Source organism: Polypterus senegalus, chromosome 14, assembly GCF_016835505.1.
Source record: "Polypterus senegalus isolate Bchr_013 chromosome 14, ASM1683550v1, whole genome shotgun sequence".
NCBI classification, from domain to species: Eukaryota; Metazoa; Chordata; class Cladistia; order Polypteriformes; family Polypteridae; genus Polypterus; species Polypterus senegalus.
In genome coordinates, this window is record NC_053167.1 from 4,222,312 (window position 1) to 4,366,490 (window position 144,179).

Below are 144,179 nucleotides of genomic sequence, written 5' to 3' on the forward strand. Positions count from 1 at the left end.
AAAGCAAAACTCATTGTAGGCAAAGATAATGCAGTGTATATTGTATATCCTGAGTTTGTGTGGAAAGGAACTGTGATTCACCCTATCTTCACTTAAAAAAAAACAGGGCTCCAAGAGGAGAGTGGGTCTGTTATAATGCCAAAGCAGTGTTCCTCTTTATATTGTGTGACCTCACATACTGTATCTTCTCCTTCAGAGCACTCTATTTTTGTGGCTTTCTGCAAAACAGAATCCGGTTATGTACTGGGTTGGGGTGTAGCCTAAGTAGCAATGGACTAGCTTCTTTCAAATGTTCTCATTCTGGAAAAGCAGAAGGAATGAATTTGAAAGTGCCAAGAGATCTGCATGCTGCAAGTCTGGGCAGGTGACATATTTGGAGTGGTTTGTGTAGCTGCAGGTTAGCACAGCACTCAGTGCAGGTTTTTTGGCAATCACTTAGTCCAAACTCTTGATCTCAGGAGAGATATCAATAGCCGCCCTCTAGCTATACCCACTGCAGGATAATGAGTAGAAAGCCATTCTCTCTTAGGAGGACATGTATCTATTGAACACAACAGATTAAAGGTTTGATGGCAGGAGCACTGTTTAGAATAAGGGAAAGGATGAGCCAAAATTAAATTAGTGGTTATACTCAGAAAAACTAACACTTTGTTGGTTAGGCGTGGACTGAGGTAATGTATGTTTGCTTTTTTCTGCTTTCTTCTATTTTCAACCACTGTTTTGGTCCATGTGCTCCACGGTGTAGGGAGCTGTTGCCTTTTTTGGTAGTTATGAGCAGAAGGTAGGAATAAAACCTGGACCGGGCACACTCACACATACAGCCAACTAACACCAAGCCAATTTAGAGTCACCAGTCCAATAACCAATACGTCTTTGGAATATTGGAAGAAAAACATGGTAGGAAATAAGGAAAACCAACATAGATCCATGGACAAAGTGCCATGTTCACATAGACAGTACTCAAGAGTTGAACCCAGCATTCTTACCACAGCACTGACCATTGTGCCACTGTGCCACTGAACATCTGTTTTTGTAATTTGTCCCCATATCATTGGGTGCAAATACAAAGCCAGTGATATAATGGAGTTTGCTTCATCACTATGAAATGTTTTTCATAACTAGGCCAACAGTCGTGCTCAGGTATCAGCTTTGATGTTGCCGAGCGGCAGGACTCCATTTATATACCTCGTTTCTATGATAAGGTAGCATGCACTTCCTGTGTTTGTGTGGGTTTCCTTTGTGTTATGTTGTAGATTAATTGGTAACAGCATTCAATGACCTAGTGAGAGAGGTGTATAATATACAGTATGTATGCTCTGTGATAGACTAATCTCATATCCATTTGTGTGCTCACATGTTGTTGAAAAGAAATATACACAAAGTTGATGAGTTGTGGCTTCTTTTAATCAGTATGGCAACATAGAGGTTAATGCTGCTACTTCTCCTTTCCATTGCATTTGATCTTCTGCCTGTGCCTGTTTTCACAAAGAATTGTTTTCCCTGTCAAGAATAAAAAACTGCAAAGTTAGGATCATTAATTTTTCCCAATTGTTTCAGTGTGGGTTGGCATGAGCAGTGACATAGCTAAGAGAGGATCAATTGGTGCATCAACCCCAGGAACCATAGTCGAAGACTGAAAGAGGAACATGCGTAAATAATATAGTTGTTAACATCTGAAATCAAAATATTTTCAATTACGTGCCTATGAAAAAAGTGAGAGCATGAATCTCAATGGCAGCATCCTGCAGTTGTGCATGGCTAGTTTGCAGCTTAAGCAAATTTGGAAGTATTCAAAACTTGCCTTGTTGTGGAAAGGTATAACAGATACTGTACTGACTTGTAGCTTAGGCAATACATGTGTCTGGCAAGTATGCCATTCATTTTAGGATGGGTAGAAGAGAACCTTAAAACCATACCTTTTTGTCAGTGGGATGTTGAGAAGGGTCAACCATCTAACCATACCCTTTCCTGTATTAAGAGAACTGCAATTAAATTTGGCAGAAGAGAAGTGAATTCATCAAAACAAAGATATTATGTATCAGCTAGATACCTGCTATATGTTCAAATATGTCAGTGTCAGAGTAAAAGAATGATAAGAAAATGATAAAGAATTAGGGTACCAGCCTGGTCACCCTGTATAACTGGATTTGAGAAAGCAAAGAAAAACATGCAAAAATTGTGAAGATATCTTAACAGATGCGAGTTCTCAGGAGAACTGATTAAGATGGTGCATCTGCTGGCTTTGAGTCATTCCGCAGGAAGAGGCGGGTCCAGGTGGGAGGATACCAGAAGTGATGTCAGTGGTGTTATAGCTGTCAATCATATGATCTTCTGAGGGAGGAAGAAAAAATGTATTAAGAAACAGTGCCAACCCCTGGAGTGGTGGTAGAATTGCAGCCACTAGAGGCCTTAAGCTGTCCCCTATGTGCTTGTGTGTAACACCAGCAATGGACCCGTGTCCTTTCCTTGCACGACCCCTGCTTTTTTATGGATGCTGTTAGCATAAGATTTTACTTCCCATTACCACATGCTGGGGAGAGTGGATTCAGAAATGGATGACTGGAATTAATTCATTTATTCAATTTTTAAGCCAGCTCTTTCTGATATACAGTATTGTCATGATGAGCCAGAGTCTATCCCAGCAGAATGAGGGTGGAATGAAGGTGCCCATCCTTGTTAAGAAGTGAGTCCATTATAGAATATTAGAACATTATAACAGTCTAGACAAGAACAGGCCATTCATCTCAACAAAGCTCACCAGTCTTATCTGCTGTTTTTCCAAAGTAACAAGTGTACGTTTGAAATTCCAAAACTTCCTACAGTCTACCACACTACTTGGTAACTTATTCTTGGTGTCTATGGTTCTATGTGTAAAGAAAAACTTCCTAATGTTTGTGTAAAATTTACCATTCACAAGTTTCCAACTGTGTCCCCGTGTTCTTGATGAACTCATTTTAAAATAGCAGTCTCGATCCACTGGACTAATTCCCTTCATAATTTTAAATATTTCAATCATGTCACCTCTTAATCTTCTTTTGCTTAAACTGAAAAGGCTCTGCTCTTTTCATCTTTCTTCGTAATTTATCCCCTGTAGCCCTGGTATCAGCCTAGTCTCTCTTTTCTGGACTTTTTCTCGTGTTGCTATTGCCTTTTTGTAGCATGGAGTCCAAAACTCTGTGTAGTACTCCAGATGAGGCCTCACCAGTACATAACATTACCTCCTTGGACTTGTATTCTACACATTGTGCTATATACGGTAACATTCCACTAGCCTTCTTAATGGCTTCTGAACACTGTCTGGCAGTTGATAGTGACAAGTCCACTACGACTCCTAAATCCTTCTCACAAAGGTGCATTTTCAATTTTCACATCTCCCTTTGGGTGTTATAGAGGACACTAATGTACACACCCATTCTTATGCTAAGTCAATTTAGAATCTATCTTACCTTTCATGTCTTTGTGATTGGGATGGAGTATGGGGGCACCCTGAGAAAAAAAGCATGATGGGGTCATTCACACTGCACATAGACCGGACCAGAATGGGATTCATAAACAGGAATCTGGTGCTCTAAGGAAACAATATTGACCACTGTGTCACTTGTCACCACTCCGAATGGATAATTTTACCATTCAATAAGAAGCGCATTCATTTGATCTAGTTCAGGATCACTGCTACAGAGGCTGCCATGGCAGCACTGGATACAAGGCAGGAATCAGAACAGGACGTGGTACCAATTAAATAAGAAATAAAAATTTAATATAAATTAAATTATATTATTTATTTTTTGTGTAAGACTGATATGCTCCCAGGAGGAGTTTGCCTCTCCTTAATTACAAAAAAAAAGATATATACACATTGTGGGAGGATGTCGATATTGAACCTACTAATATGCTTCCTTTGCAATCAACCATCTGTCATCTTCTGCCCACTCCATGTCTATGATTTGCTAAAATGGACACTAAAAGCTAAATGACAGCCTTCTGATGAACCCCATTGATTTGACTGTCAGTGCTCCTCAGTGGGACGCCTGCAATCTGTCCCCAAGAGCTGATCATCTTGAAACCGATATCTTGCTGTCTATTATCCATTTAAATAATTTCTTAGAAATGATCTGAACTTTGAGTTACATTAATCAACCCAACCCTTCCCCATCTAGACAAATATTATTAGTATTTTGTAGTATTATATTAGATGATGTGATGATATCAAACTTGCACTGACTGCTTATAGATCTTTGATCCATATTCCAAGGTAGAAGGTATACCTATAATATGAAGGGGTCAGCTCAAGAGAGTGGGTCTTGCACCACACTCCCTGACATGAATGCCACTATATTGCTTATTGTGGCTAGAGGCATATTATTTGGCTGCAGCTGAGCTAAAATAAAGCCTTTCTTGACAGCAAAACAGAAGAAATCACTTGGTGCCTTTTTCCAAATGAATGCCTCCTTGTGTACTTACCTCCACAGGTAAAATCGTAACAAATTAGTGGAACAAGTGTCTTTGCATTGTGAAAATACAAATTGTTAGGAGTACATAATTGCAAAGCAAATTGGAACAGATATAGAAGAGTACATTTTTGGGGGAAATGTCAAACTTTTATTAAGCCACACATGTTATACGGTGACTTATAAGAACACAGACAGCAGAGCTTGCTTGTGGAAGAAACCATTTCAGTGATTTCACTTTAAACACATGCTCTACTTTGCTTTAGCATGGCTGTGTGGAGCTGAAAGAAATCCAGTAGATGGCGACAAAAGACAGGCAATCACAATAAAAGTGGCACATGCATGTCATGGAGGGTCTGATATTGAGAAGGGCAACAAATTAGGACAGGATTCATTTCTGGATTACTAGTGGTATTTTCAGTACGCTTACTGAGCAGGGATTTCATATGCAGCACTAGGGCCATTTAGTGATCTAGGATTCCTTAAACCTCTATCATGCACACACAGAAGAAGCACCCAAATTAAATATGACACCATCTCCATTTCTTACAGTTCTTTTTACTAAGAAACTTCTATCTCCAAAAAAAAAAAAATATATATATATATATTCATTTCAGTGTAACACGAATGCCATTTTGTTAGTAACATGCCATTTTGGACAGAGCTCAGCCACTTCACAGCATTCTGGCCTCAATTTGACTCCTGATAGGGGTGTCTTCCTCTTGTTGCTAACATGCTTATATGTAATTTCACTCATAATCTGAAGACATGTTGTTAAGATGACTGGAGAATGTTAAGTGACCATGTGTAAAGCGAGTATAGGTCAATGTGTCCTTGACGTAATCATTATATTGAGTGTCTTGGCTTCCTATGTTCCTAAACAATAAAAGAAATTTAGAAAATAGGCTAGAGCACTAAAAAAATGGGTCACAAAGTGAGCAAGTAGTGGGACATGTATCTACATCTGGTGTGTTTATTCTTTCTTTCCATCAGTTTAGCACAGTTCAGGGTCACAGAGACAAGAGCATATGTTGGCAGCATCGGGCACAAAGAATAACTAACCCTGAAAAGGGCACAGCTCCATCTCATGGCACACACACACACATATTCGATAATATGATGCCATTTTAGAGTCTACAACTAACATAACACAAAAATCCCTGAGTTAAGTGGTGTAAATACATGCAGATACAGAAAGAACATGCAAACCCCACACAGAGAATGTCAGAATCTGAACTCTGAACCATGGAGCAATGCACCACCAGTTAAAAAAATATAAAAAGCAAGATGATTACCAAGCTACTAATTATTCTAGAGGGGCTATCATAGTAGAGTCATTTACCTTAACACATTCAATCTCCTTAAGACAATAGTAATAATAATATGAGTAAAAGCAGTAATCCTCAAAACCTATAATAAAAACAACGTCATTAACTATCATAGAAATGCTAAAGAGATTGTCACTGCAATAAACACAGAAGTAACAGAACATGCTTAAATGCTTAATAGTAGGGCCATTTTTCCTAACACCATCACACATGAACACACAATAGGACATTACACTTGAGTAAATGAACCAATGGCACAGTTCACTTCATGTTTTGAAGAAGTAACTGAGTACATCACATAAAACCAAAGAGCTCTCATGAATTTTAGAGAGTGACATCATCCTTATTCTCTCATAATCAGCCACTAAGATAAGTATGAGAAAGAGAACATGACCAAATTGTTCAATCTCCTGAAGACCATAATAGCAAAGTGAGTTAAAACAATTATCTACATCAACTATAACAATCAACAGTACTCAATACAGTATAGTAGAAATACTCAAGATATTATTACTGTAATTAATACAGAAGTAACATAACTTTCTTAAAATTATGAATCTGGCTCATGCTTGCAGGGACTGGGGCATCAGGTGCAAAGCAGGCACCAACTGTAGACAAAGTTACAGTCCATCACAAGACCTACTCACTCACACACACACACACACACATGCACACGCACACACACATTATCCACATGGGGACAATTTAGAATCAAAATTAACCTCAAATGTCCACCTTTGAGAATGTGGAGAACAACTACAGTACTTGCAGAAAAAAAACATGGGAGAACAAGCAAAGTCCAAATAGATAGCTATCCAGCACGACATTTGAGAATAACATGCTGGGTATTTGAATAATTAAATCTAAACACGGAGCCAACAATATGTCCAGAGGTGGTAATGATAAAGAAGAGTGAATGATATTTTTTTTTCCAAAAAGATGCAATGGCGTCATGAGCCCTTTAGATAGATCAAGGAATGGGTGCAGAGGTTCAAAGGAGGGAAGAGCTTCTTCACATTCCTTCCTTGAGTGGAAGCACCATTTCTGGTCGTGTTCTCAAATTCAACATCAAGTACATCTGTTGAGCTGCACTTTATATGCCAGCTTTGTTTCTTCAAAGCCACAGCGCATCTCATTATCCACAGTATTTACATCTTTCTTGCTTTCATTCATCACTGATACAGGTATGCTGAAAACCCAGCTTTGGTTTGTGCTATGAAGTACATCTGTCTGGAGCAGTTTGAATGTGTTTAGAACAAGCAGACCTGCTCAGTCTGTGTATCATTTGCTGGACTTTAACGCTGGTTAATGCTGCATATAGTGAGGGTCTGCTGGGAATGTCTGGCTGAGGAACCGGTCAGAAAGATCTTTAACTGTCACCTCCGGCAGAACTTCAGTCTCATTCTGAGGGAGGCAAAGGACATTGAATCTGAATGGGCCATGTTCTGAGCCTCCATTGTCGAAGCAGCAGAACGGAGCATTGGCCACAAGGTTGAAAGAGTCCTATCGGGTCTGGTTGACCAGTAGGACTCCAGAGGCAGCTGAGGGGTACCGGCGGGCCAAGCGTGTGGCAGCATCGGCTGTTGCAGAAGCAAAAACTTGGTCATGGGTGGTGTTTGGGGAAGCCATGGAAAACACATTTCAGTCGGCACCGAGAAGGTTCTGGCAAACCATGAAGGGCCTCATTAGGGGAAAGTGGTGCTCCACCAACACTGTGTACAGTGGAGATGGGGTCCTACTGACTTCAACTGTAGACTTTATTGACCGGTGGAAGGAATACTTCAAGGATCTTTTCAGTCCCACCAGCATGTCTTTTTTAAAGGAAGCAGAGCTGGAGGACTCCGGGGGAGCCTGTCCATATCAGGGGCCGAGGTCACCGAGGTAGTTAAAAAGCTCTGAGGTGGCGGAGCCCCTGAGGTGGACAAGGTCCACCCTGGGTTCCTCAAGGCTCTAGATGTTATGAGGCTATCCTGGTTGACACGTCTCTGCAGCATCGCATGGACATCGGGGGCATTGCCTCTGGATTGGCAAACCGGGGTGGTGGTCCCCCTTTTTAAGAAGGGTGACTGGAGGATGTGCTCCAACTATAGGGGGATCACACTCCTCACTCTCCCCAGTAAGGTCTATTCAGGGGTGCTGGAGAAGAGAGTTCAGTTGATAGTCAAATCTCAAATTCAAGAGGAACACTGCGGATTCTGTCCCGGCCATGGAACACTGGACCAGCTCTAAACCCTGGCCAGGATCCTGGAGGGGGCATGGGAGTTTGCCCAACCAGTCCACATGTGTTTTGTGGATTTGGAGAAGGCATTCGACCATGTACCTAGAAGTATCCTGTGGGGTGTGCTCCAAGAGTACAGGGTACAAGGCTCGTTGTTATGAGCCATTCAGTCCCTGTACAGGAGGAGCAGGAGCTTGGTCCGCATTATAACAATAATTAACAAGTAATAACAAGTAAAAAGTTGAACTTGTTTCCTGTTAAGGTTGGACTCCACCAGGGCTGCCCTTTGTCACCGATTCTGTTCATAAGTTTTATGGACAGAATTTCTAGGTGCAGCCAAGGAGCGGAGGGGGTCTGGTTCGGTGACCTCAGAATCTTGTCTCTGCTATTTGCGGATGATGTGGCTCTGTTGGCTTCAACGGACAGTGACCTCCAGCTCTCACTGGAGTGGTTCGCAGCCGAGTGTGAAGTGGCGGATAAGAGAGTCAGCACCTCTAAATCCAAGGCCATGGTTCTCTGCCGGAAAAGGGTGGAATGCTCTCTCCGGGTTGGGAACACATTACTGCCTCCAGTAGAGGAGTTCAAGTATCTCGGGTCTTGTTCACGAGTGAGGGAAGAATGTAGCGGGAGGTTGATAGACGGATCAGTGCGGCATCTGCAGTAATGCGGGCTCTGCAACGGTCCATCGTGGTGAAGAGAGAGCTGAGCCAAAAGGCGAGGCTGTCGTTTTACCATTCGATCTACGTTCCTACCCTCACCTATGGCCACGAGCTTTGGGTAGTGACCAAAAGAGCAAGATCGCGGACACATGTGGCCGAAATGAGTTTTCTCCGCCAGGTAGCTGGACTTTCCCTTAGAGATAGGGTGAGGAGTTCAATTATCTGGAAGAGACTCGAAGTAGAGTCTCTGCTCCTCTGCATTGAGAGGAGTCAGTTGAAGTGGTTCGGGCATCTGGTTAGGATGCCCCCTGGACGCCTCCCTAGGGGGGGTGTTCCGGGCATGTCCCACTGGGTGAAGGCCACAGGGCAGACCCAGGACATGCTGGAAGGATTATATCTCCCGGCTGGCATGGGAACGCCTCAGGGTCCCCACAGAGGAGCTGGAGGAGGTGGCCGGGGAGAGGTAGGTCTGGGCTTCCCTGCTTAGGTTGCTGCCCCTGCGACCCGACTTCGGATAAGCAGTGGACAATGGATGGATGGATGGATGGATGCTGGTTAATTGATTTTAGGTATTTTTGATGTTTTTTCCTGCAGTTTTTTTTTTATTGTGTGCATGTGCACATCATTTAAAAACTTCTTAAGTAATTAATTACTAAAACCTATTGTGTAAGTGGAGAATGCTTGCCCATGGCTCTTAGTTCATCTTAATTTACTCTGTAGAATACTGTTATGTCTAATATGGCTTCTTGATGTTCACTAAATGCTTTCTTTGCCTTCATTGATTCATTCATTTCTAAATGTAATAATGCTCAACTGGCATAACTACAACTTGCATTCTTTATGCCATTAGTTCCTCCAATTCCAGACAAGGTATGTGTAACATTTATTATGCAGCATACACACAACGGTATGCAAGGGGAACTAAAAAGAGCAAGTGAATGGGCTTGAAGCAGAACATCAGCCAGTTCCTGATAGCAGCACTGAGTAGTGAATACCATCCCAAGGACCTTTGCAAGTACAGCATAATTGAACAGGTGTTTTTAGTCTTCTTCGTAGGATGACATGATGAGTTGTATGCATTGATTGTCATATTCATTTTGTGGTTTAAAATCCAACAGTTTAAAAAATGGATCAGACTGCCTTACAAATGTAATGCATTTCCAGGTTGGCAAGGAGTTGTCTGACACAGAAAAGTAATAAAACTTTATTAGTCATTAAAATTTATTCAGGGACAGGTGAGTATGTTTAATACTTAATAGCATGAGTCTGCTGGATATGTTACCTTGTAAAAAAAGTGAATATCTCTGTCTGAGCCAACAAAATGGTGAATGCCAAACTGCTGCTTCATTGTAAGGGTCTCAATGTGTTTCCTCAGCTGGAGGATCTCCTCTCAGAGAGACATGTTTTCATCAAGCACTAGATCGACATCTGCTAGATCCAGAGCCAAAGCGTAGTCATGGTCTTCAAGGATTTTATTATCCTATTCCTCGCCAAGTGTGTCATCCTCTGTTGGTCGCTTTCTCTTCTCCCAAACCCATGGTCTTGAAAATCGAAATTAGAAATTGTTCCACTCAAACAACGCAGGAACCACTCCCTTCTTCAACAGTTGTCTCCCTGTCTCAAACCCTGGCTTTGAAAACCTTCTTTTTTAAACTGCAAATGTGGGTATGGGGACTAACTGTTAAGCTCTCTATCTGGATAGCAATGTTCCATTCAGATCGGGTTTCTGCATAAGAGGGAAATGTATGAAAATTACCTTGTGGTAGATACTGAAAGCTTGACCTAAAGGTGCATAACAATGTTCAGCTGTAGGGCTATCTGTACCCTGAAACTGGACATTCTCGCTACTAAGCAAAAATCACAACTGCAGTATGGACAATGGAAGTGACTGACCTTGGCTGAGATTTCACCGGAAGTACGTCAGCACTACCATATGCATATAGCCAAAACACCAGACAAATGAAAACTGCCATTTCTAACTGAAAAGATAATAAGCTAATTTGAGATAAGGAGCTGATTTGGGGTTCATTCTTGAAAAGATTCTACATAATTTAAAGAGTGGTTGGTGGTTTGTTTCACCAAAGCTTTGTGACCCTTGTGCCCAGGTAATATTTCCTCTGACAATAAAATTGAAAAAAACAGAGCACTGAACACTTCTGAGTGTCTATATTTTTTGTCATTAAAAAAAGAATTGATTTTCCTCAGGTCCCCTTTGCTCCACCAACACTGTAGCTACATCTCATTTATGTCATTCTGAGCACACAACGGGAGGTCTGAACATCGAGAGAACACCATACACTATTAACTTCCCGACAGTGTTCAGAAGCCATTAAGAAGGCAAACAGAATGCTAGGTTATATAGCTCCTTGATGTTTGGAGTACAAGTCCAAGGAAGTTCTGCTCAAGCTTTATAATGCACTGGCGAGACCTCATCTGGAGTACTGGGTGTAGTTTTGGTCATCAGGCTGAAAAAAGGACATAGAAGCATTAGAAAAAGTCCAGAGAAGAGCGACTAGGCTGATTCTAGGGCTACAGGGTATGAGTTATGAGGAAAAACTAAAAGAGCTGAGCCTTTTTAGTTTAAGCAAAGGAATATTAAGAGTTGACATGATTGAAGTGCTTAAAATTATGAAGGGAATTAGTACATCGGATCAAGACTGTTATTTTAAAATGAGCTCATCAAGTATACAGGGACACAATCTGAAGCTTGTTAAGGGTAAATTTTGCACAAACATTATGAAGTTTTTCTTTACACAGAGAACCATAGACACTTGGAATAAGCTACCAAGTAGAGTTTTAGACAGTAAGACTTTGTGGGCTTTCAAAACTTGACTTGATGTTGTTTTAGAAGAATTAAGTAAATAGGACTGGCGAGTATTGTTGGACTGAATGGCCTGTTCTGGTCCAGACTGATTTAATGTTCTAATGTTTTATATATTAACTGCTGCTTATCTGTTGATATCACAATAAATGAAAATGTCCGGACCGGAAGTCTTCTGGAGCCATATTACAGTTAAGTCATGTCAGGATAGTGTGACTCAAGGCTACAAAAGGATGCAGGGGTCTGCTATAAGTCTAACTGGCTTCTGAAGTCTTCTTTGTCAGAGAGATAATAGTTAATGTTACTACTTCACAGCTTCAGAGTCCTGGGTTGCTGTTTATTTGGTGCTTGCATGTTTTCTTTGTGTCGGTGTAGCTTTTCATCTGAGTGCTCTGGCTGCTTTTCCTCATATCACAAAATGGCCATGTAGGCTAATTGGAGACCCTCTGTACTGGACCAGTATAGGTGAATATGCCCACTGATGACCTGCATATTAGTTCAGGGTTAGTTCCTGCCTTGCATTAATGTTGCCAAAAAGGCATCATTTCCCTGTGATGCTAATGTGAATAAATGGATTAGAATATAGGTGGATGGATGGCCTTGACCTTGCTCATATCACATGGCATATACTTCTGATCTTTAAAACCTGTCATCTCCCTGAGTCTTTACTCCTTTTTCTTTTTGATTCACATCTCACAGATCTTTGATGTTCTGATTTGGTCTTTTTTCTTGTCTGTTAAAGTAGATCTATTTTCAAACCCATGAACAAAACTTCAAGAAATTTTATTGGCTTTTATTTAAGAAACAAGGTCATATTTTGTATGGTACAGCCAGACTAACTCAGCTATTTCAGTTGTTCTGAAACTTGCTGATGGATTACTTACTTCTGCTATGTAAAGTCGAGGCGTGCCCTTTTAGTAGCAGGATGTAAGTATTTCAGGCATGGAAATGTAATAATTTGCATATGAGTTCAGGCTGATCTCTCATGTCAGTTTTTATGGAACCATTGCTTATGAATGCAAATTTGCATTTTCGAAGAGTATGAAAATCTGAAGACAAAGTTTTATTGTCACACCTCACATGTTGACCTATATCACAGGCTCCATGGTGGCATGTTGGTTAGTACTGCTGTCTCACAGCTTTAGCAGAATGGGTTTGAATCCTGGCCAGGGTGCTGTGTATATTAAGTTTGCATGTTTTTCCTACTTCAGTGTGGTTGTGCTTTCAAGATTCTTGGTTTTCATCCTACAACACAAGACATACAGGTTGGTGGCTAGTTGGTTAGTTGGTGTTCTGAAGGTAAGAGCAAGTTGTTCTGTTCAGAACTGGTTTCTTGCACTCAGGCTATGGGCACACCAAAAATAGAATTGGTTTAAGTTGGCTTTTAGGCCTTTGTTTTCTTTCCATGTTTTTTCTACACTGTTGTGTTCAGTTCTTTCAATTTTCTTTCCTGTATCATGTTCTGCACTGACTACAGGCTTAGAGTGGTTATGTATATTTACAACTTTAATATGATAGCAGCACAGTACAAAATATTACAACATGTACAACACACATTTCAAAGTAAACAAACTGTAAAACAAAAATCAATGCCAATGGTTAATGTAAATATAGAGTTATGTTGACAATTAGCCTAACAATTTAGATATGGTTAACAATAATGGAGAGGAAAATAGAACGAATAAACCTTTGAGAGGCCTTTAGTCATTTGAAACCTACAAAGTCGCATGCTTTGCTACCCTTGATCACTCTCTTATTTCCTAGCATTCGACAATATCGTAAGGCTGCATGCCAGAGTCCATACCTGTTATATAATATGATAGTCTTTGTATGTGTCAGTCACAGTTGATGCTTGGCAATGTGGCTGTAGTTTCAAGTAAATCAGGGCGAGGATCAGTTACAGTTCATAGTTTTATTTTTTAAGCAAATGACTAACAGGCAGAGTTGCGTTACAAGCAACTAATCAGCAGCTCTGATCAAAGTATGGCAGACAACAATGGTGGGTCTTCAGCAAGCATTTAAAATGCCATTCCTTAAATGAGCAGGCTCCTCATATCATAGCATAGTTTCGGGGCACTGAAACTAAAAGTGGGACCTTCCATGGTACTTTTATTTACAGTGGACTCAGAAATGAGCATTCGGACCCATTCACTTTCTGTTTACTTCGTTGTGTTGATTAGTTCATTTTAAATAGACATATTGGCCATTCCTGCCCATCAATCTACACTCACTAACCCATAAAGAGAAAGTTAAAACATGTTTAAACAAAGCTAAGCAAATGTATTAAAAATCAAAAACTGATATTTCTCATTTACATAAACATTTAGACCCTTAATTTAGTATTTTGTAGAAGTCCCTTTAGCAGCAAATATGGCCCTTGTTCAATGGGGTTTAAGTCTGGGCTACAAAAGAACAGTTAGAAACCTGTTGGCTGCATACGTTGGGTTGTTGTCATGCTGAAAGGTGAACCGTCATCCCAGTCTCTAAGGCCGTGTGCATTCTGGAGTAGGTTTTCTTCAAGGACCTCATTGTCCTGCCTGCATTCATCTGTCCCTCAGTTCTGACTGGTGTGGTGCAGTAGTTAAGGCTTTGGACTTCAAACCCTGAGGTTGTGGGTACAAATCCCACCACTGACACTGTGTGACCATAAGTGAGTCACTTGACCTGCCTGTGCTCCAATTGGAAAACCAAAAAGAAATGTAACCAATTGTATCATAAATGTTGAATATTGCCTTGAATAAAGGTGTTCAGCCAAGTAAGCAAATGTAATGATCTCTTTAGAAGTATTTTGAATTAACTCAGTGCCATCAGCAGAAAACAACTATCCTAGATCAATTTTTGCTGAACTCTACAGGCCTAATATTACTTTCTGCAGTTATGGATCTCACATTTTCATCCTCTGCAGGTCTGCTCCTGTCACATTGATCTTCGTGGCTTAGAACCATATTATTCTCTGTAATAATTCCATCTCTGTGGAAGCCTCATCTTTACTCTTAAAGTTTATTTCTATTTCAGTTTTTCCTCACAGCCGCTAAAATCAATACTTACAAGCTATTTGGTGAAAAGAAATCTTAGTAGGCAGGTGACTTTGACGTAAGTTCCCACTTTCATCTCTGGATCTCCTGTGCAATCACTTTCAGTCCATCAAACAGACTAATACAGTGGATCACTTTAAAAAAAACTGCTAAAAACTCATTACTTTAACATGGCCTTCTCATAACTTCATTTTAATTTAATCCTGATACTCTGTATATTCAATTTATTATCATGACTATTCATGGTGGCTCTAAAATCCGTACTAACTCCTACTCTCTCTTCTGTTTCTTTTCCTGGTTTTTCTGTGGTGGCGATCTGCACCACCACCACCTAATCAAAGCACCGTGATGTTTCTACATTGATGGATTAAAAGCCAGAAGTCTACATGACCGTCATCATCAAGTCCTTCCATGAGAACCCTAAATACAAAGAGGACTGTTTTCATTTATGTTAGGTAGAATGCCCAGAGGGAACTGGGTGGTCTCATGGTCTGGAACCCCTGCAGATTTTATTTTTTCTCTCCAGCCGTCTGGAGTTTTCTTTGTTTTTTTTTTCCTGTCCTCCCTGGCCATCAGACCTTACTCTTATTCTACATTAATTAGTGTCTTATTTTAATTCTTACTTTGTCGTTTTTTTCTCTTTTCTTCATCATGTAAAACAGTTTGAGCTACATTATTTGTATGAAAATGTGCTATATAAATAAATGTTGTTGTTGTTGTTGTTATTTGTCAGACAAACAGCTGATAGCCCACTGTTTGGAAGACTAGAAGTGATTTTGTTTTCATTATTCATGTGTTCACTTGTAATCTGCAACATTAGTTTAATCTTAAAAATATTCATTTTATTCATTTCCTTTATAAAATTAATCAATTCATTAAGCATTTGAAAAAGTGACCATTTGCAGAATGTTTTACAGCATTTTGAGACAATCAAATAATAATTTAAGGGGCTTCTTTTCCAAAACCATTTAAAGTCTGACTTGAATATGATCAGCTAATATCCTACACAGGGAAAACCAGTTGGAAACTGGGTCAGGAGTTACACTTGAAAGAAATCAGTGTCCTGCTCATAAATGACATTGTGAGTTGGAGAAAGTGGGTCAAATTCCCAGAGGCAAAGTCATCCTGCTCGCCGGCAAAGTAATGTGAGTATTATCACAGCTAGAGTACAGAAGGTAACAAACCTGACATTCCACAAAATGAAGAAAGACGTGAATGTGAGCCTTTGAGTAGGTGCATGCATATTGGGCGAAGGTGGAAATAAAAGCTGCAATTTCCAGCCAATTAATGGCTCAATAAACTCATCTTATTTTTATGATGGCATTTCACAAAGAAATTAGCATTACAGTATCAATGTCAATAAACTGACCACAATTGCCAGAAAGCAAAGAATACATACAGTCCAGGGAAGTAAACTGAGCAAGACTTGTGTGGGTGAAAATATCTAAACAGCACCTCCGTTATTCTTTCTTTTTCTTTCATCTGATGTATTATGAAGTATATGAGGTGCTACAAACTATAAAAATTATTTGCAAGATGCAGAAAGTGAATGTATCATAGAAAGAAAAATCAAACAAAAAACAAAGTCCTAACACTTACATTTACATTTACAATCATCTTTTAGCTTCCACTAAACTATAAAGAAAAACTGTGTGTTGCAACCTTACATGAGTGGAATATGTTGACACACTGTAATACATCATGTGACCTCCATGTCTGTGTGTCTGTGTTTCCTGCAGAGGCATTAGCTCTCTTGGAAATGTGTTCTTTTAATATTGTGGCTTATTAAATAATTAAACAATATCATAATATACCAGAAAAGACGATATCCCTCCCATAGTGATTACGGCGGTACAAGAATCACATGAGACAAAATATCTTTAGCTTACATTTACTGACGTTTTACGCGGTTACAGACGGGGAGGCATATGGACAGACTTTTATCCAGGTGGGAATCTGGATGAACACAGTCAGCCATTTTCTCCGTCCCTACCGTCCCTACGCTGGGAGGTTTTTCAACAACTCTTTGTGTCGACACAGCCTCGAAGGGTCTGGCCACTGTCCAGACCTTTTATAATGTCTTGCTTCATTTGCTGGTCTTCTCTGTCTCCAAACAAGGGCTGAATTCCGCCCCCACAAAATACAGAAATATCATAGTGCTTATATGCTGATTCTCATTCTCCCAATAAGGAAAGGAGATTTGTGCTGATAGAGGACAGAAATACCCTAACCTGTGTTTAAGCTGACTATACAAGCCTCCAGTTGTCTCTGGCTATCTACTCTAATCTAACTGCTGAGCCCCTGTGTGCCACAATTAACATGCACATGTGAATAAAACTCATAACAGTATTGTCCAGATATAGTGACATAAAGAAAAATGTAGTATAACAGTCTGGTAATGAGCATAGCAGCTATTAACAACATGTCCACAGCCATGTAGAGATTAACACCAAATAACAGAGACCATTACAAGACCATCATATGCATATGACACGACAAAAGACAATTAATTTAGTTTAATAGACTGAGCTCAATTCATCATCAAAAAGGCAGACAAAGCTTAGGACTGAAAAGATAAGAAGTTGATCATCAAATCTAACGGGGCTGAGAAGACTTGTAGTTGAGAATAACAGAACTGGTCAAAACACTAAGTAAAATCATTTTAGTTGTTAAGAAAGTTTCTTTGGCATTTCTTCAAGAAGGATAATGAATTCTATACACTACTTTTATAGAAATGGCAGAATGACACAAACATATGGTGCCGATAAACGTCACTGGATGTAAAATGCAAGGAGATTGCTGCACCCTTGGAAAACCAAACACAATGGCATTGTGGCTGAAAAACTAATCCATGAAATTTAGTGAAAGCCTAATGTTAAAAAATAATCTTCACAAAAAAGACAGGAAAGAAAATAGTGTTAATTAGAATAGTGATACGATAAAATAATAAACAATCGAATAAACATTAAAGTCCCAAAATAAGAAGAACAGGGTCTAAGATGTCACAAGCTTTGATTCATTTCATGTTCAGCTCGATGTGTGAAATTTCTTTCGAAAAAGTGTTGCAAAAAGAAATAAGCACTATCAGTTAAGTCAGTGCGGCTCAATTTGAATTTGTTCACTGATATATGTTACTCCCTGTAAATGATAGGCCTGGTAATTGTCATCTGACCCAAATTACCGCTTTTGTTCTCTAAACACGCCAAGTATATTATATGTATATGTGTTGGGATTGTGCTTCTGTGTTCACTTTTTGGTTTGGGGGTGTCTGATTTTTATACTTCCATTCTCTCTATTAGCATCCCCAAATTTTCCACTTCTAGACTTTTCCTCACTCCCCTTATGTGTTATCCAGTAGCTATTTGCTTTAGGGACAGTCACTGCTAAAGCTGCCTTTGCCTCTCGCTGGAAATCTCTTGATGACTTTTCTCTTTCTGTCTGGGAGTCTTCCATTTTTAATCTCATACTGTTGGTGTTGTCACTGATGAGGACGAATGGTGCATATGACTCTTATATTGATAAATGGACAGATATGGTTTAGCTGGTCTAAGCATGAATGCTTCCTAGTTCTTGAAACAGTATAATATACAGTACAACAACACAACATGACAATGTCTTTGAAAATCAGAATACCTGGGAGAAAACCTACAGAGACAAGAAGAGAAAGTGTGGACTCCACACAGATAGCACCTGGGCTGGGACTGCTGCTTCTGGGAAACAGCTACGTATCTTAATTACAGCACCACTCAGACCATATTTCTCTATTATAAAAGGAAATATAATAATAATTTCAAGTCCTGTGAGACAAGACTTTGGCCATAAGATGTTTTCAAGTCAGGGCGGCGCAGTGGTAGTGCTGCTGCCTCGCGGTTAGGAGACCCGTGTTCGCTTCCTGGGTCCTCCCTGCGTGGAGTTTGTATGTTCTCCCCATGTCTGTGTGGGTTTCCTCCGGGCGCTCTGGTTTCTTCCCACATTCCAAAGACATGCAGGTTAGGTAGATTGGCGATTCTAAATTGGCCCTAGTGTGTGCTTGGTGTGTTTATGTGCGTCCTGTGGTGAGTTGGCACCCTGCCTGGGATTGGTTCCTGCCTTGTGCCCTGTATTGGCTGGGATTGGCTCCAGCTGACCCCCGTGACCCTGTGTTTGGATTCAGCGGGTTGGTAAATGGATGGATGTTTTCAAGTCACGCCCTCCTCTCAACCAGATTCAACCGTGCACACTCACCTCTCATTTGTGTGAATGCTATTGACAGACACAGTTCCTGCTCTCTTAGTTCTTAAAAATTTTTATGTTTTCCTCACTTTAAGTTCCCAATAAAAGAAGACTTATTATGTCCAAATCTTATTGAAGAATTTCATCCTGAAGGGTTATCAACAGAAGAAATGAGTACACAGGCAATCCTAGCACAAAGAAATGATGAAGTCTAACGAATTAACGAGAAAATTATCAATCAGTTTTTACACAGCAAATTGGTTAAATGTGTATCAATAGACTATGCTGAAACAGTTGGTGGTGATCGTGTGGAAGATGAAAACATCAACTTACAATATCTCAAAGAATATATACAACCGTTACCTCCATCCGGTCTTCCACCGCCCGAATTACTGTTGAAAGAAGGATGTACCCAAGAAAGGTAATGCAGTACTCTCCTGTCGATAACATTAGACACCAAAGGAGATCTTGATATGCCATTTGTGTTTAAATGTTAACAGTTTCCCATTAGAATAGCTTTTGTAAATACAATTAACAAATCACAGAAACAAACCATTGAAAAAGTCGGTTAATTTATTAGAGAGAAAGAAACGAAATTCACTCAGAGGCAGTTATACGTTCTGTTGTCACGATGAAAGAGAAAAATTTAATTCAAAAAATTGTTTTTACAGTTTAAAAAATATTTGCGTGTTAATTTCAAATCCAAATAGAACGAAATCGAAATCGTATAACGTAATGAATAACTCTAATGCAACATGAAACATAATTTACTTTCAAATTATTACGTTTTACTATTTTTTAATATGGTTAATTACTCTCTGTAATGTAAAATAGTTTTATTATGCATATGTAACAAGTCCCATGAAAATAACAATCTGTTTAAATTGTACATCTACTTCCCCATACGTAAGCGGCAGATCCATGAAGTGGCTAGTGCGTAGTACCGGCCCAGTGGTTGGTGATCAGGGGGCAAACCCCCCTAGTTTAACAAAGTAATAAATACAAAAAGCATGGTGACACTTTTGAATAAGGGAATTAAGAGTTTTACTACAGTGCATCATTTTCTGATATGCAATACAAATAAAGCCTTGCAGTGACAGAGCAGTGACTAAGATGATGTCTTTGTTGCTTTGTAAGTATTAAGAAAAACAAAGTGTTTATTAAGGTCTTATAACAAAGCAGTAAATGACTAATAGATACAACTTTGTGACCCTTATTCTTGTTACGAGAAGGGTTTTAGTGGACACTTTTAAGGAGGAGTTGTCTTCTTCATTGTTTGAAGTGCTGACTTCTTCACCTTTCAGCAATAGAAAGGAGATACATTAATTTCATCCTCTGGCAAACAAAGATGGGACTGAAACAAAAGAAATCTTCTGAAAGATGCAATTCTTACTTCTTTTCTTCTTATCAGCATCACAGGTTTGTGAAACCAGTGTCACACTGATGAGAAGCAGGAGAGAATCAATGCACACATATGTCAGCCCAGGGTGTTTAATGGCTCATTCTTGACAATCATTCAGAGTGAAAGAGACAAACCATTTAGACTGCATTCGACGAGGATCTCTTCTAATTGTATCTTTGAACTGGGATGGATGGGTTCGGTAGCTTCTTGAAAGCTGCTTTCTACAACAGAACATATTTCATTAGGTAAAGTAATTCATCACTTTGTAGCAGAGGGCAGACAAGGCTCATTTTTAATCAAGTGTACTGTGAAGCCAGATGAGTATATCTGCTTGAGAAATCAGTACTGTCATTCTGAGCCAAGTCCTCCACATGCACTTTACATCTGGGGGCAATTTAGATTTGAAACAGACAATGGGAGCTCTTAAGGATTTAACTGGACAGAATTGAGTCCTCCAATGTGCAGCATGTATAGTACTGTATATGAATGCGATGCTGTAAGGAGTTTAAGACTGACATTATAACAAGGAAGTGTTACCTCAGGCTCTTTTTTTTACGGGGTATAGTGGATCTTTTATCTGTTTAATTAGATCCTGTTGCTCAGATCCCAGCCATGCCCCTGTCTGCATGAGTTTACATTGTGACTGGTGTCACCGGCGATTAGCTGCCCATAACAGTGGCCGCCATCACTCGTGTGCAGTTCAGTAGTTCCCCTAGTCATTTAAACTCCATCTTAACAGTATTTCACTGACAAACAAACACATTCTTACATGTCCCCTTTACAGGATCAGCTTCCGGCTTGCAGGCTTACCGCGCAACGTAACGGCTCATTCTCTTGTCCTCTCTCCCTTAGACTGCATCTGCCCCGGTCTTTGCTTCTAAACCCACATGATGAAGACTTTGGGGAGCTGGACCGTGACGTTTGACAATTGCAGCCTGCCTGCTTATCTGCAAGAGATAATCCCCTTTTGACTAAAGTCTTGTGCCTGTACCTGCCAGTTCAGCAATAAAGCTTTTGTACCTTTGAAACCTGATCCCTTTCTCCAGTCCCCTGTGCAACTCTGTGACTCAACCTTTACGAGATGTGGGTGGCTTTCTTTCCATGGCTAATAGATTAATATGATACATTAATAGGTCTAGCATCAGCGAGTGTGCACTGCATCCTGCCTTGGACCCAAAGCTACTAGGCATTCACTGCCCCTCACAATCAAGATCTGCACAAAACAGGTAAGATAAGACATAACTTTATTCATTTACTTAGCTTTACATTTAAAACTTCTAACTCTTGCGAGCTTTGCCTTTCATGTTTGCCAGTTGTGTTTTTTTCCTCATTTCACAATGGTATTTCCATCCAGCTGCAACTATGGTAAACTGGTACTGCAGTTTATTGCATGATGACAGGGTTGTATTAACTTAATGTCTGTCATGGTAGTTATATTGTACAGTGTAGAATGCATTTTATACAATCATTCTATTCTTCAGATAGTCCAACAAACAAATGCAATGTTTGCTTCCAGCAAAGGTCCTGTACTTTGTTCTTCAAGCTGCCTTTGCACATGGGATGCTGCAAACTGCAAAATTCTACATAATTTCCAGGAAGGCTCCATAATCCTATGTGATGGTGTCATAGAGCAGGGGTTTTACATTAGTGCCAGTCATAACATTAATGCACTGGGAGCGGGACATTGCAAGTACTGCTCACTGGTCAGTTTGGGGCACAGAGAGTGTACTTTAAAATTTTTCCTTTAAATGGCCTATGAAATCATACAAAACCAATTAAGAGGAGTGTTTTTGTGAAGTGCATTGGACTAAGGCTGAAAGTGCTATTTCTAAATTTGAAACCCACTAAACTAATATACGAAACATGGGCAGCTAAACTAGAGCTGAGTGTTACACACTTAGTCCTACTGAGATTTTACAAAAATGATACCAAACCACTGTATACACTGAAACGACAATTTAGTGAGAAATGGTGCCTGCAGCAAATTTACAAATTCTTTATTACAGTTCCTGTGGCTGATGAGAAGATCTGCTGTGCCTTATCAAGAGAAAGGAGCAACGGCAGCCTAAGGACAGAGGTGTGTCCATGAGGGATCAGTTTGTAAAGTTTCAAAACAGGCAGCGTGCTAGGCCGTCTCTGAATAATACTAAATGTAATGAGGATATTGCCAAACCTACATTTACTTATTTGGCTGACACCTTTATCCAAGCCAACTTACAACTCTTTATAATACAATTGGTTCCATCTCTTCTGGTTTTCCAATCGGAGCGACTTGCTCAGGGTCACACATTGTCAGTGGAACCCATAGCCTCAAGTGTTTAAAGTCTGAAGCCTTAACCACTACACCACACTGCCTGCAAAAACTAGCTGGGCAAGATCCTTAATTTGTGCCATACGGCGTATTTGTCTGGGTACGATCTGTGTGGGGTCTGTCTGTTCCACTGTGCCTCTATAGACTTTCTCCAAGTATCTTAGTTTCCTGAAGGTATGGTTGGTAGATTAATTAGAAACTCAAAGGTATGAGTGTGTACGGTCGGTGTACTGTACATTTGGGTAAGTGAATTCTTTTTTTGTATTCCCTCTTGCTGTCAGATTAAGCTCTCCTCATGGTCTTTTAATAATATAAGTGGGTTCAAAAACATATGGATGGTTGCATGGTCTTTATTTTTTATGTTATCTGTTTTATTCCATTAAGACAGTTAATTGGGACCACAAATTGTTTGAATTAGTAAAAACTTTTTTTCTCAACATAAATGTTTATGGTGCCCTGCCCAGGATTTGTTCCTGCCTTGCACCCTGTGTTGGTTGGGATTGGCTCCAGCAGATCCCGTGACCCTGTGTTAGGATATAGCGGGTTGGAAAATGACTGACTGACTAAATGTTTACTCATAGTATCCACCAGATTTCTGGCTTAACACATGGTATCTTTGCCTTTTCTTCTTGATTTGTGTTGCCGACATGCACAGTGTTGGACACCTTTGTGGATGACTTCCATTTCAAACATGTTGTTGCTGCTGCCGTATGGAACCACAACTGAGTCTACATTTATAAATGTTTGTAGTTGAATGGAGCAAAGTCACAGCGGACTCTGATGTTGTGCCCATTCAGCATGAGGTGGCTGTTAGCAGAGGTGTTGTCTGTCTGCTGGGAAATTATGTGTTTAGAAATACAATTTTGTTATTCTCTGTAGAGACATTTTCATAGTGAAGCAGATCTTCGATAATTGGCCAAATGGGGAGGCAGCTTGATGGATGAGGTCTCCAGAACTCTAAAAATATCCAAATCTTATTATGTGATATCATCTACTGTTAAATTCTGCTCCGTACTTCTAAATTTTTTATTATTATACTGTATTAAGGATTTGTTCTGTTCTGTGTATTGTGTTGTATTGACCCCCTTCTTTTGACACCCACTGCACGCCCAACCTACCTGGAAAGGGGTCTCTCTTTGAACTGCCTTTCCCAAGGTTTCTTCCATTTTTCCCTACAAGTTTTTTTTTGGGAGTTTTTCCTTGTCTTCTCAGAGAGTCAAGGCTGGGGGACTGTCAAGAGGCAGGGCCTGTTAAAGCCCATTGCGGCACTTCCTGTGTGATTTTGGGCTATACAAAAATAAACTGTATTGTATTGTATTGTAATGAGAGGGATAGAGAGAGGTACATGTTCACTGTTTGACGTGTTCACTTTGAGAAGGTTAAGTTTTGTATAAATTCACATCAGAGTCAATCTGCAGCTCTTTTTCTGCTCCATTTGATTGTGAGTCAAAGCCACTGGCTTGTTCAACTCTAACACCTGCTCTCTTTGCTGCCTCCGAGTGCAAATGCCACCTAAGTCATGGACTTGTGTGTATCCACATTCTCACACACGTCTTGTAGTGCTGCTAGTGCCTTCAGTTCGCATTAACTCCCATTTTTATTTTAAGCCACATCTCTCAGTGTCTGTGCTCTTTGAGTTTGTAGGTATTTTTCACAAAAAACAATATGATCTTACTTCTAGAAGTACGTTGTGAAGGGTAGATGCAGATTCCAGGAAGTGTCCATTAAGCAGAGCAGATTGGTGTGAGACATACAAGGTGCACCAGTCTCAGGAGTCATTCCTGCCATTGTGAGAGAGCAAACAAAACAACAACTGAGACAGCTGGGGTCCATTTTTCTGTGTGAATGTCATAGTAAATATTAACTTCAGACAAACAGAAATGCAGAACAATTCTGATACCTTGCTTATTAAACTTCTCATACTTACTGTACATTTTTTATACTAGGGCATTAAATGGAGTTTTACAGATGGAATAAATTTCAAACATTTCAGACAAAAATGGAATGCAAATAATATGAAATAAGATACCTCTGTGTTCAATCTAATTCAGGTTTTCAGGATAGTAGGATCTGGCACCAAGCAGGAAGCAACTCCAGATGCATTGGCCATCCAATAAACAGTCACCCATTCCCTGTCATAGTGGGGCAGCTTAGAGTTACCAGTTCCCCAAACTGGTCTTTGGGGTATGGTAGGAAATGAAATCTCTTGAACAAAGACAAGGAGAGAACATGTAAACTGCACATACGCTGAGCCAGAACTCATGGAGTTGTGAAGTAGCAGTGCTAACTACTATGCCATCATAAAATGTAAGATTACTATAAGATCTTATTATGAATAATAGTGGTTATTATTATTTTTACTTTTGATTGCCCTTGTGTACGATATTTAAGGAAATATTTAGGTTCTTTTCTCTTAGTCATCTGATTCAATATTACCGTATATAATTGCATATATGTCGTGTCTTGAAACCTGAAAAATCGATCATAAAATCAGACCTCAGCTTATACACATATTCAAAAATACACCACTTAATTTTTTTGCTTCCTCCAATCTCACAGAAGTTTCTCAGACATATCGAATTTTGTTGCAGCAGCGCAGTTACCAATTTCTTTCACCACTTCAACAACATTTATTTTAAAACCAACTTCATATTTTCTTCTGAACGAGCACTCCATCGTAGATAAGACACGCTCTTACGGTAAAGGTGTATGAGGGTGTGAGATACAAAAACACAAAACAGTGCAAACGGTGCTTTGGAATAGTTCGGGTATTACCGGGTGGTCACATAGGCACAATACATAGAAAAAAAAAGGCAGTGTGCTCCGTAGTTACTCTTTCAGGTAGGCATTAGCATATCATAATCTCTTGGATTTATAAAATTGACATTTTAAAATACCGGAAATTATAAGATAAAATCAAGTCCTGACTTATCTGCAGGAGAACTTAAACGAGAGTATACCTGTATATGGTATGTTGACTAATGAAGAGCTCAGTGAACGTTCTTTTCTGTAAGTGTCGCTTTCATTCAATGAACACAATAAAAAAGGTCTGAATTAGCCTAAGCTACCCTAATTTGGGGTGCTCATCAGAAATGTAATGATTTACTGCATGAAGTAGAAATACATAATAAACAAGAATAGTTGCATCAAATATCTGAAATATTAACATGTGTGCTTAAATTTAAACTCTAATTATTCTCAATTGTAATAGAAGAAAATGAAAAGTAATTACTGACCTTGAAACAGTCTAAAATGACAGCCCACTTGCTTTTGTTTAAAACTTATCACCTTCTGGGAGTTGCTCTTAGAGGGCTAGGACCACAAGTTAAAAATCTAATATCATATTTGTGAGTAGAAACCTCAAAATAGAATAAAACGACACTACACATGCCCATATTACTGATCTCAGTTTTGTGGTCGCATGCACAACTTCAAGTCCTTCTGGCCATTTTTGCTGAAGACACCTATTGGTTTACTCTTTATTTTAAGGGTGTAATTCTCTACACAAAATATGGTCCGAAATTGCATAACAATAAGGCTGTTTTGGCTCTAGAGGGCCAAAACTAGGGGGGGGAACCCGAAAAAGCTCAATATATTACATAACTAGACATCAAGTTGAGTTAAATGGTATATCGTACTTGGGGGTTTTCTCATACCAGTGAGTCAGTAGGCACCAGATACAAAAAACTGAAGTGACTATGAATCGTTCATTTGTACTTCTTATGAGCGCGATAAACTCCTGTTTTAACTTAGTTAATACAGAGACAAAACTATATCACAATGACCAAAAGGTAATTTAAAAAAGACAATACAAATGATGTTCAAACGCTAAATACTAACATAAGCATACATAACATTCTCAAACCCAGTGCCATACAGGAAAGGGCCATGGATAGGATGCTAGTCAGCGCAGGGCCGAAATGTACACTTACTCACACTCACATAGGGACAATTTAGAGTCACCAATGAACCTAGAAAGTGCCAACTCCACACAGACAATGACTGGATGCAAGAGTCAAGCTCAGCGCTGCAGGATCTGTGCGGCACTAACCTGGACTGTTATATTAGTTTTGACTTGATATTAACTACCTCGTAGCCAGTTCTTTTATCTTAAAATTTGTATTTAAGATGTAAACATTTTAACATTGTATATTTTTATGGAGGTGTCTAAATAATTTACACGTAGTTACTTTTATTAATTATTGAATAAAGACATATGCATGGCTTCAAGTAACATATTTTGTACGTGGAACAATCTTATAAACATCACAAATAAATAACCAATGGTGAGTAGCACTTTGAGTATCAATACATGTAACTGTTCTGTATCTAAATGTTGTTACCTTGGTACCTGACAATTAATTGCTAGACAGATACTGTAACTAAGTCATATGAATGCCTAAAATAAAATAAATTTTATTTCAGAAAAAGAATAATAAATCCAATGGGAATTCTTCTTGAATCCTAATAAATCCCACTGTGTATTTAAAGCAATGATGCAGAGATTTGTTCTATTGTATCGGAACCACACGGACCCGATTTTAATATTTTATTTTACTGTATTTAAAGCAGAAAAGATTTTGCCAGGGTTCCCACTAGCATTTGTGCTATCTTGTTACAGTAATAATAATATATGAGCAATGGAATAGATTGTTATATAGAGAGAGCTGAAGCCAGAAATCTGCAAATTATCAAGAAGTATGACATAAGGAGTACATTATACATAAGGGTCCAGATTATATTTAGCATAATGGATGAGCCTATCACCCTGCCTAAATCAATGTACATCTGTCATCATTAAAAACGCTATTTTAGATTCCATTTTTATGAAATAAGTAAGAAATGTATAATTGTACTGCAGCCATCTGATGCAGGGCTAGACAGGTCAATTAACTAGCAGTTTAGAAAGATCTTCATATTATAAATGAGAGAGCAAGAAAACTCTTCTGAATCTCAGTTTCCAATTTATTTTTTATATAGTACTCACAGCATTACCTCCATCTACAATCCTACATAGCAGATACTGAGCAGCATATGCGGACACAAATAAACAAACATTTATTCATAATTATCCATACAGGCAAGCCATTTTGTAAGGCTCTTGAAGCTTTTAACATACTGTAAGTAAATGATAATGTAAAGTATACAAAGCTAAAGCCAGTCTGAAATGGAGCGAAATAAACCCATTATACACATATCTTAAAAATTAAGCTCTGTAGACCACAAGGCATGTCTAGGTTTATCTAATGTATGCCAACATGCCACCCATTCCATTCTAGGGCATTCTACAATGCATTATGGTGGGTACCATGTCTCTGAAAAGTGGTGGGATACAAAAAAGTGTGAATCTTGGTCTGTTGTTGGTGATGCTAAACTCTCTCGTATATTGTGAGGTCTAATTCAGTGGTGGGCTGAGAGATTCACTCAAGGTGCCAACGATGCCAAGCCATGTTCTGCCATAGGGTGGAATTTGGCAGAGATTTGGAGAGCAGAGAGCAGGAAATGAAATGTAAGCCAGAAAATAAAGGGTGGATACCAAATGTTAAAACGATCATGTGACAGGGCCGAATCGTGAACCAAAATTAAAAAATGTATAAGCTTCGAGTTAATAACCAGAAGTTCTACACTGAGCACTAGTGAAAATACCAACAAATATTGCAAAAAATGATCAGGTCTCCTAATAATATCTACAAAAACAAAATGTGAAATGAAATGAGAAACAGCAGTGCAGGACTCTATACAGTCTTGGAGAATGTGGTAAAAACTTGGTAAAAGTAAGCTTGCTGTTTTAGTAATGCAAACAGCATGATTAAGAACTCATCAGTCCTGCCAGTTTTCTCATTCCTCCCTTTTGGCAAACACTACAGGACCTTTGGCACTCGCAGATTCAGTTTCTACTCACTAATCATTTGATTGCTGAACAGTCAATCATAAGAATTTAAGTACTGGATCATAACAAATGGTGTGTACAATATCTAGCACTTGCAAAAGCATGCTGTATACATTATGTACACATTCATATATACATATATATTGTGGCTGACAGCTGGAGCCCTTGCCCCTATATAGTGGAAGGACCATGGGAGAGAGTGGACTCAGGGCATTACCTCCCCCCATGTTGCTAGGTGGCAGCCCCCTCTGGGTTACAGCAATGCCTCAGACTCCCGCAGGGCACATCAGGAACTGGAGTTGGGTGGGTCAGCCCTGTTGGGTTCCGTGGGTGCCATCAGGGGGCGTTGCAGGAATGACTGAGCCCTTTCTTGCAACACTTCCGCCACACTCAAAAATGCTGACAGAAGAAGATCACCGGATACCTGGAGCACTTCTGGGTACTGTATGAAAGGAGACAGCCGCCATTATTTTGGGAGCTGGAGTTGGGAGGGAGAAGATAAAGCATTCTGGAGGAGGAGTGGAGGTAAAGAAGAGAGAGAGAAAGAAAAAGAAGAAAAAGAAGACAAAGTACTGTGCTTGATTGTACTGGATTAGTGGTTTGTACTGTGCTGCTGTGGGGAGTGAGGGAAAAGCTCATCCCTATGTATAACATTCGTGTGCTGTACTGGAACTTGGGTTCTGGTGTCTGCTTGTGTGGCCTGCAGGGGATGCACCAGCCACCTAAACCTGACAAAGACAGATACAAATTACAGGTTGCAGAACAACATACTTTTTATTTTCCAGTGGGAAAAGGCTTCCTAACACCCATTTCCCACAAGCAGCACAGTACAATACAGAACAGTACTTTCTTTTTCCTTCTTCTTCTCTCTCTTCCTCTCTCTTTCATCTGCCTCCACTCCTTCTCTGGCAATCATCATCCTCTCCCTCCTTACTCTGGCTCCTGGAGTGGTGGCAGCTGGCTCCTTTTATTCCTGGCAGTACTACTGGTGTCCCAACAGCGTGATTCGGGAGCACTTCCAGGTAAGGCAGAAGTCTGACAAAGCAGAAGCTCTGCAGCTGCTGCAACACCCCCTGGTGGCACCTCTGGAACCCAACAGGGCTGAACCTCCAAACTCCAATTCTCAGTGAACCTTGTCAGATTCCGTGACTCCATAACAACCTGGAGGGGCTGCCATTTAGTGATCTGGTGCAGATAATGCCCTGTGCCTTCCACTATAAAAGTGTCCCAGCCAGAGGTCCTGGCTGTCCAAGACAATATGTATGTATGTATATTTCCATCCATCCATTATCCAACCCGCTATATTCTAACTACTGGGTCACGGGGGTCTGCTGGAGCCAATCCCAGCCAACACAGGGTGCAAAGCAAGAAACAAACCCTGGGCAGGGCGCCAAGCACACACACCCACACACCAAGCAGACACTAGAGACAATTTAGGATCGCCAATGCACCTAACTTGCATGTCTTTGGACTTTGGGAGGAAACCAGAGCACCCGGAGGAAACCCACACAGACACGGGGAGAACATACAAACTCCACGCAGGAAGGACCTGGGAAGCGAACCTGGGTCTCCTAACTGTGAGGCAGCAGCGCATATATACTGTATTTACGCGTGTACCACGTGCACATGTTTTTCCCAAAAATTTGCATTAGAAAATCAGGTGCGCGTCATAAATGAGGAAACAACGCATTATACACGAGGAAACTGCTTGGGCTCACTCTCTCGCTCCCGCTCTCTCTCGCTTGCTCACGCACTCGCGCTCTCTCTCTCTCGCTCGCTCGCTCGCACTCACTCTCTCTCTCTCTTGCTTGCGCACTCGCGCTCTCTGTCTTGCTCGCTTACTCGCACTCTCTCTCGCTCACTCGCGTGCTCTCTCTCTCTCTAAACGCTTCCTATACAACCACAATGTGCCTCATGGACAGGGAAAAATGATTTTCATGATGTTCTTTGTAAAAATTAGGGTGCGCGTCTTACACGACGATGCGTGGTACACGAGTAAATATATATATATATATATATATATATATATATATATATGTCCATCCATTTTCTAACCCGCTGAATCCGAATACAGGGTCACGGGGGTCTGCTGGAGCCAATCCCAGCCAACACAGGGCACAAGGCAGGAACCAATCCTGAGCAGGGTGCCAACCCACCGCAGGACACACACAAACACACCCACACAACAAGCACACACTAGGGCCAATTTAGAATCGCCAATCCACCTAACCTGCATGTCTTTGGATTGTGGGAGGAAACCGGAGCGCCCGGAGGAAACCCACGCAGACATGGGGAGAACATGCAAACTCCACGCAGGGAGGACCTGGGAAGCGAACCCGGGTCTCCTAACTGCGAGGCAGCAGTGCTACCACTGCGCCACCGTGCCGCCATATATATATATATATATATATATATATGCACATAGGAATGCTCACAATCTGATATTTGGGTGGTTACCTACCAGTTAACACGTGTGGTTAATCAGCCAGTTGACAGACATCCTCCACGTTCTCTCAGTTGCGAGAAGCAGATCATAGACATGTCATATAGTACCTGCCAAATAAAACATAGAACACAGGACATGTGTTTCGTCCTAGTTGAGGCTCATCAGGTGCACGCCCTTTTACTTCTTCTTGCAGTAATCAAACCTTGTTTTCATAAACAAATAATGTACTATAACTTTCCATGTTATTTATTTTGCCGTCAGTTTGCTCATTTTTGTACTGATTTATTAAAATACCCTTATTTTATCTTCTTTTTATTCTGTCCAATCTAAAAAGGCAAATCTCTTATTCTACAGTATTTACAATATGTTGTATTCAAGGAGGTGATACAGTTGTGCAGTAGTTACTTACTTCTTTTGTCTTACAGTTTTAGGAAGAGGTAGCTACAATATTATTATTGACTGTCAGTGTGGAGTTTGCACATTCTATCAGTGTCTGCTGTGACCACTAGGAGGTGCCACAGAGTCCCAAACCCCAGACATAATCTCACAGACACAAGGTTCAAATAAAAGGTTTATTACAATAAGTTCCTTCAAACAGGCTTCTTGTCAAATACAACCAAAATTGTTAGTCCCTTTTTGTTCTCCTCCACTCCTCTACTCTTTCCTGGTTAGCTTTGTCTTCTTCTGACACCAGGACATTGTCCGTAGGAAGTGCTTCTGGTGCAGGCAGAACCCCCACAAACTAGTGATCGTGAATCCTTGAAGCAGCCACTGAGCCCAACAGGGTATCCCTATTGATACCATTGCCCAAGGATGCTGCTATATAGTGTCAGGGGGAGTGAGCATTCTGAATAGGTTATCTCCCTTTATCTCCGCCAGGTAATGGATCCTAGAATCATTCCTGGAGAGATGCCAGTACACCCACTTCTGTGTGAGCACTTGAAGCAGGGCATTCTCAGTCTTTCTTCTAGCATGTTTTGTAGCATGGCCTCCCAGCCAGGTAAGGAATCTTGACCCATCCAAACAGGAAAGCCTGCACAAGCTTGCTGTTCATTACATTGCATAGATTTTTGTCTTTGGTCTTTTGGCTTTTCAGGACAATTCAACACAATTCAATTCACTTAATATGAGTGAATGTAAGGGAATGCAAGAATGCAAAGAACTGTCACCCTGGCTCCCACTTTGTGCCCAGTGCCTCTTGGAGGATAAAGTTGAAAATGAATGAGTGGACATTCTGCTAATGAGCATCCCAGGTAGCATGGGAATAACGAATGGGTAATAATAATGTACTAGGGAGCTGCTTTCACAGTGACATAGTGGGATGTTTAGGTTTATCAGTGATGCCTATAGAGATTAGATATGTCACTGTGGAGTGTTCCTGGTGTACAGTCCTGCTTGAGGGACTTCCTTCGTTCATACTGGGAGAAATAACAGCCTTTGAAAAACAGCAACGATCTTCACTGAAATTAAATGCTTTGTTAACTTGGCAGGAGTTCTGTCTGCTGAGCTAAGAAAAGGAAATAAAGCTGAAATATATTGGGATAAGCAACTCTGCAAAATTAACAAATTAACATATTCATATTAACAAATTTTAAAAACAAAGCATATAATAAATTGGCTCTATTCTTGAAGTTAATTTGCATTAAACAGAAGTCTAATAGCTATGCCATGCTGCATTAAAGGTTAAGTAATAGGAATACTGTTTCCATATCAATATCCTCATGATTAAAGTTTCCAAAAGGATGATGTTATTGGTTCAGTGGAGTCAACCAGATTCTGCTCCTTTTTTAATTTTTTAATTCATCTAGGTAGGCTTAACAAAACAATTTTTTAAGAGACCTCTTGCCAAATAATCTATTAATTCTTGGGCTATATCCAGGACACTCTTGTTGGTCCAAGAGTTTTGATTTAAACCGAGTAGTTGTCTCTTATTACATTCAAAAATAAACATCAGAATCATATTCCAAAAAAAACAAAACGAGTTTCAGATCCAGGAAAGACAGTAAAAAGTAAAAAACATAAACCAATTTATAATAGTTGACGGTGCATTTAACAATAGTTCTGCTACTTTGTAGTGAGTGTGATGCGATTACCCAAGGGTGATCCAGCTCATAGGAACCTCATTGACCTGAGTGGCTGGACCAGGCCAAGGGGTCGCCCACATAACACCAGGCTGTGGCAGAGAGATGGTGGGACTGGACCGCGTGTCTGCCTGGGGAGGTTACCAAGCGGGATCCTGAGCTGTTTCGTCGTATGTAATAGTGCATGCTCCCAAACTTGACTTGACTTGACAACTTGACTTGTACTTTAATGTTACCAAAGCCATTTTCGCAGACTTGACTGAGGGAGTCCGGCACCCAATGCTGCGTTCATGTGCTATCAGAGTAATCTGTGCTGCGAGTTGTGACCTTTCACCTTCCCACTTCAGTGTGTTCATGTTATTTGGTGGTCAGACTACTTGGAAAAATGTGAGTTTGTTATTTGTCTGTAAAAAAGATATTAAAGACCTCTATATTTTTGTTTTTGTAAAAATAAAGAGCAAACGAAAAAAATTAAATATGTATATCTTTGACCCAAGTGCAATTTGACCACAAAAAATATAATTTCTGGTTAACCAGGTTATATTTTTGGTTTCATAATATTGACTAAGGTGAAAGGCGAGCATTACAACACAACTTGGTAGTTTTTTTTCCCCCCTTAATTATCCAACTTGTAGCTTTGAGATCATAAAGCCTTCATGTGTGATGCAGTGGCTAAGGCTCTGGACTTCAAACCCTGAGGCTGTGGGTTGTAATCTTGATACAGTCACTGTGGCACCATAAGCAAGTCACTTGACCTGCATGGCCTCCAATTGGAAAACCAAAAGAAACATAACCAATTATATTGTAAACGTTGTAAGTTGCCCTGGATAAAGGCGTCAGCCAAATAAGTAAATATACAGTGGAACCTTGGTTTGCGAGCATAATTAGTTCCGGAAACGTGCTCGCAGTCCAAAGCACTTGTATATCAAAGTGAGAAAGTAAGAAATAATGGAAACTCAGATGATTCGTTTCACAACCCAAAACTATTCATAGAAAAATGATTAATACAAAATATAAAGTAAAAATACATAAAACAAATTAACCTGCACTTTACCTTTGAAAAGAATCATGGCTGGTATGAGTAAGTTTCAAATTCTTGTGGGATTCCACCCAGCGGGCTGACACGCGGAAGAACGTCCCAAAGCAATCACAGTCTCCCAGCGATGTAGCAGTTTGACGTAAAAGCGTATCCAAAAAGATTGTGGACATGCTATAAGCGCCTGCCATCGATGGGTGATACAAGGAACATTATAAATGCGCAGGGCATAGTACTACTTGGGAACGACCCTGCCTGACTGCTGTGTCTGTGTATAGGAGAGTGGCAGATCCCGCTACAATAAACAACTGTGCTGTTGCCGTTTCAAGCTGAATAAAGCTGGTGTTGTTAAAGTACTGAGACTCAGCTTCGTGTTTTGGGACGCAACACGGGGACTCGGACTTCACAGCGTGTGCGCACACACACACACACGTGTGAGAGAGAGAGAAACACACACACACACATGCGTGTGCGTGAGAGAGAGAGAGACATGTGCGAGAGAGACACACACACGTGCTCGTGGGAGAGAGAGAGGCACACACACACGCAGCACACACACATGAGAGAGAGAGAGACACACACACGCATGTGTGTACGCGGGCGAGAGAGAAGAACCATCAGCTGAGGTGTCATCACTAGTGATGTGTCGTTCGCGAACGAGCCGGCTCTAAGAACCAATGCTTTGAAGCGAACGAGAGGAGCCGATGCCCGTCGAGCAGAGCCAAAGCTTCAGCTGCTCCTGCTCAGCTCTGCTAAAAATCCATTCGGCAGGGACGGGACTTTATTTATATGGGCACACAGAACATTTGCTCATAATGCCGGCTCGTTCACAAACGACACATCGGACTAGGATCGTACCACTATGTGAAAGAAGGAAGGGGGGCAGATGCTCTGAAGACAGCAAGTGTTGGTACAGGCCAGGCACACAGAGCGACACTGTCGTGAAGAAAAAAAAGAAGAGTAAAGAAATGAGTGAAAGCCGAAAAAGAAGCAGCATCTGGCTGCATTTAAGTGGTATTGGAGACTGCAATGCTAAGTGCAGAATTTGTAATATGAAAATATCCGTTAGAGCAGGGTCAACAACAAGCCTGCACAGACATAGGCTATAAGATCCACCCACCCATCCGTGCAACTGGAGGAGAGCGTGCCCTCTCTCCTGCCATCCACTGACCCTGGAAAAGAGACAAGTACTTCTGCTGCAGCATCCACTGTCTTACCGAAAACTGCAGGTATAACACGGTCTTCAGTTCAAACCAAAATAAGCACATTTATTCCAAAACAAATGACGCCAGACAAACAAATAAGTGCCGATGAGGAGCTGGCTAAAATGATAGCTAGCGACTTTCAACCATTTTCCATTGTGGAGGACATTGGATTTACAACTTTTGTACAGGCCTTAAACCCCATGTATGTTCCTGGCCTAAAAACTTTTATTCAAAGAGTCATAGTGTTGTGTTGTTGTTGAGATTGGCCTTTATTTGTTTGCTGAGGTTTTGCGTTAAGTTGTTCATTTAAAGCTTTTATTAAAATGTTAAATAATAGTAACGGTGTTTTTTTTGTAATGGAAAAAATGCATAAAAATATGTAATGTCTGAAAACAATGAATAAGAAATTGCTTATAAACAAACCATTCATAATTACTTAATTAGGCTAAAATATAAGCATCCAAGTGATACTAAACGAAGAGCCATTTGGGAGCCGTAAGAGCTGGCTCTTTAAAGGGAGCTGATCCAAAAGAGCCGAAGCTTTAAAAAGAGCCAGAGTTCCCATCACTAGTGATCACATGACGCTCAGCAGACAAAGCGTATCCATACTACTCGTACTGTAAGACCTCACTCATTTATCAAGTCAAAATTGATTAAAAATTTTAGCTCGTCTTTCAAAACACTCGTAAACCAAGTTACCCGTAAAGGTTCCACTGTAATTTGTGGCTCAGAAGGTTGTATTCATTGTCTCCAATAGCATGTGAATGCTGCAATAGTGTCAGGGCTAGGAGGGTACTCAAAAAAAACAATGGCTTCAAAGATATATCATTGGCTTATGTTGACTGTGATTTTGACCAAAGCTGTGTGAGGTGGTCCTAAGTGGGTGTAGAACCTCATATTGGTAGGTCAATGACTGATAACCTCTTTAATTTCTTTTTCAATCCCTGTGTAGATGAGACATCAAGAGCATGAAACTCAGCGTAATGCACAGACATGGTGTTGAAGAGAATATATCGTAACATTGGCAGTTAATCTTGAGTCATTGCTCTGAATATTCCTTGCATGCAATTCACTTTTTCTTGCTTCTGTATCACATCATATTTTAGAGTTTATTAGCTTCAGGTCTCAGGGATAAATTATGATCATTCTTTGAGCCTTAGTGCTCAGTTTTCAGAAGCATATGGTCAAGTTTCTTCAAATGTCCAAACCACACGATCAAATACCTAGTCCCACCTTTCAATGGGTATGATCTGAAGTTTAGGAAAGCAGTTTTACAACTCATAAGCACTGAACCACAAAATGAAATATATGGCATCTCAGCCTAATCCATTTGGTCTTTATTATAAAAGGATGATCCACAAGTTTAAATATATTGGACTTGCCTAAAAGTAAAAAGTTAAATGAATACACCTCTCGACCAGTCAAAGATTAGACCACCATAGTTTATAGGAATGGGTTTACAGTTCAAGGATACATAATTACAAACTTAAGTAGGTAGTTTTATTCACTGGGGCACTTATATGAGCCATAAATTCTATCAACATGTAAGTAAGCCATTTCAGAATAATGTGTTAGTTGAACTTTGCATTCCCTAATCCTAGTAGATAAGCATCACTGAGCTCCATATGGCAAGCACCTGGAAAGCTTGAAATGATCCAGAAGCTCACAACAGAGTAGATACTTGCAGTATGGCCTGACTTCAAAGAGATGGGCCTTGTGACCTGCAATGAGTGAACACGGGCATCGCACACCCTGACCTTTTGTCCAGTTGCAGACAAGTCTGTCTGCTAGTGGCAGCGAAAACAAAAGCAGTGCACCTGTCATTGCTGCAAATAAAGAGGAAAGAGGCTGCTCTCTCCTGCCTGTAATGTGAAAGGGTTTCTTAATATGCAGGTCAGAATTCAGTAAATGTTCATGTGCCAGCTGGAGAGTTGTATTTCTTTTATTCATAATGTTTATGAGTTTGACTGCAGTGTCATCAGGACTTTAATGAGCTGCCACTGTGAACATCATCTTTGATAGGGGTACAAAAGTGATGCTCAATTCAATCCTTACTGTGGTAGATGACCATGAAATGAGGTGACCCCTACCAATGGCTAAACAGATTGGAAAAGATGAAAGAACCTTACCGAGAGCAACTCATGCCCCTAGGAATACTGATTTGACTGTGAGCTTGGGTTTCTGTGTCTGGAAAGACTGAAAACTCAGGAGGGACTTTGTAGTGGTTATTGACGTTTAAAGTACAGGAGTGATAAACAATTCCCCTTATAAGACAGAACTGCTATTTTAAATTAAATGTAGTAATACATATGAGGTGAACGGTAGTTTGTATTTCTGTGAGTATTGGAATAAGGATGGCACAGTTATTTATACTGGTACCTCAGAGTTTCGGGGGTGGAGTGGTGGCTGTGAGACTAGGGATATGCACTGGCAATAGGAAGGTTGCCGGTTCGAGTCTCGTAAACACTAAAAGTGACTCTACTTCGTTGGGCCCTTGAGCAAGGCTCTTAACCTGCAATTGCTTAGTCCTGGGTGTGATGTTAATCTACACAGTGCAGGATTTATGTATAAGCTACACAAGCTATAGCTTAGGGCCCCCGCCTTCTTGGGGGCCCCCAAAACAAATTGTCCGAGTGAGCAATTGTCATATATACTTATGAAGGGCCCCATGTCTCAAATAGCTTAGGGCCTTATCAAGTTTAAATCCGGCACTGAATCTACATCCAGCTCTGCATGTAGGCCCTGCAGGGAAAACCTGGGGGTTGGTAGCAGAATTGGTGAACTATGCCACCATAAAAAAAACCTCGCATTGGTTCCATTCCATCTGAACTTGTGTCATCTGTTGTATGGCTGCACTCGGGTCCTAATCTGGGATCCTGTGGTAAGTGTGGCAATGTGCTTTATCAGCACGTGCTCCTAACCTTCTCCTCCTCCTCTTCCTCCTCCTCCTCAGAGTTTCTGGTTTAAATTCCAAACTGGGCACGCCGTAGTGTACTTTTGGTTTTGTTCCCACAACCCAAAGACATGTTCGCCTGGTATGAATGTTCCATGTGGTATGGAGGGCGACTGACATGCTGCCCAGGGTTAATTCCTTCCTTTTTCCTTATGGTACTAGTGTATTTTCCAGCACCTGTAACTCTGAACTGAATTAATAAGCTTCTTTAAGGATGAATTGCTATTATAGAATAATACCATGTTTGTGTTTCTTAAACTGCTATAATATTATACGACTTCTAGTCAGAAGGAATGACAAAAACTGTATTTGCTAATCTCATTGCCTGAGTATGTCTATTTTATACGAATAGAAATCTCTCGAGATGTCAAATTATGCCAGTGTGTTTCAACTTTTCATTGCATTTCCAAAGTATTGCAAAGTTGTCCCTTTTTCTAACATCCAATAATGTGCTGCCTGACGGCACTGGTGCCCATATGAAGGGTTTATAAGTAGAGCAAGTTCATTTACAGTCTCTTCCCTTTTTTTCCTTTCTATTGAGGCACGTAAAACAGATGAGCCTCTTTTGTATTTGCAAGGCCCAAAACACACACATTTCTTATTCCTTGTTGCTGCATTATGTACATTATACTTCTGTGTGGGTGCTCATTGGTTTTCAGCTTTCACATGGATACAAGCCTATCTTTTCCACTTAAGACAATATCAAGTTTTATCTTTTTAGTAGCGAGTCGCAGACGAGTTGGATTGAGTCACTGGGTTTGTCACACTACACAACAGGTGGTCACAGGCGTGTGCTGCGACTGCACCTGACTCACTAAGATTGTGCTAATTATGTCTATAACTGAAAATCACTTGAAAAGTCCTGAAACATGACATGTCATTCAGTGTGGTAACCAAAAATTCTGCATATATGTATTTGTTTCCTGATATCTCGAAGCTGGAAGCCCCGCATATCTGATCTAGTAACTCTTGGCCTGTTGCTCTTTTTTAAATTTCCCATTGCCTGCTTCTCAGTGAAAGAATAATTTCTATGGATGGTTATTCAGGACTGTCAGAGCCAGCAGGTTAGCAAAAGTCCACAGAGACTAAATCATTTATTCAGAGGCTCAGCTCCATGTTTGCTATATTTAGAGGGACATGGCACAACACATACATCTGTGCAGAAAGTTCCAAAAAATAATGTAATTACTGATGAGCAACCAAAAGCATGAATGACAAAAGCTGGCTAATACTGTTCCATCTGTATCTTCTCTTTTTATGACCATTTGATGTGAATCACACTGAAAAGCCAGTCTGCTCTAGTGATCTGTAATGCGACACTTCAAATTTTCTCCTAATATTTTTGGGAAAGCACACCTTAATAGCTGGGTGTTTTTAAATTCATTCCTGCTCTCCCTAATGCAGTGCCCAGTCAAAACCCCTTTGGAGCTTTATATGGGGGCTAACTGATGTTGGCTCTTATTGTCCATAGTGGTTAGTCGGACTCATTATCATTAGACTTCGAAAACCTGGGGTGTACAGAGTGCATGCCTCTTCAATATCACAAGTGGTATCCCAAAGTGCATATACCATGGATACGGTTAGCATAATTCTATCAAAAATCATTCAGAAACAAAAATGGCACACCTTTGTGCATATACAGTAACATGGAAATTATCATGATTCTATGGCCTTGGTGTTCGGAAAGGGCGTCCCTTAACGTTTATAAATGGCTCCCTAGGTGGCTGCCTGTGGTGCCTAATGGATTGACTGGCACTGACCAAAAGGCACATTCATTTTATTTCAGGGCTTCTTATTAATGTGAATTTCCCCTTGGGATTAATAAAGTATCTATCTATCTATCTATCTATCTATCTATCTATCTATCTATCTATCTATCTATCTATCTATCTATCTATCTATCTATCTATCTATCTATCTATCTATCTATCTATCTGTCTATTATATAGTGCCGTTCACATCTATCTATCTATCTATCTATCTATCTATCTATCTATCTATCTATCTATCTATCTAATTTGTAACAGTTTAGACTTACAGGTTGCAATGCCCTGTGTTCTTTATTTACCTGTACTCTCTTCTCATATTCACCCTCATATTCACATAACACTCTAAGGCGAGATCTTACCTGATTTAACTATTGTCACAAGAATGGACAGAAGACATAAAAAGGTTTGGGGCAGCCACCCGTGTATTATGACCTGGCTGCAAAAGGGTTAATTATTGAGGAGTTGTGTCTGGTTCAATGTCCAAAAAAGAACTGATGACATGTGGCAAAGATGGCGGCTTTAAAGGTCTGATCAGGAAGTGATTTTATCACGGGTGCTGGAACCAGAAGTGGCGTCATCTGGGCAGGAAGTGATCTCATCACTAAGGTGCCAGAACTGGAAGTGATGCCATCGGGGCAGGAAGTGGCGTTATCACAGGCACTGGAAAAAAACAGAAATGATGTCATCTGGGCAGGAAGTGATGTCACCACAGGCGCCAGAACCCTGTGGAATTTCTATGAATGGTCTGCAGAGGATTGAGAGAAAAAGTCAGTCCACCTCACCACCCCCTGGTCAGACATGGAATTGTCACTATTCAAACCCATTAGCTGCCTCCCATGCACATGTGTGTGACCCTACACTTTACATGCGTTAATTTCCAGAGGTAAGCATTGCTAAGAAGTGTAATTTCCATGAACATTGGATGCTAGTCCGTTAAGGAGTGCACACATAAAGGGCCAACTCACAGTCACCAGTGACCCTAACAGGTACATCTTTAAGAGGTGGGAAGAATGCAGGTTACCAGCTGAACTCAGCTGGGACACCCCTAAATTGGAGGGGTGGTGGAATGTAGCTGCTTTGGGACACTGCTAGTTAGTTGGCAGCTTCCCTGCAGCATAGCGGTGTCCCGGATTCCTGCAGAGCATCATGGGATCTGGAATTTGTCTTCACAGCCCTGCTGGGTACTGTGTGTGCTGCCAGGAGATGCTGCAGGGAAACTTGGGAGTCCCTACTGTCGCCAAAGTCATGTGAATGGAAGCACAGAAGTACTTCCGGGCTGAAGAAAATACAAGTTCTCCACCTGGGTCAAGGACTATTTAAAGGACTGCTGTGAACCCAACAAGCAAGCCTGATTCCGGAGGAGGTGGACAATGCTTGCTGGGAGGTGGAGGAGAATGCATATTGTGTTTATTTTTTATTGTTGTGTTTATTGTGGCTGTGGTGCTTTGGAGGCACTGTTTATGAATAAGAAAAAATATTAAAAGTCTAATTAGTGCTTTTAACCTGTGTCCAGAACACCTGCCTGGTGGGTTTAAATGGGGCAATATTGCCACCTAGTATCCACTCATTGACACCTTATAAAGAGGTATACAATTATCCTTTCACATTAAAAAATAATCAAACCAAGAAGCTGCTATATTATGTGGCTTCTTTCTATTGCAAAATATAATAAACACAAGAGGCATAGTGTAATAATATTATATACATTATTTTTTTACAACTGGAGCATAGCAAGGTTAAGGGACTGAGTCACACAGTGAGTCAGAGGCAACAAGTGAACCATCAACCCAGAGCAATGCAGTCCAGTTTCTTTATTAGTAGGCCACAAGGGCTGTCTAAAAATGTGTGTCACACAATGTGTGCTTATTTTCTATAACCACACACACACCGATGCAGAAGTGATAAACAAGAGAACTGAAACAGTTAAAGTAAAAAAAATACAACAACAAAACAACAAACACTGCAGCCAATCTGAGCGTATTCAGTGGGGGGCCTGACCATTTTCTCAAGTAATGACACCAAACCGTCACTCTTTGCTTTCCACCTCCTATCTCTCTTCTGAATAGTGTTGGAAAATCTTACTTTTAAAAGTGCCTGGAATCATGTGATGATGCGGGTTCTGCTCCATGCCCTTGACTTGACACCGTTGGTAATGTAATCAGATGAGCTGGACAATGAGGACACCAAACGAAGCAAGGGGAATGTGCAAAGTGCAGAAGTCCACATGACCATCATCATCGTGTGAACCCTGAATACAATGAGGACTGATTGAGGTCGTTTATGTTAGGTAGAATGCCCAGAGGGGGCTGGGTGGTCTCGTGGGCTGGAACCCCTGCAGATTTTATTTTTCTTCCCAGCCGTCTGGAGTATTTTTTGTTTTTTCTGTCCTCCCTGGCCATTGGACCTTGCTTTTATTCTATGTTAATTAGTGTTCCCTTATTTTAATTCTTATTTATTTTGTCTTTTTTCTTTTCCTTCATCATGTAAAGCACTTTGAGCTACATTATTTGTATGAAAATATGCTATATAAATAAATGTTGTTGTTGTTGTTTTATTTGAAACAAACCCAAAACAGTGTCCATATAAAGTGCAGTTCTCCAAAAGTCAATAAATAAATAATCTATTAAAAAAAAAACAAGTGAAGGCTAAAATCCCAATAAATAACTCCATTTAAAACCGAGATTAAAATACTGGCTGGAAGCAGTCCCTTCTTTAGAAACCTGGTGCTTTCTTCTTTTAACTGGCAGCTCCCTTGCTTCTCCCATACGGGCCCTGCAACGGGGAGTCGCCCTACCTGCAGGTGCAGATGACTTTCCTTCTAGCCTTCCGACACCTGGCTCTGTATGGCTAATCTGCCGGACCAACACTCGGCTTGCCCAACAACCAAGGAGATCACATTGGGACTCTCCCTCTTGTGCCTCCTCCAGACCGCGAGGGGGTGTCCGTCCTGGTTCTGTTGGGGACCACGGGTGGAGGGCTTGGAAGCCCAGCCCTGTAGGGGCCCGTGGCCACCGCCAGGCGGCGCCCCGATGCCGGTTTATCCCGTGTGGTCTCCGGCCGGGGCTGGAGCCCGGCCGGGACGCCTTGGAGGACGTGAGGAGGGCTTGTGCCTCCTCCAGACCGCAAGGGGGCGTCCGTCCTGGTTAGGCAGGGGGCCTCGGGTACAGGGTATGGAAGCCCAGCCCTGTAGGGACCCGTGACCACCGCCAGGCGGCGCCCCAGTGCCTAATTATCCCGGGACACCAGGAAGTACCGGGGGGAAGACTTTACGTGGCGCCCGCAAGGCTGCCAGGAAGACAGCCGACACTTCCGCCACGCTGGGGCGTGGCTAAAGAGGGAATGCTGAGAACACCTGGGGCTCATCCAGGAGCCTTATTTAAGGGGCCGCCTCCCTCCAGTCATTGGTGGAAGTCGGGAGGAAGCGGACTGAGCTTGAGGAAGGACTGGAGGCGGCCAGGAGTAAAGAGGCACAGGACTGTGTGGCCTGGACTTGGGGAAATCGGTGCAAGAAGGCACTGGGGGTGCACGTGAGAAAGCTGTAAATAATAGTGTATATAAATAAATGGTGTGTGGTGAAAATATGATGTCCGTCTGTCTGTGCCGGGGCCAGCGTTCACACTCCCAAGCCTCCACGACTTCCAATGCCTTTCGTGGCAAAACGTTCACGATTCTGGTCACTCCTGCTCATCTGAAAAACTCAGCAGTAGTGATCCAATCCATCCACCACCTAACATTTGGTATTTTTAAAGTGTTTTGTCCCAGAACTGCTTCTGAGAACCTACCCTATAGCCCTCTCTGTCACCCCTGTTCTCCCACCTCTGAACTCCATCCCATGAATACTTTTGGAATCAGGGGACATCTTCTTTGCCTACAAAGACACTATTGGCGCTTTTCTACTGCATAGTACGGCACAGCACGGTTCAGTACAGCTCACCTTGGTTCGGCTCAGTTCGGCTCGGTTTGCGTTTCGACTGCAGTATAGTACCGCTTTAGAGTGGGCGGGATTATTCACGTGTCGTTATAGTTGCGCCGCCTCTACTGCAGTGACACCGTGGAACTTTTACAACAACACGCAGACAACGACAACACTTTAGCTCGACGACGCGCAAGGGTAAGCATCTAAAAAAAGCACATCACTAGCTAACGTTTATCACTGTTGCAAAGCATAAAATGAACTTAACTGTCAGTGTAACATTAAAATGCTGATTCTGTATATTACAGATCTTCCACATTTTGCAAAAAAGTCGCCGCAACAGACCATCTGTTTGGACATTTAACCGTGCTTCAGAGTGGTGGGATGTGATTGTTCCCGGTTTTACAAACACTCAGTGGCTGGAGAACTTTCGAATGTCTGAAGAAACATTCATCCACTTATGCAACAAACTGCGTCCAGCGATGGAGAGATGGGACACAAACTTCCGCGTGTGTGTACCTTTAAAGAAAAGAATAGCCAGTGATGTAGTAATGACGATTTTCTCCGGCCAATCAGTGACCAGCAGAGTTTACACGTCACGTTTTGGTAACGGTTCAGCGCGCTTGGAACCTCGGCTGAGGTGGTACTAAAAAAAGGACCAGGTACCAGGTACTGTTCCCAGTGGAAAACCCCCCAAAAGTGAGCTGAACTGAACCGTGTTGTGCCGTACTATGCAGTGTAACAGCGCCATTAGGTAATATCACTTTTAGAAGGCCTCTGGTGTCCTTTCATTGCCCCTGGCAAGTCCTCAAGCCATCTTTGGAATGTGAAGTGCCTGGAATTTTCTGATGCCTTTAGCTTGTATTTCAAAACAGAAGATATTATTATTATTATTATTATTATTATTATTATTATTATTATTATTATTATTATTATTATTATGTACATTTTTTCACTAACAGTCTGATTTAAATAACCTGTAGTTTGACTCACTGAATGCTGAGCCATCCAGATTTTTAGAGGAGATTTATCCTGTCAGACTTCTGTATTCTGTAGCACAACCTCTTTGGACTTTTATTGTGTTAGATCACTTTAGGCTGTGATCCTGCCAGAACTCCTTATCTTGTAGGTTTCTATTTTTGTGGCATGATCTTGTCGCACACTAGGTAGCATTGCCTTCTCACCATATTTTAACCCCAGTCCGATTTGCAGCTCAGGTAAGGCACTGGAAATTAAATCATAGCAATGCCGATTCAGCCTCCTCTTTGTGAACCAAAGCAACTAATTTAAACTGACGGTGTTGTAAAAGCAAAATAATAAATAGACGTTAACAACTGCATTGTAGTTATTTACTTATACAGAGCCTTGGGATAGAGTTCATTATAATGAGACAAAATGCGAAATAAAGGGTTCCTATTTAATGTTTTATGTACTTTCTGTCTTTGCATAAGTCTCTTCAGGGTACTACGTCTTTGGTTTCATATTTCAGAATCATTCAGTTAGAATTTACATGCAAATCTAAAATTGCATGTGAGCGTGATTGTGCGTCTGCCTTGTGATGAAGCGACATTCAATTTACGTTTCATCTTAACCTTTGTTTTGTTGCTGCGGAGTACATTCTGTCTCTTCATTGAATAGGCAGTTCTAAAGACGGAGGGATAGATTATGTCAGATCTTCACATCATACAGCTTTAAACCTGCCAAAAGAAAATATTCAGAAAGTGAATCACTATAGTACAAGAATATTTTTAATATCGATAATTTATTGCTACATTAGTGGCAAGTGAATTTGAGCAGCCATTTTAATCTTATGACTTATTAAAACATTTTGTACAGGTGCTATGCTTCCCAGCAGTCTGTTTGTCTGTGTAAAGTTTGTACATTTGACACATGGGGTGTCTGTGCATGTTTCACCACATACTTCATTTCTTACTGCATTGCATTTATGTGTTATTCAGGTAAGTTAATGACTTTGAACCAATAGGGGAGCATCTCAAACCCAGAATATGGTCAAAAAAAGTATACAAACAGGGGTTTTGTGAATAAAGGCGACAAAGGAAGGATTTAAAAAAAAATCACAAGTAGCCATGCTACCTGTCTAAGAGGTATTGAAGAGTGGTTTGTCCAAATCTCAAGCTGTTTCTACACCACTATCTTGCCTCTCAACATCATTTTTATGAAGAGAGCTTACCTGCCTGCAGTCTCGATGAGGAATTCTCATCTTCCCTGGGCAAAAGTCAGGAGGTTCTTTTAAGTTATGACTCAGGAAAATTCTAGTGTCATTCTAATCTAAACTGGCAGCACTGGCCAAGCCCTGAAGCCATCCTATTAGAGCCTTCAGGAGCAGCTTCAGGTGTCACTGCTGTCAAGCTTGTTTATCTGAACCAGAATTCCTGAACAACCCTGCAAGGATTGATAACACAGCAACATACAAAGACAGTTGCCATCCACTACCTGTGAGGCCCAGATAATTCCTGAAAGCAGTGCCCCAACCTCCATTCCTTACAATATTTGCCCACCTATGTACTTTTACCAGTGGCTATCCAAGACAATCTGGCCAGGTAGCAGACACACTGACACCCCAAAAATGAAACACACTGCTATTTGCAAAATTACCAGACCCCTATGAGTAAAGGTGCATCGGTATGCTCTTCAATGGACTGGTGTGAGTCTTGCCCGCAATGCTGCCAACATAGGTTCCAGCTCCCATGACTACTAAGTTGGTTGAGTGGATGGATGTCTTTGGTTCATTTTGTACTCACTTGACAAAAGGCATTTATTGTAAGTCCCTTAGACGCTTGTTCTCTCTTGTGGGAACGGAAAATAGCTGTGTGACACTGGAGGGCACTGTTGCTCCTCTAACCCGACAGACAAACACCCAGGGCACCAGTTAAAAGCACAAAAAGGTTCTTTAATTTGTTCCTTTTCTGTAATAGTACCTCTAAACACCCCAACCACAATACACAGGCAAGTAGTAATAATAATTACAATAATAAGTACACAATAAATAACACAGTTCTCTCCTCCATATCTCCCAGCAAGCTCTGTCAACTACCTCCAAACTCCAGCTTTCTTGCTGGGTTCACAGTAGTCTTTTATTATAGTCCTTGACCTGGACGAACTTCCTTTCGTCCTCTCACATGACTTGCCAGCACTTTCGGGTCAAATGGAGAGCTTGAGTTTTCTTCAGCCTGGAAGTACTTCGGGGCTTCCATCTCCATGACTTGGGAGTATTTCCGGGCTATACGGGAGGCAAAAATCCCCCTGTCTTTCTGCACTGCCTCCTAACAGCACCCACGGTACCCAGCAGGGCTGTGAAGCTGAACTCCATATCCCATGGTGCCCTGCAGGAATCCAGGGCACCGCTATGCTGCAGGGAATTTGCCATCTAGTGTCCTGGGGGATGCAGTGTCCAAAAGTAGTTGCCTTCCCCCATCCTTCCATTCTTCGGACATGCCAAACATCCATCACAACTGCTAACATTTTTTATTTTTTATTCTTGGAGAAGAAGAGATGGTAGCAGTGATTTTGTCACACAATGCTCTATACACAAGTTGAACATTTTATAAATAAGATATAAATAGATAGATAGATAGATAGATAGATAGATAGATAGATAGATAGATAGATAGATAGATAGATAGATAGATAGATAGATAGATAGATAGATAGATAGATAGATACTTTATTAATCCCAAGGGGAAATTCACATACTCCAGCAGCAGCATACTGATGAAAAACAATATTACATTAAAGAGTGATAAAAATGCAGGTATAACAGACAATAACTTTGTATAATGTTAACGTTTACCCCCCGGGTGGAATTGAAGAGTCGCATAGTGTGGGGTCTCCTCAGTCTGTCAGTGGAGCAGGACGGTGACAGCAGTCTGTCGCTGAAGCTGCTCCTCTGTCTTTCTGGAGATGATCCTGTTCAGTGGATGCAGTGGATTCTCCATGATTGACAGGAGTCTGCTCAGCGCCCGTCGCTCTGCCACAGATGTCAGACTGTCCAGCTCCGTGCCTACAATAGAGATTGCCTTCCTCACCAGTTTGTCCAGGTGTGAGGCGTCCCTCTTCTTTATGCTGCCTCCCCAGCGCACCACCGCATAGAAGAGGGTGCTCACCACAACTGTCTGATAGAACATCTGCAGCATCTTATTGTAGATGTTGAAGGACGCCAGCCTTCTAAGGAAGTATAGTCGTCTCTGACCTTTCTTGCACAGAGCATCAGTATTGGCAGTCCAGTCCAATTTATCATCCAGCTGCACTCCCAGGTATTTATAGGTCTGCACCCTCTGCACACAGTCACCTCTGATGATCACGGGGTCCATGAGGGGCCTGGGCCTCCTAAAACCCACCACCAGCCCCTTGGTTTTGCTGGTGTTTACAGGCAAGACTGTGTAATATAAAACTTGTAATTTGCAAGCCTTGTCATTTGAAAATCAAATACTTGGATAACACTACACACTGTAGAAAGGCGCTGTGTTGGCGCCCGACCCGGCACAGAGAGACACGGAGGCACACTTAAAAAGAAACACACATTTATTGTCTTCACCTGTGGAGCACGTCTTCCCCGTGACCCACAGGCACAGCACAGTCCCAGAAAGCACAAAACAAAACACACTCTTCTCCTCCCGACTCTGGCCCCCAGAGTGGTGGCTGCTGGCTCCTTTAATTGTCCACCCGGAAGTGCTCCAGGTGCTTGATCATCCATTTCCAGGTTGCACTTCCAGGTGTGGCCGAAGACCTGCCCAGACAGGCCCTGGAACGCTTTGCAGCAACCCCTGGAGGCCACCCCGGGTCCCAACAGGGCTGTGGAGGACTCCATCTCCCATGGAGCCTTGCAGGAATCCGAGACATCACTGCCACCCAGGGGGTCTGCCATCTAGCGACCCCGAGGAGGTATTCTGCAGCCCATGACTGTTCTCCCGGATTATATGCAGAAGGAACACATAAAGGTGTATCTCACCCAGAGCAAAGGCTAGATGATGAAACAATATGAGTGTAAAACACTGTAAATGAGTATTCTTAGTATTGTTGCACCCTGGCAATTTTCACCCCTTCCAGTTGCTTTGATTGATTTGGTCACTTCTGATGTGTAACCAAAATTCATAATAATATTTAAAAGGTGTGAAACTGTTAGACTACAGTTTGTTTGGCTGCAACCCTAAAACTGTTTATGGCACATGAGATAGATCTAAGACCCCATTCGGTCTGCAATGTAATGATTCTTTAATGGAAGTGTTGGTTTCATGTTTATAGTAAACAAAAATAAAATAACCAAAGAGTTGTACACATTGGATTAAATTAATTTAGGTTTTGCATATATAAGTTATAGGCGATGGAGTAGTTGATACTTTACATTACAGCCAAGGCATCTGGGATTGAATCTTGGCATCTTCACTTCCTGTGTGGAGTTTGTACCTTCTCCCAGTAGACCTTTCTCCAGTTTCTTCTCAATGGTTTGTGGATTCATTTATCTGGCAACTCTAAAATGGCCCAGTGTTATTGTGCTCTATGATAGCCTGAAGGGTTGTTTCCTGCATTGTGTCTGATGATGCTGAGATAAGATAAGTTACATTGTGCCCCTACAGTTGCTCAAGGATAGACAGATATTAAACGTACCTCCTTAAATGCATTGTTAGTTGTTAATTGTTAATGTTCTACATTAATGTCATCCTTCATTCAGTTCAGACAAAGCCTACAGCAACAGACGCAGTTATACCATTGTGCTTCTCAAAATGAATAGCAGGCCTCTTTTTTTATGAGAGTACATTTTTATTCATTTTACGGACTTATCTACTGCATCAAGGAAATCACAATTCTGAATTTATTATTTAAGTGGGTTTATTTTCCCAGGAGGACCAAAGTTACTACAAATAGAATATAATATATAACAAGCACACAACACAAGCTTCTTTGAGCATCGATCTTTAACCTCATTGTACAGGTCTGACTTCCCAAAGGTCTCTTATCCTAGAAAGATATTGTATTATTTTGCATACAAAGCATCTTTTTTATTTTTCACAACTGCAGAAACGTATTGCTGCTATAATCACATAGGAAGGCAGTTTGCCAATCATAGCCTCACCTCTCGTTTGAGAGTCATGTCTGGTCCCCCAAGACTACTGTTTTATGATGTTTGGTGTGAGATATGCAAAAGCTGTGTTAATGTTTGTGATTGGAATGACAGAGACATAGCAACTCGTCGGACAAATAGACTCTTATTAATTCCCACACCTCCAGCTGTTTTCCTTTTATGCCTCTGGAAAAGACAGCAGTCCATTGTAGGAGCACACTCACAATGGTGCAATTCAGAGACACCAGTGTTCAGTACAGAAAACATGCAAAGTCCACACGGTGTATTACCAAGCTGTGAAAAGATGAGAATTAGAGAAAAGGCAGTGTACATGTCTTAACACACATTATTGATGAAGAGTGGGAAAATCCATCCATCCAACCATTATCCAAACCGCTATATCCTAATTACAGGGTCACGGGGATCTGCTGGAGCCAATCCCAGCTAACACAGGATGAAAGGCAGGAAACAAACCCTGGGCAGGGTGCCAGCCCACAGCAGAGAGTGGGAAAATATTTTCTGTAAAAAAGTATTAAATGTTAGGATATAGGTAAGTAGTAACATAGTGCTTAAGACATTGGAGTTGTGACAGATAGGGGTCGCTATCACTCCCTTGATCCCCTGTCCAATACGCCAGACACCAGATGAAAGTCCAAAAGTAGACTTTCTTCATACAGTACCGTACACAAAGCACCCTCTCCTCCACAATACTCATTAAACAAAACCAATCACAATCAATAATAAACTCTTCCACCACTCCCAGACGTGTTGCCCTCCTACCACCCAGCTCAGCTCTTCGTCTGGGAGCTCCCACAATCCTTTTATAGTCCCTGACCCGGAAGTGTGCCAATCCCCAGTCCATGTGATCTTCTATCACTTCCGGGTCAGCTCAAAAGTCCTTTTCTTCACCCCGGAAGTACGTCATTTCTGCTGTCGCTCTGCCTATGACGCGCTTCCGGGTTATAGGACACATATGACTCTTTGCTCCTCCCTGCAGCTCCCTCTTGCAGCCCATGGGGTATCCAGCAGGGCTGCGGATGAAAACTCCATTGTCCATAATTCCCTGCTGGTCTTCGGGGAACCTCCATACTGCAGGGAGGGCTCCATCTGGCGGCCTGGGGGTATTGGCCGGGATGACAAGCCGGCCATAAACCACAGACTATAAACTGTAAGGCATCTGATTCACCATCTGAGTCTCTTAACCGCTTAATGTACCATAAGTTAAGGCACCAGCTAAGTCTCACTATTACGAGCCCAGCTCCAGGAGACTGGGTTTGATTCCTGGCTCATCTTTTGTATGCGTGGAGTTTGATTGTTGTCTGTTTCTCTGTGTATTTTGTTTTTCTGCTAATGCTATATCTATTTTCTCCATAGGTAAGCTGGTGAATCGAATTTGAACCGATATAAGTGGGGGTGTGTGTATGTTATTTTCTGATGATCAGCTCCTGTCTTGTGGCTAGTGCTGCTTGACTGATTTTAATAATAATAATAATAATACATTTTATTTATTCGTAGGCACCTTTCTAAACACTCAAGGACACCGAAAAATAGATGAAACATACATTATAAACAAAACTAAAATACAAAATTTTAAACCAGACAGAGCAATTGTATTTAAAGAGATAATGCAATCCTAAACAAATGAGTTTTAAGCTTAGATTTGAAGAGTGAGAATGAATCAATATTTCTAAGTTCGGATGGTAATGAGTTTCAGAGCAGGGGAGCAGAGCAATTGAATGCTCTGCTCCCCAAGGTGGTAAGACGGATGAAAGTGACAGTCAAGTGGATGGAGGAAGAGGATCTAAGGGTGCGGGAGGGAATGGCAACATGGAGGAGCAAGGTTGTGGATAGCTATAAAAGTTAACAAAAGAATTTTGAATTGAATGCGGAACTTAACTGGAAGCCAGTGAAGCTGCTGCAGAACAGGAGTGCTATGTATTTTGATAGTGCTGTGTCGTGATGGGAATCAGTCCAGGATGGGGGTCCTAGTCTATCAGAGGGTGCTTTTACAAACATGTACACTCTCACATACTAGGAACCTTTAGAATTTTAAATTAACATGACACATAATGAAACCAGGCCATTCAGGTCTGTATAGCTTGAAATATGGGACGCAAAGTAGAATACATGAAAAAAACACACACACACACACAGATGAAAGAAGAATACCCATCAACATAGTGACTGGTCTGAGATTTGTACCTTGGCTCCAGAAGTGAGGAAGAAATGCTAACAACAGTGCCACCCATAACAACAATGATAATAATGATCTGCCAGAGATCCATTATTAGAAGTGTTTACATTTTAGGTAATCTCATAGGATTCGATATTACAATCCCATATTGCGATTGGCAGTCATTCTTTTAATGAGGTGAAAAGGGTAAGTGCTTCACCAGGGTCATAGGTGGGCACCCTCCTTACTTAGTATTTCATTGAAAGGCCTACAACACATGCAGAGGGCTCAGTTGTGCCAACTAGCATCCCAGGCACACCCCAGTCCATCTTTACCTGTCCTGTTGGCTGATGATGATCTTGTTCATCCAGTTTTGGTCCTTTCTTTAAAGCCAGAGGCAGCTGCTGCTTTGCTTGGCAGCCATCTTCCAACTTGATGACCAGTTGGAGGACCTGACCTCAGATTCCCATCTCTAACAGCAGTCTAGTGGATGACATGGCCACAAAACTCCTGCAAGCCATCCTCCGTATGCTGCACCTGTATTTTCCAGCCCTTTTGTTTTGAAAAAAACTATATTAATGTTCATCCTTTATCAATTGCAAGACTCCACAGTACTTTATGCTGTTTCAGTGGAGTAATTTAGTTTGGGTCTCTGCATTTGGAACTGCACATTTGTAATTTGGTCTGCTTCTAAATTAGTATGAGTGGTGGCTCTGAGGCTAGGGATCTGTGGTAGCAATCGGATGGTTGCCGGTTTGAATCCCATAAAACGGCAAAAGTGACTCTACTCCATTGGGCCCTTGAGCAAGGCCCTTAACCTGCAATTGCTCCGTCCTGGGTAAGACGTTAATCTGCATCCAGCCCTTCAACCTGCAGGGTAAAACCTGGGGGTTGGTGGCAGAATTGGCACTCCAGCCACCATAAAAAACCTCACACAGTTCCACTCCATCTGAGCTAGTGTGGTGCTGAGGTGTCACCTGTCACGTGGCTGTGCTCGGGTCCTAATCTGGGATCCTGAGTTGGTTTGTCATGTGGTGGATGCAGCAATGTGCTATATCAGTGCGTGCTCCTGACCTCTGTCTATTGGTTTGAGATTTTTATTTCTGACCTTTGACCTATTCATTTTGTTTTACCTATAGCTCCTCCTCTAAATTCCTTTGGTCACCTATCTAGCTTGAGACATTTGTAGATAAACTCTTTTAGGATACACGATCCTCATGTGATAGGCAATTACCTGGTGTGCTTTTCTGAACTATTTAAAGGTAATAACACTTTTAGACATTTTTCAATGATAATTCCCAAAGTCTCCGGTTTCTTGACTAAATTTGATTTTTTTCTGGGTGCCGGTCAGAATCGTTTTAATGCTTTAGCACACTACTCAAGAAGTTGTCATTACCGGGTTTTTCAGTTTGTTTTTTGTTTCTTGTTCTTTTTATTTTTTTAGTTTCTATTTCTAAATTATTCTAATTAAACTAATATCAATTTACTCAAGGATTCTTCTACTCTCAATTTAGGTCAAGATATTTTTCCAATTAAGATTCACAGAGATGGTGTGGTTTGATTAAGCTCCATCTTTTATAGGTGTTTTTTAACATTAGAGCATGACACCATTTCTGTTTAGCAACTCTTTATTCCCTTGTCAGGCTGGCTATTTAATATTTGCTGCTCAAAAGAGAATAAAGCAGTCTACTGACCAAAAAATACTATTTTATTTTTTTAGTCATCTTGATCAGTTTTCATCTTTAGTCTAAAATCACTTTAGCACCTACAAATTATTAATACTTTGTTTTTAGAAGTTAACCCTTTGAACCTCATAAAAGCATCAAAATTAAAATATTTAAAAAAACAATGTTATAAATTACTCAGTGCCCATCACTGGGCTTGTGAGAAAATAGGCTCAAATACTAATTAAGAAGAAGGTCACAGTTAGGGCGTTTTCTTTTATTTTAGCCTGCTTTACCCTCGATGTGACATAGTTCTGAATTCTGTGCTCTTAACTGCAGCATCCGTTTGTGGCAGTCAGACGTTAGCAAATTAGTTCACAGCATGCAATTACGTTAATCCACTTCATGACATAGCCATTGACTGTAAGTGATTAGGTTTCATTTAGCCTAGCCCCATTCCAAGATGAAGAAAAGAAAACAAAAAAGTTCTCTGTAATTTTGGTTTTATTAAAAAAAAAAAGAAACAGAACAATGAAAACATCTCAAATAAAGCTAAATATCTTGCTGCTGTTGAAAATGTTGTTGATGTCACGGCCCAGAGAACTCAAAAAAGATTTCCAAATACAAAGCAAAACTGGCCAAGAAAGTCTAAGTCGGGTTTGTGGCGTGGAAAACATAAAAGGATCAACCATCAAAAAGGGAGTGGGGTACCATAGAAAACCCTGGCGTTAAGAACAAAAACAAAGTTCCTTAACAGTTACAAAGCTTATTAACAAAAAGTTTCAAAGGAAAATTGCAAAATACAGAAAGTTTCCTCATAAAAAGACAACGCAAAAAAAAATCTAAAAGAGAAATCTTAAACAAGAACAGAGAGTCCAGAAAATCAAAACAATGACAACAACTTATTTTCTGTATAGCACTCTTCACTGAGATTATACTACTCGTAATTACTAAATTTAGAACTGATACAAAAAAATTCAGATTTGTGAAATACAGGCAGTCCCCGGGTTACGTCCGAGATAGGGACTGTAGGTTTGTACTTAAGTTGAATTTGTATGTAAGTCGGAACAGGTACATTATTTTAATAAATGCTATTGTTGACTGACTGTAACCAAGTGCTCTGCCAATGAACAATGGAGTTTCACCTCTCTCTGACCTTTTTATTATTTCTACTTTATCTTCAATGGTGATGGTTTTTCTCTTCTTTACTGTATTACCACCACTTTCATAAGATTTGTGTTTCAGAGACATTCTTGAAGGGTGAAGACAAAAGATTAAGATGAGCTCTTCTGCACAGCACTGTACACGCTATCACAGCAGGAAGGCACTCGTCCTCAGCACGTCTAATGTAATGGGTGGGCCAGATATAATTATGCAATTTTCATTACGCTGTAACTAATTCAGTTTATTACATAGAAAATCACCAGAAAAATCTCGGACCATCGAGAAGTGTGACTGACGACACGAAGAATCATCTTCACGCCGAACTGGAATCATCCCTGCATAAATCAAAGTCATCCTGATGATCTGGATCTGCATAATTAGAGCTGGGCCACCCTGAACTGACAAGAGACAACTTCCTGCTATGTCCGTATCAGTACAAGCAGGCTTGCTATTGAGAATGAATGGGGGCAGCGACCTGCGGTTCTTCACCAGCCCACCTCACAGTCACCTCCACAACAGTATACTGCCTGCAGCGTCTGCAACACCACCGCCCTCATTCAACATGCAGCCATCCGAGGCACAGTACAATGCTACCCCCTGCCGCCCCGTTCACCCTCAATGGCCTCTGTTCAGCCACAACTGGGTCACCGCTTGCAGCATTACCAGCTGCCCACCTAGAACAAACGGGGCAGGCAGTGAAACCGCTTGCCACCGGGAGCCGGCCGAGGGACACTACACTGCGCGAGCAGCGAAATCAGCGCCATCCAGCCTCCGTCCAGCCACCGCTTGCAGCGTCCACAGACCGAAGATGATGGAGCGGCAGTTACTGAGGCGCATGTGTCACAGCTGCGGCCCCGTTCGTATGTCGTAGGTCAGATGTCCGTATCCTGGGGACAACCTGTACTCACAATGGACAAAGTAGAAACTCATTCAACATAAATGAAAACCAACAATATCTGTCCATTCATTAACTGATGAAATATGGCCATTTGGCAATTGGCTGTTAAGATGTCAAGGGAAATCTGTCAGGTCTGCATTGTCAATTAAGTTGGAATACAACTAATTAATTCATTCATTTATTGTTTTTTTTTAACCAACACTGCATGTTTAACCTTTTAAAACCCAACAAATGTTGCAAATTATTATCAGTAGATAGATAGATAGATAGATAGATAGATAGATAGATAGATAGATAGATAGATAGATAGATAGATAGATAGATAGATAGATACTTTATTAATCCCAAGGAGTCTAAGAAAGAGGGACAGAATGCAAAGATGAATGAGCCAACCTGTCAGTATGGACTTTTTAGTTAATATGTAACAATCTATTACAAATGCTGATATGAAGCTATAACAGAATGAATTATTTAAAAAAAAATGATTGAATTTAACTCATAGGTTAAATAAATGTAACTTAAAGCTTAAACATGTGAGATCTTGACTCATCTTAGAGAATCTACCAACTGTCACACACTTGCGCATGGGAGGCAGCTAGAGGGCTTAAATAAGAGTAGTACCATGCCAGACCAGGGGGTGGCGAGCTGCACTAACTCCCTCTCTCCATCTTCTGCAGACTATCCTTGGGAAATCCCAAGGTGCCGGGGCCATTGATGATGTCACTTCCGGTGCCATGAACGATGTCACGTCCAGCACTGGTACTCCAACTGGCGTCACTTCCAGTCGCAACAACATCATTTCCGGTTCAGGTCCAGATAATGTTACTTTCCGGTCATGGCCTTTAAAACTGCCATTCTACCAAAGTCAAATCAGTTCAGTTTTGGACATTGTACAATGCAGAACTCTTGGAAAAAATACCCATTTTACAGCCAGGGATATTATATGGGTGGCTTCCCCAAACCTTTGATGTTTCATGTGTCTTATTGTGACACAACATAGTTTTCCAAGGTTAGAATGAGATAAATGAGTAACAAACACCCATCTAGAAAGCAGGGGAAAAACTAATTAGAAAGCCATTACATCTCTCCTTTGAAGCGGTCCTAAGATCAATGGGAAATTCTGCTGAACACCCCTTTTAACAAAGCGGTGTTCAGAATAATGGGAGTGTTAACAAGAGTCTGAAATTAAAGAAGGCTTTAGTTCAGGGGTGTCCAACTTCGGTCCTGGTGGGCCACAATGGCTGCAGGTTTTTATTCTAACCATCTTTTTAATTAGTGAGCCATTTTTTCTGCTGATTAACTTGTTTTGCCTTCATTTTAATTGACGTGGCTCAGACCCCTTAGTTCAGGGGTGTTGAACTCCGGTCCTGGAGGGCTGCATTGGCTGCAGGTTTTCATTCGAACCATCTTCTTCATTAGTGGCCAGTTGTTGCTGCTAATTAACTTCTTTTACTTTAGTCTTAATTCATTTGACTCAGGTCCCTTAGGTGTTTCCTTCTCCTTAATTACCAGCCAAACAAAACTGAGACACAAAACAAGCTGCCATGTGACCAGGGGGGTATTTTCTGTACGTCGCTTAAATCATCTGAGATCAGATGCCTCATCTTGGATGAGTTAATGCCGGTGAAACTCATCTGGGATAAGTCGTTTTTTCAAACGCAGTGGTGTAGTAGATTAGTCTAGCTGGATCTAATCATCAGAGATGAATGCGTATGCCCACACTGATTAAAAAGCCCAGACATATTGAGTCTAGAAAACATGATCAGCAAGTCTTTGATAGGCTGTAACAAAATGACAAAGGAACGGGCGCATTTTTTCACACAAGCGGAGCAGGACCTTTCAGTTGAAGGATATGAAGAGTTTCAAGATTTAATATGCACAAGGGGTAACACTGCAAAAGCAGCCCAAACCAGAAAAGATGGCTGGCAAAAAGTGTCTGACAAATTAAACGCCAAGTAGTGTGCATTGTACTTAGTGAATGCAGCGTTTCATTTCCTAAGTGTCAGATTAATTATTATTTACAGTTTTTCTCGATTGGTTTGGCTCATTTCTTGAAACAGAAATTACATTCTTAAAACTATAAGATCATTTGGCCAAACAGTCTTACAGTTCTGCGCAACATTACAGCTCACTAGCAAAAGGTCATATCTTTCCCAAAACTGTTCATACATGCTTCAAAATAGATTCCTTTCCCATATAAAGAGTCAGTACCATCAAAATGTCAAAGATCTTTCTCAATTGCGTTGGCTCATTTGCATTCACTTAGTGCGTTTTTCCAAAATAACCTGGATGGTTTAGCACAACACCATGGATCACCTGCAAAAGCTCGTATCTCTCCCAAAATAGTTTACCCATGTGTCAAAACTAAATTCCTTTCCCATTTAAATAGTTAGTGCCCCCAAAATGCATCGTCCCTTTGGCATCGTGTAAGCACTGCAAGTCAAAATGCCTAGATGTTTTGTCACTATGGCAGAGGTCTAGCCAACAGAATACAATTATGTATAAAACTGAAAAAAGGATTTTACAGTAAGAGCAGCCTCCAAAGTTTGACATCAGACACACTGCACTCCTACTTCCAAGGAAATTGTAATCATTTTTATTGACACACATAAAGTAACTTCCATACATTAGAGTACATAAAATGTATACAGTATTCTGTACATGTACGAAATATAAACACAAACAAAAAACAAGAAAAATTATATCTAGCCTACAGTAGGGCTTACAGTAAATAAAGTTTCACAACTAAGGTAACTTTCACTGGTTTTTGTCGCCACCGTCCCTCTCCTGGCCATCATCCTCATCCTCCTGGCCATCCATGCGCTGCTCTCTGTTTGGCCATAGATTCTCATCCACATCGCAGCGGATATTTTCCCTTGCGATGCAGCGAGGGAAGAAACGCGCGAATGTCTCAACCATCCCCTACACTGATCCCCTGTAATGTCCTCACATGCAGCATCCATTGCATGGAGCAGGGATCTCTGGTCTTGAGCCTGATGTTCATAGACTTTCCACCTCCAAGCGGAAAAAAATTCCTCAATGGGATTAAGGAAAGGAGAGTATGGTGGTAGTAGCTCCATGAGCATCCTTGGATGGGTGGTGAACCAGGCCCTGATGAGCGGCCCACGGTGGAAATTTACATTGTCCCACACGATCACATAGTGTGGTAGGTGAGGCCCTTCGAGACCTCTCTCATTTTCTGGGACCAGATGTGTATAAAGACGGTCCAAGAAAATGAGGAGCTTTGAGTGTTATATGGGCCTAAACTGGGGATGTGTGTGGCCACACCATTCTCAGATATGGCAGCACACCTTGTTAAATTGCCCCTCCGCTGGGCCTGGGACATCCACCGTGGCCCGCTGACCAATGATGTTACGCCACGCTCTGCGGCCCTTGGCCAGGTTGAAACCAGCCTCATCGACAAATACAAGGATGTGAGATGTTTCATTCCCTTCCAATGCCATTATTCTCTACAATAGAGTAAAAAATCAAATCAGTCATATAGAGGAGTCATACACAACAGAAATAGAAAATTACATGGGATTGTTCTATGTTCTCCTCCACAAGTTCAATATAGCCTGCTACTGGCCACTACTCCAGTGGTTCCAAACCTGGGGTACAGGCCTATGCAGAGGCACTGCAGGGAGTATTTGACACAAAGAGGGAGAAACACTGTTGCAGTTTTAGGCAAAATGCTGTAGTCAGATAAAGCTGGATTCTAAAGGTAAAGAGGATACTGAAAACCAAACAAATTGGGAACCACTGCTTACTGTAATGTTACTATAATAGACAACCAATAACTGACTTACATGCACATACTGGTACCGCAGCTCTTTCACTCTGTCAGAATTCCTCTCAAATGGTACCCTGTAAATCTGCTTCATGGTCATCTGATGCTTCTTCAATACCGGTCTATTGTGGAGATGCTGATAGAGTTGACATTTTGGAATATGGCATTGTCTTGAAGGATTGCATCACGGATCTGTCTCAAAGTGAGAGCATTATTTGCAATCACCATGTTACAGATCTCTTGTTCTTGTTGTTCATTGAGAAGTTTTCTTCTGCCACCCATGTGAGGTTGTCGTCCAATCCTAGACGTAGAAGTCAAAGGACAACACTGTATGACAATTCGTAATGTATGCCGTATTTGTTACAGAATGAGTTACTGTACTGTAACATCATATTGCAACATCACATTGAGGTAATATATTACAGTACTGTAGGCCTACACACACACACACGGAATGAAGAGTTTATACATGTCTTGCTTTACAGTATGCACAGTACTGTATACTGTAATGACTCCATCATTGACTGAGTACATACCTGTTTTCCCTCGAAAGGTTTGGATGATGGAGGAGACAGTAGAGCGAGGCACATTAGGCTGCACTCGGCCCAGCCTCTGCCATTGTCAGGCGATGGTTAACCACATGGTCTACAATTGTGGCCCGAATCTCATCCGGGACAGCATGGTGTCTTCGTGCTCCTCGGCCTCTTCCCCCTATTCCACCACCACGCATCCTCACTCCTCCTCCTCCGCCTCTTCTTCTTCTTCCTCCTCTTCCTCCTCCTCCTCCTCCTCCTCCTCTTCTTCTTCCTCGAGCAGGAGGTTGCCCTTCTTGATTTACTTGGTGAGGTACCTCCATGTTCAAATGGTACTGGCCCTAGCCAAGCTCTATATATACACGTTTGGCAGCATTCACAACAATAGACAGCACCTGTCAGGTAACTAAACAAACTGTTTGGTTGGTCATCTGAGATGTGGGAAACTCCTCCTTCGTTGGTCAAGTTCTAATTTCACCTGATTGTCAATTACTGTCATGAATTTATCAAATGTTCCAAGAAATTCATATATGGTGTTCATGGTATTATGTTCTTGACTAATTTTGACAATTGAACAGACTATTGTGCATATGATGACTTACACGATGAAATCATGCTGACATGTTTTGGAGAGAACAACCATTAGACTGAGAATCAACTAATCAGTTTAGATCAGCAAGATCTATTTATTTGGAAAATGTGCTAAATGTGGGCTTATTGTGCTAACTGCAGGCTACTTGTACTTAACCATTTGCAAAGATGCACTGAGACACTTGAGACATGTACTAAGGCATTTGCAATTTGATGAAATCAATGAGAAATGCCATTCTGTTGTGAACATTTGCAAGGTGGTTTGGAGATCTGTCCATGTTATTTTGAGAATGTCATCTCGGTTTCAAGAAATGAGCCAAACCAATCGAGAAAAACTGTAATATGTCATAATTCCAGATCAGACGTGAGCACAAGGAGAGCATGGGAACAGGTTAAAGTGAAGTACAAGAATATAGTTCAAACTGGCAAATATTGGTATATAACTATTTAAAGAATTGTTGACATAAAGCATCATATATAATATAAGAAGCATTAATTTTAAATCTAATAAGAAGGCAAACAAGCAAAAAACAGGTGGAGATCCACACAGTCCAGACCTAACCCCTGCAGAAGAGTTGGTTCTCCAGCAAAATGCCCATCGTCCTGTTTCTGAGGGCATTCCAGGGGGAAGCCCCTCCTCAGAACCAGTGGCAGGATGCAAAGATCACTTCATTTCAGGTAAAGGATGGTCATTGCATGTATCTGTCCTCAATGTGTGCCATAGGTAGGTTCCATATAGCTCTCTTTATTTTGGTTGGGTCAGTTGCAGGGAATGTCATATCCCTAGAACTTGTGTCTGACCAACGAGATACTGACGAAGGTGAAATATTTGATGAAGACACTGTGTCTGATTATTCATCAGGAGTAGAGGTACATTTTCCAAATAATGTTTGACCAAACTCCACTCTGATCAGTCCCATGTGCCCCAATCACATTTGGAAATCCTGGGTAATGAGAATGTTAGGCTGATTGTGAGATTCTTTATGGAGCTGTGGGTGTTTTTGCCTGTGTATTACCTACCTGCAATGGCATGAAACGTTTATTGCCTGCACACGCAGGTGTCTAGGAAACACCATGACAACCCGAAGGAAATATTTCAGAGCCAAACAGACTTTACGAATTACCTGGCAAACTGCACTTTCAGATAGATTTTCCGCATCGCCTACAGTATATAAAAAAGTGCCGCTTGCAAAAAACCTCAAAACAATGCATACTGTCTGTGTGGCTGTGAAAGCCCGACTTCACTTAGTTTGACTTCGAATATAAGGTGCTAATAGATCTTTGAGGTACAATATTCCCTCTCGGCTAAAGCGGTATCTTTTGAAAAGAATTTCCTCCGGGAGCAATAAAGGGTCTTGCTGATCGTGCAAAACCCTCTCTATATGAAATTCTCTTCTTATAATTTGCACACCATTATCAATTGGTCACTCATTCATGAACGGCGAAGCCATGACTAAATGAATTCCATGTACGGAAACTGATTAAGTGTGTGAGCTAATCCTTGTTTACATAGAACAAACCTACTCCGAGCAGGTCTGAGGATTTGGATGTGCTGCTATGACAACACATCCAGCAAGAGTTTTGAAAAACCGACAGATCCAGGATCATGCCAAGTCATTAACAATTACATCCGGATGAACGAGTAATCCACGTACGAAAAATACCCCCCAGGTCATCTGTGCTCCTCACACAATATCTGAAAATAAAGAAAGGTGAAGGTCTCAGTAAGGTTGATCTCTCAAGTCACCAAAACATTTTGATGGTGTTCTTAGAAAAAAACGGATAATCAACAGTTTTGGAAATATCTGCTGTGGCAGAATGAGAGCAGCAACAAGCCAACCGGTTTAATTAACAGCAAGAATAGGCTACTCAATAGGAAACTAGCTGGAGTCTGTTGGCTCGTTTTACATCTCACTTCTATTTGGCTTTCATTTAATGAAGAAAAGAATCAATCCAGAGGAGTGACTCCTTAAAAACAGGGCTGGTAAAATAAAGGGAAAAGAAGTTAATTAACAGTAAAAACTGCTCGCTGATTAGGAAAAGGGTTAGAATGAAAATCTGCAGCCACTGCGGCCCTCCAGGCCTGGAGTTCAACATCCCTGCCTTAGTTTTCTTTTTCCTTAATGAGCAGCCAGATAATAAAGAGACACAAAACAAGCTGCCACATGACCAGCTAACCTGAAAATAAAGACGGGTAAATGTCTCGGTCATGTTGGTCTGCTCAGGTTACCAAAACATCTTGACAGTGGTCTAAGAAAAAACAGAAAATCAGCGGTCTGCTGTGGCAGAATGAGAGCAGCAACAAGTCAGGATATTCAATAATGGCTTTAATTAACAGCAAGAATGGGCTTCTCATTAAGAAACTGGTTGGAATGAAATTGGCTGGAGTTTGACGTTCCAATTTAGCTGGTTATCTGTCGGCTCGTTTCACATCTCATTTCTGTTTGGCTGACATTTAATGAAGAAACAAAATCAATTCAGAAGACTGAATCCTTAAAAAAGGGCTATTAAAATGAAGGGAAAAGGAGTTAATTAGTAGTGAAAACTGGTCACTGATTAGGAGAAGGGTTAAAATGAAAACCTGTAGCCACTGTGGCCCACCAGGACTGGAGTTGGACACCCCTGCTTTAGTTGATTGGAGGAGATGGTATATTTTTGCATATTAAGAATAAGATGATGTGATGTATTAGATAAAGTGAAGTAATTATTTAAAATAAAAAAGTATAAAATGAGTTGTTTAATTGTTTGCTCGCCCCATGGACTGAGACATTTGTGCATAATTCCATGCTAGCAAAGAAAGATTCTCCATTCTCATTTGGACTCCATAACTGCTTTCTTTGAAGAGAGAGAAAAGTTTTTTTCTCTGTCAACATGAGCCTGTCAAGATAGGTAAAGGAGAAGAATAACTGAATGATGTATCATAAGAGACGAAGGGAAGGAACAAAGAGGTATTGTTGACTCTGTGTCAAATCTTTTTGATCTCACTGGTCCTTAACCTGAAAGTTGCTCCAAGGGCACTGTACAGTGGTTGATCCTGCATTTTGATCTCCAAAGGCCATGCGATAGGACAGTTTTCCCTTGGGAATTAATACAGTGTACTAAATGCCAAAAAATAAAATTCATGAACATAAAGAAGTATTCTGGACTTAGAGCACATCATTATTTTGTGATATCATCTACTGTTAAATTCTGCTCCGTACTTCTAAAATTTTTATTATTATGCTGTATTAAGGATTTGTTCTGTTCTGTGTATTGTATCGTATTGAGCCTTCTTTTGACACCCACTGCACGCCCAACCTACCTGGAAAGGGGTCTCTCTTTGAACTGCCTTTCCCAAGGTTTCTTCCATTTTCCCTACAAGGTTTTTTGGGAGTTTTTCCTTGTCTTCTCAGAGAGTCAAGGCTGGGGGGCTGTCAAGAGGCAGGGCCTGTTAAAGCCCATTGCGGCACTTCCTGTGTGATTTTGGGCTATACAAAAATAAACTGTATTGTATTGTTATCTTACAACCCTGGACACTTGCACCAAACAGTATCTTGTGTCTGATGACTAATCAAGTTATCCGCAGCCTCTCAACTGTGATATCCCTGGAGGACTGGCGATTGATCAACTTCTTTTAAATATCTATAGTGATAAGGGTACTGAAAGCTTGTTAACTCTCTCAAACCTTTGCCTAGACAGCATGATGTCGTATTTCACTAATAACTTGATATACTGAAAAAAACTTTCCTCTATCTTCAAAGAAGGCAGTCATGAAGCCAAGATGAAAATGCAGAATGTTTCTTTATTTAAACAGATCACGCATAAATGTCTCTGTCCATGGAGTGAGCAATCAATAATTTAATTAATTTGCTTTTATACTATTTTTTACCATTACTTCATCTAATACTTGACTCTTAATATTCATAATATACAGAGCTTTATTATTCCATCTAGTCACTTACTGCCACCAGTATTTCTGTCTCCTGTCCACTCTCCCGTTATTTGAATGTTGCCTTGTTGATAGGGCTGTAGAACAGGTTGTCCTATTAATCGTAGTGCTGCTTCATAGGAGGGGTGTTTGGGCTTTCCCATTAGTTTATCCTCACTTTCAAGGGGGGTGTTTGTTACTCATTTACCTCATTCTAACCTTGGAAAATCAAGTTGCTGGTCTGTCTAAGGTGAGGCAGACCTCACATGCTCGAGCTTTAAGCTATGTTTAGTTAACCCTTGAGTACCTTCAGTCCTGCTTCTTTAGTTTTAATAATTCATTGTTACAACTTCATTTAAGTATATACTGTAATAATTTCGAAATGATTGTATATAGTAACTAAAAATTCCATAAGTCAAGGGCACCTCTTGCTTGTATTACAGTTTTTCTCGATTGGTTTGGCTCATTTCTTGAAACCGAGATGACATTCTCAAAATAACATGGACAGATCTCCAAACCACCTTGCAAATGTTCACAACAGAATGGCATTTCTCATTGATTTCATCAAATTGCAAATGCCTTAGTACATGTCTCAAGTGTCTCAGTGCATCTTTGCAAATGGTTAAGTACAAGTAGCCTGCAGTTAGCACAATAAGCCCACATTTAGCACATTTTCCAAATAAATAGATCTTGCTGATCTAAACTGATTAGTTGATTCTCAGTCTAATGGTTGTTCTCTCCAAAACATGTCAGCATGATTTCATCGTGTAAGTCATCATATGCACAATAGTCTGTTCAATTGTCAAAATTAGTCAAGAACATAATACCATGAACACCATATATGAATTTCTTGGAACATTTGATAAATTCATGACAGTAATTGACAATCAGGTGAAATTAGAACTTGACCAACGAAGGAGGAGTTTCCCACATCTCAGATGACCAACCAAACAGTTTGTTTAGTTACCTGACAGGTGCTGTCTATTGTTGTGAATGCTGCCAAACGTGTATATATAGAGCTTGGCTAGGGCCAGTACCATTTGAACATGGAGGTACCTCACCAAGTAAATCAAGAAGGGCAACCTCCTGCTCGAGGAAGAAGAAGAAGAGGAGGAGGAGGAGGAGGAAGAGGAAGAAGAAGAAGAGGCGGAGGAGGAGGAGTGAGGATGCGTGGTGGTGGAATAGGGGGAAGAGGCCGAGGAGCACGAAGACACCATGCTGTCCCGGATGAGATTCGGGCCACAATTGTAGACCATGTGGTTAACCATCGCCTGACAATGGCAGAGGCTGGGCGCCGAGTGCAGCCTAATGTGCCTCGCTCTACTGTCTCCTCCATCATCCAAACCTTTCGCAGGGAAAACAGGTATGTACTCAGTCAATGATGGAGTCATTACAGTATACAGTACTGTGCATACTGTAAAGCAAGACATGTATAAACTCTTCATTCCGTGTGTGTGTGTGTAGGCCTACAGTACTGTAATATATTACCTCAATGTGATGTTGCAATATGATGTTACAGTACAGTAACTCATTCTGTAACAAATACGGCATACATTACGAATTGTCATACAGTGTTGTCCTTTGACTTCTACGTCTAGGATTGGACGACAACCTCACATGGGTGGCAGAAGAAAACTTCTCAATGAACAACAAGAACAAGAGATCTGTAACATGGTGATTGCAAATAATGCTCTCACTTTGAGACAGATCCGTGATGCAATCCTTCAAGACAATGCCATATTCCAAAATGTCAACTCTATCAGCATCTCCACAATAGACCGGGTATTGAAGAAGCATCAGATGACCATGAAGCAGATTTACAGGGTACCATTTGAGAGGAATTCTGACAGAGTGAAAGAGCTGCGGTACCAGTATGTGCATGTAAGTCAGTTATTGGTTGTCTATTATAGTAACATTACAGTAAGCAGTGGTTCCCAATTTGTTTGGTTTTCAGTATCCTCTTTACCTTTAGAATCCAGCTTTATCTGACTACAGCATTTTGCCTAAAACTGCAACAGTGTTTCTCCCTCTTTGTGTCAAATACTCCCTGCAGTGCCTCTGCATAGGCCTGTACCCCAGGTTTGGAACCACTGGAGTAGTGGCCAGTAGCAGGCTATATTGAACTTGTGGAGGAGAACATAGAACAATCCCATGTAATTTTCTATTTCTGTTGTGTATGACTCCTCTATTTGACTGATTTGATTTTTTTACTCTATTGTAGAGAATAATGGCATTGGAAGGGAATGAAACATCTCACATCCTTGTATTTGTCGATGAGGCTGGTTTCAACCTGGCCAAGGGCCGCAGCGTGGCCGTAACATCATTGGTCAGCGGGCCACGGTGGATGTCCCAGGCCAGCGAGGGGGCAATTTAACAATGTGTGCTGCCATATCTGAGAATGGTGTGGCCACACACATCCCCAGTTTAGGCCCATATAACACTCAAAGCTCCTCATTTTCTTGGACCGTCTTTATACACATCTGGTCCCAGAAAATGAGAGAGGTCTCGAAGGGCCTCACCTACCACACTATGTGATCGTGTGGGACAATGTAAATTTCCACCGTGGGCGCTCATCAGGGCCTGGTTCACCACCCATCCAAGGATGCTCATGGAGCTACTACCACCATACTCTCCTTTCCTTAATCCCATTGAGGAATTTTTTTCCGCTTGGAGGTGGAAAGTCTATGAACATCAGGCTCAAGACCAGAGATCCCTGCTCCATGCAATGGATGCTGCATGTGAGGACATTACAGGGGATCAGTGTAGGGGATGGTTGAGACATTCGCGCCGTTTCTTCCCTCGCTGCATCGCAAGGGAAAATATCCGCTGCGATGTGGATGAGAATCTATGGCCAAACAGAGAGCAGCGTGGATGGCCAGGAGGATGAGGATGGTGGCCAGGAGAGGGACGGTGACGACAACAACCAGTGAAAGTTACCTTAGTTGTGAAACTTTATTTACTGTAAGCCCTACTGTAGGCTAGATATAATTTTTCTTGTTTTTTGTTTGTGTTTATATTTCGTACATGTACAGAATACTGTATACATTTTTATGTACTCTAATGTATGGAAGTTACTTTATGTGTGTCAATAAAAATGATTACAATTTCCTTGGAAGTAGGAGTGCAGTGTGTCTGATGTCAAACTTTGGAGGCTGCTCTTACTGTAAAATCCTTTTTTTTTAAGTTTTATACATAATTGTATTCTGTTGGCTAGACCTCTGCCATAGTGACAAAACATCTAGGCATTTTGACTTGCAGTGCTTACACGATGCCAAAGGGATGATGCATTTTGGGGGCACTAACTATTTAAATGGGAAAGGAATTTAGTTTTGACACATGGGTAAACTATTTTGGGAGAGATACGAGCTTTTGCAGGTGATCCATGGTGTTGTGCTAAACCATCCAGGTTATTTTGGAAAAACGCACTAAGTGAATGCAAATGAGCCAACGCAATTGAGAAAGATCTTTGACATTTTGATGGTACTGACTCTTTATATGGGAAAGGAATCTATTTTGAAGCATGTATGAACAGTTTTGGGAAAGATATGACCTTTGCTAGTGAGCTGTAATGTTGCGCAGAACTGTAAGACTGTTTGGCCAAATGATCTTATAGTTTTAAGAATGTAATTTCTGTTTCAAGAAATGAGCCAAACCAATCGAGAAAAACTGTATATCTGTGTAGGGATGTATTCTAACTTTCTACATAGTTATTGTATGATTCTATTGCTAAATGTATGGTTTTACAGTTAGTACTTGTAGTATTTTGTTTTCCAGAATTGAGAGACAACCACCTGTTGGAGGTAGAAGAAACCTATTTTCTCAAGAGCAAACGAGGACCACGGTGGTGCAGTGGTAGAACTGCTGCCTCGCAGTTAGGAAACCTTGGTTCGCTTCCCGGGTCCTCTCTGTGCTGAGTTTGCATGTTCTTGCCGTGTCTGCATGGGTTTCCTCCCACAATCCAAAGACATGCAGGTTAGGTGTTTTGGTGATTCCAAATCGTCCATAGTGTGTGTACCCTGCGGTGGGCTGGCGCGTCCTGCCCCGGGTTTGTTTCCTGTGTTGGCTGGGATTGGCTCCAGCAGACCTGTATTTAGGATATAGCAGGTTGGGGGATGGATGGATGGATGATCGATGATCAAATTGGTTATAGCCAACAGCACAATTTGCTCATGTGAGATACAACAGAAAGTCATTAAGGACCAAGAAATCTTCTGAGGGACTGATGCAGACAGCATTCCCACAGTTGACCACATCCTGAGAAAGAACAGAAACGGGCCTATCGTGTTCCTTTAGAAAGGAAACACCTGGAATAGTGCAGGCATGATTTTTTCATACACTATAAAATATTTGAGTGTAGTTACAGTATGTATTGCAGTAGTGTACAGCACTATGTAGTGTAGAACAAACATGGTCTCTTTATCTTGTAATGTGTTTCAGAGTAGTCATTTAGTGTGTGTCATTTTTTGTAGAGAATCTTTGAAACAGAAGCAAGACACGCTCCTCATGGACTCATCTTTGTTGATGAGGCAGGCTTCAACTTCACTTAAAGGAGAAGGAGGGGTAAGAACTTAATTGGCCAATGGGCCATTGGGACTATTCCTAACCAGCGAGGGGGAATATGACACTATGTGCCGCCATGCCATCCTTGGTCCATACAATGCCATGCTTCTGCTGGCATTCTTTGATGGTCTTCAAAATCATTTATCGTTTCTAACAGGCTGACCTGGTTCATGACTGGTTCATCAATAACCTCAGATTCCGCAACACCTGTCTGCCTGCATCTTCTCCTTTCCTAAACCCTAAAGAGGTGTTTTTCTCAACATGGCAGTGGACGATCTATGATGGAGACCAATACATTCGTGTTCACCTTATCCAGGCCATGGAGGAAGCTTGCCAGGGATGAATAAGGCATGCAAGAGTTTTGTTCTGATGTCAATAAGATTTGCCAGCCAGACCCTGACCAGAGAAGGGCTGAATAGAATTTTCTTTTTCCTTCCAATTCTTTATGTACTGTGTTGTACATTAAAGGATACATTTTCTATAGAAAATGTCTGCATTTTTTGTTTATATGGTGTTCATTATGTAAAGAAGTAGTGTTTGGGTCACCATAAGTAACATTACTCATTGCAGTAACAGGTTTTTACAGTAGTGTTTCAATTGATCTCAGCATGGTGTAGGACTACGTTGTAGTGCTGGTGTTTTGAGGGTTTTTGTGTGATGTCTGAAGGCAAAGGTTGGTTTTGATATAAGATTACTTGGTTTTGAGTACAGAGCTTGGTTTTGACCTGGAAGTTGGAAGTTTGGGGAGCTGAGTAGGTAGTTATGAAACTGTGTTTATGGTTTTGGGAAATGGAGCTTACTTTCAAGAAATGTGTCTAAGCAATTAAGAAAAACTGTAAAAATATAATGATAAACTTCAATAACCATAGGAAATACACACAAACACAAAACAGAATAATTAAGAATCAAATCATATGCCTAAAGAGTGAGAATCATGGCAGAACTGACCACAAGAGGGCACAGTATTTCTAGAAGTGTTTTTTTTATCTCTTTAATTTTTTTCTCAGTTGCTTTGGCACATTTCCTGAAATGATCTTTAATTCTCACAACTGTGTATGTATTCCTCAAAAACTGTTTCTATGCTGTAGTAAAACACTTTAGTTCACCTGCAGAAATAAAGAAATTCACTTAAAACATTTAACTAATTCATAAAAATGTAACAATGCAGTCAGTGAATAAGTCAAGGGCAGCACGGTGCCACAGTGGGTAGCGCTGCTGCCTCGCAGTTCGTTTCCGGGGTCGTCCCTGCATGGAGTTTGCATGTTCTCCCCGTGTCTGCGGTGTTTTCCTCCCACAGTCCGAAGACATGCAGGTTAGGTGCATTGGCAATCTTAAATTGTCCCTAGTGTGTGCTTGGTGTGTGGGTGTGTGTTCCCTGCGGTGGGCTGGTGCCCTGCCCGGGATTTGTTCCTGCCTTGTGCCCTGTGCTGCCTGGGATTGGTTCCAGTGGACCCCCATGACCCTGCATTAGGATATAGCAGGTTGGACTATGACTGACTGACTGAATATGTCAAAGGCACCCAAATGAAAAAATACTGGATACTTGTGTAGAGCTCAGCCAGTTAAAATTATTTAGATGTATTATCAGTGTGAAAGTTTACCGTGGATGTATTTTGAGCAAGTAAAGTATTATCAGTGATTGCTCACTTTACAGAAGTATGTAAACTATCAGTTCTCTGTCACTAACTGAATGCAGTTGTGTACAAACCCTAAAACTACAGGTATACGCGTTACTGACACCTAAGTACTGTAAAAACTGCAAAGTCCCATTACGGTGTAGTCTAAGAAGAGAACAGATGGCTTTGGGATGACAAATTATTTAGATGAAAGGGAGAAGTTTTTTTTAATTATATAGTAAATTTCTTGCAATACAATAAAATGCTTACTTATTTAGGCTTAGTGGTTTCTGTGCCAGGTGGCGCGTTGGGCAGAGAGTGTTCCCCATGGAGTCCGGTTCCTGAGAGGGTTAGGAGATTTGCTTTAAAAGTCTCCCACTAGGTCTTCAGTGGGTGCCTTTGATTCCGTTTACGATTCCTCAGTTTCCAGTCGATTGACGTCTTCAGAAATTGGTGATTGGACTGACATAACACATGGCCTGCTAGGCACATGTGGCGAACAGTGACGAAGTCTCCCAGTTTCAGTATACCTCTTTGCTGCAGCACTTCCTCATTTGTCTTTTGGCACTCTTTGAACCCATTAGTACAAACTGAACATTGTTTAAATTCCACAGCCTACCTGAGTATTGGTGCTGACCATTTCCATCCCTTTATGACCACCGTGTACCTGATGGCTACTTCCAGCAAGATAACACTCCATGTCACAAAGCTCAAATCATCTCAGACTGGTTTCTTGAGCATGGCAATGAGTATACTGTACTCAAATGGCCTCCACAGTCACCAGATCTCAATCTAATAGAACACCATTGAGAGCTAATGAAAGGTGAAATTCGCATCAAGATATGCAGCTGACAAATCTGCACCAACTGTGTGATGATATCATGTCAATATGACCAAAATCCCCGAGGAATGTTTCCAGCACCTTGTTGAATCTATACCATGAAAAATTAAGGCAGTTCTGAAGTCAAGAGGGGGTCCAGCCCGGTACGAGCAAGGTGTATCTAATTATGTGGCCAGGGAGTGTATATCCACCATATAATAAAACACTAAAGTCTGTGTGTCCAGATCATCTGATCAATCTGATTGGTCAGTTTGGCTTTGGTGAAGCCATGAAAGGCGAAGTGAGAATGTGAGACGCTCAAGGAGGAGTAAAGACATATGAGGCCCACTGAGAGAGTCACCTTCATAGATGGCAAAGGTAAAACAGGACAGGAGGCAAGAAAGGCACCTTGAAAATAATGACAATGTCTGAGAAGCAGACTTTATGGGAACATGCTTGAGAGAGGGAACACCAGCAAAGAGATATTAATAAAGGCGTAAGAGGCACGCTGACAGAGTCATCTTTAAAAGCTGAAAGTATAAACCCAGATAGCTGATGTGAAAAGTGCTTTGAAAATAGTGAGAGTCACACACATGCAAGTACAGCGGAAAGACACTGAGATACATGAAGAACAACAGATAGTAAATATTATTTAATTATTCTGTTTCCTGTCTAGAGTGTATATATATAGGGGATGATTTCTTACCCAGATGGGAGACTCCTAATAGGTATATAGAAGTACTGCCCTTGCACCCGGAGCACTCCGGACATCCCTGGAAGGTCCTTCCTTCCCCTTCTCAGGTGTGGGGGAAGTGTCGATCTTCCAGGTTCCACGATGCTCGGGGCACCCCCTGACGGTGGCCATGGGCCCCAGTGGGTTTGAGCCTCCTTGCTCTGTCCCCATGGTCCCCTCATCATCTAGGGCGGATGCCCCCTCATGGCCCTGGGGATGTATAGACCAACTCCCGGTCCCTCCAGGTGTCCCGGCTAGGTCTGACCCCCAGACTCCTGTGACTATATATATATATATATATATATATATATATATATATATATATATATATATATATATATATATATATATATATATATATATATATATATATATATATTGTGGCGGAGGCGGAACTCTTGCCCGGCCGGGGTGCCCAGGGCCGACAGAGGGCAGCCCCCCTGGTTTCTAGCAGGGCCACGGGTCATGTACATGGGAGCTCAACTCTGTTGGAACTTGTGGACACCGCCGGGGGGCACATGAACCTTTCTAGGGCCTTATTTGCCCACGCTTCCACCGCACCCATAAGTGTAGCCAGAAGAAGCTCGTTAGGCACCTGGAGTCATTCCAGGTGCACTATAAAAGTGGCCAGTCCCACCATTCAGGGGCCAGAGGACAAAGCCTGAGAAGTAATGGATGCAGAAGGGCTGGCAGCAAGGAAAGGACTGAATGATTTATTGGGTGATTGGTGCACTGTACTGGGGGAGCAGGGCGAAATGCTCCCCAGTTGTAAATAAATATGTGTGATGTGGCAAAACCTGTCTCCTGCCTGTCTGTGTCCGAGTTGGCTTCACTATATAGATATACTGTATATGGTTCCAAGCAGGAAGGAGTGAGTCCAGAAGGCGGAATACAGAAGTGACATTACAGGTGGAATGGCTGTCCATCTTTCATTCCACAGATGGTGGAAGAGAAAAGGCATTAGCAAACAGCGCCAACCCCTGGTTCGGTGGGTAACTACCATCACTGAAGTCCTTAAGCTTTCTCCCAAGCACACACACGTGACATAATACAGCGGTTCTCAAACTGTGGGGCGTGTCCCCCATGGGGGGTGTCGAAAAAATGAACAAGACATCAAAATTAATTTTTTACATTTTTATTTCAAATTAAATTTTGCAAGCATATAATCACAACAAATGCATTATAACTAAACTTAAAATAAAACATTTCTAAGGCACAGATCTAATGACTAATATGTGCCTGCTCTAAAGTGCACAGCCTGTCCAGGTTTGGTTTGATATTCGAGAGACACTCTGAGCTCCTTTTCTATTTGAAGTTTGTTTCTATGATGAGCGCCGCCGCTGCTTTTATAGTCGTGTATTTTCAATCCAGAAAGTTTGAGACGTAACAGTATCTGTCGCGAACATTCGGGTAACGGTAGATCAATAATGCGGCACGACTGCACCACATTGGCAGCGTAGCCAATATTGCCAAATTGAGTTAAATAATTTACTGCGCATTGGGTTATTTTCATGATACAACTAACAGCGGTATAATATTTGTCGGACAAAAATACGTTCATCTTGTGCAGATTGACTTCATCGGTGCCCTCGTTTACGAGATTTTTAAAAATTAAAAACATATTTAATCGTTTCTTTACATTAAAAAAAATTAAATAAGAATAAATAATTTATGGGATAGTTTTTGGGATTAGAATTACTACCAAAAACTACACAATGCATTTTAACAGTTATTAAAGCACTTTAAAAAAAATGCAAATATTTCATCAAAGTTAACCGAACACATGCAAATCTTATGGAAGTAAAAATGATAGGATACTACGACATACACGGGTAGCATACCTTTGTTAGTTGTATCGTGGGTTATTCTCATCTATCTTGTATTATGCAGGGGGCGTAGAATTATTCCAGGTAGAAAAGGAGGGGTGCGAAATATGAACGTTTGAGAACTGTTGACATAATATATGCAGTATTCCATTGAGTTTCACTTGCAGAAGCACTTGATCGCCTGTGTTATCAGTTGTTCTGACATCTTTGACACTCCCCTTTGCAAGTAAAATTCACCTGACAAACAATTTCTCCATTTACAGTGCAGAAAACTTTACTACAATATAACATCAGCACAATCTGTGAAATGTATGCTTCACTTATTTTGACAAATGAATGAACCTTCTTGCATGTGCTGATTTACTCGATGAAAGAGGCCTAAATGTATTTCAGACTAATGAGAAGGAATATAATCCATTCTGATTAACATGACTAACACAATTGATAACTGTGCCAGTTCAAAGAGAATTGCACTTAATCATTTGGATAACTGCACTGAAGCATTTGCAATTTTTGGGGCAACAACGAGAAATGCTATTCTGCTGAGCAAGTGATCTAATGGTGTGAAGGTTTGCACATATAGCTTTGAGAACAAGAATTGGTCCAAACCAGCTGAGAAAAACGATATTATAGCAAAATCAGCATAAGATATCAAGACAAATAAAAGGAAGCAGAATAAACTCTGTTTTTTCACACAAAGCCATTGGTAGCTTCCAGACTAATGCGTATGGCTCAGGGGCTTAATTTGTATTTTGCCATAGTCATCAAATTATTGTTTCTTTAAAATGGTGGGTTGCAGGAACTAAGCATGTGCATATGTATGTGTGCTGGAAGGGGCAGCAAATTAATCATGCCAGTTTGAGATTTGACAAGGACATTGAAGATAAGTCTGACTTAGGTACACATGTATGGGGAGATTGAGAATTACAAAAGTGGACTAGTGCAGATTGTGATTTATGACTATTTGAAAAAAGGAATATTGTGTTGTGGACTGATTGATGGCCCTGCAGGATTCAATTAAATCCAGGCTAGAGAGCAACTGTCTTAATACTTTGGTGGAAGAAGGGATACATTTTAATTCAGAGGAGGGTGAGTGGTTGAGGAGAGAGTTCATTACTGTGTTCAAATTTCAACAATGCTTTAGAGTGTTTGTGCATAGAAGGAAGGATGAAACAGGGTGTCTCCATAAACTAAAACAAATACAACTGCCCCTTTGTCATATTTACAGGAAGATACAGTATGTGACTAGGAACAATGCCTAGTATCAGTGCACTGCCGAGTTTTGCAGATGATGGTGCACTATATTAATGTTTCTTGGCAGGCCTTGACAGTAACTATTTGACTTTGATTTCAATACTTGTATGAGAATAAAAAATGGATTCATATGATGTAATACGTTGTTTCATTGGTAACGTAACCTATTAGGATACTTACATTCCATGACAAGGTAACAAAATTAGCATTGTCACAGAAATCAAACAAGTGTTTGAGCCACACTGAATCCATTTTTACATTTCCTGTCCATAAATGGAACAAACTACAAAGCATTATTGCTGCTGTTGATGTCTCTTAATGAGCACTCCTAAGCCACGTCATAACTAAGGTGAGCTGCTCAAGCATTTATGTCTACAGAATGTTCCAGGGAGCTAGGATTCCAAAGTACTAGCAGTGAGGGCCTAACAATTATGAGGATCTATATATATAATTCACTAAGGGCATGCAAGACTCTGAGCGCAAGCAAGATACTCCTATATGCTACACAGATCCCTCTCCCACTTGGACAGAGGGAGTGGTGCAGTAAGAATTATGTTTTTGGACTTCTCTAGCGCCTTCAACACCATCCAACCTCTGCTCCTTAGAGACAAGCTGACTGAGATGGGAGTAGACTCACACCTGGTGGCATGGATTGTGGACTATCTTACAGACAGACCTCAATATGTGCGTCTTGGGAACTGCAGGTCTGACATTGTGGTCAGCAACACAGGGGCGCCGCAGGGGACTGTACTTTCTCTGGTCCTGTTCAGCCTATATACATTGAACTTCCAATACGACTCGGAGTCCTGCCACGTGCAACAGTTCGCTGACGACACTGCTATTGTGGGCTGCATCAGGAGTGGGCAGGAGGAGGAGTACAGGAAGCTAATCAAAGACTTTGTTAAATGGTGAGACTCAAACCACTTACACCTTAACACCAGCAAAACCAAGGAGCTGGTGGTGGATTTTAGGAGGCCCAGGCCCCTCATGGACCCTGTGATCATCAGAGGTGACTGTGCAGAGGGTGCAGACCTATAAATACCTTGGAGTGCAGCTGGATGACAAATTGGACTGGACTGCCAATACTGATGCTCTGTGTAAGAAAGGTCAGAGCTGACTATACTTTCTTAGAAGGTTGGCATCCTTCAACATCTGCAATAAGATGCTGCAGATGTTCTACCAGACGGTTGTGGCGAGCGCCCTCTTCTATGTGGTGGTGTGCTGGGGAGGCAGCATAAAGATGAAGGACGCCTCACGCCTGGAAAATCTTGTTAAGAGTTTGGCTCTATTGTAGGAGTAAAGTTGGACAGTTTAACATCTGTGGGAGAGTGACGGGCATTAAGCAAACTCCTGTCAATCATGGAGAATCCACTGAATCCACTGAACAGCGTCATCTCCAAGCAGAGGAGCAGCTTCAGTGACAGACTGAGGAGATCGTTCCTTCCCCACACTATGCGACTCTTCAATTCCACCCGGGGGAGTAAATGCTAACATTACTCAAAGTTATTGTCTGCTTTTACATGCTTTTTTATTACTATTTAATTTAATATTGTTTTTGTATCAGTATACTGCTGCTGGATTATGTGAATTTCCCCTTGGGATTAATAAAGTATCTATCTATCTATCTATCTATCTATCTATCTATCTATCTATCTATCTATCTATCTATCTATCTATCTATCTATCTATCTATCTATCTATCTATCTATTTATCTATCTACTGAGGGCACACAAGACACTGATTGCAAGCAAGACAGAGCCCCGCCCGCCAACTCTAACCATCCTACCACATCATGGGATACACACGACAGAGCCACGCATGCCAACTGTAACCATCCTCCCGAGTCCAGCGTCCCTCTCGAGGCACGCAACAACTCACCAAACACAGCCTCAGACGCTTTCGTCTGTTCAAAAGTCCACATGCACCTCTGAGCCACGTTGACTTTACACCACACGCAAGACAGACAGCCACGATCGCCAACTCACAGAGCCCTGCCCGCCAACTCTAACTAAGAACAAGCAAGACAAAGAGCGCAAGCAAGACAGAGAGCCCCGATATAAGTAATTACATGTAAACGATACTGTTTAAAACATCATTGTTTTTTCATTAGAAAACCCAGTTTCCACGTCTACCTGTATTAGTATAAATGGCGCTTTTACCACTCGCAATAGGGCAGACGCGCTGACTTATCGTGTCGACTGGGCAACACAGTGAATGCGGCGTCTATCTATATATATCTATATTCTCCGTAGCCTGCTACAGGAAGGTACTCTATCGGCCATTGGCATTGGTTTCACTCCTTGCTATTTTTGTTATATACTGCGACGGTGGTTTCCTAAGCCTTTGTTATACTGAATTCCTTTCTCACCATTTTCCGTTCCTTTTCTTACACCGCAGTATGCTACGGCGGGCTTCAGCTATTATTTTATATATCAGTAGTAGAGTAGTGACAATCAGGGTGGTAAATGATAACAAATACCTCTCGCTTAGTCAAAATTATTATGACCAATATCAGACAATCGTGTCTTGTTAAATACAAAGAGCTAGCAAGTACTGTAATTATCAAGGGAGTGGATGGCCAAGCAGACAATTAATTGTTGTTATTTCACAGAAATAAGTGTCAGCTTTATTGGTAATATCAATATGATACAGACAAGAACACCAGCCATTAATTACATGGGAAACCTGTAATATACATGAACAGTTTGTAATATGGCAGCATGTCTGGTGTGGCAGGTATGCTTCTGCTTACATTATCCATCCATATTCCAAACCCACTTATTCAGGGCAGGGTCTTAGAGTAGCTGGAGCCTATGTCAGCAATCATAGGGCACAAGGCAGGAACAACACCTAGACAGAGTGCCAGTCCTAAAATAACATAACATTCCAAATTATTTAAAGATATATTAATAAACAATAAATATCTAAATGTATAAAAACAATAAACAATTCAGTTGTCCATCTGTAATGGCCTTCATGTATAATAATTTAAATCTGTAGGTATTATAATTAACACACACACACTCACACACACGCACACTCACACACACACACACACACACACATATATATATATATATATATATATATATATATATATATATTCGTCTTAATGAAAAGATATGTTTCTGTGTGTCTATGTATCCATCTAGTTTGTAGGCCTCTGTTATTCCAACAGATGGAGCATCATAAACATTAATAGTACTTTAATGAATCCCATACCAAATGGCATATAACAGAGGCATATGCACTGTATTTGTCATTCCATTAGATGGCATATCACAAATATTTGTAGTAATATGTAAACATAATACATATTTTTGCTTAGTACTGTGACACTAGAGGGTGCTGTCGCTCCTCTGACCTGACAGACAAACGCCCAGGACACCAGACAAAAACACAAAAAGGCTCTTTAATTCTTATTCTTCTTGGAACCATGCTCTCAAGCACCACAGCAATTCTAATGCAATTCTCTCCTCCACTCCTTCCAGCAAGCTCTGTCAATTACCTCCCAAGCTCGCTTGCTGGGTTCCCTACAGTCCTTTATATAGTGCCTCCGGGTGAAATGGAGGGCTTGAGTTTTCTTCAGCCAAGAAGTACTTTGGGGCTTCCGTCCCCGTGTTTGGGAGTATTTCTGGGCTATATGGGAAGCAAAAATCCCCCTGTCTCCCTGCAGCATCTCCTGCCGGCACCCATGGTACCCAGCAGGGCTGTGAAGCTGAACTCCATATCCCATGGTGCCCTGATGCTGCAGGGAAATCGCCGTCTAGCATCCTGGGGGAGGCAGTGTCCCAAGGTACCTGCCTTCCCGAATCCTTCCACTCTTCCGCCGTGCCTGCTGGGTTGAGCTGCCGGCCATCCATCACATTACATACGTATTGATTAATTTATATACATCTATTTTATAGTTCCTTTTACAGACTATACCATCAAAAGACATTTTATGTTGGTGCCAAGACAACAAGATAGCAAAGTGAAATACAGAATAACCTTGGCCTTAGTATAAACGAGTGTGGCAGTGTGCTTTTCTACTGCATGACCTGTGATAGTCTGGTGGCCCATCTGAGGTTGGTTTCTGCTGCATTCTGATAGGTTACGCTTCAGGCCTAGGATTAGGTTTGTGATTGGATTATTAGATTGACTTTGTAAATTATAGGGAAAAGAACACTGGGTAAAGCCCACAAAATTTAAAATAATCTGGTTTCACATAAGAGTTAACTGATGGTAAGAAACTGATAAATGGCACAGTAGAGTCAGCTTTAGCACAGCAGTTCCATAAACTCAGGAATAGGTTATTTCAAACATAAGGAGAAAAGTTAGTTTCTCTGGAATGGTTGACCACTGTGAAAGTCTCATAGAGAGTCCAGATAAGTGAGCTCTGGAGGAACGAGACTTAAACAACATTCACAAAGAGCTTTGAAATAGCACAAATATTTACTTCTGAGGATCTCAGGTATCTAATGGGTGGACACAGAATAAAAAATAATCAAAAGTCACCCGAGATGTTAGAATTTTAAACATTTATGTCAGCAACAGAGTTTTGAAGCTGATTATTATTGGAGGTGAAGCCAGTGTGGCTGAGCCACTTTAATGGTAATGTGTCCATTTTTTTGACCCTAGTCAGTACTCTGGTCACAGCCATCTGAGGAGCATGTTCTTCTCAGGTCCAGCCATCTGAGGGGCATGTTCTTCTCAGATCCAGCCCCAGAAATTGGGAGCTGGCAAAACGATTAAATACTACAAAGAAAAATTAAAAGCCCCAAAAAGAGGAGAGTGACCATAAACCTCTGGTTTGATCACAAATAGGGAAACAAAGAATCTTAACAAATAAGAGATTTATTACAACAAATAGTAATTAAAATACAAAAGGTCAAATGAGCCAAACGAGCTAAAAAGGCAATCCAGTAGTAAACAAGTGCCAATATATTCAACCAAACTCAAAATCCTAAAACAGAGCCAAAAATGAGAAAAGAGCAGAAATCAAAAGAAACAATAATCATAAAGGGGATAACTCACCAACACTAAGAGCATACAATGTACCATGAAGGACTACATTTCCCAGCAGTCTTTATTGGGGTGGAAGCAATGCTTAATTGAAAATTGACAGGTGGCCTCACCTCTTGGGGAACCACCCACAAAACACAAGGAACAAAGCAGAACAAACTCACATACACAGAAACAAATAATCCATGCTGACAAAAGTACATCTACTCTCTATATATAAAATTCTAAGCCTAAAAGTGCAACGATTTTATGTGACGTTTTTATGTCACGTTTTAAATCAGGCTTATTTTAAATCCTACATATATATGTTTTGTATCATTCTTTTCAGAATTTATCGAACTTTAATGTGATGTTGTTAGATTTTCAGATTCTTATTCCATTTTTAAATTATAAACTAAAAAATATCAAGAATTCACGTCCAGTGAGACGAGAGTTTGTGCCAAAAGATTTAACCACACCCGGGGCTGGAAAAAAAAGCCAAAGAGTAGGACAGCTGCTGTAAAGGCTTTTAAATGTTTGAAGCACTGTGTGAGATGCAGATCATGTGGCATGGCAGCAGCAGCAGGCCAGCAAGCTGATCGAGCAAAGAGGAGGAAAAATAAACTGTATCACCATTAAAGAGGGGGTTTTGGAGGAATGAGCACGTCTCCTTGTCTCCGTCTTCACAACACGAGCGACAGAGATACAAAGTAGCTGCATAGCGCAGGCAAGGGGGGGCTTGGTGAACAAAGCGAGCAGAGGTTGAACCACCTAGTAATTATAATAAATAAAAAAAACAAACAACAATATAAACTTACAAAATAATATTGAAAGAGTAAAGCATGAACAATTAAAAAACACAAAAAAAGGAATTTAAATATAAGCCAGAGGACGATACTTTGCTGAAATATAACATACGTCATTTTATAAAGAAGCATCCACAGGATTCTGATTAAATTCTCCACCACTTTTTTCCATTACATGTCCTCAATTGTGTGATACACTATTTCATTGAAATGATTCAGCTTCATTGATACATTTAAGGTTTATACTGCCAGTGCCTATTCCAAAAAGGGTTTGATACAAGGTGGGCATTAACCTTGGATGTGGCACCAGTCCCATGCATGACACATTTGTATACATGCCACCACGACTAGTTGTTGATCAACCTAATCTAGGGTTGCCAGATGTCCCTTATATACGGGACATGTCCCATTTTTGATAATTTTGTCCCCTGTCCTGTACTGACCTATGTTTACTACCTTCTTACGGTACTTAGTTGTAACTTTATAACTAATTATACTTTCTTTTCTCATATTCTCCTGATGAAAATAACCCAAATCTAACAAGGAAACTAGTGTTTGCTACCTGTTTGCAACTCGTTTAGTTGCTATGGTTGGCTGAGGACAGCGACACTCTTACCGTTTTGCGCTCCAGCCGCGCTGCAGTGCAGTTCTGTATCAGCATTGCAGCATACGGCGTCAACATAATGTTGTTACTACTTGCCATGGCCCACTTTTTTTCTAACTCCCTGTATTAAATAATAATAATATTTCTCTGTAGTCTGTATTAAATAAATATTTTCAAATGATTTCACTTTTACAGAATTTTTTTAGCTTGTCTCTCTATTATAAAAAGAAATCCTGGAAAGCAAAAGCAAGGCGACGATACGTGATCTTCTCGGAAGTTCTCGAAAGACATTTAAAAGACCCGCGAGACAAAAAAGACTTGCCACGGAGCGTCATGAGGGATCAGTAAACTTGAGACTTGGTACCAAGAGACTGTCCCAGGGCCGTCTCGTGGGGACATAGAACATGAGATTCTTGCAAGACATGCCCTACTTACAACAGATATCATATAAGAGCACCTCCATCAAAAAACAGTCAGTCATGTAAAAGCACGTAGTGCACACACATCCTGTGCTCTCAACACATATAAAACGTATCAGGACAATATGGAGAATAGACACCCAAAGGCGCTGGAGAGAAAAAAAGGCAGATAAGAGATTATGAAACCAGTAAAATTCGAAAGTACTGCGGCTTCCCAGCCAGATTACAGCCTTTTTGGTTTTAAGTGACTGTTCGGTCCGATTCAGGGAGGGCATGAAAGACTGACAGAAACAATATTCACTCACTGGCAGTTATATGTTGCGTTGTCACAATGTGTCTCCAAAAAATATTGTTTTTACTGAAGCTTTAAGCAAGTAATGAAATTGAAACAATTCCAAAGAAAAAAAAATTAAAATTGTATATCTGATTAACCAAACACTGGGGTGGGTGAGCGAAGCCCCCTAGTATTCAATAATTTTCAGATGATTTTACTTTTGTTTTCCTCATAACCCATTAAAATCCTTACTTTATGTTTTTAACTTATGTCTCTGCTTTTATATAACATATTGATCTGGGTGTGTAGGGGGCATGTATAAATTTATATACTGTATATTGTAATAGAGAGAGAGAGATTTTAAGAGTGGCCCTTATTTCTAATTTTCTAATCTGGCAACCCTAACCTAATCTGCATGTCTTTTTAGTGAAGTACCACCTCAAAAATTCTTCTGTGTATGGGCAGAACATGCGGAGTCCACACTGGCCACTTGACAGTTATGTGTCACTTGATGGCATTTCATAGGTGATATGCATTCAAATTAAGATGAAGAAAGTTTAAAATGATGCTGAGAATCATGACCACATGGCTGATGACTATGGATGAAGTGTGTAGGAGCTAAAATTCAGAAGGGCAGAGTTGAGCGGGAGATCCCACAAGAAGCAGCTGAGCTAGTGGTGGCAGCTGGCATCCATTTCTGAGGCAGGCAGTGACGACCAACATGCATCCAATATTGATCTTCACATACAGCTGGGTACCATCAACATATAACCAGAATATGAGATCGTCCTGATGAATCAGTCATCCCTGCGGTGACAGTTAGCAACTGAATAGAAGTAGGATAAGCACATGTCATTATCTCATACACTACAACACTGCATAAACACACAGCCATTTTTTTCCTTTTTTTAGTCATCTCAAGGCTATTTAAAAGCCATAGACGTAATCTTTGTTGCTTGCATTTGGTTGACACAGAAAGCTCAAATAAGCTGGCACAGCTAAAACAGCACCCATCTTTAAAATGCTATACTAGCCAACCCGCAGCGCACCATACGCTGCATAATCAGGCCGGTTTTTTTATGATTTTTAAGCACAGGGAGAAAATTACCATTTGAAAAATCGGAAATGTAATAAATCAGCAAGAAAAGCAACATTATAACAATGCACAGAACGAACAAACACACAATCATCTGTGACTGAAAACTGGCGGACCGTCCTCGTGCTTTCTCCTGCCAGACGGAGGGATGGGGGTGCACAGCGCGGAGTGTGGAACGGGAGGAGAGGAGAAGGATGTCCATTCAGCTCTGTCCGTCATGCGGTAGTAGCGAGGTGGGAGGGCGGTGTGTACAAAGTGCAGGAGCATCTAAGAAGATGCATGTTTGTCGCAGATGCAAATTGCTGTATGTAGCGTGTAAAACAGTTTGCTATGGTGCACGCGGTCGTGCATCGTAACTGAAAACTCGTTTTTTAAAGACTGCTTACTTCATTGTGTTTTTTAACCTCAGTTGTAAAGGAATGTTTTAAGGACCCCATGGGTTACCCCTCGGTTTTGGCTGGTTTTCTTTATATAATCCACTAAGATACCCGACCCAGGTAGGAGGGGGGTGTGCACAAAGGGTAGGGACATAATGAGTGGGAGCGTATGAGTCACACTTAGTGGGAATTCCATGGCTTGCAGCCCGAATGGGGTTCAACAGCTTACCCACGCCTCTCTGCGCTGGGTAGACACACGGTCAATCTCATGCATTATTATTTATTGAATGCTAAACACTTGTGGAAAGACACGGATGTCTAAAACGAGTTGGTGTGAGAATACAATAGTAAGTGAATGAAAAGATGGAACTCTGGAGAGAGCAAAATACAACACTATAGTGAACCCGCAGCATAACAAACGGCGCGTGGCTCAGACGTGCATGTGGACTCTTACCACAGACGAAAGGGACTAACTGAGTGGTCGGTGAGTTTTTGCGTCCGGGCAAATGGGCAGGCAGTGTGAATGCCTAGAGAGCGAGGGTAGACGCTGGCCAGTGAAAAAGGAGTGTTGGTGGGCAGGAATACGTCTTACGTGTTTCTGCAGGAGCATCTAAGAAGACATATGTTTGTCGCGGATGTGAACAGCTGTATGTAGCGTGTAAAACAGTTTGCTATGGTGCATGCGGTCGTGCGTCGTAACCGAAAAGTCCGTTTTTAAAGACTGCTTACTTCATTGTGCTTTAACCTCAATTGTAAAAGATTGTTTTAAGGATCGCATGGGATACCCCTCGCAAACCGTTTCACACGCTGCATATGGCGATTCACCTCCGCGAGAAACATGCCTCTATGAACAGTCAACGTAGCTCGGAGGTACATGACATTAACCTGACCTGCACTGCATGTGGCCTCTACGACAGACGAATATAAATGATGCCATTTTTTCTGTGTCGTTGCATCCGAGTTGGTGGGTGTGGCCCTGTGAGTTGTTGTCGTATCCAATGGTCTTGGAGTTGGTGGGCGTGGCTTCTTCCTGCGTGCGCCATAGGTGTCTCACTTGTCGGCGGCTTAGTGAATCCTTCCGGCGTGCTTTCCATGGTTGTCTTGCCTTAGTGAATTATATATATAGATGCTTAAGCAAATGAAATAAAAGAGGTTTCCTTGTATTTAAGTGTCTATATGTTAAATACACTCCATGATTACTTCTTCAGTCCCTCTGTTATATTTACAATATTGCCTAGGGAAATTATGTTATCAGGTCGGGCATCAAAGACCACAGCGTTTGTCTGTTCAGTATATGCCTTTCCAAAATGCTATTATTTGCCCAAACCCGTGCTTTTCCTTATTGCCCTTGTGCTAAATAAACAATTGGTTTAAAAATTTCACGCTGTCTAATTAGCAAGACTAAAACTGGCCTATAAAAACTTGAGTATCTAGTACTGCATAAAAGAATTTAGAATCAGATCTCCTGAGCTATTATTATATTGCAACCTGTACATTTCATGAAAGCTAAATTGCAGGGGGGAGAAAAGTGGCTGCTTATTTTACTGAGTTTTGCACCTCATTTGCATAATTACATTTTCATCATTAGAGAAAACGCACACTGGGCCTCATAAGTAGAGCTGAAAAATAAATTACAGGTGAAGCCTTACTAGTACTCACTGTCACTAATTAGAAAAGACAATAACATTTATAACAGGAATAATTGTTAATAAATAAATAATAATAAATAATGAATCTAGAGTGCCATCATATCAGCACACAATTAGTATTAAAAAATGTAACATTTCTTTTTGCAAAGTTTCCCCCACTTCTTACTAATGTACATCTGTATTTCCAGTTTGAGTCTTGGACTCCATTTCAGGAATCATTTTCTGAAATTCTGGCATGGATCACGTAGTGCATGTCACATTCTGTGGCTTTGCCAGCGATCTTCAGACATAACCTCTTAATGAGTTGGAGGCAGTCGACTGTGTGCTCCCCTGAAGCTGATCACCTGATATCACATACCCAACGACTGAGGCCTACTAGTGTGTGACTTGCACTGACAAACACTCATAGGGACGGCCTCTGTGTGCATGAGAGCTGACAACCAATGAATGCTCATCCACAAAAAAACTACGCATTTAACTCTTTCAGGGCTGATGTTGACTTTTGTCAAAATTCAGGGGTAGAGGACGGTAATTGGCTGTTAACTGTGACAAAAATCTCCCTTACTTTTTAGTTCAACTCTATTTGCTAGAAGGGAAGTTACGTAGCTTTGTTGATTTGACCTTGATTTTTTGTGCATGCAGGAGTAGTGAAGAGCAAACAACCTCTAAAATGGCATCAACACCTGGCAAGAGACTAAAGCGAATGTGTAAATTAAAATACTCCATGGACGTTTTACGTATCACCACTGAACCGGACTCTGACTTGTCAGACTTCAGATTTGATGCAAGTGATCTGAAGATGGAGATCAAAAATGAAAGTGAGATACCTCTATCGGCTGATCAGTCCACAGCTGATTGTGGTGCTGAACACATTTGTGTAGCTGATACACCTACAGCCGTGCTTGCCTGGGAGGACCACCACCTATGATGACAAGAGGTACAAAGCAGATTGCGTCACACTGCAACTGCCACTACCGCACACCTGCTGTGCGAAGACAGCCAGGAAGCCAGCCCACCATGCATTCCTGCTGGCCATTGAGGCACCCCTGCACAGTCACTGCTGCCAGAGATGCCAAACATACGCCAACAGCAGCCACAGCACATAGCAGCAAATGTTTTATGTGTGAAACCCGTGCATCATTTGCTTTTCAGAAACCTGAGTTTTTTGGAAAAAATATTCAGTCCTTGTAGCAACATGGAATGGGAATCACACTTGTTTTGGACTCCCCAAACAGAAGTGAAGCTCATTCGTTTCATATCTCAAGTTTTAGTACCAGAGTAGAATGAAAAAAAGAGAAAAGGGGCACACATTATGGCTGAACTCGCTGTAGCATGGAGAGCCGGCTCTGTTAGGCAGCATGCCATTGGCTGTCACAAAAAGAGGCAAGCAGGAAGACTAGCATGCAGTTGGTAAATATGACATGGCCAGCAATTTTCATTTGTGTAATTTGACACAAGCAGACAACAAGATCAGCAACTGCAGTTGGCAAGTATAACATGCCCCATGAATAAAAGTTACGTATTGTGAGATCGGCTTTAGTCTGATAAGTGTAAGCAACTTTATTCTGGGGTAGGACTTTTGCTTTGTCTTAATAGTTTTTGTACTTCTTTATTCCTTTTACTTTTCTCGTTTCTATAGAAGGCTGATTGACAACTGCACAATATAAATACACAATTATAACAATTCCTTCAAGTATCCTTTATGCATTTATTACCTGCCTACCCAATTAGAACATAAGAAGTGTGTCCAATGAGAGGAGACCATTCTGTCCATCAAGGTCATTTGGTTTATTAATAGCTAAATTGCGCCAATATCTTATTCAGGCATTGACTTACCGTATTTACGCATGTACCACGCACACATTTTTTCCCGAAAATTAGCAATAGAAAATCAGGTGCTCATCATACACGAGGAAATGTAATTCTGTAATGTTTACTTCTTCTGCTTGGGCTCGCTCTCTCTCTCGCTCGCACTATCTCTTGCTCACTTGCTTGCGCACTCGCGCACTCTCTCTCGCTCGCTTGCTCGCGCACACATGCTCTCTCTCTTGCTCGCGCACTCGCGCTTTCTCTCTCTCTCTCGCTCGCTTGCTTGCACTCTCTCTCTTTCTCGCTCGCACTCTCTCTCTCTAAATGCTTCCTATACAATCATAACGCATGTCGTACACGGGGCAAAATGATTTTCGCGATTTTCTTTGTAAAAAATAGGGTGCGCGTCTTACACGAGGGCACGTGGTACACGAGTAAATACGGTATTTCCATTTTTCCATAACATTTTGTAAAGAAATGCTCACTTAATTCTGTCTGAATATACTTCAGGTTTATTTCTACTAGGTGGTGTAATATGCTATTTTACGAAAAGTATTATAGTGCCTCTGGGCCAGGACCTGAGAAGGATGTGGGACTGCCTGGAGGAGCCAGCATAAAAGAAGCTTGACGAGCAGTGCAGCGGGAAGGCACAGAAACAGCAGTTAGACAGCACTTCAAACACATCTACCGGCTGCTCGAGTCACAGCTGCCAGTGAATCATAGATATGGACCCAGGCATTGGGTCGGAAAAGGATCATCAAAGGATTGAAATCACAGAACACTTGAGTGACGTGGTGGAGCAGCCTCTGAAGCAACAGTACTGTTTTAGGGCCATTCACCAGCAGTCACCGTTAAGTGGCTGATTCCATTCCGCCATCTCTTGCATTCCCTGGGTCGTTGCAGTGTTAACTGTAACATTGCAACATCAGACAGATTTACATGAGAACAGGCCATTCAGCCCAACAAAGTTTGCCAATCTTACCCACTTAATTTCTCCCAAATAACATAAAGTTGAGTTTGGAATGTCCCTAAACTCCTACCATCTATCAGACTACTTGTTGATTGAGGACTCGTTTATACGTCACATTCAGAATGCGTACGCACACTCATCATGGCTGCAACGCGTTCCCAGCAATCATTTGATGCGTCCTCTGAGCAGGTCCTCAGAAATTAATGTGACGTGAGTTGCAGTATCAGCAAAAAGTCGGGGAGCTCGTGCAGTGTGCTAAAAGTCAGAATGTGACATCAGAGTCTCTGTTTACTATCTACATGTGCCAGAAAGATGCTATGCAGATCCTGCAGGATCGATGTGTGCACTTTGATGTTTAATGAATGGCTCGATGTGGTGAAGCAAAATGCCGACATACAAATGCATTTGTGGTGCTTTTATATTTAAGTGTCGCATATTCCCAATCGTAATGACACGATACATTTTAAAAGTCTCACATACCATCTTTTGTGCCATCTTTTTTTTTCTGGGTCTTCCTGCTGACCTGACAGCAGTGGCAAACAGCAATAGATCACCACACAGAACACATTAAATGTATGATATTCCAACTCTCTGCACATTTAGAATCCTTAGATTTATACTTGATATCACTTTCATGATGAGATGCATTAAAGTATGGATGTTATATTTTACAGATAAATCGTTAATTTCATTTAGATAATGAACACTGTTAATAATTACACACAGTGGCGTAGCGGTAGCACTGCTGTCACGTCGCTGGTATTCCCCAGCTGGAGTTTGCATGTTTTCCTGCTGGGTTTCCACAGTGTGCTCCAATTTCCTTCCAAAGATATGGTGGCTATAAAATGAAGCCAGTGTATGTGAATGCTTGTATTCACCTTTCGATGAGCTGATGCCCTGAATAGGGATTGTTTCTGCCTCGTGCCCAATGCTAGCTGGAATGGGCACATCCCTGGATTGATGGATTTAACCATTAAACATTCTTTTCAGAGATATTGTGGTAAGGTGTCCTCGGAATTTAATGGATGTTCCAGGCAATTGACAACACTGCGAAGGTGAACCTGTTCTCACCATGATAATATCTCACACTGCCACCTGGTGGATTCCTCCAGTACAATCGTTGGTTTGAAGCAATTGCAACGGTATCAGACACAGCTGGAGATGTTTTGCCCTTTTAGGATGCAAAGAAAACTGCAGGACTTAGGAATGTTAATGAACGGGATGATGCTGCTACTATTTTTCCATTTTCTGTTCCAGATTGACATGGTGAATTTTGGGACCCTGGTCTGTCAGTCCAGGGGCCTACTACTCTTGTGGGACTGCCCGCCGAACACTATAGGGCTCAGCTGAAGGAGGAGCCATGTAAGTGCCAGGCAGGGGTCCAGAATGGAAGGACCCTTAACCAGAGAGGAGAACAAAACAAAGGAGCAGTGGGGGAAGGCTGCTATTTCAGAATTTGTTTATCCCCAATCCACTAGATGGCCACATCTCTGGACTGCAGTAACCATGTGGACACCTGCTGGGCATGATGGGAGTTAAAGTGCTGTAAGTCAGCCCTGCTGAGTCCCATGGGTGCTGCCAGGGAGTGATGCAAGGATTCATGATCCCTGTTTCTTGGAAGTACTCCAAGTATGCCCTAGCACCATAAGTAGGGCCCACAATTTACTGTGGCAAGAAATCGTAAATTCCGCGGCATGTTTTTTAAATTCCGTGACGTACTGCGGAGCGGCAAATGCAGTACCAGAACTACATAAGACTAATTTGTAAGCAAAATAAATGCAATTTTTCTTATTCTTAATTCTTAATAATAATCAATCATAATTTGTAATACTAATCAAATAGGTATATCAAAGTGTTCACATCTGCACATTTTAATTCACAGATTTGCTTTAGGCAAACAATTCTGAAACACATGTAGGCATAACATTATTCTCAAAAAACTATCGAAAAATGTTTCTAAAGTTATCATTCTTATTGTTGAAGAAAACGGCACTGGAAGCCCATAGATTTTCTTGTGACAGAGAATATCGCAGTGGTGACAACACCGGTTCATATTTTGAGAATGAACGTTCCACATCAACAGAAGAGATCGGCAATGCAATGTAAACGTTAGCAAGAGCTGCTAAGCGAGGCAGTCTGTCCTCTAAGGCACGCCAAAAAGCAGTAATATCAGCTGGAATTACTTCACGAGATGCTATGTCCAGATAAGCTTGCCATTCATCTGCTGCAGCCATCATTGTTGGCACTGATTGTGCATGATCAGCAAAATTCTTCGATAAGAGTGGTAGCTGTCATGGATCAAATATTCTCACAGATCTAAATAGGTCTATTGCCGGCTGTTTGGTTCCCGCAAAATATTCTTCACGTTTAGCAGCAGCATTGTGCTTTGCATCTTCACAGCTGCTGGTTGCAATTGGAAATCTGGACAATTTCAGGCAAGACAGTAAGTCAGACACTTTGTTGTAGACATCGACAGCCATGAATGACTGTGCCTCAAAAGAAGTCAGAGTGTTCATAATTGGCTGGCAGTGCACAGATACAAATTCAAGTTCAGCTCTCAGCTTGTTAAGTTTATCAGTACTTTGCAGCAACGCCGACAGCTTCTTTAACTGGACTGTAGCTCCACTGTGTTCGATTTCAGTAGCAATGAACGAAATATTAATGAGATGACGCAATAGGCTAAAGAAAGAACTTAAAGAAGTAATCAAAACTAATCATACTAATATCAATATGCCTCAAATGGAGAGATTTCATTCAGATTTCGTATTTTCCGCGGCAGTTAGGTTAATTCTGCGGCATGGCGTTTTACAGCTGCAAAACCCTAAATTCTTTGGCGTTGAGTTAAATTCGTAGTAACTGTAAATAACTAACCATAAGTACTCTTGGGACTGACATAAAAGGAAGCCATCCAGCCTTGTCAGTTGAGTCACAGTCTGAAGGAAGGAAGGCAACACTCATTGAAAGGAGGTGGGCAGAGAAAGAAGGAAGGAAGAAAAATTTGCTTGTTATTGGGCTTGTGTAACCTTAGAAGAAACCTTTGTGAGTTATTTTGATTGAACCCGTGAGTGCATTTGTGCTACTTGTGTCCAGGGTTTGGGACTCATTAGTCCCCCTGTCTATCTATCTATCTATCTATCTATCTATCTATCTATCTATCTATCTATCTATCTATCTATCTATCTATCTATCTATCATATAGTACATTTCCATCTATCTATCTATCTATCTATCTATCTATCTATCTATCTATCTATCTATCTATCTATCTATCTATCTCACAGCATGTATCAGTGTATATTTCAAGCAGTGACATCAGCTGTGGATATGGTCCCATATATTATTTGGCTTGGTTACACTCCGCTTACCCTTGTTAGGGTTGATTGTTGGATTCGCTGTCTGCTGTTGCTTGAACTATGGCAGCTTATTGCTTTTTCCCATTCTTTCTTTCTTCAGACCGAACCTGCTATCTAACTCTGACAACATTCAAGTATGCAGGGATGGTTTTTTCAGGATTCAGGGGTCAGAGATGACAGTATTTACTGTATAAGTGAACCTTCCATCATACCTCATACCGATTCCACTGTATTCTTTGTTCATGTTCAGGTTACTTGACATTATGTTGTATTCCTTCAGTACAAAATAAGCCTGGAAAACTGAATACAACTCCACCCCCTGGAGAAATTGTTGGCTGAACCAAGCCGTGACTGTTCTGCAGCTTTAGTAGACAAACAGCACTACCGCCTTGAGGGCACTGAATCCGTTAGTGTTGAACTGCATATCAGGGTGTTAAAGAAGATGTGCTGTTTACCAGTTAATATTTTCCTCCAGAAAAGTTTCACTTCTTACTGTAAAAGGACCAGGTTATGAGTGATCACACCTGCTTCCTGCTCACTGGACTCACTTTGTTCCTTTCTTACAGGAGAGACAGCAGCTTATGACAGAAGGTCAGGTACTCGTGAGGGAGGTTCCTGTGTGACTTAATTAAAATTACCAGCAAGAAGCTTTTAAGTAAAGCAGAGCATAAAATGATATTCAATTGGCTGACAAGGTTCAAGCTGGGAGCATGTGCACGTGTGTGCACACGAGAGCTCAGATGGGGTGGGAGCATCTGAGAATCAACAGTTCAGTGTATGAAAATTTAAAAGGAAAAAAAAAAATCTTATTTGCAGAAAATTACCAGTCCTCTCTGCCATTGGATCAGCACAAAGGGCTGGATGTCATTTTCTCCAATATCATGTAAGTGTGTTTTCGAGTCTTGTCTGGTTGAAATAAATCCCTGATTGATGTTTATAAAGCATAAATCCTCTCTTACATCCCAGGTCAGGTAGAAGAAAATCAGATGACGGGGAATGTTACACAACTGCATTACAATAAATCTGTGTCTCTGCTTGGACTGCCTTCCTCTGAGCTGGCATCTGGAAGCACAGCTGAATAGGCTGTCAGTACGAATCTACATCAGCTTAAATATCATGATTCCTGAACCTGGGCTGTTTGCCGATAAAACTCCTTTATCTCTTAACCCTTTCAAATTGCTTTATCTTTTTCTGGTTTCTCAGTAAACAAGGGTGGCATGTATTATACCCTGGGCAGCCGGAAGCGATTACATGGCTCAACCTTGGTTATGCTAGCAGCATGTGGATCTAAAAGCAGCCTGGTGTGGACAATTGTAATTTCTTCATACATTGCACTGAAGCAGAAGGAATTTGGCAACTCTGAAAATAGTTAGGGCTGAGCTACAGGTCCAAAACTGGCACTGTCTGGGAATAGTTTCCACGTCCATCGTAAATTCTGTATGGGGTTTTCTTCAGGTAGTCCAGTCTTCATGTATTAAATTAATAGATGAGTCTGAACTAGACTAATTTAAATGAGTGTGGGTGGGTACCTGAATGGAGCTGCCATTAAATGGGCATGGTGTCTGCTTCTTGTAAATGATTAATAATTTTTCTTCCAGATGCTCCCTATTCTCGATTAGAAAGTGTGCCTCCCAGTCTCCATTTAGAGTTTACTTTTCCATAATTTGACAGTAGTATTTGAGTATGTTTTGCACTGAAACAATTCTCTAAGATTACGTTTGTCAGTGAAATGTAATCAGATTTTGACATTTTTTTTTTTTTTTCTCAATGATCAACAAGGTGGAGGTGGAATTACATCAGGGATCGGCTCTGAGCCCTTTCTTATTTGCAATGGTGATGGACAGGTTGACAGACAAGATTAGACAGGAGTCCCCGTGGACTGTGATGTTTGCTGATGACATTGTGATCTGTAGCGATAGTAGGGAGCAGGTTGAGGAGACCCTGGAGAGGTGGAGATATGCTCAAGAGAGGAGAGGAATGAAGGTCAGTAGGAACAAGACAGAATACATGTGTGTAAATGAGAGGAAAGTCAGTGGAATGGTGAGGATGCAGGGAGTAGAGTTGGGGAAGGTGGATGAGTTTAAATACTTGGGATCAACAGTACAGAGTAATGGGAATTGTGGAAGAGAGGTGAAGAAGAGAGTGCAGGCAGGGTGGAATGGGTGGAGAAGAGTGTCAGGAGTAATTTGTGACAGACGGGTATCAGCAAGAGTGAAAGGGAAGGTCTACAGGACGGTAGTGAGACCAGCTATGTTATATGGGTTGGAGATGGTGGCCCTGACCAGAAAGCAGGAGACAGAGCTGGAGGTGGCAGGGGTAAAGATGCTAAGATTTGCATTGGGTGTGATGAGGATAGACAAGATAAGAAATGAGGACATTAGAGGGTCAATTCAGGTTGCGAGACAAAGTCAGAGAGGTGATATTGTGTTGGCTTGGACATATGCAGAGGAGAGATGCTGAATATATTGGGAGAAGGTTAGAGCTGCCAGGAAGAGGAAAAGAGGAAGGCCTAAGAGAAGGTTTATGGATGTGGTGAGAGAGAACATGCAGGTGATGGGTGTGACAGAGCAAGAAGATGAGGACAGAAAGATATGGAAGGAGATGATCCACTGTGGCAACCCCTAACAGGAGCAGCTGATAGAAGAAGAAGAAGAAGAAGAAGAAGAAGAAGAAGAAGATTGAAAATTCCTAAAGTCCAGGGGTATCAAAGTCTTATTCGTGGGAGCCACAATGACTGTAGGTTTCCATTTAATTAATAACTAGTTCCTTCTCCTCATGGAATGGAATGGCACCAGAATGGGGGAACAAATGTGATCTCAGTGATTCCAACTGTGGTGTGAGTCCTGGTGCCTGACGAGCTGGTTGGAGTATTTCTGTAACTGGTGATTTCCTGTGATTTTCATATTCAACAGTCTCTAGAATTTACTTTAGAATTGTGTGAAAAGCAAAAAAAAAACTTTAAGTACATGGAAGTTCTGTAGATGGAAATGATTTATTGATGAGAGACATTAGAGGAGAATGGCCAAACTGGTTTGAGATGACAGAAATGCTGTGGTGAGCATAAAAACAGCTCAAAATGTACAACACGTTGAGCCTTCAGGTTGGTGGACAACAATAGCAGAAGAACGTGTCGGGATCCAGTCCTGTCAGCCAACAACAGAAAGCTGAGGCTGCTGTGGACACAGGCTTACCAAAACTTACAGGCACTTGAAAACTAGAAAAATGTTTCCTGGTCTGATGAATCTCCATTTCTGTTGAAGCGCACCAAAGGTAGGGTCAAAATTTAGTGCCAACAGCTTGAATCAATGCAATGAACTGGCCTTGTGTCAACAGTCCAGGCTGGAGGTGGTGGTGTAATGGTGTGGGGAATGTTTTCTTGGCACACTTTTGGGCCTGTGGATACCAATCAATAAATGCTTGAATGCCACAGCCTATTTGAGTATTGCTGCTGATCCTGTACATTCTTTCCTGGTCACAATTTGCCCATCTTCTAATGGCTACCTCCAGCTTTTTAATGCACCATGTCACAAAGCAATGTCCTGTCAGACTGGTTTGAGTTAAATGTTCTTCAGTTGTCTTCTTGGTCATTGGCTCTGAATCCAAGAGAACACCTCGAGGATAATTCACACAATGATTCTGCAGCTGACAAATCTTCAGAAACTGTGTGATGCAATTATAGTAACATGGACCAGAATCTCAAAGGAAAGTTTCCAATATCTTGTGGAATCAATGCCATGGAGAACTATGGCTGGCTATTTTCAGATCAAAAGCAGGCCCTATCCATTATTAATAAATTGCTCCTAAAATTTTTCAACAGTGACTGTCTCTAAAAAAAAAGACCTTCAACAATTTGGTAAATGTCTGTTGTGGCAGAAAGAGAGCCGTAAAATGAAATAACATGTTACAACAAGAATGAGCTTCTAGTTAAGAGACCGGTTTGAGTGAAAATGGTTGCCACACCAAGAAGCGAATCTGAGAACAATGAGTGTGCTGGTCATCCATTGGCTTTCATTGCATCCCATTATTGTTTGGCAGTTGAAATAGTTCTTTAAAGATATACAGATTATTTTTGTTACATCCTCATATTTTTGGGTTGGTTGCCATTCATATGGTTCCTGTTTCCAGAAATTGTTCTGCAAATGTGAATTGTGATGTAACTGTCACCATCTTTTATTAGGATTGAGGGTGGGGGTGAGATAAGTTTGTCTTGTCAGAACTTTTCAAAGAGAATAATGAAGGGTATAAATTATAGGATAGTAAAAGAAACACTGTATCATCGAAGAAAGAAATCTGTTTAAGAGTTTCAGGAGATCATTTTTGAGAAATTAGATTCCACCATAACCTCATTTATTTGAAATTCAAAACATCCACATATCCAAAGACCTAAGGAAGAAGGCGGCATGGCTCTACCTAACTTTCAATTTTATTACTGGGCATACAAGCTATAAAAAACCTGGACATTGCGACAAATAGTTGAACAGACACAGGCTTGGTCTGCAATAGAAATAAAATCCTGCAGCACTACTTTATATTCCTTTGTTTGCACCCCAGTAAATACGAATTACCGTCAACATACTAAAAACTCAATTGTGCTTCACTCATTCAGAATATGGAACCAATGTAGGAAGTATTTTAAGATAGAGAGTCTTTTATCTGTGGCACCTCTGACGCTAGCCACCTTTTTCCACCTTCTCAAACGTACACAATTTTTAATGCCTGGAACACATTTGGGATTAAATCACGTAGAGATCTGTACATAGACATCGTCTTCGCATCCTACTAGCAATTACACTCCAAATTTAACTTTCCAGCAGCACATTTCTTTCATTACCTTCAAATAAGAAACTTTGTTAAACAGAACCTGCCCAATTTTCCTCACCTCCCACCTACCTGTATGCCAGAAAAAATATTAATCAGTCTTGAGCACTCAGACAGCATTTCTGTAATATAGAAAAACATTTTCCAGTCCCTCCCTTTCAAAGATCCCAGAGTTCAGTGAGAAAAGTATCTCTCACTCAACATCTCAAAAAAGAAGTGGAAGGCAGCAATGCACAGAATTCACTCGTGCTCCATATGTGCAAAGCATACAATTATTTAACTCAAAATGAAAATGAAAAATGAACTCAAAATGAAAATATCAAGCACATCTGTCTCATTTAAAATTGTCCAAAATGTTATCAGGGTAAGATCCAACCTGCGAACATTGCAATCGGGTTCCATCCTCACTGGGCCACATATTTTGGGCCTGCACTAAATTAACACCATTTTGGACCAAAATCTTTAAATTCCTTTCAGACAGCCTTGGTGCCACAATCCCTCCTAACCCACTAACAGCTGTGTTTGGTGGGCTCACAGAGGGGCTTAAAGTGGAGAAGAACAAACAAACTGTGATCGCCTTTACTACACTATTAGTATGTAGACTTATCTTGCTCAACTGAAAGTCAGTGGGTAACTGACGTCATATACTATTTGAAACTGGAAAAAAATCAAATTCACTCTTAGAGTGTCTGTGCAGAACTTTTTGAAAACTGTCAGGATCTGATCAATAACATTTTAGAATAAGCTTTTAAAATGAGGAAGCAGGTTCTCTCCCCTCTTTTACTCCATTTATCTTTATTCATTTATTATTTTATCTATTTACTTATTTTTGTTACTAGCTTAAAGTTTTACTCTGCTGGCCTAGCTCTCTTTCTCGGGTGTGGGGGTTGATTAGTTTTGAACCTTTTTCTTTCTTTTTTTTTTTGTAAAGCTTGAGTTATTTGTATAAAATGTTATTTGATTTAAATAAAATCAAAACAAACAGTTTCATGAGATACAACTTATATTGGATCGAAGTTTTGTTTTTCATCAATAGTTTTGATCTTTTCCTGTTTTGCACTGTTTCCACTGACACACACATGCGCATGGGTGAGAGCTAAAGGACTTGAATAATTGTGTTTCTCTAGTGGACCAGGGGTTGCTGCTGTTCTCTAAATCTTTCTTCTTTCGTTCCTCTGCAGACGAACACAAGATCTCGTCTTTTAGAGACATTATTTCTATTTCTGGTGCTGTCAACCTGCCTCCTATGGACGTCACTTCCACTTCTGGTCCTTCTTCCTCTTCCTGTCACCTGACTATGTAACGGCCATCTTTTCGTTTTGTACCTCAGTTCTGTTTTGGACTCACTTCTGTAAAGGTATATTGCTTTAAACTTACCTGATTGCCACATATACAGGGAGGCTACCCGAAACCTTTTTTGTTGTGTTTGTGCTTCTTATTTTACACCACTCAAACTGTTTAACTATCACGGATACCTCTTTCGTGTATGGACGGACATATTTGATTGTCCCAAATCCATGTTTGATCCTGTGGTAACTCTGTGTGTCACAAAACTCCTCAGGTGAAGTCTGAGTGCTCACAATTTTCCTAAAATCACAGGACTAAATATATTCTTTTAGAGACTCCAGTGTTGTTTTGCTGGCCACAATCAAGTCCACTACAGGAGACGGAAAATCAAAATTATGTGCTGTATACAAGAAATGTTTGTCATCTTTACTTAAGGTTTATGCATAACTGCTTCATGTTTAAATTAATGTGTTGTTTAAAAAAAATGAAGATTAACAATTTAAACTAGCAGTGAGCCGGGAAATGGAAAGACAGACAGAGTGTCCTCAAACTTTAAAGTCCTTTGCCAGTTCTACCCTCTCTTACCCCTTACCCAGTGTTATAAGATTCCATTTTAGTCTCCCACAAGGCAAAATTCTGATGGTTGACTTAAGACATGAGATCTCCAAGCAGGATGGATAGATTTCTATAGAGGATCAATGACTCATTTCATTATGAAAGATATTAGATACATTGAGAGGGCACTCAATTGACCGAACTGCCCTGTGGGACATCCTGAGGGTTCGCGGGATCCCCTCGATGTTGCTGGATACCATGGCATGTACACTGGTACTGTGAGTGCTGTGCAGAGTTGAGGCAGGACCTCTGCGTTTTTCCCATTTGATTCTGGGGTTCGTCAGGGATGTGTTCTGCTCCTACTCTGTACAATGCTTGTATGGACTGGGTGTTGGGCAAGGTCGTGTGGTCCAGCGGCTGTGGGGCATCTGTTGGTGAAGAAAGATTCACGGATCTTGACTTTGCTGATGATGCTGTGATCTTCGCAGTGTCAATGGAGGCTCTCATCAGGGTGCTCGAGAGACTGAGTGAGGAGTCTGAGTGTCTGGACTTGCGAGTGTCCTGCATAAAAACCAAGATCCAGGCCTTTAATGACCTCTTGGGCACGGCCATCAGCAGTGTGTCTGTTTGCGGAGACAGTTTTGACCTTGTTGTGAGGTTTACTTACCTTGGCAGTGACAATAATGTCTCTGGTGACTCTTCCTGTGAAGTCAGTAGACGGATTGCGAGGGCATTGGGAGGTCATGAGGTCGCTGGAAAGTGGTGTGTGGCGCTCCCGATATCTATGCAAAAGGACGAAGGTCCAAATCTTTAGAGTCCTGGTGCTTCCTGTCTTAGTACAGTATATGGCTGCGAGACACGGATGCTATCCAGTGACCTGAGACGAAGACTGGACTCCTTTGGTAATGTGTCTCTCCAGAAAATCCTTGGGTACCGTTGGTTTGACTTTGTATTGCTCATGGAGTCCTGAATGAGGCACATTGCCTGTGTTGTGAGGGAGCGCCAGTTACGGCACTACGGCCATGTGGCGCGTTTCACCAAGGGTGATCCGGCTCATAAGATTCTCATTGTTGGGGACCCAAGTGGCTGGACCAGGCCAAGGGGTCGCCCACGTAACATCTGGCTGTGGCAGATAGAGGGTCATCTGCGGAGGGTGGGACTGGACCGCATGTCTGCCTGGGGTGTTGCCAACCGGGATCCCAAGCTGTTTCAACGTGTAGTGGGTTTGATAATGCACTGTACCAGTGCATACTCCCCAACTTGACTTGACTTGACTTGAGAGGGCACATGTACCAGTTATATCAGTTATATGATGCAATACCTAATCACATGAGATGTATCAAACAAAATAAACGCTAAGCCAAATGTCCTTTGGAAAATACAGGCAGCCTTTGAAATAACATGAAGATTGACTCCAACGTATTTCAGATGCCATAGATTTACAGAGAGTAAGCCATGTAAACAAGCACCCTGGCATTCAATATCACTTTACTGGAGAAATGGTTTGTATGCCAACAGTACCGAGTAACAATCAGAACATGGTGCTTGCTTATGTGGTTGATTGAATATGCATTTGGCCCCATGGCTACATATCTCAGATGCATTCTGTACTTACTGCAAGTTTTATTAATAGCCGGCTGGACTATCATGCATCTGCGTGACAGCTGCGTCAAATGTCATTCTTCCAGCTTCTATAGTTAATTCATTCACAAATCCAGGCTTTTACTGTTTGGTGCCAATGCATCAGTAAAGTGTTTACTTTTATTAGGCTCAAAATTCTGGGCATGTGCAAAAAAAAAAATCTACAAATGAGTTTTTTAATAATGTTTTTTTTTTTATCGATGCAGGTGGCATTTTCATTATCTTATTTTCCGCTCATTTAGGATGTTCTGATATTGTAGAATTAGTAAGGTTTAACTTTGCCTTTGAGGAAGGGAGCTCAGCGTCTGACACAAATCCAGCAGCTGCTTTGTTTTATATGCTTGCATGAAAGGAAGAATGCTAATTAAAAGTGTCGCGTGAAATTCCCAAAGATCAAGTGCACCCGTATTTCACTTACTGAAATAATTAAAGATATGATTCACTGTTCCTGACTAGCTGTGGGCTGTCTGATTCACACTTTGTGAGTGGAGCTGTAGAGTTCTCTGCTCATTTATTGAGATGAGTTTCCTAGCCATAATGGCACCACATGATTCTGGCAAACTATTTATACACAGGCTCAAAAGATCATGGATTGGCAGGAGCTTGTCAACCACCACTTTCCCATTGTCATTAGCATTTTTCATTCTTTCAGTTTAGAGATCATCTTATCTCTAATTTCTCTTTAACCTGCATTCCTCTACTTTGAAGTCCCTCACTTATCATCTCATACTTACAATTACATTTTCTTTAGTCACATGTTCACTATCTATCTATCTATCTATCTATCTATCTATCTATCTATCTATCTATCTATCTATCTATCTATCTATCTATCTATCTATCTATCTATCTATCTATCTATCTCTACCTGAGAACACCAAGTATGGCTAACCATTGTCTTCTAAGTGGGATGGCTTGCCATACTGGTATCCTGCCACTGAGCACTTGTTTCAACTCCCCCACTCTCCATGGACATGACATGGATTAATACCTCTATCCTGTGGTCTGTTTCACTCAGGCTAAAATTACGTCTGGGTTTGGGGGGTTGGTGTCTTTAAATATTTGGGCCTGCAGTGCCCTCTGGTGGCCCCTGAGTCCATGGCATCCTAAAGCCCTCCAAATTCTTCAAAGAGCTGAGATTTTTGGCTGCCTCATTCAATAGGATTTGAAGGTGCCACTTTGTTATTACTTCACAAACTGGAGAGAAAGAGCTGGCTTCCTTGACATCACTGACAAAATGGTAGAATGGCTTACTCTTGAGTTAGGACCAAAAATACCACTATCAATCATCAGGAGGTATTGTGCCTGTCTGCCAACTTTCAGTGGTCTCAACACCATTATGAGTAGAGTCAAACATGCCTGCTTACCACTGCATCGCCAACTCTTTAATAACATGGTGAAGTGTATTCAAATTCCTTCCAGTCTGCAGCTCTTTCATCCTTTATCTCCTTCACTAGTTCTCCTGCCTCCATAATTACGTGCATTTGTGTTACTTGTGTCCAGGATTTGGGGCTCATTAGTGCCCCTTATCTATCTATCTATCTATCTATCTATCTATCTATCTATCTATCTATCTATCTATCTATCTATCTATCTATCTATCTATCTATCTATCTATACTTTCTGTCTGTGGAAACTCTGTCGGTTGACTACTCTGGTCTGGGTGGGTGTGGTTGTGGGTTGCAGTCGGCTCCGTTCCTCGGGCATCTCTGTGAGTATTTGTATTTTTCTATCTTTTTTCTTCTTTTCTCTTAGCTATATTACTGTTGTAAAGTTAGTCTGTTGTCATTTAAGACACGGCTTTGGCGTTTTTTTAGCCATGGCCGTGTCCAAAGAGTCAGTGCCGGGTTTATTGCCAAAGTTTTATGAGAATCTCTTCTGCCGCAATGGCGCTAAGATCTTGGCGGATCCGATTGTCTCTGTTGAGACGTGTGTGGAGGCAGTTGGGAGAGTAGTTGGATATAAAAATGTTCGCTCGGCATCGAGAATGAATAAATCTGTCGTGGTTTTTGTAAATGAGGAATCCTTGGTGAATCAGTTGGTAGAGGAAGGGTTAGTTATAGATAGATAGATAGATAGATAGATAGATAGGACACTATATGATAGATAGATGGATAGATAGATAGATAGATAGATAGATAGATAGATAGATAGATAGATAGATAGATACTTTATTAATCCCAAGGGGAAATTCACATAATCCAGCAGCAGTATACTGATACAAAGAAACAATATTAAATTAAATAGTAATAAAAATGAAAAAATGAAAAAAATAAAATAAAAAAATAAAAATAAAAAAAAAGCAGACAATAACTTTAAGTAATGTTAGTATTTAATCCCCCGGGTGGAACTGAAGAGTCGCATAGTGTTGGGGAGGAACGATCTCCTCAGTCTGTCAGTATCTAAGCGGAGTGCTTGTCCCTGTTTTGCCTTTATCAACGGCAGCTAAAAAAGTAATTGTTTCAAATGTTCCTCCATTTTTAAAGAACGATGTTCTGGTTAATGAACTGAAGCGCTATGGCCAGATCGTTTCAGAATTAACCATGATCCCTCTTGGTTGCAAACGGCATGAGTTAAAACACGTTGTTCCATTTTGTAGACAAGTGTATATGATACTAAATAACATGAACGACGATATTAATGCAGCCCTCCGATTTAAAGTGGATGGCAGTGACTATGTTGTTTTTGTCACATCTGAATCCATGAAATGATTCACTTGCGGTAGAGCAGGACACAAGGCCTCGCAGTGTAAAACTGGATCGGTGATTTTTGCGGGTTCTCCTAGTCATCCTGAGGAGAATTTAGATGAAGAGAACACTGAAGATAGTGAGCATGAATCTGAGAGTGCCGGAGAGATTGAAAGTATGGATGAGTGTGAGACTGATATGAAGGAGTTGATGGCTGCAGCGGGTGTTGTTTGCGATCAGCCCCTTAGTACTTTGGTGACGGCGGCTCCTGAGAAGAGTCTGCTTCAGAGTATTACAGATATGCTGGCCAAGGCTGGCGGTTCAGCTGATCGCCTATCAATCAGTCCTGAGCTCCGCAAGCCAGCAGAGAGCACACCGACTGAAGTTCACGTATTGTCTGAGATCAACAGCACTGGGGTGGCGGCAGCGGCAGTTTGCTCAGGAGAAGCTGCGTCACTGGTCCCGGCTGTAAATTAGCCTCAGATCACTGATAAGATTGTTGAAGTGAACATTTCTGATCACAGTCTCCTGCCGGAGAGCTCATTGAAGGGGGCTGCTGAGACTGACGGCGGAGTGGCCGTTGTGGTGAGCGGCAGTGCAGCGGTGTGTGAAGGAGTGAGTGCCAGCAATGAGCCCGTTAAAGTTTCCACTCGAAAAAGGAAGGAACAATCAACGGATAGAGGACAGGCAAAGAAAAACCTTGTGTCAGATCAGTCATCCAAAGAACATAGCGAGTGTGTGACAAATCAAAGTAACATCGCGAACGAGTTAAGAGACAATGTGGAGGGTGAGAGTGACATTGACACCTCTCAGTATCTGCTAAGAGGCAGTTATAGCACTGGCAGTATTAGGACTTTTTTGGAGTTTATTGATGGCAAGAAAGGAGTGAAGGTTGAAGATCATTTTCCAGATCTGCAGTTATTTCTCGTGTCAGGACAAAATGTTATGCGTGAAGCAGTTCACTTAGGCATTGAGCAAAAAGAAGCAACCCGTTTAAAGTATATGTTATCAGTAAAGTGCGCAAGTCACTCAACCCAAAATAATGGCTTGTCTATTTAGTCAGCTCATTTGTTTGGTGTCCTGTTTTTTACTGTGGACTCCCATTGGCTTTTCTTCCATGCAGTCACTTCATATTGGGAGTTTAAATGTTAATGGCTGTAGAGGAGGAACAAAGGGCTGTGATTTTTAACTTTTTAGAAAAGAAAGCTTTGCATGTCAGCCTGCTTCAGGAGACCCATTCTGACCTTCAGAATCAACTAGACTGGCTACGAGAATGGGGGGGTTGTAAGGTTTTTCTTAGCCATGGTTCTAGTCTTAGTGCTGGGGTGGCCATACTGTTCTCCAAATCTGTGTAATTCCAGGTCACTGCCATCAGTGAGGTGGTGGCTGAACGATTGCTAGTGGTTCAGGTCAAAGACGGGGATCAGGATGTGGTATTCATTAATGTCTATGCCCCTACCAACGGGAGAGAAAGGATTTGTTTTTTTGAATCGTTACGAAAGGTGGTCGATTCTTTTGTTAATGGCGAGTTGGTGCTGGTGGGTGGTGATTTTAATTGCACAGTTAATTACATGTTGGATCGCAATGGCATTGAACCTCATCCTGCCTCTGCTCAAGTCCTAGCAGCTCTTTTAAAACGGACTGATCTCGTGGATGTCTGGCGTCATAAATCCCCATCAGACAGACAGTACACCTGGGTGAAGGGATGGGATGGAAATATTTCTATGGCTCGATTGAATCGCTTTTACTGTCCCTGTCACAATCTGAACACTGTCACTTCTGCCTCTGTCTCTCCTGTTGGCTTTTCTGACCATTCTTTGGTGGGGTTGAAAGTTGTCATCATAAAAAAGAAACCTTTTTTTTTAAAACCTTCTGGTATTTCAACGTTTCACTACTAGAAGATGTCCATTTTGTGAAATGTTTTGAATTTTTCTGGAAGCAGTGGACTGTAGATTTGATTCACTCAAACAATGGTGGGACATTTCGAAAGTTCAGATAAAGGCATTCTGTCAACAATATACACAGGAAGTCACTCGAAAGTGCCTGCTGAACATGGCAGCCTTAGAAGAAGACATTTTGAAACTGCAGGATGCTTTACAAAAGGGATCTGATGAGGAGATTTTTTCTCCTCTAACATCTAAAAAGCGTTCCCTTGTTGATCTTTTGGATTTACATGCACAAGGGGCTCTGGTGAATTCAAGTTTTCAAAATATTAATCATTTGGATGCACCCACAAAATTATTCTTTGGGTTGGGAAAGAAGCCCAAAGCAAACTAATTCACATGCTGCACGATGCAGAGGGGAGAGAACTGAGCACCACTGAAGACATCCGAGACTTTGCAGTTTCTTTTTATACAAATTTATTTAAAGTCGATTCTATTGATCATTCGGCAATGACTGATTTTCTCAATGGACTTCCTAGGATCCCAAATGATTTTAAGCTAAAACTGGATCTGAAATAACTTTTCAGGAAATGTCTGATTCACTTTCCCATCTAAACACAGGAAAGTCTCCAGGAATTGATTGCCTTCCCGTTGAGTTCTACAGACAGTTCTGGCCTTTACTGGGGGCTGATGTGCATGCAGTGTTCATGGAAAGCTTTAGAGATGGGGAGTTACCTCTGAGCTGCAGAAGAGCGGTGATTACTCTGCTACCAAAAAAGGGAGATCTATGCCAAATCAAGAACTGGCGTCCTGTGAGTCTGCTCTGTACAGACTATAAGATTTTCTCCAGGACTTTGGCAAACCGTCTGAGAACTGTAATGAGTTTGGTCTTTAATTCTTGTCAAGCTTACTGTGTTCCTGACCGCTCCATTTTTGATAACATTTTCTTCATGCGTGATGTGATTGCAGCATCCAAAATGTATAACGTTGATCTGGGAATTTTATCTATTGATCAGGAGACAGCTTTTGATAGAGTTGATCACAGATATTTGTTTAACACCTTGAAATGCTTTGGGTTTGGGGAAAATTTTATCAAAATGATCAGACTCTTGTATACTAAGGTTTTTGGTATTTTAAAGATTAATGGCACATTGAGTGCCCCTTTCCTGGTCAAGAGGGGGATTTGACAGGGGTGCGCCTTATCAGGGATGCTGTACTCTTTGTCGATTGAGCCATTCCTTTTTCAGATCATTCAGAGACTGCAAGGTCTAGATCTCCCTTCTCGTTCAGTTGTCACTGCTAAATGTTTGGCCTATGCAGACGACGTGTCCATATTTGTCAAATATGACCAAGATGTCAATGTGGTAGTTTCATGCCAAACAACGTTTGAGAGCATCTCCTCAGCTAAAGTCAACTGGGCTAAAAGCAATGCTCTCCTACTTGGCTCTTGGGTTGAACGTCCACCACCAAAGCTTCCTGCAAATCTGACCTAGAACAGGAAGTGTTTTCGTTTACCTTGGGGTGATGTTGGGAAGTGAAGGACTGGATGAGATTAATTGGGATGGCATTTTGGATCAAGTCAGTGCTCGGCTGAACAAATGGAGATGGATTGTGGCCAAACTGTCTTTTAGAGGGAGAGTAATTGTGGTACACAACTTAGTTGCGTTGATGCTTTGGCATAAACTCATGTGTGGAGATCCTCCTCCAGGAATATTACATAAGATCCAAAAACTGTTGGTTGATTTTTTTTTGGGATGGTCTGCATTGGCTGCGACAGAGTGTGCTGTTTCTACCGGTGGAACAAGGAGGTCAGGGACTCATCGATGTACCATCAAAGGTAGCAGGCTTTCGACTCCTGGTTATTCAAAAGCTTTTTTTTGGTTCTCACCATCTGATTTGGAGGAATTTGGCACTTCATTTCTTTTTTCGAGTTGGGGATTATGGATTTGACAAGCAGCTTTTGGTAAAGGAAATTAATAAAATGGCCCTTTCAGTGTTACCCAAATTTTATAGGGGTTATTATATAGGTTATTAATCTGGCATCTTGTTTTTAAAAGACATTTCAGTATATCAGGTTGGTTGCACGATGAGCCTTTGATTTTTAATTCGCTGTTTTTGTGCTCTCAACTGAGGAGTAAAAGTTTTACTGATTTATTGATTTATTGATTAGAAATGGGATTTTAAAAATCAGCCACATATATGATAAGGAGCAACAGATATTTGTGGAGCCTTCTGTTTTGGCTTCAATTTTAGGTGTGAAGTCAGCGCGGATGATCAAGGGCTTTCTGTCTTCTGTGGCCAAAGAACATCACAAACTTGAAGACTCCATAAGCACGACCAGCACAGATCTACAGGTCTGTCATGCTGTTGATGTCAACTCTATCCCCAAAAACTCGATTATCACATTTGACAAAGGAAATGTGGTGTCATTTTTGTGTTTATCCAAAAAAGAACTTTATCAATATTCTATGAAAGTGATTCATTTTCTTTCGCTGAAGACAATCGTTGATTCACAATGGAGAGGACATTTAGGGGTAGTAGGTGGGAGGGTGCCAGCCTGGAGGGAGCTGTACAAGCAACAAAAGGACATCCGACCTACAATGGAGGATTGGGCACGGCATCATAGCCACAAACTCCTTCTTAAAAAGAATCAAACTTAAAGAGGTTGACAAATGTGATTTTTGTGGGAAAAGGGAAACCGTTTTTCATCTGTTTGCAACAGGCGTAAGATTTTTTTTCAAGTTTTTAACTGATTTGTGTAAAAAGCTAACATCAGATTTTAATATTGTGATGTTTATTTATGGGGCTGCGTATAATAAGAACAACGGGCACAGGACACAGTTAATGAACTTTTTGCTGGGTGAAGCAAAACTAGCAATTTTAAAAAGCAGGAAAAATAAACAGTGTGGGAAAAGAACTGTGGACATCCACTTACTGTTTAAGCTGAATAGTCACTCGAGAATCAAACTGGAATTTACTTACTATAAACTGATGCACAAAATTCACATTTTTAAGGATGTGTGGTGTACGAAAGGGGTACTGTGTGCTGTTGAGGAGGGTGAACTAAAAATCAATTTATAACTCGTTGGAAAATTGTAAAAATTAAATTTTTTTGTAGCAAGTGATACTTTGTGAACACCACTGGGAATTGGGGCTGACTGGGCCTTAGTTGTATTTACTATGAACATAAATGAGGAGAAAACTTGGGGGGATGAGAAAATCTAAAATATTTATATGATAACTACGTGTGGGGTTACACAGGGTTAATTGGGTGTTTTTACTTTTCATTTCTTTGTATTGGTTATTTATAATATGTTTTCTTGTATGTGTTCTTTAACTCTTTGAGGGCTGAATATTTTTTCCAAAAAACTTTGTTTTCTGAAAAGCACACAAAGCGATGGTTTCACACATAAGTAAACATAAACCGTCTGTTGCTATGTGCTGTGGGCGCATGGTCGGCATTTCTGGTGGCAGTGGCTGCGTGGGGGCACCTCGATGGTCAGCAGGAATGCACGGTGAGCCAGCTGCCTGGCTGTCTTCACACAGCAGGTGGGTGGTGGTAGTGGTCTCAGTGTGGCGCAATATGGTTTGTACCTCCTGTCATCATAAGTGGTGGTCCTCCCAGGCAAACGCTGTTGTAGGCTCATCAGCTGCACAAAAGTGTTCAGCACCACGATCAGCTGGGGACGGATCAGATGATGCTGGTACCTCACTATTGTTTTTGATATCCATCTCCAGATCACTTGCATCAAACTCGAAGTCCTGTTCGCTGAAATTACGTAAAACATCCATGGAGTATTTTGCTTTGCACATTCGTTTTGGTCTCTCACCAGATGTCAGCGCCATTTTAGAGGTTGTTTGCTCTTCGCTACTCAGGCATGTGTAGGGAATCGAGGTTCAATCAACAAAGCTATGTAATTTTCCTTCTAGCAAAGAGAGTCAAACTAAAATGTAAGGGCGAGTTTCGTTGCAGTTTACAGCTGATTACCATCCTCCACTCCTGAATTTTGACAAAAGTCAACATCAGCCCTGAAAGAGTTAATATATATTGACATTTGTTATTTTTTTTGGTTCAATAAAGTACTTTTAAAAATTAAAAAAACTATCTATCTATCTATCTATCTATCTATCTATCTATCTATCTATCTATCTATCTATCTATCTATCTATCTATCTATCTATCTATCTATCTATCTATCTATTTTCAAATATTCTTAGTATAATTGAAGTCTTCAGGGGCCTAATCCTGTCCTATCACCCCACCAAAGCCAAGCCTTCAATTCATATGATCTAAACATTTATGGAGTTTGGGTGGTGTAACTGGATTATCTTGAAACAAGCCAATCAAAGACTTGAGAAGAACATACTGACTCCACACAGACAGTGACTGGTTTCAGATTTAGAGCCTTGACTCTCGTTCTGTGAAGAAGTAACACTATTACTAATTACTGCACTGCCCAAGTAAAGAGCAGATTTTATTTTATTTTTTTACCTCTCAGAGTTAGTCCAATTCCAAGGTTCTTTGCAAGGTAATAATAAAATTAAAGTATAAGAAAAGCAAATAACAGATCACAACACAGCATATAATTGATCAACAGATTTTCAAAGCTTATCAAGTACAAGAAGATCAATTTTGAAAAGTGCAGCATTTTGTTTTTGTTGAATAAAATTTGGGAATTTTTCATAAATTGTGTACAGGGTCTCTCAGTGTCATCACATTAGTTACTGTTGACTTTAAGCTTACCCCAAAAATCCAGGCCACATACATTTCTGTCCATTGCATTTATGTAATACAGTACATCACTATTTAATTGAACTCTGTCTGTTTTTATTCTTTCTACTTCATATCACATTTACATTATGCAATATGATTTGAGTTTTACATGTGACAATATATTTTTCTAATTTGCTTAGACAGTAAGACTTATTCTATTAGCTGTATAACTCAAACCATTTCTACAATTGCCAAAAGGAATACACTTTTCCCAAAACTCCAAATATAATATTCTGGTTTTGACACATATTGCAGATTTGCTGGAACTTTTATACACATTTCTATGTACAAATTCCTCTATAAAGCACAGGTAACATAATGTTCTCATTTACAAAACACTACAACTCAATACAATCAAGTCAACTAATCCAAAGCTGAACTCTATGAGCACAGAACTCATTGATTTGGTTTGAAAATGACTGGGTTTTGACTCAGTTTTTTGTTTTTTCCATGCCATGTTGGAGGTTTGTGTGTGTTGCTGTGTAGTTCAGGAGTTGTGTTCATAGTTTTGAGAAAATGGTGCATTGTTTCAGGAAATGTGTATTAGCAGTTGAGAAAAACTGTCATACTACTAAGTACAATGCACAGACACAAATCTTCCTCCTCTCTCTCTTTTCTCCCTCACTCCTCCGGTCAAGCTTCGTCTTCCTCCTCCCGACTCTGGCTCCCCGAGTAGTGGCTGTTGGTTCCTTTTATACTGCACCCACAAGTGTCCTAGGTGCCTGATGACCTAGTTTCTGTCAGCACTTCTGGGTGTGGCGGAAGAACTGCCCAACAGGGCTCAGCAGATCCTGCTGCAACACCCCCTGGTGGCACCCGCGGACCCCAATAGGTCTGCCTGCACCAAACTCCAACTCCCATGAAGCCCTGCAGGAGTCCAAGGCACCGCTGCAACCCAGGGGGTCCGCCCTATAGAGTCCCAGGGGAGGTAACGCTCTGGCCATGCTTGCTCCCTCAGTCTTGTATTATTATTATTATTATTATTATTATTATCCCGGCTGGATAAGGGCCCTGGCCGCACGCTACAAGTGCTACATAAATAAAATGTACTGGTGGGAAATGCTTACAGAGAAGAATTTCAAAAGGATAAAAAACTCTTTTGCCTTTTAACTTGTGCTTGAGCCTGCTTGTGTTGGGTGTTTGGGGAGTTGGAGTGATCTCTGGTGTCCACAATATATATACAAACTTACCCATAGATCCACCTCATTCTGAGCTTTGCTGCCTTCTATCAACAACAACAACCTTTATTTCTATAGCACATTTTCATACAAATAATGCAGCTCAAAGTGCTTTACATGATGAAGAAAGAGAAACAAAAGACAAAGTAAGAATTAAAATAAGAGAACACTAATTAACATAGAATAAGAGTAAGGTCCGGTGGTCAGGGAGGACAGAAAAAAAGAGAAAAAATAAAATCTGCAGGGGTTCCAGGCCATGAGACCACCCAGCCCTCTCTGGGCATTCTACCTAACATAAATGATCAGTCCTCATGGTATTCAGGGTTCTCATGGAAGGACTTGATGATGACGGTCATGTGGACTTCTGGCCTTCTCCGTCAATGTAGGGACATCACGGTGCTTTGATTAGGTGATGATGGTGCAGGTCGCCACCATAGAAAACCGGGAAGAGAACAGAAGAGAGAGTAGGGGTCAGTATGGATTTTGGAGCCACCATGGATAGTAATGATAATTAATTGCATATGCAGAGCATCAGGATTAAACTAAAATGAAGTTATGAGAAAGCCATGTTAAGGTAATGTGTTTTTAGCAATCTTTAAAAGTGTTCCACTGTATAAGCCTGGCAACTTCCTATTGGCAGGCTATTCCAGATTTTAGTTGCATAACAGCAGAAGGCCGCCCGCCTCACCACTTCTTTTAAGTTTAGCTCTTGGAATTCTAAGCAGAGACTCATTTGAAGATCTAAGGTTACGATTTGGAATATACGATATCAGACACTCCGATATATAAGATGGAGCGAGATTATTTAAGGCTTTATAAACCATAAGCAGTATTTTAATGTCAATCCTGAATGACACAGGTAACCAGTGTAGTGACATCAAAACTGGTGTGATGTGTTCTGATTTTCTTTTCCTAGTTAGGATTCTAGCAGCTGCATTCTGCACTCGTTGCAAACGATTTATGTCTTTTCTGGGTAGTCCTGAGAGGAGTGCGTTACAGTAATCTAGTCGACTGAAAACAAACACGTGAACTAATTTCTCAGCATGTTTCAATGATATAAGAGATATAAACTTTGCTATATTTCTTAAGTGAGAAAATGCTGTCCTAGTGATCTGATTAATATGTGATTTAAAATTCAGGTCTTGCAGTGGGCTGGCGCCCTGCCCGGGGTTTGTTTCCTGCCTTGCTCCCTGTGCTGGCTGAGATTGGCTCCAGCAGACCCCCGTGACCCTGTAGTTAGGATATAGCGGGTTGGATAATGGATGGATGGAAAATTCAGGTCATAGTCAATAATTACCCCTAAATTCTTTACCTCCGTCTTGACTTTTAATCCTAATGCACCAACGATACCCATGGTTCCACCTTGTGTAGAGCTTTAAGTGCTGCCTTCCAATACAACTATTATGTTCTGTGAAAGTACTCCCTATAACACTTTGCAATTTTTCAGGAGATTGGCCCCAGTGCAAGAGAAAATTTACTACTGTTTTATATTCTGCATCGCACATGTATCTCATTTTTTAACTGAGTTTTCAAATTGTATCACTCACTTCCGCTGCTACCCAGCTGCCCTCTGTTGTTTCAAGGACAGGACTGTGACCGGTGTCTTTAAAAGTGTACGATTTCAAACTGCATAAGCAATGACAGCTGCTGCTAGAACTTCTAACTGGAGCCATCATTGCTGTAACATAGGGGTAAGTAAACGTTTTAGTCTGAGGATCCAAATAAGAAAATCAATATCATACTCAGACCCAAGATGAGGATTATTTTCATAATGACATAAGGGCCATAAATAGACATCGAACAATGGTCATATAATAAAAAAACTGTAAAGATTTTTGTTTCCTTTCAAGCATATGATTAACGAAAAGAGAAAAGTGGAAAGCAAATGTATGGTTAATAAAACAGTAATTAGAATTCAAAACAGGGAAAAGATTCCTGAGATATATCACTGCCAGTGTGCATACTTGGTGTAAGCTTTAGTAAAGCTGAGAGAAATCCATTTTTGGGATGTGGTTCAAGGAAATTGATTTTTGAAAGGATGTTATGAACTAATCGCTTAACTTAATTACTTGATTCATGACAACAGATAAGGAATAAAGTAGTCAAAAACAATTAAGCAATGCAGTTTACTTACTTTGTCTTAAATAACATAATGAAAAAAAGAATATTTACGTTTTTGAATGAGGTCCTAAATTAAATAATTAATTTTTCTAAGTGAGTCTGCAAATAGCTCAGCAACTGTTTCCTTTGATGCTTGCACCCTTGAGTCATTTTTGTATATATTATACCTCGCATTGAATATTACCTTGGATAAAGATGTCAGACAAATAAATAAATAGCATAACATACTCAACTATTCATCCAAAAAGTAACTCAATTATTTGTAAAAAACGTATGCAACATTTGCCTTTTATGCAGCAACAGGATAAATCTTGACAAATAATTTGGTGAACTGCCCGTTTGAAATGTTTAATGCTACTACTGGCATTGTGCTGAATATCTACTGTTTTTCTCAATCTTTGGATATTTTCTGCCATTCTTACTGTTCTCCATGGTCCAACAAACATGTCCGTTACACACAACATTTATGAAATCAATTTAAAACAGTGTTACGAGAAGACATTTTTCCTCCTCTGAGGCACATCAAACTCATGTAAAATCTTAGCACCTCTCTTACAATCTGCCACTATGAAGCAAGAACCAGTTGTCCGTACCCACTGAAACTGCCTATAGCCCAACACTAATCACTCGCCCCTCATAACATATCGCATTCCTGTGCTGCGCCAGTTAATTTTGTTTAAGCATTTCAAACTAGAACTACTCTTTCTGCACGTCACAGGTTTGTCTCTTTCTATCCTGTCACCCCCTTTCTTATACATGTCTTTCTCAGTGGCACAAACGTTTCAAGGAAGGACAAGAAAATGTGGAAGACGTTCAATGCCCAGGTCGCCAATGCTCGACTCGGACGGATGAAAACATCAAAATGGTGAATGAGATTGTTTGAAATGATCGTCACCTAGGTGTTCGAGCTATCTCAGAGCTGGCTGGTATTGACAGGGAATCAGTGAGACGCATTTTGCACGGTGAACGTCTTGTGAAACAAAAGTTTGTGCAAAAATGGTACAGAAACTTCTTTCACCTGAACAAAAAGAGTGCCAGAAAAACATCTGTGCTGACATTTTGAACACGATTGAAGAGCAGCCCTTTTTTGGAAAATGGTATCACATGTAATGAGACATGGATTTTACAACACAACCTGGAAACCAAAAGACAGTCCATGCACTGGAAAACCCAGACGTCACAGAGAATAATAAAGACAAAAGAGATGAAGTCCACATTTAATGTCTTTTTGACATTAGTGGTATCGTCCACCAAAAGTGGGTTCCTGAAGGGCAAACTGTCAATCAGGCTTACTATTTGGAGGTCCTACATACCCTTTGATAGAGAGTGAGGAAGAAGAGGCCAGATTTTTGAAGGAGAGGGCGGTGGGTGCCTCAGCAAGGCAATGCTCCCACGCACAATGCTTTTTCCGTAAAGCAGTTTATGACTGACAAAAACATTCCTGTCCTCGATCCTCCTCCCTATTTGCCCGATTTAGCTCCTTGTGATTTTTACTTGTTCTCGAAAATCAAACAGTGGATGAAGTGAAGACGGAAACAGCAAGCCTGTTGAAGAGCCTCAAAGCAAGAAGACTTCCAGCACTGTTTCAATGAATGGAAGATAAATATGGAGCAATGTAGAGATCAGGAGGGGGAGTATATAGAAAAGGACAATATTTAGAATGCTGTAATGCATCAATAAAAATTTTTTTACAAGTTATTTTTGTGTCTCACCTTGTATATATATAGATATAGATAGATAGATAGATAGATACTTTATTAATCCCAAGGGGAAATTCACATAATCACATAATCCATATATATATATATACTAGCCATGTGAGCCCAACTACGTTGCGCGTGTTAAAGTTGTCTGTGAAGGGCTCCCTGTTTAAACGTGGCTGCCAGTCATGAACTGGGCCCTTCGTCGCACAGCATTATGATTTTTTATAAGGGAAACAAAATTAAAAAAGCAAACCCTTGGATACTGATTTGATAGGAATGGCCCACTCGGAATCATTGTCCGAATAGTAATAATGTGGCGGTGTGGGAGCATTTCTGCTTCTGTCCGTTCACAGTCTGTCTCGTTTTCAGGACGCTGTCGTTTCCTCTCACGATGTCTTCTCAACCTTTCTCCAATCTTGCAGGTTGCTTTGTGGCAATCCAAAGAGTAAGGCAATATACACGGAGCAATGGTTGTTAAAGGGGGACACATAGGTATCCAGGCTCTTTAAAGCATAAATAGGGATCACTTCACTGACATGTGAGCAAGCCACAGTACAACTGTGAGACGTGCAGCACTCGCCGGCTACAACGTAACAATAATAATTTCCGGAACGTGCTGTTACGTTGTCACTCATTTTACCCACTGTCTTTCTTTCATTCATATGTTACGTAGGCACGTACCTTTTATCTTCGGCAATCTCATTTTCTAACCAGGCCTCAGGAGCTAACCAGCGTAACACTGTCCACCACCCCTTTCGTTATTCCGGCACATTGTTGACATCCGTGAGTAACAACAACCTCCTAAACTGGAAGGTGGTCTACGCATGCATGGAATTCGCGGACAAAGAGCAAGATCTAAATGAAGATCTCTTTAGTTAATTTAAAGCACAACAATTTGTTTAGTTTGAATGTCTGTGTTTTGAGGTGTGACTGGAGGACTACAATCTTCAGTAGTATAAGCCTGGAGGAGATTCTTAATGCAATGCCTATGTTTTAGCTGTCTCTCTACTGCCATCTAGTGCTTCTTTTTCTAATTCATTCGCGGACAAACAAAGATCAAGATCCAAGATTTTATATATATATATATATATATATACTGTATATATATATATATATATATATATATATATATATATATATATATATATATATATATATATAGGTTTTATTACACAGACAACACAAGAAGAACATTAGACAATGCCAGCAAATCCAGAAAAAAAGTAAAAAAAACAGAGCACAGGTCAAAAATCTGGAAATAACAAAAAGCACAAACAAAATACTCAATAAACACACATTGACTGCCTAGTGTGTGGGGTGACCCTGTCCTGATAGTGTTGAGGCCAGACCCTTGTGGTAATATACAGGTGGCCCTGCCACTTGGCATTATACCCAGAAGATGCAAGGAATATAACAAATTCACAGATACATAGACAAAATCAAATACAAGCAATAATGCAAATAAATAGAAGTAAATTTAATACAAAGCAAAAAATCAAAAATAATTAAAGAAGACCTAAAACAAGGATTTGAACCCCAGCCAGGGGAAGAACAATGGCGAAAACATAATATATAGGGTAAATGTGATTGGGTGCATTGGTGGCATTGGGTTCTGACTTTGTATCCATTTTCTGTGATGTTTGATTGGTTTGATAAAAGGCTAAGAGCGAGACAAAACCAGTGAGAGCTAAATGAGTCTCCCTGGAAGATATCTTGTCTTATTTGTATTGAGTCTGTGTGTATTGATGTGCTGTTCATCCATTAGAGTTTGCATTATTACTATAATTACTACTATTATTACAGTATTATTATTGTTATTATTATTTTTAGTTTAATATTATTCCAAACACAGACAGTAAGTATCATCTCAAAGATAACTAAAATGCACTTAGAGATTGCCGCAGAGGATTGGTTTACTTGCCAACCTCTCCTTAATAAACACCTTTCACGTTCAGTCCTGTTCCAAAGCCTTTTACATATACAAAGGTACATTCCTTTTTACAGAGCTGAGTGATCTCGTAATTTGAGCCGAGGAGGGTGGGCACACCACATTTTGCAAGGAGACAAATGAACATAAAGAAAATGTCCATCCCAGAACTTGTCTTTGTCCACTATTGTGTGTTGATAAAATGTTGATATTTCCTTGTCAGTAATACCACATGAGAGAATAGTCGGAGGAAAAAAATGTTCTATTGTGTTGCATGCAACAGCTGAACAATTTCTACACAGGAAGTATGTCTTTCATTAATTTACTGCTTAAGTTAACATTGGTAGTGAACGACATAAATTTAAAATGTGAGAGCGAAGATCTGAGGAGAAAATTAATTTTCTGCAGCAGTTGGGCGTACTTTCAATTCATCCTTGAGCTCATGATAAATGTTGAGGAGGTTAAGACGTATAAAGAAGAAAAAGAAACTTTTATTTTACACAATTCATAGGGATGAATATTAGGAGTAACAGGAATAAACAAGCAGACCAAAAACAACAAACCCTGAAGCCTCCCCGAGCCTTCCTATGCAAGACAGTTGACCGATCTTCTTTGTGGTGTGGCTGACCCACATCTCGCCACAGTATCTGGCCGTCTCTCTTCCTCTATAATCAGTTGAACTTGCTGTACTTCCTCCAACCAGCCCTTGCTCAATACCACACTTGAAGTTCACCTATTGGTTTGCCCAAGAAAAGATTTTAAGTCCCAACCAAGGACATCTGTATTAACCCTCTTTGGATTCAAGAATATGTTCTTGTCCTCCAAGAATCCCGATGGTCTGTCATGGGGTGGGTGCGGCAATACACTGTGAGTACATGCTCCCAGCCTCCTCCTCCTCCAAGAATTGTCCTAATGGCCCCAGGTAGCCTCAAAAGAAAGCTGCTGCATTGATGATAGACGAGGCCAAGTATGGACTGCCTGGTTTTCTGAGTTCAGCAGATTCATGTAAAAATGTGAATAGCAAATATTTCTTGTCACAAATGTGGAGAAATAAAACAAGCAAAGTGCTAAACACAAAAATTAATGTACAAAATGTATATCAGCTGCTCAATGGTTCAGGTGGAGCCTGAGAAGGGTCTTTCTATTTAGGGAAATAAATTGTACTTACAGGTTTGCCAGTGTATTTGGTTAAAAAACTGTACCAGCATCATACTATCTGTTCACTTTCTGTTTACCTATCCAGATGTGTAATGAGGCACGTATTCAAAAAGGGACAACAAGGGACAACATTCATTAGACAGACACCCACTCCCAGTTGAAGCCCATTTGGAGACCTCTAGATGGGTTGGACAGATGTCATGCCTTGTTTTCCATAGCGTGTAGTCCGTATTATTAAACTTAAATGGCCTCTGTGATTTTCCCTCAGTGTCTTGAGTGAGCGCCCCTTCAATAGCACAAACGGTGCCCCTTTGTGCATACACTGATGACTTTTAGAAATGTGTACAGAGTGTGCACACTTTTACTTTCATAAACGGCACCCAGCAGGTAACAGTGCTCACTTTGTAAAGTCAGAGTTCAACAGCCAGTGGTTCCACCTCGGTGCCACATATGTCACCTAATGGAATTCCCAGACACCCCATACTTCTTGCATTGATGCTGCGATAGGCTACAGATTTTAATGACCTTAAACTGGATTCATTAAGTAAGATAATTTAATGTTATACTAGCCGTTCCCTTTGGCTCCGCCCATTTAGAAGTTTGGGTTTGATTTAAACACTTCCCCCTCCCTTCGGCCCGTATCCTCTGTCTTGGATTAGTGAGAAAATATCGCTCCTGCAAGCGAACTATGATTCTTAGCGTGAAGAGAGAAGTTCTTAAAATCAAACAGAATGTTCAAGGAAATTCTAGAAAAAAACCAGATCTAAATCTGCTAAGTAGTTCTCTCATTCACTAGCTAAGCGGAGGAGCTGTGAGGCTGGCGCGTTAGTGAGGAGGGCCCGCCCCCCTCCCCTTGACCTGCTGCGTCTCTCTCAGATTCATAGAATGATAGATAGATAGACAGATACTTTATTAATCCCAAGGGGAAATTCACATAATCCAGCAGCAGTATACTGATACAAAGAAACAATATTAAATTAAATAGTAATAAAAATTAAAAAATGAAAAAAATAAAAATAAAAAAAGCAGCACTGTTCAGTGGATGCAGTGGATTATTCATAATTGACAGGAGTTTGCTTAATGCCCGTCGCTCTGCCACAGATGTTAAACTGTCCAACTTTATTCCTACAATACAGCCTGCCTTCTTAACAAGTTTGTCCAGGCGTGAGGCGTCTTTCATCTTTATGCTGCCTCCCCAACACACCACCACATAGAAGAGGGCACTCGCAACAACTGTCTGGTAGAACATCTGCAGCATCTTACTGCAGATGTTGAAGGATGCCAACCTTCTCAGAAAGTATAGTCTGCTCTGACCTTTCTTACATAGAGCATCAGTATTGGCAGTCCAGTCCAATTTGTCATCCAGCTGCACTCCTAGGTATTTGTAGGTCTGCACCCTCTGCACACAGTCTCCTCTGATGATCACAGGGTCCATGAGGGGCATAGGCCTCCTAAAATCCACCACCAGTTCCTTGGTTTTGCTGGTGTTAAGGTGTAAGTGGTTTGAGTCGCACCATTTAACAGTCTTTGATTAGCTTCCTGTACTCCTCCTCCTGCCCACTCCTGATGCAGCCCACAATAGCAGTGTCATCAGCGAACTTTTGCACGTGGCAGGACTCCGAGTCGTATTGGAAGTCTGATGTATATAGATTGAACAGGACTGGAGAAAGTACAGTCCCCTGCGGCGCTCCCTGTATTGCTGAACACAATGTCAGACCTGCAGTTCCCAAGACGCACATATTGAGGTCTGTCTGTAAGATAGTCCACAATCCATGCCACCAGGTGTGAGTCTACTCCCATCTCAGTCAGCTTGTCTCTAAGGAGCAGAGGTTGGATGGTGTTGAAGGCGCTAGAGAAGTCCAAAAACATAATTCTTACAGCACCACTGCCTTTGTCCAGGTGGGAGAGGGATCGGTGTAGCATATAGATGATGGCATCCTCCGCTCCCACCTTCTCCTGGTATGCGAACTGCAGAGGGTCGAGGGCGTGGCGGACTTGTGGCCTCAGGTGGAGAAGCAGCAGCCGCTCCATGGTCTTCATCAGATGTGACGTCAGAGCAACAGGCCGGAAGTCATTCAACTCACTAGGACGTGATACCTTTGGGACGGGGTGATACAAGATGTTTTCCAAAGCCTTGGGACTCTCCCCTGTTCCAGGCTCAGGTTGAAGATGCGCTGTAGAGGACTCCCCAGTTCCAATGCACTGGCCTTCAGCAGTTGTGGCGATACACCATCTGGACCCGCTGCTTTGCTGGCACGAAGTCTTTTCAGCTCTCTGCTCACATGGGCTGCTGTAATTGTGGGTGGGGATGTCTCACCTATGCTGGTATCAGCAGAAGGATGGTTGGAGGATGCAGTACTCCGAGGTGAGAGTGGGTTACTGTGATCAAACCTATTAAAGAATTGATTCACACAAATAAATCAGCACCACAAGCGAACTATGATACTTAGTGCGATGAAAGCAGTTGCAAAATCAACCGGTATGTTAAGCAAATTATAGAAAAAAACCCGATCTAAATCGGTTAAGTAGTTCTCTCATGAAAAGCCGACAGACAGACAGACATTTGATTTTAAATATTGTCACAAAAAACAGACGCAAGAGTCATAAAAAGGTTTAGGGCAGCCACCCGTATAATATTCCCTGGTTGCAAATGGGTAAGTTGCTAGCACAGATGTGCTCAGAATGGAGTCCAAAACAGAACTTATTAGGTTAGTCAAATATGGCAGCTTTAAAGGCCAGAAAAGGAAGTGAAGTCATCGAGGACGGAAGCAGAAGGGTCCTCTTCCATAGGTTCAGACCCGGATGTGATGTCATCAAAAGGGCCAGAACAGGAAGTCTCTTTGGTCATGTGTTCTTCACCGGAAGTGACATCATCCAAGAGTGCAAAATCGGAAGTGACATCATTAGGGTCAGGCGGAATTTCACATGAATGGTCTTCAGGAAAGTGAGAAAAAAGGTCAGTGCACTCTGCCACCCCCTGGTCTGGAGTGGAATTACTCACATTTATACCCTTTAGCTGCCTCCCATGCGCACGTGTGTGACAATATATAGAGATTACGTTAGATTTTTATTTTAAACAAATGCACTGGTGTCCTCCCCAGAGTTAGTTCTTGCTTTACACCTAATGTTGTTGTGAAACTGAACTGAATTAGTTATAAAGTAAATGTTTAATTTGATCATATCTGTGAGTTACGTAAAGTAAATATACAGCACAGAGAATGTTCACCCACAGTCTTCATAAATCTTGTCATCAACAAACTTTTTTTTTTAATTTTAGCTTGTGAAAACAACACTGTGTACATGTTCATGTGAGTTCCATGCAGACGTAAATTAAACAATGATGTCCATGTGTGAGAACGACCAAGGAGCTGCTTTTATGACCATTTTAGGGAACGGAATACATAAATGTAGTAATAATAATAAAAAAAACCTCTGTGTGTCGATGTGTGTGTGTGGATTTTGCACATCACTTGAGTCTGCATTTCTCATCTGACCAACTATGCTTCAGGCCGAGGCAGATGAACTCCATTTTACCTGTCAACTTGAATTGCTTTGTCACAAAATGGATGTCTCTGTTTTCCTCTGAGACCTGCTCTCTCCATTCCTGATTATCTCTTTGAATGTTTCAGCCCAAGTAATGTGTTGCCCCTCTGATGGACTGTTAGATGCCAAAAGAGCTTAAAACTGCTCCCCATGAGACCCATCCATATGGTAGATGGATTATGAGCCTGCCATTGAATTCACTCGGCAGCATTACAAAGATCTCATAATTTAGCCCAGAAGATTGATCACATTCACTCACCTTTGCAGGTTTGCCGTGGCTTCTATTGCTCTTCAGCCACGGCTGACCTGTGGCCACACAGGAGCTGTACTTCTCTGTTACTTGAAATTAATTTAAGAATCGCCACTTAAAAGAGAGTGGATGGGAGTGCTTTATTAAGCATTCATACAGTTTATCATGAGCAGCTCAGCCTACAGCAAAAACTACATTCACGCAGCGGGTATAGAGACATGGTCCAGATTTGTTCAGTCCTACTGTATGTAACACAGATCTGATCTGTTTAGAGGAGTATGAATGGCAAAAACTATATGGAATCACAGCTTTTCAGGCTGGATTTACTACTTCTGCACAGTGTCCAGAAAAGGAATGTAAATTATTTGGAACTAAGCACAATTAAGAATAAATCTGTCTTAAAATACGGTCTGATCTACGATAATGAACAAGCACAATCTACTTTGACTAATAACACATAAGTTATTGTGTTGCTCTTGTACATATTGAATACATTAATCAAATATTAACAGTGTGCAGTAGTTTGGAAAAAAGTATGTGAGCCCCTGGGCTGATGATGATGTCAACAAAAGCTAACTGGAGTCATGAGTTGGCAAACCTGCAGGCCAGCCAATGAAACGAGACAGGAGATGTGTCTTAGAGCTACTTTGACCAGTAAAAAAGACTGACAACATTTTCACTTTGCTATTCATAAGCAGCATTTCAGAAGACCTATTCTATGATAACAACAACAACATTTATTTATATAGCACATTTTCATACAAATAATGTAGCTCAAAGTGCTTAAAGAATTGTTGATTTGCAAAAAGCAGGAAAAGGTTACAAAATAATTTAAAAGGGTTAAGATATTGGTTAGTCCGCAATTAAACAAACTATGTATAAATAGAGACGATTTAGTACTGTGGCTACTCTCCTCAGTTTTGTTTTAATTTTCTCCTTTGCTATAACCTCCGGGGGGTCCAAATGCATCCAATAACTGAACTTTCCCTTTTAATCAGTCTGTTGATTTGGTGGGCCTCTCCTGAACTGATATTACCAGCCCAGCACACCACAGCATAGAAAATCACACTGGTCATCACAGAGTTATAGAAGATGTGAAGGACGTCACCTCCCGCATTAAAGGAGCACAATCTCCTAAGGAAAAAGAGCCTGCTGCTAACCTTTCTTATTTTGTTACAAGACCCATCCAACCTGTCATTAATGTGGACCCCCAAGTAATTGTAAGGAGTGGACCACCTCCACATGTACACATGATATTCTATATGGTGTTCCACAAGGCTCTATCCTAGGTCCGCTGCTCTTCTCAATCTATATGCTCCCGTTAGGTCAGATTATCTCAAGTTACAACGTGAGCTACCACAGCTATGCTGATGACACACAGCTGTACTTATCAATAGCACCTGATGACCCCGACTCTCTTGATTCACTAACACAATGTCTGACTTGTATCTCAGAATGGATGAATAGTAATTTTCTCAAGTTAAATAAAAAGAGAAAACTGAAATTGTATTGATTGGCAAAAACGGATTCAGTGAGGTTATCAGAAATAAACTTGACGCATTAGGATTAGAAGTTAAGACGGAAATAAAAAACTTAGGGGTAACTGTTGACTGTAACCTGAATTTTAAATCACATATTCATCAGACCACTAGGACAGCATTTTTTCACTTAAGAAATATAGCAAAAGTTAGACCTCTTATATCATTGAAAGATGCTGAGAAATTAATTCACGCTTTTGTTTTAGTCGACTAGATTACTGTAACGCACTCCTCTCAGGACTACCCAAAAAAGACATAAATCATTTGCAACGAGTGCAGAATGCAGCTGCTAGAATCCTAACTGGGAAAAGAAAATCCGAACACATTTCTCCAGTTTTGATGTCGCTACACTGGTTACCTGTGTCATTCAAAATTGACTTTAAAATACTTCTTATGGTTTATAAAGCCTTAAATAATCTCACTCCATCTTATATATCGGAATGTCTGACATCTTATATTCCAAATCGTAATCTTAGATCTTCAAATGAGTGTCTCCTTAGAATTCCAAAAGCTAAACTTAAAAGAAATGGTGAGGCGGCCTTCTGCTGCTATGCACCTAAAATCTGGAATAGCCTGCCAATAGGAATTCGCCGGGCTAATACAGTAGAGCACTTTAAAACACTGCTGAAAACACATTACTTTAACATGGCCTTTTATAACTTCACTTTAATCGTAATTTAACTTAATCCTGATACTCTGTATGTTCAATTCATCATAATAACTATTCATGGTGGGTCTAAAATCCGTACTGACCCCTACTCTCTCTTCTGTTTCTTTTTCCGGTTTCTCTGTGGTGGCGACCTGCGCCATCACCAACCTACTCAAAGCACCATGATGCCCCAGCATTGATGGACTAAAAGCCAGAAGAAGCCAGTGATCATCATCATCATCATCATCAAATCCTTCTGTGAAAACCATAAATACAAAGAGGACTTTTCATTTATGTTATGTAGATTGCCTAGTGGGGACTGGGCGGTCTCATGGCCTGGAATCCCTGCAGATTTTATTTTTTTTCTCCGGCCGTCTGGAATTTTGTTTTTGTTTTTTCTGTCCCCCCTGGCTATTGGACCTTAACTCTTATTCTATGTTAATTAATGTTGACTTATTTTATTTTCTTACTGTGTCTCTTATTTTTCTATTCTTCATTATGTAAAGCACTTTGAGCTAAATTTTTTTGTATGAAAATGTGCTATATAAATAAATGTTGTTGTTGTTGTACTCCCGGAATAGTGACTGGATGTAAAGGCTCTTTGGCGCAGTGAAAGTCAACAACCAGTTCATTGGTTTGGTTGACCCGGTAGTGCTCCAGACAGCTACGTCCTGGGTCTTGTTCAAAAGGAAAGAAACAGGAAAATGCATACACCCCCCGAAAAAAAAATCAGATTTATAAAACTTGGCGCATGCACATTTCTATACAATTTACCCTTAATTTATCCTCAAACTCCACCTGGTTCCACCATGCATGAACCATTCTAATTAACGTCGTACATATGCGATCATGATGCTGCAGACCTGGCAGTGCAGCCACATGACACATGCAGCAGTGTAAGACAGAAGTTCTCATCTCTAAATTAGAGATACGCAAAGAAGTCTGTGAGACTCAAGTACTGTGTCTCTGAACCAATCAACAAGCTAATTAAATAGCTCAGTTATGGGATGCACTCTGGAGGTAGAAATGAAAAAAAGTTAAAATAACCTTTATTTCTAAAGCACATTTTCATACAAATAATGCAGCTCAAAGTGCTTTACATGATGAAGAAAGAGAAAAAAGGACAAAGTAAGAATTAAAATAAGACAACACCAATTAACATAGAATAAGAGTAAGGTCCTATGGCCAGGGAGGACAGAAAAAACAACAACAAAAAAAAAAACTCCAGACTGCTGGAGAAAAAAATAAAATCTGCAGGGGTTCCAGGCCATGAGACCACCCAGCCCCCTCTAGGCATTCTACCTAACATAAATGATCAGTCCTCGTTGTATTTAGGGTTCTCATGGAAGGACTTGATGATGACGGTCACGTGGACTTCTGGCCTTTAACCCATCAATGTAGGAAGATCGCGGTGCTTTGATTAGGTGGTGGTGGTGCAGATCAGCACCGCAGAAAACTGGAAAAAGAACAGAAGAGAGAGTAGGGGTTAGTATGGATTTTGGAGCCACCATGAATAGTAATGATAATTAATTGAATATACAAAGTATCAGGATTAAACTAAAATGAAGTTATGAGAAAGCCATGTTAAAGTAATGTGTTTTCAGCAGCTTCTTAAAGTGCTCCACCATATCAGCCTGGCGAATTCCTATTGGTAAGCTATTCCAGATTTTAGGTGCAGAACAGCAGAAGGCCGCCTGCCTCACCACTTCTTTTAAGTTTAGCTCTTGGAATTCTAAGCAGACACTCATTTGAAGATCTAAGGTTACGATTTGGAGTGTAAGGTGTCTGCACATCCTCTCTCTGTCACACTAACGCTGAGGACTTTCAGCTAATGTATTAATCAGCCGAAGTGTGTCAAGAAGCACTTCAGGGGCTCCTTTATACCAACAGCAATATGTCTGCATATTTCCTCACTCTTACTGTGACAGACAAGTCAGACATTTTGTTTCATTTCAATTTTTCTCCTTTCCAGTCATTCTTGTGTACGTACATAGTGTGTGTATTTATTTACCTCTCTGAATATATTTATTGTAATGGAAGGCATGTATTCATTGGTTTCCCAGCAGGGATGGAACAAACACCCTAATAATGAAAAAATCGGAGGAGACAATATATCAGGACTAAGCTCCATAAAAACTATAAAGCTTGGAGCTCTATCTTTTTATTTATTTTTTAAATTTTATTTGGTATTGTTTGCAATGAGCACGGACTCAGTAATCACTGAAATCAGAAGGTCAAAGGTAAAAAAAGCCACAGATTTCCGTTAACATTTGGTATTTTGCCCAGTTGATTTGGTTGCTATAGTATATTTTCTGACTTCATGATTCAGGCCTTGGTCTCAGGGACATCAACACTCCATTTAATCATCAAAACAGCAGTAATGGAGATCGGATATCTAGCTAACGACTTTATCTGCAGAATCTGATGAGCTGAGGTTATCATAATCAGATGGCTACAATGCTACATGACTCTTTACGGCTTCTGGATGCTTGGTGCTAATTGCATTTTAGTTTTAGGAGAAGCGAACTCTGAAACACATATGGAAGGCTTTCAGGATTCATGTTGACGCAGGGTGTTTCATTCAGTGAAGGACAGGCAATAGACGCACAAAGCGTTTTACACATTACACTGACAAGACATTTGGGCCATACAGGAGTGCCATTTTAAGAATGAATGTCACACTAGCACATTACTACCGTGGTTCTGTCTGATTGTGTTTTTTGTGTAATTTAAAGTAGGTTTCATATGGTTATCATGTTTAGAATATTTTACATGTGTCCTTTAATGCCTCTTGTGCTTTATGGGTGGTCTCCAAGAGGCAGAGTCACCTGTCTGTCTGTATGTGAACGTCCCCAGCCCTATAGACCCACTGGTCAAATTCAGCTCATTTGTATTTTCTCTAGATGCTTGACCTCTGCTCTGGTTCAGGCCACTCTTATCAGGTTTAGGGACATTGATTGCTTTCAGATTAGCGCTGGCCATATCCATTGTGCCTTTTTACACTTTTTTAGATAGATAGATAGATAGATAGATAGATAGATAGATAGATAGATAGATAGATAGATACTTTATTAATCCCAAGGGGAAATTCACATAATCCAGCAGCAGTATACTGATACAAAGAAGTGATCAGTGAGATAGAGAAAAATAGAGATAAAAAGGTAAAAAGATAAAATCGTATAAGCATTTGTTCTTGTGTTACATAGCATTTTCTTTAGTACTAGGATGTTGTACCGTGTTAGCCATTATGAATGTAGTGAAGTCAAGCAAAATGACATCTTTTATTGGAAACTCAAAAGATTACAACAGTGGTTCTCAAACTGGACGCAAAGTAACAAAAAGGGGGGTGCGAAGATGTGAAAAAAAGAAAACAAGAATCAAAAATATGAATAATACATCTATTGAAAGCAAAACAAATTAACTTAAACTACATTCTGATACTAGAAAAATAAATATAGAGGTAGATAAATGTCGATAAAAGTTAAGTAGTGTGGCACACGGCTGGGGGTGGTACCCAGCCGGGACGCACAGAAGGACCGGAGGAGGGCTTGTGCCTCCTCCAGACCACGAGGGGGCGACTGCCATGGTTGTGTTGGGTGGCCGCGGGTAGAGGGCTTGGAAGCCCAACCCTGTAGGGACCCGTGGTCACCGCCAGGGGGCACCCCAATGCCTTGGGAGCCCTGGACCTCAGCACTTCTGCCACACCAGGAAGTGCTGGGGGGAAGAGGATCAGGGACACCCGGAGGGCTTCCGGCTACACAGCTGGTGCTTCCGCCACATGGGGGTGTGTCAGCGGAGGCACCTCAGGAAGGACCTGGAGCCCATACGGGGGTGTATAAAAGGGGCCGCCTCCTTTCATTTGACGGCGAGAGTCGGGCGGAAGTGGATGGAGTTCGGAGGAGAGCAGTGGAGGAGGTCTGAAGACTGTGAAAGGCATTGTGTTGACCAGGACTTGAAAGGGTGATTGGTGCTGCGGCACTGGGTTGTGCTCATGTAACTGTAAACAATAGCTGTAAATAAACGGGTGTTGGTGCAAAACATCATGTCTACCTGTCTGTGTCCAGGTTGTACCCCACAGTAGGTATAATAAAATATGCATCTATGATATATCATTAATTAAAAAGAACAAATTGGTATTAGTGGGCTCCTTTCAAAACAACGTTAGGGGGTGCGATTAAAACTGTTTTGAAAACTCGGGTCACAAATACTTAAAGGTTGAGAAATGCTGGATTAGAATATGCAGGCTTTCGAGGGAACTCAGGCCCCTTCTTGTAAAATGATTTACATCTTGCCTCCATCTTGCCTGAAGAAGGGGCCTGAGTTGCCTCAAAAGCTGGCATATTGTAATCTTTTTAGTTAGCCAATAAAAGGTGTCATTTTGCTTGACTTCTCACTGCATAGCATTTTCTTGAAAAACAATTTTCTGCCACTCATTAAAACTTTTCGTTTGCCCTTCTTACACAGTCAAAGATTTACAGCAATCCTTTCTCTGCTTGGGGGCATTTATTAGTATTTGGGGACTTTATAGTTTTGTAGTCAGTATTCATTTTCAAGGATATGATCCCTCAGAATCAGGCAGGTGAGGTTTGGGACCTAGCGGAAGTTAAATGTGCCCCTGCTGGGTGCTCCAGTAAAGATCTTGGCTTGCCTCTTAGCTAACCCGTAGGCCTTTGTTAAGATTACGGAGGAGAATTCCCTGAACCAGGGCATCTACCAACTTGAATGAGAACATTACCCTCCAGTGCTGATCTTTAAATGTGTTACATCAACAACAACACAACATTTATTTATATAGCACATTTTCATACAAACAGTAGCTCAAAGTGCTTTACATATTAAAGAATAGAAAAATGAAAGACATAATTATAAAAAATAAATCAACATTAACATCGAATAAGAGTAAGGTTCAATGGCCAGGGGGACAGAAAAACAAAAACTCCAGACGGCTGGAGAAAAATAAAATCTGTAGGGATTCCAGACCATGATACCGCCCAGTCCCCTCTGGGCATTCTACCTAACATAAATGAAACAGTCCTCTTTGGATTTAGGGTTCTCACGGAAGGGCTTGATGATGATGATGGTCACGTAGACTTCTTCCTTTTAATCCATCCATCATTGTTGGAGCATCATGAAGCTTTGAGTAGGTGGAGGTGGTGCAGGCCACCACCACAAAGAAACCGGAAAAAGAAACAGAAAAGAGAGTAGGGGTCAGTACCGATTTTAGAGCCACCATGAATAGTTGTTATGATGAATTGAACATACAGAGTATCAGGATTAAGTTAAATTACGATTAAAATGAAGTTATAAAAAGGCCATGTTAAAGTAAAATACATTAACAATGACAGATGTTGTGACCATGACCATGAACCCAACAACTGGGAGTCATAGCTCAGTAACCGGTTTCATGAAATGCTGGCACTCATATACAAAATAAGATGGTGCCAATAACGGTATACATTCTCAAAATGTCATGTAGGAAATAATAAATGTTATTTCAGAATCTTTGGGTTCAAAAACCCCTAAGCAGACTTATTCTTTACTTATCCCTTTGAACTCTATCCTCCCCAGCAGTTTTCAACTATCCAAACAAACAAGTCCAAAAAGGAAATGCCAAGAATCACTGAAGTACACAGCGAAATGTCAAAAAAATCAAGTAGATCCCATAAAAGCACAAGGCACAGAAAAATCACTCACTATAACACTCACCACTTCCCAGCACATTCAAAATGAGCCACCAGGAACTGTGGAAGACCCTCCAGATTTATAGGGTGGAGGGCAATGATTGGCAGCTGGCCCTGCCTCTTGAAGAGGCCACCCACGAAACACATGGAACATAACACAGGGAGCTTAAAGACAAGATCAAAGACAAAGGAGCAAGGCACATAATCCACAAAAGCAACATTAACATAAATTAATGGCACAAAAATGGTGTGACTCAAACCACTTACACCTGAACACCAGCAAAACCAAGGAGCTGGTGGTGGATTTTAGGAGACCCAGGCACCTCATGGACCCCATGATCATCAGAGGTGACTGTGTGCAGAGGGTACAGACATATAAATACCTGGGAGTGCAGCTGGATGATAAATTGGACTGGACTGCCAATACTGATGGTCTGTGCAAGAGAGGACAGAGGCGACTATACTTCCTTAGAAGACTGGCGTCCTTCAACATCTGTAATAAGATGCTGCAGATGTTCTATCAGATGGTTGTAGCGAGTGCCCTCTTCTATGCGGTGGTGTGCTGGGGAGGCAGCATAAAGAAGGACGCCTCACGCCTGGACAAACTGGTAAGGAAGGCAGGCTCTATTGTAGGAATGAAGCTGGACAGTCTGACATCTGTGGCAGAGCGACGGGCGCTGAGCAGACTCCTGTCAATCATGGAGAATCCACTGCATCCACTGAACAGGATCATCTCCAGACAGAGGAGCAACTTTAGCGACAGACTGCTGTCACCGTCCTGCTCCACTGACAGACTGAGGAGACCCCGCACTATGCGATTCTTCAATTCCACCCAGGGGGGTAAACGTTAACATTTTTTTCATATCTATCTATCTATCTATCTATCTATCTATCTATCTATCTATCTATCTATCTATCTATCTATCTATCTATCTATCTATCTATCTATCTATCTATCTATCTATGAAAAATGAACAAAAAAACACATGAAACAAGAATTTGAACCCCAGCCAGGGGAGAACCCCTGGCCGAAACATGACAAACAGTAGTGTTGTGTAACAGATGTGCTTAGACTATTGTTCAGGCCTGCAGGGTTATGATGGTAGACAGGTGTTTGTGTATATAACATTCTGTGGCTTTAATATGAAAAGTTCTCTCAAAGCTAAAGCAAACAAATCCAATTAAGTTTCAAGACAGAGAGCAGTACTTTTAGATAAGAGCTGGGGGTCACATCAAGTAAATCTAAACAAAGCAAGAAATTTTAAAAACTGGAATCCGGAAAACAGATGAAATGCAGGTGCTTCAGTACAATCTGAAGCTTCCCCTTCAGTACTAGTTGGGGCCAGTACACTAAAAGCTTGATTCGGTGGCCCCATCTCCTTTGGCCCTACATAAACGAGACAGGACAGTGTGACCTGTAGGGGGCGCTCCAGCTCCCCAAACCCAGACACAGACAGGTATGGCACAAGTTCAGCAGCACAACACATGGCTTTTATTTGGTTGTGGGAAACTCTTCCCTCACAAATGTTTCCCACCACAGCCAACACAGTACAATAAGCACAAGCAGCAAAGCTTTTTCTACTTCTTTTCTTCCTCTCTCTTTCTTTCTCTTCATCTCTGTCTCCTCCTTCCTCCAGCAAGCTTTGTCCCTCTTCCTCCCGACTTTGGTTCCTGGACCTGCTGCAGCCGGCTTCTTTGACTTCTGGTGTCAAGCCTGGTCCAGAAGCATTTCAGAGTCAGGTGGGAGCCTGACAAAGTAGGGCTCAGCAGTGCCTTCAGCACCCCCAAGGTGGCACCCCATGGAACCAACAAGGCTGGACCACCAAACTCCAACTCCCAGCGTGCCCTGTAGCAATTTTTGGGGAGATAATGCCCTGAGTATGCTGTCTGCCCTGGTCCTTCCATTAAGAAGGCCTTCCATCTTGGCAAGGACTCTAGCTGTCCAAAAAAGATAACTGACAAAACTACATATTTTAAAGTTATTAAAACAACAATATACATTAACCTATAAAAAATGATACCACAGAAAATTATAATATAATGCAAACACAAATCGAAACCAAAAAACACAATGTGTAAAATTATATTTATTAAACAGCAACAAAATTAAATAAAAAGAATAAACTTAAGCAAGGGTAACAACAATGGCTGAAATACTGCAGGACCTCTCCCAGCAGACTCAATGCAGGAACCAATTAATCAGTGGGCAGATTTATTCATGTAGAACTGCCAATTAGTCCAACATTCACATTTTTGGAACATGGGGGAAAATTTCAAAGCTCATGCAGGACACATTGAGAAAGGGTGCAGACTCCATCAAGGCAGTGAGTCATGGAGCTGGAACTAAACCACTTTGTTCTAGCATTTTCTACATTGATTGTGTTTAATTTCCTTTGAGTGGAAGCTAAGTAAATCTACTTCAGCTGTTAGCTATATAAGAAATTACATCTGAGTAGGCAGATTCCATCCACCGACAGGTCAAGAATCCCATCCAGAGCTTGATGCATGACTCCACCGTGATCTGTCAAAGTCAAAATCAAAGTGGACGTTCATTAAGGAGATCAATTAAGGTTGTGCGGTGGGCTGGCGCCCTGCCCGGGGTTTGTTTCCTGCATTGCGCCATGTATTGGCTGGGATTGGCTCCGGCAGACCCCTGTGACCCTGTAGTTAGAATATAGAGGGTTGGATAATGGATAGATGGATGGATTAACTACGTTGGGATGAAAATATTTATTAAACCTCTACTACTGCCCAGCAGAGGCAAACTTGTGAAGCCTGTGATGATGGCATTTAGCTGGGCCTGCATATAGCTGCTTACGTTGTGCCCAAAGTGGTAAAAGAACAGCAAGGAGATTTATTTCTCTGTCTACGTCAAGATTAAAACTTTTTGTTACAGACTAGGCTGAAGAAGAAGGAGACTGCTCCACAGTTAAATGAATCACCTATTTGACTAAAGATTTCTCAAGGGTTAGATGAAGTAGACCTGAACCTGCATGTTGGAAATTTATTAAGTACAGATATGGACAAATTTGTTGGTATCCCCCACACCAAAATGAAGAACCCACAATTGTCTCTGAAATAACTTAAAACTAATAAAAGCAATTGGAACCCATCATTGCTTATTCCATATTCAACAAAAATCAGATTTAGCTTTAGAGTTTTGATTCAACAGAATAGTCCAGATAATAACACAAATGAAAATGATAGGCCCCTTCACCTAATGTTTTGTCGCACAACTTGTAGATCCAATCCCTGCAGACAAGCGATTCCTGCGACTCTCCATGTCACTTCTACAGGTCTTTTGGCCCATTCTTCCTGAGCAAACCGTTCCAGCTGTGTCAGGATTTATAGGGTGTTTTCTCCAGATTGTCTTGACCAGCATGTCTTTGAAAAAGCTAGGGAACAATGTACCTGAAAAACTGCTCCACAGATACTGCGGCATCCAGACTGATTGTTTCAGTTCTTTCCATAGGTGCTTTTAGCTGTGTGTTTTGGGTCATTACTCTGCTGAAGGATCCACGACCTGTGACTAAGACAGCACTTTCTGACATTGGCCAGTGCGTTTCACTCCAGAATGTCCTGATAGTCTTGAGAGTTCATTGTTCACTGCACAAGCTTAAGGCAACCCATGTCAGACGCCGTAAAAGGCCCCAAAACATAACCAAGCCTCCTCCATGTTTCACAGTAGGTATGGTGCTCTTCTTTAAAAGCTTTATTTTTTGTCTGTGGACACAGAGGTGGTGTGACTTGCCAAAAAGCTCCAACTTTATCTCATTTGTCCAATGGACATTCTCCAAGAAGCATTGCGGCTTTTCAATATGCAGTTTAGTCAGTTCCAGTTTGGCTTTTTTATGGTTTTCTTTCAACAGTGGAGTCCTCCTGGGTCTTCTTCCATTGAGCCCACTGTCACTCGGAAAGTGACAGATTGTGTGACCAGACACTGGTGAACTAGAGTTCAGCTTGTATCTCTCTGGAAGTTTCCCTTAGCTTTTTGTCTACCATTCTCACTATCCTCCATTCAGGGGTTGATTTTCCTCTTGTGACCACGGCTAGGGAGGTTGGCTACAGCCCCATGGACCTTAAACCTCTTAATAATATTTGCAACTGTTGTCACAAAAACATCAAGCTACTTGGAAATGGTCTTCTAGCCTTTGTCTTTAATGTGCTTGTCTATAATTTTCTTTCTGAGATCCTCAGACGACTCTTTCCTTTGCTTTCTCCGGTCCTTGTTCAGTGTGGGACGCACGATGGTACTAAACAGCAGAGTGACGACTTTTCTCCACTTAAATAGACTGAATGACTGATTGAAAGACATATGTGATACTAATTAAAAAAAAACTAGAAAAATAGTCTTTTCTAGTGGTACCAACAAATGTGTCCAGAGCCATTTTAGAATACCTTTGTAGAATAAGCAATGTTTGATCTCTTTTCATACTTGCTTTGCTTTACCGACCGACATATCAAAGGCCTGCAGGTATACATGGGACAACTGCTTTTTATTTCATTACTTTTCAGGTTGCATACAGCACTTTGTCAATGAGCAGAAAGGGTACAAACAAATTTGTCACTTGTGCGATGTGGCTGAAGAAAATGACAGACTGACTTCACTAGTTCCACAGTCTTTTAAGTCCATAGCATTCAGCAGACTGCTTTGTTAAGCTCTTTGAAGACAGCACAGAGCGGATGTCCAGATTTTTTTTTTCTGGGCTTTGTGACAGATGACCAGCATGTCTTGGAAAAAGCTTTAATAGGGGACTGGGGAGTAATGCATCTGAAAGACTGCTCCATAGATACTGAGGCATCAAGCTGTCAGTGTGATTAACATGTCTGTAAACATCCATTGCAGAAAAAGCAAAAAATATTCTAAAAGGCATGGAGCTGCATCTCCAGAGAAAAGGGCTAACTCTGCATTTAAAATGCCGTCGGAATCCGCTGAGTAAATAAGAGACTAAAGATGCTATCCTGTTTTATGACCCTCTGCTTTTCAATAGAAAACTGTGTCTGTTTAGCAGAGCCAGACTCTGTGGGCAGCTCGACAGGAAAGAGAATAAGGTGGCATGGTGGTGCAGTGGTTAGCACAGCTGCCTGAGTTTGGCTTGGGAACTACACGTGTGGAATTTGCCACTTCTCATCCCAAAGACATGCACGCCAGGCTGTTTGGGATCACTCTGTCACTCAGGGGACAGGTGTGTGACTAACTGCTGTAAAGACACAAAGCCGGTTCCACGATGGGAAGAATACCTTTATTGACATGCGTGTGGAGTCACCAAGAAGGAGATGGCTGAATTACAGCAGTTGATTACACTTCTTAAATATGGAGTATGTGTAAGTTACTGATAAACAGACCCTCAGATTCAGAACTTCTGCAACTCTGGCTTATGCTGGTTTCTTACCAATTGTTAGCTTTGTACATGGAGGGGCAGCGGAAATGAGTCGCAGATCAAAAGATTTTAAGTAAAATGCATTCTAAGAGCAAGATCTAAGAGAAAAAAGGATTATAATAACTGATGTAATAATCAAATAGTGAAAATCATATTTGACAGTTAAAATCATCTCTGACACTGCCTGTGATGGAATTTCACCATTTGTGGTGCTCATTCAGCCATCAGCAGTGCGTCTGTCAGTGGAGGGATTTTCAGCCTTGTTGAGAGGTTTGCTTACCTCAAAAGTGACAATCATGTCTCTGGTGACTCTTCCTATGAAGTCATAGATGGATTAGGAGAGCATGGGGGACATGAGGTCACTGGAAAGGGGTGTGTGACGCTCCTGATATCTTAGCAAAAGGTCAAATGTCCAAGCCTTTAGAATCCTGGTGCTCCCTGTTTTATTATAGGGTTGCGAGACCTGGATGCTCTTCAGTGACCTGAGATGAAGGCTAGATTGTGTGATTCAAACCACTTACACCTGAACACCAACAAGATCAAGGAGCTGGTGGTGGATTTTAGGAGGCCCAGACCTCTCATGGACCCCGTGATCATCAGAGGTGACTGTGTGTAGAGGGTAAAGACCTATAAATACCTGGGAGTGCAGCTGGATGACAAATTGGACTGGACTGCCAATACTGATGCTCTGTGTTATAAAGGTCAGAGCCGACTATACTTTCTTAGAAGGTTGGCGTCCTTCAACATCTGCAATAAGATGCTGCAGATGTTCTATCAGGCGGTTGTGGCGAGTGCCCTCTTCTAAGCGGTGGTGTGCTGGGGAGGCAGCATAACGAAGAAGGACGTCTCACGCCTGGACAAACTTGTTAAGAAGGCAGGCTCTATTGTAGGAATAAAGCTGGACAGTTTAACATCTGTAGCAGAGCGACGGGCATTAAGCAAACTCCTGTCAATAATGAAGAATCCACTGCATCCACTGAACAGTGTCATCTCCAGACAGAGGAGTAGCTTTAGTGACAGACTTTTGTCACCGTCCAGCTCCACTGACAGACTGAGGAGATCGTTCCTCTCCCACACTATGCGACTCTTCAGTTTCACCCGGGGGAGTAAATGCTAACATTGTTAGCGGGATTATTATTATTATTATTATTAGTCTGTTTTTACATGCATTTTTATTACTCTTTAATTTAATATTGTTTTTGCATCAGTATACTGCTGCTGGATTATGTGAATTTCCCCTTAGGATTAATAAAGTATCTATCTATCTATCTATCTATCTATCTATCTATCTATCTATCTATCTATCTATCTATCTATCTATCTATCTATCTATCTATCTGGACTCCTTCATAACTATGTCTCTTCGAAGCATCCTTGAGTGCCGCTGATTTGAGTTTGTGTTGAATGCGCGGTTGCTCACAGAGTCCCAAATGAGGCATATTACCTACATTGTAAGGGAGCATCAGTTACAGCACTATGGCCTGAGGATGATCCTCATTGTTGAGGACCCAAGCGGCTGGTGCAGGCCAAGGGGATGCCCATATAACACCTGGCTTCAGCAGATAGATGGACATTTATGAAGGGTGGGACTGGACCACGTGTATGCCTGGGGGGTTACCAACCAGTATCATAAACTGTTTCGTAGTGTGGTGGGTGCAGCAATTAGCTGTACCAGTGTATGCTCCCCAACCTGACAGGACCTGATTCTTATTTTGTGACCACACTAACCATCGTAAACTGAATAAATAGGATATAAAATGTATGGATGGACGACTTCAATGTGAATAGATGAAAAGGACAGCAATAACCATAAACAGCTGGACAAAGTGAAGAAACAGAAAATATGGGAGAATTTAGGAAGAAGACAGCATAGAATAAGCAGCATTCAGTTCTTGCATGAATTTCAAAAATGCCATGCCAGTGGAGTTTTTTGGATGAAATATCTGGCGAAGTTACCTGGACCGGGAGAGATGTGTGTCAAAAAGATGGAACTATTCAGAGAAGCTGTGTGTATATGAGAAGTTCAAACAGGACAGGTGGTTCACTGTTTAAATCCAGTGGCCTGACTAAGTGACTCCCGCTGACTCTTTCAAAGTGTCCTATGATGGATTGGTTCATGTAGCTGAGGAGAGTGAATATACAGTAGATGGTGTTGCCTCTGCCTTCAAGTGAGTGGTGTGTGGTGGGACAGCAGTATGAATGTGCAGATAGTGGACATGGCAGAAAAAAGATCATTGGAGTGCCATGGAAGGAGCCGTAAGTGATTGGAGAAGTGGCAGAGGCATTGAAGTTTAGCCAAAAAAGGAGACGGCCTCCAGTAAACTTTGCGTCGGGGAGTAGGGGAGAGAAGTTCTGTTTCAAAATGTATTAGGCTACCAACATTAGTGATGATAAAATGTCATCTGAATAATTACATTACAAAAATCACACAAAATAAAGATGTATTGTCACATAATAAAGCCAACAGAGGTCAATATTAAATGATATCTTAACATCAATTATAAATACTGAATACCGGAACAGAAACACTAATGCGTATTCATAAATCTTCAGTTTTTGTTCAATGGGCAATATGCTAAGTTGCATTGTAGATACTGTAAGTAATTGATGTGACGTATTATAAACATAGCAAGATGTCACAAAAAAAACAAACAAAGGGGTGCTTTAAAGATCTTAGCCTTCAATCCCTAAGGCACCAGGCTACAGATGCGCACACCTGAATAACAGAACGGCGAGAACACCGCACGGTCCAATGGCCTACCCAAGGAACCCAAAAATAGGCTTGCAGGGCCAGACACAAAGAAAAAAAATATTATTGAGAATATCAGAGAAATTCGGAAAGTTCAAGCATATATGACTAGATGTTTCAATTCCTTGAATAAGCAGATTCTAAGTTGGGGTTACTGCATGGGGATCCTGAGGTGGGTTTTGGTGGGTGACAGGTGGGCACACCACTTCTTAGAAGTTTTGTTGATTTAAACCTCCCACATTTCCGTAGGGAAGAACAGTGGACCCTGGCATCACAAGCGCAACCTTCCACCACATCTAACCGCTCATAGATATCCATAAATCATTTTGGAGCCCGGCTGCTATCACTCCATAATCAGTAGCTGCTTTGCTCAGTTATCTCCAAAAGTTGTTTTACAGTTTGCGTCACGCAGCCCCGATCGTTTTGTTTACAAGTAAGTATAGCAAGTTACATATCAAAATGCTCGGCTGCTCATTGGCTGTAAGTTTTGAGTGTCAGTCACAGTGTCCAATCAAACTGGTAGATTCTACCAGAGTTCAGAGCTATACGTCACCCTGCAAGCTTTCTGTGACACTGGTTGGCTATACGAGGTGCCAGTCAACCCCAGACCCGTCGTAATTGGCCAACTTAGGTGTCTTTCGAAAGCTAACACTTCCGTGTTTCATGCGGTAGCATGGTTATCGCCGACAGAAACAAATTACGTCTAATATGAGCAATATAAGTGAAAAAAAATTACTTAGGTGGTCTCAAGTTATGAAACGTTTTCTGGAGTTTTTGTCCCTTTGAGAATATATCGTGTGTTTTGGACCTAATCGTTTTACTGGATTATATTCGCTGGAGCCTTACGGACACAATGGGATCAATACTGCTCGGAAATATTGATGTTTGACTTGCAGGGGGTCTTCAAAGGTAGGCACAGTCAACTCTTAAAAGTATGTACTTCTCTGTAAAAAAGGCTTTAGTGTCAGTGCTGTGGTTGTTGTGTGTCAAAATGGTTTATATCATCGGAAAGACGAGACTTTGAAGTTTCATTTGATGGGTAGGGTGTCGAGATGCATGGCAGATGGGCATGCACACATTACTGTAACGTTTTTGAACCGCTGTTATGTCCCGGGACCGGTACGTGTGCGCGTTAAGAGGTTAACAGTCTGACCATGGAATTAGCCACACATCCGCTGCAGCTGAAAGAACCTGCACCTTCTATCCTTGCTGGTTAGCATCAGTGGCCAACTCAGTGTATCTTAGATGTTTCCTCTCATACGTCTTGCAGAATGTATCTTCCTAGGGCATTGTGAGCTCTGAGATTTTTATCAAGGTCAACAGAACTGGTCCCAGTATGTGTGACACCAATCTTGTCACTGCAGGAAGCACTAAATGTCCTTGCTGAATAAAGGAGATCTTAGTTGCTCAAATCATAGGTGGCACTGAGCTGTTCTTCAGCCTTTACTTCTCCACAATGGCTGCCAAATATCTATGGATCTGGTTGTGACTCCATATGTATCTTCCTTGAGTAAGGCTTACTTTGCTGGATAAGAGGATGGGCATGAGGTTTGCTGTTGTTCCACAAAGTAGACCAGGGTCTTCACCAAGCCACTGATTCAGAATTTTGAAAGCTGAAAAAATGTCATAAGCAACTCTTTCTTCCTTCCTTTTCTCATAAATCTTTCCAGTTGGCTTTTCTTTTCTCAATGTTTTCCCACCTTGCCCATTGTCTTTGTTTTGCCTGAGACTCTGCTCTCGCATACCTCATTTGTTTCTCCTGTTGTTTTACATCCTCCACCATAACTTGTCTTTGCCTTTCTGCTGCTTTTGACTATGACGACTAACTACAAACATTTTAACAATATGTTAAGTTACCGAGTTTACTACTGGTTTAATTTTTGCATAAGAACATCATCTTCTGGGAAATGGGGGAAGTGGAGCCTGTGTGGCCCTGAGTGCCTGCAACCATGGGCATCTTCCATTTCCTGAGACATCAATAGTCATAACCAAGGATGATGTAAGGCAAATGAGCACATAAACAGCAAGATAATGGTGCTAACAGTGCAAAGTGCATATTTATTAATATCAAGTGTCCGTGGTGCAGTGTATATTAATTAAATGTCTCCAATAAATGACACTTCATAAAACAGTGCATTGAAAAAAAACTTAACCAAAATAAACTTCCATATATAGATAAAATATGTGGGATAAAATCAGTGACAATCTCAGCCACTCTTCAAAGCTCCTACATCAGTGTCTCTTTCTCTCTGTCTGACCTGCTCTCCACTTAAATCTCCTTAACAAAATTTCCAGACTTCAACCCAGTGTCCTTCTGGCTACTTGACCCAGCCACCTCCTTTGGTATACGCTGGTCTTCTTGAGTGTAGCGTCGTCATCCTGCCACCTTCGTCGACATCTGCAGGATGTCTGAGCCCATGATTGCCATGCTCTGAAATGCACAGCAGGGTTGATCTGCCCCTGGAGATCCGTTCCCCTTGTTCAGCCACCGGGACATCTCTGACTATCATTCACCATGAACCCCTTATATGCCGTGGCACAGACCCTCACCTGTTCTAAACCCAGAGGCACCACTGTGCCTTACCATTTGAATTCCCTGGAAGGATTCTGGATTCTGAAAAGCCCACTTAAATGGAGCAGCAATTGTTTTAAGGCAGCTTATTTAAGCAAAGGTAGATGGACCTGGGAAAAATCTTACAGTGCTGTGGCATGGCAAGTGTTTGGAAATTGATGTTTAATTCCCACTTTAACAGGACTGGTCAGTTTTACGAACAACAGTGAGATGTGTGCAGGTGTTTTGCAGTAATTCTGGAAGACATGATTTGTGGTTCAGTGCAATATACTGTACATTTCTGGATAGATTTAGTATAAGCTGTGCTCAATTGCAATACTCTGAGGGCTTTAAAATTGTTTTAAAGTGCTAGTGCTTTTCCAAAAGCATATTTAAGCAGGGACATTTCTGGGAATGAGCAAATGCTACAGACATTTGAAATGCTTAATCACATAATTATGCAGCAAATTGATATTAAAAACTATAAAGCCTCAAGGACTGCTAATGCAATTCACTCATGTTAAAACAGACATTCAGAATTAAGATTAACATGCATACAATAGTTAGGCAGTCAAGGTGGCAGATGACACCTCATTTCACAAATTTTTGAATTACACTTTAAAAGTAAATTTGTACAATTTTGTTATTTTAATGAAATAATATCTTTTTAAGTTTAAACTGAATGAGGCAAGATGATCTTATTTCCCAGATGTTAGTGCTGCAGGGACCACGTTTCAGCTCACAGCCTGATCACTGTGCATGTGTGGTTTGATTATTTCCTAATCTTTAAGTAAACACTGATATACCTAAGAGACATACAGCATGGCATAACTGCTTATTCAAAATTCATTTTTTCACTTAAAAAATATAACAAATATTAGACCCCTTATAACTTTGAAAGATGCTGAAAAATTAGTTCACGCTTTTGTTTTCAGTCGACTAGATTACTGTAACACACTCCTCTCAGGACCACCCGAAAAAAGACATCAATCGATTACAACGCATGCAGAATGAAGCTGCTAGAATCCTAACTAGGAAAAGAAAATCGGAGCACATCACACCAGCCTTAGCGTCATTACACTGGTTACCTGTGCCATTTAGAACTGACTTTAAAATACTGCTTATGGTTTACAAAGCCTTCAATAATCTCGCTCCATCCTATATTTCAGAATACCTTTCACCTTACACTCCAAATCGTATCCTTGGATCTTCAAATGAGTGTCTGCTTAGAATTCCAAGAGCTAAACTTAAAAGTGGAGAGGCGGCCTTCTGCTGTTATGCACTTAAAATCTGGAATAGCCTGCTGACTGGAATTCGCCAGGCTAATACAGTAGAGCACTTTAAAACACTGCTAAAAACACATTACTTTAACATGGCTTTCTCATAACTTCATTTTAGTGTAACCCTGATATTCTATATATGCATTTAATTATTGTTTTTATCACACCCCCACAATCCGTACTAACCCCTACTTTCTCTGCTGTCCTTTTTCCAGGTTTCTGTGGTGACGATATGCATCATGACCACCCTGATCAAAGCACCGTGATGTCCCCACATTGATGGATTGAAGGCCAGAGGTCCAAATGACCATCATCATCAAGTTCTTCCACGTGAACCCTGAAAACCGTGAGGACTGATTGAGGTCATTGATGTTAGGTAGAATGCCTAGAGGGGGCTGGGTGGTCTCATGGCCTCTGAACCCCTGCAGATTTTATTTTTTTTCTCCAGCTGCCTGGAGTTTTTTTTTCTGTCCTCCCTGGCCATCAGACCTTACTTTTATTCTATGTTAATTAGTATTGCCTAATTTTATTTTTACATTTTGTCTTTTTTCCTCTTTCTTCATCCTGTAAAGCACTTTGAGCTACATCATTTGTATGAAAATGTGTTATAGAAATAAATGTCACTATTGTTGTTGTTGATGTGGTTGTGTGTTTGCACATGACTCTCGCGCATTGTAATGGAGAAAGGAGGCTCAGATATGAATGGATGGATAAATGAAACAATCCCTGCATGCTGCTGCTCCTACAAAGCTGTATAGTGAGAAAATCTATAAGATCAATGTAGCCGGGACTTAATGAAACATTTTTTTTTCTTTTGAAAGAGGACAGATTGAATTGAGGAAAATATATTGCAGTCAGCACAGATGGTTCAGCTTCAAAGCCAAAAGAAAAGAGTGGTGTTGCTTCTAGAATTCACAATGAAAAATGATATCACCATATGATACATGAAGCCATGAAACGTGACTTTCACAATGTGTACACTTCAGTTATTGCCCCTATAAATTCTGTGAAAAGACTGACTTTGAATTTGAACTCAGTTTGTTGAATGGATGTACCACGTTGAGGTGATTAAGGCTTTACTTCTGCAGTCAGGGACAGCGAAAAGGCATTTTGAAGAAAAGGAAAGATTCTGATGACAAGAATGTAAACGGGATGCCATATATGCTCACGTATAAGTCGGGTCTTAAAACCTGAAACATCGATTATAAAATCAAACCCCGACTTATATGCCCGTTCAAAAATGCAACACTTACATTTTTTTTTAGATCTTCTTGGCTGCCTCCAATCTTGCATCAGTTTCTCAGACACATCGAATTTTGTTGCAGCCAGCGCATTTACCAATTTCTTTCGCTACTTCAACGACGTTTAGTTTAAAACCAGCTTCATATTTTCTTCCAATCGAACGCTACATCGTAGATAAAGGATGCTCTTACGATAAAGGTGTGGCCTTTTTTTCTGACATTCAATAGTGTGCTGCCGGATAGAGGCAGTGCTGTATGAGGAGATAGCAGTTCAGGCGAGTTTAGCAGCAATCTCTGCTCTTTTGTTTCTTTTTTCTATTCTGTTGTGGTACATAAAACATGAGGCATCAGACCAATGAGCTTCCCATGTGTTTGCAAGGTACAAAACACCCTCATTCCTTATTCCGTTTTCCTGCTTATATACATTGTACTTCTATCTGATTGCTCATTGACTGTCAGCTCTCATTCACACAGATCTCTAGAGCATGCTGGGAGCCACTGGACATGTCACATTACATGCCTACTCTGACTCAATAAGGTTATGATAATGAAGGCTACAACTTAACATCACTGGAAAAGTCTTCTGATGTGACACGGACTTACAGAGGAGCCTTTCGATGGGCCATTAGGTTTTCTAGAGCCAGGGCCAGGCTTAGCTCAGTCCTCATGTCTGTTGCTCCTTTTCATTTGAAATGGCAGCCTACCTGCAGCCTTTCTGTCCAAAGCCAAGTGCTACTCTGCTCTTAATTATTTTTTTAAAGCCCGAGGTAACTCATCCACTGACCGCCAAAGTTAATTCATTCACTACCATGTTCTGCAAGTCCCCAGAGTTACCCTGCAGCTTATTATTATCGAATAAAAAAAAAAATAAGAAGCGTTCAGATTTGATTTTGGCAACACCTACAAGCAAATTGCATACGCTCACGTTTCTGCCCACTGCGGCTTTTTCTTTCTTTACTGCTCAGCAGAATGAATTGTGCTGGTGAGCCGTATTCAGTCACACCTGCTCCAGTGGCCGCTGACTCAGTAGAAAACGGTAGCCTTCAAAAACAGCATCATTATGATTTATTGGCTCGTCCCTTCAGGTAGTCAGTGATGTCACAGGCAGGTACGCTGCAGTGCTTTACTACACATTCAGCTTTTTTTAGTTTTTCTCTTTTTACAATTAAAGGCTCTACCTTGAAAATGATGCTAAAATGAGGCAGCTCCTTTTTGAAGCACATGGACGGCCAACAGCTACCACCAAGCAGTCCATGCAGTACCCTGCAGTGTCATTGTTTCCATTAACCTAATAACTTTTTTGTTTAGAGCAAAGGAAGATATAGTGAACAGTTTGACTTCTTAAATGTAAAGAATGGAAAGTGACTGATGCTGCTAAATCATCGCACAATGGGAACACCGTCTCCAGCCTGGTCACTGTCTGTTTGCAGTTTGCTAAGGTCTCTGTAGGATTTCTCTGCACACTCCAGTTTTCCTCAAATATACCAAAGATTTGCACATACAAATCAAAACTGGGTGTGGCTGTGTGTCAGAGTTCCCTGCGATAAAACTGGGCCTCCATTATGAATTGCTTTGGCCTTGTGCTCAATGCTTCTAGGAGAGACTCCAACACCCTGCGATTCTGAATTGGGCAAAGAAAACAGAAGCATAGAATGAAGCCATTTTATATTATAAAGCACTAGCTGTGTAAGCCCATGTTGTAAAAAGCCCGGGGTCCTAGAAACTATTGAAATCGTCAGAAAACAAATTGATATGTAGAGATGTCAAGTCTTTGAAAGGAACAACTCTGGGTGTCTCTCTCCTAGGGGGATTCGTTTTGCAGACGTGCTCGCATCGCTTGTGTATTAGGGATGGGAGGAAAAGTAAAAGGGATACCGTTTTTCCAATGTTAGCAGCTAAGCAACTTTG